Source organism: Sylvia atricapilla, chromosome 21, assembly GCF_009819655.1.
Source record: "Sylvia atricapilla isolate bSylAtr1 chromosome 21, bSylAtr1.pri, whole genome shotgun sequence".
Classification (NCBI taxonomy): Eukaryota; Metazoa; Chordata; class Aves; order Passeriformes; family Sylviidae; genus Sylvia; species Sylvia atricapilla.
The window spans coordinates 4,536,266-4,646,312 of record NC_089160.1 but is presented as its reverse complement, the minus strand read 5'-3'; the positions used below and the strand labels follow the sequence as shown (position 1 = coordinate 4,646,312).

General features: G+C 46.1%; 2 protein-coding genes across 2 annotated transcripts; both read right to left on the bottom strand.

Moving 5' to 3' along the window:
• Positions 1-1,312: 1,312 nt before the first annotated feature.
• Positions 1,313-20,609, bottom strand: RNF128 (ring finger protein 128). The gene is made up of 7 exons (XM_066334044.1): positions 20,174-20,609; positions 10,503-10,750; positions 8,470-8,541; positions 7,832-7,914; positions 5,163-5,259; positions 4,076-4,253; positions 1,313-2,739 (listed from the first exon to the last, which is right to left on the bottom strand). The coding sequence occupies exons 1-7, from the start codon at positions 20,607-20,609 to the stop codon at positions 2,603-2,605; spliced, it is 1,251 nt and encodes a 416-aa protein (XP_066190141.1). The 3' UTR covers positions 1,313-2,602.
• A 15,826-nt stretch (positions 20,610-36,435) lies between these two features.
• Positions 36,436-92,165, bottom strand: PAK3 (p21 (RAC1) activated kinase 3). Its single transcript, XM_066334043.1, has 15 exons — positions 92,126-92,165; positions 61,655-61,851; positions 58,239-58,339; positions 53,527-53,680; positions 52,456-52,493; positions 51,090-51,221; positions 50,345-50,507; positions 45,938-46,001; positions 42,233-42,281; positions 41,620-41,732; positions 40,584-40,701; positions 40,132-40,231; positions 39,512-39,708; positions 38,221-38,358; positions 36,436-36,706 (listed from the first exon to the last, which is right to left on the bottom strand). The coding sequence occupies exons 2-15, from the start codon at positions 61,827-61,829 to the stop codon at positions 36,617-36,619; spliced, it is 1,632 nt and encodes a 543-aa protein (XP_066190140.1). The 5' UTR covers positions 61,830-61,851; positions 92,126-92,165; the 3' UTR covers positions 36,436-36,616.
• Between the last annotated feature and the right edge of the window lie 17,882 nt (positions 92,166-110,047).

Below are 110,047 nucleotides of genomic sequence, written 5' to 3'. Positions count from 1 at the left end.
CAAATCCCTTGCATAGCTACAAGTTACAAACAAATCTGCAGAGGTAAGAACAGGAGAATTGCAAGTTAAGCTGCAAAACTGGGGAACCATGAAGTTCTGCCTAGCAGTAGCTCAAATACTGCTCAGGTATTACCTGCATGTGCTCCTTTAGCAGTGGGTCATATTTGATGTAAGAATCTCTCTGGAAATTCCCCTCTGAAATAAGTATCTCTCTGAAAATTAGCATAAATGCCTTGAGCAAGCAAGTCCCTGCCTGGAGAGATCACATACACTTCATCTGATCCCACAGCAGTACAGGTTCATCAGTGGGAGCTTCTGCATCCCCTCTGCCCTAATTCTCCACTAGTACATTCCTTGAGAAAGGGCTGTGCATTCACATCACCCTTAGAAATACAAGTACTGGGGAAAAGGCAGGTTTGTTGCTCTTAAAAGGCAGTAAATGTAAAGCTTGAATTCTACAAAGTACAACGCACAAAGTGCCTTTTAATGTGTTGAATTGATCTGAATCTCTTCCTTTTTTTTCCTTGAACATCAAATCTTGCTCCTATTGAACACAAAACTGGCAAATGATTCATAAGTTTCTATTAAATTGGAGCTTACATACCACAATAAATTTATACCAGCTTTGTCATATGGAAATGGAATGAAGTGATCAGGGGCTGCATATTTACTGCTTGGCTGTTCCTTTCACTGCTCTGCACTGCAGACGTAGAATAAAAAGGCAATCACAGCAAATGACAGCTTCAGAGTGGAGCCTGATTATAGTCAGCTGTATAACTGGAGCTCAGAACCAACTGCTATTTTCTAGACTAGACTTGGAACTGAGCTATAAAGAAAGTCAAGATTTAACTGCTCCCAAACCAGCCAAGAGAGCAACAAGCTTTTACTGTAAATCGTAAGAGTACAGAACAAAGGACAAGTAATAATTTTTAAAATGTTTTTTTTTTCTCAAAGCAAACAGAGACTTTGGAGTAAGGAAGGGATGCTAAGCAACCTGACAAAGGAAAAGTGAGATGCAGCCAGTCTGCTCTGTGCCTACAAGCACAATTCAGCAGCTCACTGAACACGTCCTAAGGTGCTTGGATTTTCTTTATCATGGAGTACAGCTACTAGGTTACAGTATCTCGACACAATTTCAAGCCATGTAACAGTAGCATCCTGCACATAATTAGCACTCCTAATTCAAATTAGTTTGAGCAAACACTGCTTCTTTTTGGCCTCCCAAAAGAAAGATGTGTTTCAAGGTTGTGAGACTGGGCAAATTCAGCATCTGCTTCCGTAAGAGCTGGTAATACTTTATGTCAGTCAGGATCATCAAAAATAGAGTTTTATTTACATTTTACATTTTCATATTCAAATTCAATACAAATTATGAAATATTTACAACCATTTCTTTTGTCCTACGAAGCTAAGAAAATGCATTGCTTTTCCTCCCCAGATTCTTAAGTTATTTATTGGAGGCTCTAAGCCAAAATCCTACTAAACAGTAGAAACCAGTCAAAGATAGAGAGGTAAAAAAATAAAGTGCATTTATAAGATGTCCTTAGTTACCTTCACTGGACAAGATCAAGTCACTTACTATTGAGGCACCCAGTGTTCCTACTTGAGCCCAATCTCAACTCCACACAGAGGACAGACAGCTTCTCCAACTCTGTGACACTCACAGGACATCGGCTCTCCCTGCAGCTTGTGCACTTGAGCAAGACAATGGACAGCAACAGTGCAGCATTTCTCAGAGGCTGGATCATTTCTGAACAAACCACAGCAGATCCTTTGGTAAGAATCTCTCTTTTCATCTTTGGCTGAGTCTTTCCTGAAGTCAAGCCAGACTCCCACATGGCCAGGACTCGGCCATAGTGCTGGTGCTAGAGATGGTTATAGCTCCCCAAATCGCTTGAGGATCTTCCAGATTCACATGAACAAGGTTTGAAAAGTTCCTGCAGTTGTTCCCTTTACAGTAAGTCAGATTTGGCCTGTCAGCTTGCAGCTCTCTTTTCGTCCCTTTAGGAATGTGTGGTTGGCAGGTTGGAGTTGAGAGGTAGAGAATCAGTCGGTTACTAGAGAACCAAAGACACTGTGGACAAAATCCAGTTTGACGAGCATTAGTTTGCACTTTCTCCTATCAAATTAGTGCACTGAAACATTAAATACCATGTTGCTTTAAACAAAACTGTCTCATAAATAAGTATTAGAACAGATCAAAATAAATTTGTTTACCATGAAAATCCACTTGAATGAAAATAATAAACAACAAAAAAACCCAACTCAAAACAATTCCCAGTGGAGACAACTATGGTGTAAAAATCTTCTCACTTAACTCAAACGCAGTAGAGAAGCTTTGCTGAAGATGGAATTTTTGTTTGAGTTAAAACCTGCTGGTTTTCTTTATATTTAAGACAGCTTTATCTGGAGAGCGTTAAGACTCCTGTGGGAAATGCAGTTTTAAGAAAGGCAAACCGTACAATTATGATTTGGACAAGTCTATTTATCTGAACATTGCCAACACAGTGTTTTCTGCAACAGTCTTGCAACTTTTGGTTTCTATGGAATGGCAGTAGGCAGCTCCTTGCAGAAGGCTTGCACCATGTGGCTGGGGATGTTCTTAGAAGGTGACTTCACAAACAATCCTGCCTTCACAGACGTGTGTTTCATCTCCCTCAAAACCTGGGTTGTCACCTTGTGAAAGGACAGTCTCAGTAGAGGGCGGAGATTCATCATTTACAGGATGTGTGCTGTCACCTGGACAGAAGAAAACCAAAGTCAAGACAAGTTAAAAAGTGCCACATCCAAACATTCCCACCTCAAAGCAAACCACACAAACCTGATTTGTGCAAGCTCAACTGCACTTCTCCTGCAGAGATGGAAATCCAAGGCCATGCTCCAACTACCTTTTTAGTTTGGGAGCCCATTTTTGCCATTGCCTGTCCTTTCTGGAGGTGCCTGCTCAGCTCAGTAGTGCTGAACAAGCTGAAGTTGTGTGCTCAAGCCACAGAAGGCTACAAAATCCAACCAGGAGGATATTAGCAGGTCATGCATCTTTAGGCTGCTGAAAGCAGGCATCAAGAGCAACTCCCAGAGACCAGGCTCAGGATAAACTGGGGGACTCCATGCTGCTTTGGAGAGGAAAGCCTTCTCCCTACAGGCTGACCTTGTCTGGCTCATGTCCCTGTGTGTCCTTCCCACTCCAAGTGAGAACACACCAGAATGACCCATGTAACTAACCCAGCAAACCTGGAGTTGCTCAGAGAGATGCAATTTCAATTTCTGATGTTTAGCTCATAGGAAGTGTCCTCTTCTCTACTGGGGTGCTTCAACAGGCCCCCCGCAAAGACCTGCACTTGCTGTAGCAATGTGTCCTGCAGGAGACAGGCAGCAAGTCCCAAATTTTCCCATGGAAAATAGAGTGTTCCCCTTCCTAAGGCCATGCACAATTCAGGGGATAGTTATTTTCATTTGTTTACCTGCAACCTTTTCATTTTCAAAGCCAACAGCAACACTGAGTACATATTGGTAAAGCTGAGCACTAAAGAGACATTTTCAATTTGTTTGCTCTTGGTCAAAAAGATAAAGTATTTAAAAAATCTGATATTATTTCCAAATTATCATGCTCTAAAGTGTTCAAGGATGACTCAGACCTGGCAAATCGGTAATTCAATTGAAGTATCTTCTCTATTTTGCACCATCTAAGCTAGAGCAAGATTGACTCCCTAGAAGTTTTCTGTAAGTAATTACTTAAAGCAGACAATGTGGTAACAAAGCAACACTCACTCATCTAAATGAAATGTCCAAAGAGACATCTTTGGAAAAATCTCTTTGCTCTTGAAGTAGTAAGCCTCTGACTTTGAACTATTCTTTCATACAGTTTGGCTTTTAATTCACATTAAGGTGGTGCTTCATTTGAAAAGAAAGACCAAGTGTCAGAGCTAAGAGCTAAAACAGAAGGGAGGAGTAAGATAACCCTGAAAAACAAAGTATTCAGGCCCCGTGAGATGCTATGAAGGCAACTCCCCCTAACTCCCAGCCTAAGCAGCCAAGCACAAATGATCTAGCAAGGCAGATCAAACAGCAGACATACTTTCTGATGGTGCCTGTGCCTCCTGAGCAGATTCATCTGGTCCCTGTACAGAATCATATCCAGATGATGCTGTTTCACTGAGATTGTCCTCTTCATTAACTATAGTGACAGTGGACAGAGGCCTTTGGCCACTGGATCCTGGGGCTTGCACAGGCTCAGACCGTGGTTCTACATCCATCTTTGTGAAAAAAAAAAAAAAAAAAAAAAAAAAAAAAAAAAAAAAAAAAAAAAAAAAAAAAGAGAGAGAGAGAGAATGGTTAAATTACAAAGGCAGGTAATTTAGCAATGGTTAATTTACACCCTTGGAAGGAGCATGCATCTTTCTGGGAGAACAGTGCCTGCAAGGACTGAGTCTGTAGCACTTTTAGGCAGAGGGAAAAACATGAAATGGAATAAAAGCTCTGCTGTTAACCTCCAGAGGTTATCAGAGGTGAAAACCAGTTACTGCCTAACTGAGTGGGAAGTTCAGACACAGTTTCTGCATTGTTTACCCAGAACGAAGAAGAGTCTTCCTTCCACTCAGTGCAGATCTGCCTCCCCCAGGTAAACTCTGGCTTACATTTTAGCTGGTCCAGGCAGCATCAGGCACTGGCAACAGCATCTTCCTCTGGCACTTGCAACAATGAGCAATTACAGAGCACATCAGAAACCCCTGATGTATCCTAGGAAATCATGCAGTTCCAGAAATGTCATATATGCTGACACATTCACTTTTCAAAGGCTTCAGGTACTGAGCACCTGAAGAGAAGCTGCTTTCAGAGCCAGTATGAGTTGTCAAAGTCTGCCTGAAGGTTTGAGAAACACCCTTAGCTGTGAGCACAAGAGTTGAGAGTTATTCTTCCATCAGACATGAGTCAGCTTTGGCTGACATTCTGCCCAAGCCTTGAGGTGATACCAACTCACACCAGGTCAGCTGCAGGCTTCCCTAAAAGGGAATTCCTACAGCATCTGACCACAGACATGGCAACACCTGTGCTTATCACCTGCTTATCACTCTGGAGGCAGCATGAAAAAGCTCCAGATGTGGTCAGGACACCAGTGTGCCACTGTGACTGGCAGCTGCCACCACGCCAGGCTGCTGGCTTACCTCAACACCCAGCACTTTGAGGATGTCACATTTGCACAGAGGACACGTCCCGTGCTCCAGAAGCCAGGGGTCAATACAGGTCTTGTGGAAGACATGGCTGGTGGAAGAAGGGAGCCAACAGGTTAGGGTTCATACCAGGAACACTGCTCATGTGCCAGCTCTGTAACACCAAGAATTAGTTCCTTCTAGAATAGATGACCCTGTTTTGCCACAAGTTTCAGCTGAAAGTTATGGATAGTTGACATTTTAATCTGTAGCTGGTTTGTGAATATTAATATCCTGATACAACTTGCTAGAATTCAGCGTTACCATTTCTGCTACACCTAAACAGTCTAAAGCTGTTTTTCCAAAACTGTGTGCAATACATTCCCAGCTGATAATTTAAATGATACAATTATGGACATTTCAGCCTTAGCTTTAAGGTTAACTTCTGTCATGCAGATGCAGATGACTAAATAGCATTTGTTTCTGTTGTAATTGCATAGGCAAAGCATCTCACAGAGTTATGTCCTCAAGTTACACTGTACTCCCACCCATTTACTCTGTCTGTGCAATCACTGTGTATTCCAAGTGGATAGTTGGCAGGCTGTACACTCAAAGTAAATATAGCTCAGCCATCACAGATGCAAATGTATGCTTCTATTAAGACACTCAGTTCCACAATGGGTTTAAATTAGGCCACAGATTTAGGAAGATGACTTGGAATCTTGTAATCTGTCTGTTCCCTCAGCCTGAATAGAAACAGCAAGGCAAACAAGCACTGCTCAGTATTAATCAACCCTATTATGAGCTAAGTGCAGAGATCACCACATCCAGTGCTCAGCAGCCCACACTCCAGTAGGATCCAAGGATTCTCCAACTCGGCTCATATTACTGGCACTTCCTTCCAGCTGCACCAAAGTCATGATTAGAATAAAACCTGAAACTTCCTTGATGCCTATTTTAAGTCCTTGAAACTAATACTGGACTTGTGAACCTGTGTAACTGTAAATGCCTTCAGTTTGACTCTCTGGACAAAAATGCCCTCAGCAAACACTCACACCCCAGGGACTCAGATACCACCAATGTGACTCACAGGAACATTCCTTTGATTAGTTCTTTCATAGACACAGTTAAATGCTTTCAGCTGGTAGGGTCTCAGTGTTGAGGTCAACCACCAAAATCAAGCATGTTCTTGCAGTAAATATCCGTTTATAACTCAGTAAATATCCATTTATAACTCAATATTAAATTGAGGGACAATTTAATATGGTTGATACTGGCAGATAGCACCACTTCTGAAGATTACCAAGTCCCTGTCATCAGTTTAAGCTAGCATGCCTCTGAGAGCTACATTTGGGCCACAGAGGAACAAAACATCACAAATGTACATAAAAGCAGTCTCATAGCAAATGCAGCAAACTGGTGTATAAAGAACACAATGTTCTTTACACTTTAAAATGAACGCAATGTTCTTTATAGATAGATGTTACTCCACTCTTACCCAAATAAGTCATGCTTTGTTGGCAGGTTCATACCAAGATTAGCAGGGTTCATAGGGAAATAATGAGAAGTCAGGTCTCCTATCAGACAGTGACTGGAGCCTGTCTACAAGTTTCTGTACTTGTGGCACTTAGTCCATTACTAAACAAAATTACCCACAACCATAAACATGACAAGACAACTAGAAAATCATTAACATACATGCCTGAAAGGTTATTCAATCTTTTTTTAAAAAGTATTAAGCATTAGATCAAGGGAGTTGGTTGATAACACCTTGGCAGACTAACTTTGTAATACCAAAATAGCTCAGAGGTCGTGCTGCTTGGGAGCAGAGAAAGCCTTTGCAAAACTCTAACCTGGTGCACAAGTAATTCCAGCTGAGGTTTGCTGGTGTTTGGCAGCACTGCTCAGCACACAACAGCACCAACCCATTTCTCTAGTCTTCAGAACTTTGTTTTCCCACGACAAAATGTTTCCAAGTGCTTTTTGTGACCCTCCCTATGGGTTATGACAGCTTTTCCTTTGCACAAGTTGGGCAGTTCAGGTGACAGCCCTCTGATTTGAGAAGCTTGGTCAGAGCAGTTCCAGTCAGCAGGCACAGGGGGAAATCCCACAGAACAAGTTTCCTTATGCCCTCAGGCAGCTTTATTGCTCACCTTCAGAGCAATCACATTAAAGCCTTAATGCTTCACTACTAGGCTTCCACAGCAGTGAGATACAACAGGAGAGAATTCTAGAAAAATAAACTGCTATAGCTCTATTTTGGTCTCTGTTTCACAGGATGCACAGAAAACTAGAAATGCTCTCTTCTAAACTACAAAAAGCCAGTGTGGTTGAACAAATTCAGCAGAAACCAAATCGTCTTAGTAAACAGCAATTTAAACAGCAACATTTTGCCAATTACCTGCAAGTTAGTGTATAATTCTTATACAGCAGCAAAGGAAGAAATCCTTAAAAGTCCTGGAATCCCATTGAGGGACACTGTGGTCTGCCCAGTTATGTGTATCAATCCACTCACAGGGGATGTTATGAACACAGGCCATTGATGCACACTACAAATGTGTGCTCTGTTCAAAATATTGTTTTGATAGATATTCGAGAATTCTCACTGCACAGCAACTTGATGAAAGTTTGTTAACAAACATGGCAGAATTCTGGATAAAGGGGCAGTTTGGAAGACAACTTACTTGCAGGTCAGAACACGCATCACGTCATTGGGCTTGTACTGCTCAAAGCACACAACACAGGAATCTCCATCTGGACCAGTTTCCTAAAACAGTGAAATGAATGTACAGCTTTAACACACTTTGAAAGCTTCCTCTGAGCCCCAGTCGGATTTACTGCAGACAAAGGGGTCTAGCTAGAGTCATCTATGATGCTCCCAAATATAATCCTATATAAACACACTTTGTGGATTACTCACAGTCAAGCTGATACTTCAAAAGAAGCATTGAAAGTTTAAACCCATGGTTTAAAATTCCAGCTGAAACTGTAATTGGATTACTGGAGGCACTAGTGTAGAGGTTTAGAAACTGCTACTTCCAATTTTAGTTACAAGAAGAGCCAGGGAAGCTGATTAGATTCTAGTTTATGTTTAGGCATCTATGCCAGCAAATCAGGTCCTCTCACATCAGCAAGACTAGGAGCACGCAACTAACAAAATAAACTGATTTATATGAATATAAATCTCGAGGCCTGGAAAAGGACCTGGTCTCTGCTACAGGCTCAGAGAGACTTCTGCATCCTGCTCAGTGCTAGGGAACTGCCTGGGTTCCAGGCAAAGGCTGTGCTGTAAGTGCAGGGGAGGTCCCAGGGTCACTCCTACCTTGTCCCCTTCCTTCAGGGTGCGCAGCTGCATCTGTTCAATGGCTTTCTTCGCCCTGGCCCTCAGGCGCCGCTGCAACACAAAGCAGTGCTGGTCACACACAGCCAGCCCCTGTCCCCTTTCCAAAACCTATCCAGGGGCCTGCTGCAAGCAGGCAACACTTTTAAAACCCAGATGTTACCAAAACAATACGAGTAAGCATGACCATTCTATTTGGAGACAACATGAAACAGAATTTTGAGACATACTGATGCGGTTGCTGACTGGATGACACACCAAGATGGCACTTACATCTGCTTTGGCTGAATCTAAAGTTTTCACAAAGCACAGGAATTATAAGGGTTTTCTAGCCTGAGAGGATGCAAGGTAATACCTTGATCACATTAGGCCCAGCCAAAACAAACAGAAGCCTTCAAGGTGACTTAGAACACTGAGTTCAACAACTAATTGTTTTATGTTATACTCACTTTAGGACACCCTTCTGCCAGAAACATTCCGGTGAAAGGTGAGAGAGACTCTTTATCAATCAACACCAATATCCCCTGAACTACTCCTCTGCTTTACAGCTTGCCTGGCAACTGTTGCTGTCCAGCTGTCCCTGCAGTGCCTGGAATTAGCCCAGGAGCCAACCTCTGTTTAAAGGTCACAGGTCGGTGCTGTTCCACTGACTCAAAGATTGAGGCTGTCCTCTCCCTACCCTGTGCACCTCAGGCAGCTCCAGACACAACACTACACTCACCTCAGGGACAGACTAGACCCAAGTCTTGCAGCTAACCCAAAAGCCTCTTTCCAATCCCACTGCTGCATGCAGGACTCTGCACTGTTGGCTTTCCAGCATTTCATCTCCTTAGGCGTTTTAGCTCAGGTACATGAAGCTTTTCCAAGTGCAGTTCTGGTGGCACCAGTGCAGAAGGACAAGTGGGAGGAGGTCTGCTGCTGACACCCAACAATCTTGCAAGGACTGGCCATTCAATCTGCACAAGATTCCTTGTGCTGAGGCAGCAAACAAGTTCATTTTTACACCCCCCTGGGACCCTGTCAAATAGTCCTGGCACAAAATGAGCTATTTCTGTATTAGCATTGGTTTTGTGCCCTAATATAAGAGTATCCATGTGCATGCTTTAAGAGTTTAATAGCTGAAAACTATCAAGGAAGAGACACGTACAATCCAAAGGTGAGGGATGCAAACATGCAGATTTGTTTAGAAACAAGAACTATTGAGGTTTTTTGGAAGTTTGTGAAGTTGTGCTGAAGACATCAGTGTATGTTCCTGTATGTCACTTATGGCTAACTCTGAAATGATGTTGTCCTTGTCAAGGTTTGAGACTGAAGCCACAGAGCAGCAGCCACATAGAGCTGTTTACTGAGGCCCCCAAAGTCTGAGCAGCACACGGGGCAACATCAACAGAGCAGGAATGCATCAATGTATGAACTCCTCATATATGGCCAGAACTGTCACCACTATTTGTTATTAACTGAAAAAAGAACTTTCTAGGAATGTACTCCCTCATACAGTATCTCATCTACACATCTAATGTCAGGCCAAGCATATTAGACAGGACCCAACTGCCTGCACTGTTAATAATTTACTTGAAACACTATTTTAAGTTTAGCATGGGCACCAGTTTAATTGCTTCTCATTAAATGCATCAATGGCAAAGTCACCTGTAACACTGATTTTGGCAAGAACAGCAGAACACTCTCCTCTAGGGGATGGAGAAAGGTTGCAGAAGAAGCTTTATGTTGAATAGTCTACCAGGATACTCGAGCTTGGAATGTCAAAGCATTTTGTGAAGTTTTTCAAGCGAATGTGAAACATGAATCACGTTAGAACTATGAAAGCCCCAACACAGAAAAAATAAAACCAGCTAAGAAAAAAATACCTAAGCTTAAACTTTAAGCAAAGATGTACCTCTTAGCATTTTAAAGATCAAACAAACAAATTCAGCCATTTTGGTATTGAACCAAAACTTACAAAAACCTCAAGATCCACACCACGGAGAGATGAGGGTATAATAATGGCACAAACTCACCTGCTCCCTGGACTGGGCCCTGGCCATAATGAGCCTCCGAGCAGAGTAAGAGACATAGCAGCCCACAGTTGCTGCAGCCACGATGAAGAAGGACACAGAGATGAAGAGGATGGTGAAGATGTTCATGGAGAGGCCGCGCTTTTTGCCCACTTCGATGACCATGGTGACTTTCATGCCGCTCTGGATCCGGTGCAGGATTTCCATGCCTTTCAGGTTGCCAATCATAATTGCAACGATCTTTTCAGCACCTGCAAAAGAAAGGGAAGCCATGCTCAGTTGCCAGGTGCTGTATCTGAGGCGTTGTCTTGGAGGTCCTGTTCAAGTGGTGAAGAAATGGCTGTGGGAAGTGTCTAAACAGCGTTTATAGATTCAATAGGAACTGATGGAACTAGTGTCACCACTATGTGTTTGTCCAGCTGGAAGGATGTCCCATTACCTGAGAGCAGCACAGGTAAATGAACCATGTTCAGATTCATTCCTTTCCACAGCATTCCTCACTTCTACATAGGACACAGACTCTCCTATTTTAGACGCAACACTTTGGCATTTACATTTTAATGTGCCTTTGAACTACAAGAAGTCAAAAATAAATCCTCTGCAGAGTTAGATCACTGGGCATCGTGATATCTCTATAGGGATTGCTTCCTGTAATGGATCCAACCCCCTCCCTGCTCCACTGCTGCTTCTTAACACCTCTCTTCTAAATTTGACAGTACTTTTGAGTACTGCCCCAGACACTGAGCAATCAAAGGCACAGATCACCCTCCACTTCTGTATTTTCAGCAGCAATAAAGAAATGATTGAGGGAAATTACACTGTGAATTCTAAGTGGGTTTGTGAGTTTCTACTGCAGATTCAGAGGGAAATAAATATGAAGGGAGGCGTGCTCCACTTTTAAACAGTTGGGGGCAAGATGCCAAATGCCATCCTGGTTTTAACAACAGGTTAAAACAGGTTTATTGGCTTAGTTGAACATCACAACAAGTCAAAGGAACAAAGGTGTTTATGGTAGGAAGAAATTTCAAGCAACTCCAATCACCAAGCACAGACCAGAGCAAGCTGGTTTCCTTCCAGTGACATGCAAGGGCTTGAGGACACTTGATACCATGTGTAGAAATGTTAGAAAGTCCCAATATAACAGAGAGGCTCTCAAGAGGGAAAAAAAAAAAAAAAACCAAAGAGAGAAAGGGTGATGAGTAAATTATCACTGCTCTCTCTCTAAACTAAATACAAGAAAAGCAGATTTGAGACCAGCTAATCAGGAGTCTCACTGCATTAAGGCATCAACTGCACAACATTCATAATAGACATTGCATGGGGGAAGAATAAAGCCTGTTACAAAGTGCTATTTTTAGCTAACCCCCCGGCCAAACACTCCTTAATGGGAAGACCAATTGTTTTTCCATCTGCTCTATTACTCAAGTTATTTCCCTTTGCTGAAAGTTATTCAATTTTCAGCTACCAAGAAAACCCTAGAATTGGTGTTAAACCACAAAGGCTGTCATTAGAGGAAGTGTTTATTGGTTTTCCAGCTTGTTCACACAATGCTTGTGATCCAACACAGCAAGCAACTTTCCTCAGTGGGACAAAACTCATCTTTTATTCAGAAAGCTCCTTGTAAAGACAATGATATCACACAGAGAAGAGAAAAAAAAAGTTTAGAAAGTCCCTCAGACTGCAATTACTCTTTAGGATGAACCAGGGGTTATACATCATATATAAAATGAGCTGAAGTCAGAAGTTAGAAGCTGAAATTTGCTTTCATAAGCATAGAAGAAAGTGTGGAAGAACAGGCTGCAACAATGAGGAAAAAAAAGCCTGCCAAAAATGAGCAAAAATGGTTGCTCTGCCCTATTCCCCTATATTTCTGCATGTCTCACAGTAAATCTATCTTGTGGTTATGCACAGCACAAGACTCAGCACAGCATTCATTCTTATTAATGAAATGTCACCATCAGCCTGCAAAACCATTGCAGCCACTAAACCATCCACTGTGAACAAGGTTTAATTACCCTAAAAGAAACACATTCCATTTAAGTCTCAGACTGCACAGTTCACAAGGATGTCACCAGACGACAGCTTTAATCCTCTCTGACCCTGCTCAGAGATTTCTGCTGCAGTTTCAGCTCTGCTGTAGATGAGCACAAAGCTGGTGGCTTTGACACTGGCACAAGGAGGGCACAAATGAGTGGTCATTTTTACCAGCACATGTTTGTGACAGCTTTTGTGCTTCTGTCACAAAAGCAAGAGGATCACCCAACACTTCTGAGCTGCTACTTGGGTCCCACTACGACAGGGGGAAATATGCAATGGTGGCCTTGAAGCCACCAGCCTAGACAGAGGCTCCTGGCAGGGCCTGGCCATAATGCAGGAAAGGAGATGTTTGAGGGGACACCTGCAGAGGGATCTCAAGCACAGCAGCTGCTCTCAGCTCAGCTTTTTTTCCCCACCACAGACTCCAACAAAGCAGAGGGAAGTCAGTTAGCTGTGCACAGCAAAAACCTCAGAAAAACCCAAGGTTTTCTGCCCAGGTGTCAGCTTCTGTGGTTCAACTGAAGCTTCTGAAACGGTTTTTAAGGGACACTAGAAGGTGAAATTAATCTACTGCCTGTTTAGCTGATAATGGGCTCATTGCTAAACAGAAGCAAGACCTGTTCAGTTAAACATTTCCCAGCCTCTTTCCCATTTTCTGTGAAAATGGAGAGGGAAAGTTACTCAACTCCTTAGGAAAACACAGCTTGCCTCTTTGGGCACCTCCCAAATTGTAAGGCAGCAGCTGGCCAAAATCTAAGGGGAATGATGAAGCACAGGAACCCCAATGGTTTGTTGGGGCAGGGAAGAGCTGGGGCACAGCACATGGGGCCACAAGGAGAGTGCATGATTGGGATCAAAGTCTCACCCTCTGGATCAGTTTGCCTTGGATGTAGAGTGGAATTGCATCTATTTATAGTGGTTATCATTATCTGTACAAAAACGTGCCCTGAAAAGACTTCACTTGTTCTGCCAGTACACTTCTGCCCCTAAACATGAAGTTACAGCTTTGACAATCTAGCAGAGAAATGAGATGTGCAGGGGGACACAGAGCAGGGAGCATTAACTTCTGCATAGTACACACCTGCCTTTTCACATTCATTTCAGGTGATTATTGTAATCCAGGGCTACATTCTTGTGTCCTACAGATAAATCTATCCTGAACCAAGCAAGCTGTAGGGCCTGGAGAACACTTGCCCCACAATATTTAGAATGCAACAGTAATCTGTGCCTTAAAAAATGCTGACTTCTTACAATAAAATCACAATCTATTAATGCATTAAAACACATCAAGGCAAGGTAGAGATCTCAAGGCCAAACAAATCCACTGACCAAGGCCAACTCAAGAACTCCAAGTCACCTCCTCTGCCCTCACCCAAAAATTACTCTTGATTTTGAATGTTTCATATACTTAAAAAAACCAAACCAACCAACCAAAAAAACAAAACACCAAAAAAAAAAAAAACCAAAACCCACCACAAAAAACCTGCAGACTTTGGAGTTTGAATTCTCAAAGAACAGACAGGTTCTCCTTAACCACAGAAGAAACGTTATCTGAAGGCTCTTTCAGGAGATGGAGTACAACTCCAGCCTTGGTGCCTGGATCAGTGTTTTTATCTCTAAGATATGGTGCTGGCAGCAGGGATCAGTAATAGCTGTGCCTTATGCCTTAGTCAAAGGAGCTAGAGTGATTCCCCTGGCACTCCTCCAACCCCACCAGCAGCAAAAAAGGCATTAGGAGATCAAGCTACCTCCTGTTCTTTAACACAAAAAACACTGTCAGTTCACACTCCAACCACTTCATACCAGTTTATCACACCTGGCTCCTCAGGTACATAAGAGGAATATCTGATAACCTATCTTTCATGTATAGAAAAGAAAATACAATGTCTTGAACATTGCTTATCTCGCTGTACTTCAGTAGTAAGAAACGGGATTTCTGGTGGTTATCAAACAGGCTGGTACAAGCTTGGTGATTTATCTGTTACAGTAGGAGGAAAAATAAACTAGCAGTGTACACAGACTGAGCTGGTATTACCTGTTACATAATTCACCTCAGATGACAGGCCAGCAGTGCACAGAAAAGCCATCAAATTTCAGCAGCACCCCCCACTCTGAGGGCTCTCAATGAAACCAGCCCTGCAGGCCAGCTCTGCTCTCACCCACGGTATACAGTGTGGTTAAAAAATCAAGTGCTGATTGCCCTCATCTACAGGCACAAGGCAGAATCTCACCAGGAATGTGCCCATCCCCACAATCAGCCTCCATCCCTGACACTGGCAGAGGAAACGCCTCCATTGCCCTGAGATAAGCTCTCCCCTGTGCAAGGGGGAGGGTGATTGAACTCAGAGTTCAGCAGCAATACCAGCCTGGATAAACTGAGTTGGTAGACTTGCTCCTTCTCCCCCTGTTTCCATGTTCTCCACCCCAAGCATCACCTGGCACCAAGATAAAAAAAAAAATAATTTACATTCAGGTTATTTTGCAGTTATTTAAAGCTACAGCCCCTTAGGATCTAAACTGTTAGACTGAACTGCCTTTTTCCTCCCACTATTACCTCAGCTTAATTAAATCTACTTTCAGCTTGCTTTACTCGACATATGGCACAACATCTGATCTCTTCCTCCTGAACACACAAGCCTTTCAGCACACAGGGGCAAGCATTCACACAAAATCATGGCATGGCTGGGGTGGGAAGGTGCCTCTGGAGATCATCCAGTTCAACCACCCTGCTAAAAAAGCAGGTTCACCCAGAGCAGGCTCTCTTCACATGCTGTTTGGTCAGTGCCACCAGCAAGACTAAAGTAACACCTTTCAATCCAGCAAACGGCACCTAAAGCTTCCTGGAGAAACAGCAAGCAAAATTCCTAAAGAAAATGCTTTGGTGAGTTTCCTCAGCAGTTTTGCTGTAGTGAACACATTGCTCACCCTCTCTGAATGAGAATGAGCTCAGCACATGCTGGTGGCAGCTGAGTGTTCACTGGGAACAAGGGAGTTGGAGAAAGGCAGTGGTGAAATGATGTAAGTGGGCAGAGTCTCAGCCAGAAAGCATCTGTCTGTGAGAAGCTGTCAGCTCACACTGGACACAGTGGGGAACTGTGCTGAGCTGGCTGCTGTGTGCTCAGCAGCACACTCAAGGCTGGAGGCAAACAAGCACTGTCATTGTTTTGGTGACATGACGTCCCTCACAATGAAGCCTCTGCTACCACGGCTGTCACTTGGGATTTTCATTCATCCTTTCACGTTTCAGCAGCCCAGTAAACCCAAAGTGCAAGGGCACTTCACAGACCTACTCCAGGCTATCCAAGGGATGATGCCTACCCTACAGTTTTCCACAGCACAGAGGTACCTGAATTACATCATGAGGAGCAAGGGCAGGGATCAGAAGCTGTCAGTAGCACCAGTTATTCTCATGCAGTTTCTCAGTGCCTCTCCTGCTTGCTCACAGCCTGCTGGAGAGCTGTCACAGGAGCTGTCACACCCCACCATGTCCTGAGGATGGGAGACCAGGGTCACCAGCCAGACCCACCTGCTGCAGGTGCTTGTGACAGTAATTTACTCTCAACCAGGCAGCCAGGAGAACCAAACTGAGTTTGAGCACATGAAGTTGCAGCACATACACATCAAAAAGCTGGGTTTGGATGCAAAGAGCTCCAAACTCCAGGCCCTACAGACTGCAAGTACCATCCAGGCATGGTAGGTGCATGCAAGGTCCTTCTCAAAAACGAACTGCAGGAGAGGTTGGAAAGGCTTAATGACCTGCAGAGGCTCATCTGGCGTGGCCAAGGAACATGAGAGAGGAAGTGTCATTAATTAGATCCTCCATCTTCATTCCTCTCCTCACATGTCCTCAGCACAAGTCTTCACTCACTGCCAAGAGAGGTGCACCATTTGTTGACACAAGCTTACAAAGTCTCAGCACAGCTTGCCTTGGGATTGCAATTCTGACTCAATCTTTAATGGTTTTACAGGTCACATCAGCCTTTTGATACCTTGGCAAAGTTTTAGCTTGTTTCTGAAGATCATACATCACAAAAAGCAGTGGAGCCCATCCAGACCCTGCTGCCATGCACTGTTTTCTGTAAGTAAATGTAGGTAAGGCTTCACCTCTGTGAAATTCCTGCAGAGTAAGTTAAGTAGAAGTGCTACATATTTAACCTTTCCTTCCCCTTTCATGCACTGATGTAAGTTTACACTTGAACCAGACCTTGTGGGCCCGGGACACACTGTTACTGCTTGAGCCACAATCCTTTAGAGCTGTTCCCTCAGAATAAGCCCTCTGCAGATCAGGTGATGTCCTTCTCCAGTCTAGAGTTACACCACAAGAAAGAAAATTATCACAGCTGCTTTCTGACCTGCAAAGAATCCTCCTTCACCAGCTGCAAGGAAATACTGAACACCAAAGAATGCTTCCCAGGGGCACCACCATGCCCTGGAGCCAAAGCCACCTAACAGCCTGGGTCTACCTTAAGGCAAGGTCCACCTTTAGCACAAACCAACTCTTGCCCTGCACTTTTTCCCCCACATGCTGCTGGTTTTCTCCAATCAAATGTCTTTTTCAGAAGGTCAATAGAGATTACGGAGAGGTGCAATTATGAGCACACAGAACTGTACTTTGAAACCCTGCTCAGCCTGACACAGAGTGGTACCATCTTAAATGAGCACAGTTAAAACTAAAGTTTGCTGATTGATATGGGTTTGTGCTTGTAAACCACAAAGCAAATTTTACTTTGGACTCCATTGAATTCTTGACATTCTACATGTTAAAGATGATTAGGCAGGATTTGATCATATCTGATTTGGTTACTCACTGCATTCTGTTGTTTTAATTGCCAGAGTGGTTTGCTTTTGTTGGGTTGTTTTTGTTGTTTCTTTTTTTTTTTTTTTTAAGTTAGCACACCAAAAGGTTATATGGAACACTGATGCAATAAAGAATTCATCAGACAGAACATGATGATTATAAGAAAAAAAGCCTCTGTAAGCAGGATGACTAGCACAGACATTGCTGCAAAAATAGGCCCATTTAAGTCTCTAAACAAGAAAAAGAAAACTTATTTAGAAGTTTGAACTCCTCAGAAAAAGGCATACTACACTTTTAGATAAGCTTTTGTTAATAACTTTGTGCTGTTTCTTCAAAGTTCTGTCAAAGAACTACCAAGGTTCTTTGAAGAAAAATGTATTGTGTCATACACTTTATCAGAGCCCACCCACAGAAATCTTCCCTCTGTGCAGCAGGTGATAGCTCCATCCCCACAGGTGGGAGGACTCAGCACTGCTGCCCCAATTCCCCCTGACCCCAGCAAAGCCACCTCCTGGCTACTTCCCACTGCCTCAGCCTGGAGGAAGTGTTTGCTCTTGTTTGGTTTCATTCGAAGGCATATGGCCCCAGCCAGAGCAGAAATGAAGCCAAACAGGAAACCCAGACTGCAAAGTCACAGCCAGCACAGCCACAGCCGTCAGAGGCACGGCAGGAGCTGTCTTTGCACAAAGGCCACTCTCTGATGAGCAGGACACTCAAAGCACCAGGGCCACCAGTGAGGCCAGCAGAGAGGAGCCATCCCAAAGCACAACCCAGCAAAGGGCAGCGTGACCCCCTCTGAGCCCCCAGGTTTGGGGGGCAGTGCTGCAGGCTGAGCTCATCAGCTCTGCACAGGCAATATCCTGCCCCTGGCACACCCAGGGAGGATGATGACTTGTGGCTCGTTTCATCGTGGCCATGCTACGTTCAAGGTTTGTCAAATTTGACCAGAGAGCCCTGGCCCCCAGCAGGGGCACAAGGCAGGGCTGGCCCCAGCACAGCCAGTGGTCACTCTGGGGACAGTGTCCCCAAAGCCCCGTGAGCAGAAGGAAGAGCCAGGAACAGGGACTAGCAGACAGACACAATGATAGGAAAAAGAACTCAAGTCCAGGGAAATAGAAAAAAGGAAGGTGGAACAGGAAAGAAAGTGAGGGACTAAGACAAGGACAAGTAATAAAAGCAACAGCAGCAACAAGCTTAGCCCAAGCTTAGCTTAGTAATTGTGCCACGACATGGCAAGGAGGAGTGGGGCAGGTTAAATAAGTGGTTTGACAGAAGCTGTCTTCTGCAAGGAGTCCCTGCCCTATTTGTCTGCAGTTCAGCTGGGAAGTTTCAACATGCCCTCGAGTGTCCATCCCATTGTGCAGGATAATCAGGACAGCTTAGAGCCACTGATGTAAATGCCTCAGCAGAAAGCATAAGGACAGCACAGGAAAGGAGGGAGCTCCTCTTGGAGCAAGCCCTGCAGAGAGCCCAGGGCAAGGTTAAGATGCTGGAAGTCTCCAGCAGCCAGGATAGAGGAGGGGCAGAAGCACACGGTCCTTCCCCTCAGGAACAGGTTCAGCAGTGACCTAGCCAGGCCAGCAGTGCCGAGGGAGCTCCTGCAAGAGCTGCAGGACAAGCACACAGGGAACAGGGCTCAGGGCAGGGACGCTCTGTCAGTTCAGCAGGAGGAACTCGCCCAGCAATAGCCAGATCTCAATAGCATTTGTCAGCTGATTATTTGATTACATAAGAAAGCCTTGCTTCAGAAAGGCCAGAGCCTATCCAGCCTGTATGTTTTGAATTCTTAAAGCAGAGTACCAACAGTCCTACATCTCCTTGAGACTGCAAGCTCACTAAGACAGCAAGCCTCCAGAGACAGCTACTGTTTTCTTGTCTCACCAGAACACTTGCCTCTACTGCTAACAGAAATCCTCTCCACTCCTTCGAAGAGGGTTGCTGCAGGGATATAATTATTTTTCAAACCACTCAGTATTAATTTTCATAGTTCAATTTCTCTCCAGAAGATGGGGCTTCCCAAAGCAGTGTCACTTCACAGAATGCCACCACACCCAGGAGGGTGCACATCTGTCCATCAGCTGGACAAAGCCAGCAAAGCCACTCACCCAGTCACACACAGGGCACCTGCTTAGACTGTCACCAGAAGGCATTTACACAGCTTTCAGGTCTGTTTCTCAGGTAAAATCAGCCTAAACCAGCCAAATCTCATTCTTCATTTGAAAGATGGGCAGGTCAGGAAAAGCCTTCCACTAAGTAGGAGACTTTCTACAGCAAGAGAAGACGAGCTGTGTCAGCCTGTGCAAACTGGAAAACAATCTTCTAAGACATTCAGCTATTTGCATTAAAAGCAGCATTTTGTTGCTGAAAAGTTGCCTACAGAAAAGTCATGAGCTTTGCTCATGTCTGAGCTGGTTAGTGTACAGGGCACGGGGAGAAACAGCGCCCGAGCATGGAACTCCAGCCTACTTTAGAGCCCAAATCAACTCCACGGTGCTAACAGGCATCAAAACCCTCAGCATCCATCCCCCGGAGAGCGCAGGCTGAGGCCAGGACCCCAACCCAAGCGGAGACGGTGACTCCCGCACACCCACCGACCGCCAGGGCCCGGCCGGAGCCCGCCCGTCCTCAGCCGCAGGTTTCGGACACGGTTAGTCACTAATCAGAGAAAAAACCCACCACCATCAGCGCCCGAAACAGCACCGGCCTGTCCGGGCAGGAGCTGCCGCGGTGCGGAGAGGCAGCGGCATTCCCGAGGGGCCGCGGCCGGGCCGCACACCGAGGGGCGGGCAGAGGGCAGGGGCCGCTCGGGACCGTGTGCCGGGTGTCCCGGCGGGCTCACCGTGGTGGGACATGGGCAGCACCTCGTTGCCGGTGCCGCGGGAGTTGTAGATGACGGCGGCGGCGGCGCCGCGCTCGGCGGCCAGGCGGATCTTGTCGGCGAAGGAGCAGCCGCCGCCGCGCTGGATGAGGGCGAGCCAGCCCGGGCGGCCCGCGGGGGCGCCGCTGAAGTTGGTGAGCGCGTCGCAGGCGCTGAAGGCGTCGGGGCCGTCGGGCGGCACCAGCAGCCCCTCGGCCGACCGCAGCGGCGAGTCCAGCCCGTACAGGCCGCTCTCGCCCGCCTCCCAGCCGCTCCGGTCGCGGTCCGCGCCGCTCTCCCACGACACGTTCAGCCAGGCCGTCCACGCCGCGATGGCCGCCGCCGCCCCGCGGGGACCGAGCGGCGGCACGGCGCAAAGCACGGCGGCCAGCGCCAGCAGCGCGGCCCCCGACGGCATCCCGCACGGCCCGGCCCGGCCCGGCCCGGCCGCCACACCGCCTAAAGGCGCCGCCGAGCCGGCCGGGGGAGGAGCGGGGCCGCCCCCGCCGCGGCCCGCCCCCGGCACCGCTCGGCACCGCGCCATCGCACCGAGCCGAACCGAACCGCGCCGCGCACTGCCGCACCGCCAGACCGCCACATCGCACCGAACCGAACCGCGCACTGCCACACCGCCACATCGCCACATCGCCACATCGCCACACCGCACCGAACCGAACCGCGCACTGCCACATCGCACCGAACGGAGCCGAACCGAACCGCGCCGCGCACCGCCACACCGCCACACTGCCACACCGAACCGAACCGCTCACTGCCACACCGCCACACTGCACCGAACCGAACCGCGCACTGCCACACTGCACAGAACCGAACCGAACCGCGCACTGCCACACCGCCACACTGTCACACCGAACCGAACCGCGCAGCACCGCACACAGCAGCGCACCACCGCAACGGGAACCCCTCCGGGAGTGGACCCCCGAGCAAGAGAACACGAGCTCTCTCATCAGCCTGTGCACACTGGAAAACAGGCTTCTAAGACATTCAGCTATTTGCATTAGAAGCGGCATTTTGCTGCTGGAAAGTTGCCTTACAGAAAAGTCATGAGCTTTGCTCGTGTCTGAGCTGGTTAGTGTGCAGGGCACGGGGAGAAACAGTGTCTGAACATGGAACCCCAGCCTACTTTAGAGCCCAAATCAACTCCACAGTGCTAACAGGCATCAAAACCCTCAGCATCCATCACCTCTGGTGACTACAGGCTGAGACCAGAAACCCAAACCCAAACACTCCACCAGCATCTACCCCGCCAGCACAGCAGCTACAGGTTTGGGCAGCTCAGTACCACAGGGAGATTGGGTTGGTTGTGCTACTGCAATTGCAGTGTGCAGAGCAAGTAATGAAGAGCAGATAAAACTCATTTTATCTCAATTTGCTCAATATCAATATTGCTTACTAAGTGAACACTTTTTTCGTAACCTAAACAAACCTTCATCTTCTCATTCCACATCTAAGTAGACAACTTATTTCAACAGTAATAGCTCCAGCTATAATGAGAAGTGAATCCATAAGGAATCAGAGAAATGGGGGTTTTGTTTGAAACCTGTTCCATGTAGGGGCAGGGAAAAACTCAACACACCTATAAAAATACAGCCAAGCTTTATGCAATCAACAGCAGTCAATCTGCTCAGACTCAAATGCCTACAAAACTTTAGGGATGTTTAGCTCTAGTATTTTCACTCAGACAAAACTGAACCAGAATCAAAGGTTGGAAACTTCTCAGAATACAAAATTTCCTACAGATCTGGGCATTCTGAGCATAGGGCTTAATCACAATCTCTTACATGTGTGCATTACAGTACATTAGATGATTAAAAAGCACAGGCTGGGTGAAGAATGGATTGAGAGCAGCCCTGAGAAGGATTGGTGATGGAAGGAAGGGTGTTGATTGAGGAGAAGCTCAAGCAGCCCTGCTGGGTCTGGCAGAGAAGCCAGCTGCCAGGGGACAATAGTCCCTGTGCATCCTGGCCTGGTCAGGTGCCTGGGAGTCCCCAGCAGAGCTGAAATGGTTTAAAACCCACATGCCAGTTGTACCTATTTGAAGCCACATATCTCACACCGAGAACTTCCTGGCCCTCAGCCAGGAAAATTCAGGAAAAAAAAAAAAAAAAAAAAAAAAAGACAAGATCTATCTTGCAATCTGCAAAGCACATACCTATTCTGCAGACACCTGTAGGTTCATTTGTGTCCTCTCATCTCGAAAAATACACTGGTGCCCTCAAAACAAACACTAAGGGTTGCTCTGCACCGCTGTCTAAATTAATTAATTTGCAAGTTGTACAGGTGAAAACCAGCACTCACTTCAGACACTCAGCCCTTTGCCTGCACTGTACCAGGCACAGAAGGTAACAGCAGGGTCTTGCTGACTAAGCACTGGAGTCAAGACTCAAATTGCAGAACACGTTAATTTTCTAATTGATCTCTTGTTCAGAACAACAATCACCCGCAGACACCCCTGATTTCTCAGAGCCTGGCTGTGCTGCCCTGAGGCAAACCTCGGAGAAAGAAATGATGGGTTGCCTGCCCCCTTTCACTCACCTGGATGTGCCATCAGGAGGGTGTTGTTGCCTTTGCCTTGTGAATTGTAGATCACCGCTGCCGTCGCACCTCTTCTGGTCGCCGCTTCGATTTTTTCAGCAAAAGTGCAATTGCCCCTTTCAATCAGGGCCATCCACGGTGCTTCCGTGACACCGAAGTCAGTATTTTTGTCACAGGCAAAAGGATCAGATACCGGGATGGCCACCACCCCCTGAGCGCCAAGGAGAGGAGAATTAAAGCCATACTCGCCACATTCACAGCGCTCAAACACAGTCCTGTTGCTGGTGCTGTTGAAATAGAACAAACCGATGGAGGCCGTCACGGAAATTGTCTCTGTAGCGTGGAACCAAATTAAAAAATCCACCAGGAGAAAGAGAAACCAGAACTTCTCGCTTTGCTTCATTGCTTCTTCCCAGCAGCAGGAAACGGAGAGGTCCGGAGCAATTTTGCGCTGCCGCTGAGCACAGCGAGAGCCCGGAGCGCTGCCGGCCGCCGGCGGGGTGTGACACCGGAGCTCCGGCAGTGTCGGGGCTCAGCGGCCGCGGGGCCGGAGTCCCGGGGACACGCCCGAGCGCGGGGCAAGTCCTGCGGGCCGAGCTTCCTGCTCCTGCCACGCAGCGCCCATCCTTCTCTTCCTCCTCCTCCTCCTCCTCCTCCTCCTCTCCCAGCGCGGTGCGAATTCCAGCCGGCCTGATGCTTCCCCGGAGAACGCTCAGGAGCCCCGCTCCTGTTTCCACCTGAGTGTCCCCGCAGAGGAGCGGCTCGTCTTTCACGCAGTTACATAAGCCCGCGGTTCTCACTTCAGGGCGAATCTGTGATGCAAATGGCTTTGTTAAGAAGGTCAAAAGCAAAGAGAATGTATTAGTAATTATTAGACAAAAAATGATTCTTCTTTAACCAAGTAGTTGCCTGCATTTCTCCTTTTCAAATTCTTCCAGTCGTCTGCTCAGAGAGGTCCAGCTTGTTCTGGCGCTCCAAATGAACTGGTTGTACTCTTGAGTGATGCACCAATGCACGAGATGTGGAATCACCTACACTGAACTCAGAAACAAACCGCTTCTGTCAGACCATTTTCACATTCCACATCACTGGCAAGATGCCCACTGAGAGGTGGGAATAATTATCACACAACTCTCCACTTCTGGCTGCAGGCTCTGGAGACTCCCTCTCTGAATTCAGCCAGTCTTGTATTCCCTAACAACTCCTGGTACCACCTCTTGTTTTCTTAGCATAGAACAGTAACAATGAAAACCTTACCCATGGCACAACTCTCTGGTCCACCAGGAATATAAAGGACAAGTTGTCAAGTCCTCAAAACCTTTGTCCTGGTTTGCTGCACGCACAGAAAGCCAAGAGAAGCTGCAATTTGGAGGCACATCCTGTGACAGGAGCTTGGTCTAGTTCTCCAGGAAAGGGTCCGAAAAGAGCAAACATCACTGTGAAGACTCTTGGAAAAGCCAAACAGCTTTCCAAATGTGAAATGAAAATGAAAAGAAACAATCCAAGATGTTAATATCTATTCTATTAATTCCCTTCCTTATATGCTCCCCTTTTTTGTGTTCCACTAGATCTACATCCCAGTAATTCCAAATTGATCTTGCCTCGAAGCCTTAGGACTTAGCAAGTTTTACACACTCTACAGTATCTTTAGCTGCACACAGTTTGCCTTCTCCCTGTTTTGCTTTGAAAGCAATGCTGGAGACAGCAGAGAGCTGCAAATGCAAGGTTTTAGAGCACAGAGCTTTAGTTGGCTGTGGGTTATAAAGACAGGGCATGTACTCCCCCAGTACAGTGACAATACACAGCAGCAACAAAGGTGATTCCTACGACATTGCACAGGGGTCAAGACTCTGTGTCTTGGCTTAACATGGCAAAGTTCACCTGTTTTGACAGACTCAGGATCCAAACTAGTTGGCTTTTCTACCTTGTGTCAATGAACGGCAGGAGAACCCTTTCACTCACCTGGGTGTGCCATCAGGAGGGTGTTATTGCCTTTACCTTGTGAATTGTAGATCACCGCTGCCGTCGCACCTCTTCTGGTCACCACCTGATTTTTTTCAGCAAAAGTGCAATTGCCCCTTTCAATCAGGGCCATCCACGGTGCTTCTGTGACACTGAAGTCAGTATTTTTGTCACAGGCAAGAGGATCAGCAGATACTGGAATGCCCACCACCCCCTGAGCACTAACTGTAATTGTGTAATTGTCCAGCTCCTGCACAGAACACTGCTGGCAGTGAAGTGCTCGTGTGTGCTGCTTCTGCCCAAAGACGCCTGGGCCATGCCCTTTATTCCTACACACCACCACAGTCAGCCTCTCCTGGAGTCTGAACCTACACAGAAAACTTCCTGGCTATGTCTCACACAGAGAACTGTGCCAGGACTACAGGCTTGCCCAGAGTTTGCCCCTGATGCTTAGAAATTTGAATTTGCACCACGTTCTCAGTCTTTTTTTCCTTTACATCCTGCCCAGCACCGTCAGACCGCAGGGTGCTCACTGCCAACACAGTCTTTATTCTGTGCAAGAACTCGACGATTCTCATCCAGGAGAAAGGAAAGCACCACACGTTCCAAAAGGCAAAGGAGGAAGCTGCAGAGCACTGTCTGTCCTTGTGTGCACAGTGAACAGGCTGCAAGAGCACCGTGCCTGCCACTTCCCTGCCTGCTCAATTCAAGTTAGCACTCACAAATGGGGAAGTTCAACGACGGCTGCCTTCTTCCTCTTCCAGCCCTCTGTGGAAAAAACTGCGCTTTGCTTTCGAGGCTGAGATGCAGAGAACACGATAGCAGGTGCAGCGGAGAATGAGCGGGAATCAGGTTTCAGGGAAGAGCGAAGCTCAGCGGATGCCTTCTGTCCTGGCACATCTCCAGTCTGAACTGCAGCTGGAAACGCCCCGCTGTACTGGTGGGCTCTGCCAGCTGGAGAGAATGAGAGGATGCTCTGTACAGAGTTGAGAAGGGAGGTGTGGATCACCGAGGTGCTTTGCCTGGTTCAGACTCTAAAGGGACTACAAAAGCCAGCACTGCCCTCTTGCTCTAGGACTGTTTCTTTGGGCGCAGCTGCTGGATGTTTTGAAGTGGGTTTGGGATCTGCAGGAGTGAGAGGGTCAGAAGGTCACAGCTTGGCTGAAAGTGCATTTCTGCAGGGAGTTCGATGTACTTCAGGGCTGTGTGCTACACGCTGAGACGCTGATGGCACAGAAAAGCTTCTAAAAGAAAGGGGCTGTGCCAGAATTGCCTTTTCTTTTGCAGCCTATAAACTGCAAAGCCAACAATGAAACGACTCATCTCTCTTCGCTGCTGGATGCAGGAAAACCTTGTGTCAGCCTCCAAGAGCCGGGATCCACAGCGCAGCTCTTGCACGAACAATTCTCATCCCGAGACGAACGGGGCCGGGCCAGAGAAGCGCTTGGCTTTTTCCTGGGCACTGTCAGCGCTCATCAAAGCAGCCACACGATAGCGCTGCCGACTTGCGGAAGAATGCCACAGCTGGAAACCACTGCCAGGGCAGAGCCAAGTTCGGAACGTCCCTGCTCTCCAATCAACCGTGGCACGACAAAAGGATCTCCCCAGTCTTCACCTTCCAAGTGCAAAGCCTTCTTTGCACCACACTCAAAGAGCGACACAACTCCTTGGCCTTCAGACAGCTTTGCACTCTGATAGAGCCCGGCCACTAACTTCAAAAAACATCTGGCAAAAACAGAGCTCATGGAGGAAACTGCCAGCTGAGAAAGCTCTTCCTGCCTACAACTTCGGCTGCACTCAGTGATTTACCAGCACACCCCTGCTGTCAGCACTCAGCTCTAGGTACCACACGCCTTCAGTCTTTCAGAGTCAGGACCCAGAGAACAGCACCGGGGACTGCTCACACACTGAGGGTCCCAGGACAAAAAGCTCAAGAGCCTGGTGTTTGCATTCCCTCTGACGCTGAACAGCTCTAAACCCAGAAACTGCCTACTGGGAAAAGCCTCTAAATTCACTAAGAGCATCCAATGTGTGGCTGGGGCAGCCAGCCCAACACAAATCCCCATGGTGGGACTCCTCAACCTGTGCTCAGCTCCTTCGCTCTGCAGGCAACGAAGGGCTTGGGCTGCTCCACTCCCCTTGTTTTCTTTGGGATCACTGTTATTTTGGGGGGCAGTGCAGGGGGGAGGGACAAAGCATGGGCTTCCCTTACCTGTGGGTGGGTCTCTCCCCAGCATGCAGAGGTTGAGCCTTCCTCAAGCCCCTGACAGAGATTAAGATTTTTAAACCTTTTTCTTGTTTCCCTTTTTTATCTGTAATCTATTTTCATTCATTTGTTGTTTGTTTTTCTAAATGAGATGTTCCAGGAGGTGTCCAGTGTGGATTGGGAAGTGCTTGGGACCAGCTGTGGTGTGGATGGGCTGTGCCCTTGGAGAAGGTTAAGGACATGGTTTGGGAGCAGCTTTTCTTCCAGCACAGGATGGTGTGAGGGGGGTCCCCATCTTGGCACGGTGGGATAAGACCTTTTGGGAGATGGCAGCGAGCACAGGAGCATCCTGCTCTGGGCAGCTGCTGAGGAGGTGGATCTGCCGTGGCTGGCTGCAGGCTGGGCACATGTCCTGCCCTCCTGGTCTTGCCTGATGTCCAGGACTCACTGCCCACCAACCATCCCCACCTGTCTACAGGGACAGAAGGGTCTGTGTGTGCCAGGGGCTCCTGGATGTCTCTGTGCCCGTGGACAGAAGGGTCTGTGTGTGCCAGGGGCTCTGGGATGTCTCTGTGTCCATGGACAGAAGGTTCTGTATGTGCCAGGGGCTCTGGGATGTCTCTGTGACCATGGACAGAAGGGTCTCTCTGTACGAGGGTTTCCATAATGTCTTTGTGCCCATGGGTATGTGACAAACACAGAAAGTGTCAGTCACGGTGCTTGCACACTCCTTCCTCTCTATACAAGACACATCCGTGCACGCCCCCAAGTACAGAGACATTACCAGGACAGGGATGGATAGAGATTTCCCACAGAGCTCTAACTCACCTTGTAAGCCGGCCAGGGGATTTTCTCCCCAGTTCCGTGTGAGGAGGTGTCCAGGAGCTGAGGGGAGCAGCATTCAGAAGCAGGTTCAGGATTTCTGGGCAGGAAGAGGAGCTGACAATCATCCATGTAACTCACTGTATTCATCAGGAAGGGCGGCTGGTTCCTCAGGAATATGGCACAGGGGAGACACGAGACTTGGAAGAATCCCAGCTCCCTGTGGATTTGTGCAAAAGGGGGAGCAGCAGGAACACTTTGTGTCTGCTTTGGGGGACACAAGGTCCAAGGAGCTGCAGTGGCAGAGGGTGACCTGGGCTGGTGGCAGGTCAACTCCTGTGTCATGACAACACAGAGTGGCACAGGACAGAGCTCCAAGCACCCCCAACCCCACTGATGAAAACTTTCTGATGCTGCACATCCTATAGGAAAAGCTGCTGTCACACAATCCACTGGAATTTATAACTTTTATTTGCAATACTTTAGGTCCAAGTTTCAAACTGCAATATTTTTACACTCAAGACACAGTCATGCACAATCCATATTTCAATTTCCTATTGCTTCAACCACAATTTAAAATAACTTAATATTGGAAACAAAACCCAAAATCTTTAAAAAAAGGATGCTGAGGTCAATAAGATGGATCCATGCCATCAGCACATTTACAAAGTAAATAACTTAGTTGTCTTTTTAAAAAGATCAGTTACCTCTTAATCCAAAGTTACAGAAGATTTTTCACTACACATTTGTTTTTTTCTCTTTCGTATTTTTTTTTCCGTTTTTTCTTTTTTCTTTTTTTTTTTAAACAGATAACACATCCTAAAAAAGGAATGTACAGCAAAATGAGATACATTTCTGATAAACAATGAAAATGTAGGCTCCTCCTCTGTTTACTTTTGTCTGGATACCCTGAAGGAAAAAAATCTAGCACACACCAGCATAGGTGTAAACTGGTTGCTTTGGACTAAACTGGAGTTCAGCACTGGTGACATCCCAATCCAGTCAAGAGTTGCAGATCCTTTTGCAGATTTTGAACCATGTGTTTGCAGGCACAGCACCTGCAGTGCTGACACAGCAGTGCACAAGAATAACTCTGTTGTTCCCTCACAGAATTTGGGCTCTGCCCAAGAAGGAGGTGCTGCAGTCCTTTGCTCCTGGTTTCTGTGTGGGGCAGCTCCCTTCCCTGCAGGGCTGAGGCTTCTCCCCTTGCTGTGCTCCAGATGGATTTAGCAGCGTGGATTAACGTGGGGATGCACAGAGGGAACAAAAGCAGTTGCCTTTGTACAGCTAAGCTCAAAGGTCAAACATCTCAAGAGACAAGGACGGAAGAGACTCACAGGCTGCCTGTCTGCTGTGCTGACCCACTTGTGATGGCACAGTGCTGTGTGGGGCAGAGGGAGAACAAGGGGCAGCTCCCTGCCAGCCCCCAGCCCAGGGACCCCTCCATCCCCGGGGCTTGGGGCACTGTCAGCACCCGCTGCTCCTGCCACCAGTTCAGCTGTCAGTGAAAGCAACAACCAACTTCTCCCTGACTCCAGAGGGAGCAGCAGCAGTGCTTGAATCTGATCCCTAAGCCTGGGGCAGGGCTGGACACACAGTGTGCAGCAGCAAGTGGACCTCTCAAAACTTCCTGCCACTGTTCCCTCCCATTTGCAGTGGTGTCACACCAGCCTGAGGCATCTGGGAGCCTTCAATGCATCGACTTCAGGTGGCAGCCCTGGGCTCCTGGGGGTTTTGCAAGGAATGGAGGTGGGGATTCCCTCCCCAGATAGAGCCTCCAGATGGAAAAGGCTGCTGTGACCACGCAGCTCCAAGGACAGAGAAAGGAGGGTCTCAACCACTTTATCTGTGCCAGTTCCACAGTCTTGGGTAGCAGCCACTGAGCACAGGGGGAGCAAAGGGCACAGAAAGAGGGACAAAACCAGTCAAGTGCAGAGACTGGGAAGAGCAAGACCTGGGAGAAGTATTATGCTGCTTCATTTCACTCTTTAGGAAAACTCTTTCCTGTTTCAAACCCCTGAGAGGCAGGAAGGGCAGAGAGGAGGTTACACATCAGCAATACTCGTGTTTTCACACCCTTCCCTCTCAGTGTTCTAGAAGAAATTAGATTAAATGCATTCTTCTGAGTTGTCTCGTTTAGCATGAGCAGCTCAGCACCAGGAGCTGAAGGAGCTGAAGCCTTAGGCCACAAGGGCTGACCAAGAGGAAACTTTTTGATCAAACTGAAGTTACTACCACAGACCTAGCCAAATCCAGCAGACAGAATCACAGAACTGTAGAACACTTTATGCTGGAAAAGACCTCTGGATACCAGGGTCAGAAGCTGTTGTAGTGGCTGGCATGCATAAAGCTGTAACACCAGGGAGTTGTGATTCAAAGGTGTGTGTGCACATGTGTCTGACAGCTCTTCTGACCTGCATTCCTGGCTGCCAAACCATGCTCCTTTTGGTCTGCACCTAAGTTGGGCAAGGCAGGTGGTGCTCTCAAGCCTCCAGCAGCTGCAAACACGGTGTCACCAAACAGAGCAGAAGGTACCTGACACACAGGAGCTCAAGCTGATTGTGTGCTCTGCTTGAAAACCGTGCAGGGCAAAGCCACTGTGATCACAGGCTATTAAATCAATTAGCAGTTTCCAATATTATCAGCTTTAGGTAATGATATTGCCCCCAGTTTCCTCAGTCAAGGTCAGATTCTCACAGAGCTCAAGTGCTTGCTGGGGGAATTGCTGAGCAGCAAGAGCAAGGTCTTGTTCAAAGTCTGCAGGTTTGTGCACATGTGGCAGCCCAAAGGGCACCATACAGAGCATGTGGGCATCCCTCCTCCTCTTTAATGTAAGACCTTTTTTCTTTTGAGATAATTCTTGTAACCAAAGGTACAGGCAACTGTTGGTAGGCTCAAGCCAGTGATGGTTTGCAGGCACGATGCACACCTAGGATTATGGCAATCAGCTCTAAACTGCATCCAAAGAGAGATGGGTGAGATTCTGCGAGTTTCAGTGAGCAAAATAAAATTACCCTGTCAGATCAAGGACAGACACAAGCAAAGAGAAGTTTCAAAGATCCCTGAAGTGCAAATCACACTCAAAAAAGAAGTTTGGATGGTTTCTCTCGAAAGACAAAGGTTAACCTTTGTCTGCTTCCTGAAAATTTGTGATAAAATTGGAGATATTTACCTGGTACGGGGAGAGGAAATAAAAAGGAGAAAAACACTTATATTTATAGGTCTTCATCAACCCATCATTAAGTTGCTGCACATCTGGGCATGAATGAAGGCTCCAAGAGGAAACAGGACCACTGACTTAGCAAGGCAATGCTGGCACCAGAGTGCATGTCCTGGGTGTCAAGCAAAGAAACACTGGCTCCTGCCTTTAATGGGAGATGTCACAGGGCTCTCTCTCGCTGTTTGCTCACTGGATTTGCTCAGGACTGGACTAAGAAATACAAATATTTACATGCTCAGTGTGAGGAATAGTCAGTAGCCACACCAAGGGTTATATACTAGAAATAACTGCTCTATGGATAGTAGAAAACAGTGACATTTCCTACAGCTAGAGGACAGGAGACAGGTACTTCCCTTCTCATGGTGACTGGAATGTGCTTATTTTTGGTGGCAGGACATAGGGAAGGACTGACTCAAAGATGTGCCAAAGTGCAGCCACTGGCCTGAAAGAAACTCAGCACAAACCCTTGAGTTCTTTTGTGTGTAGTGGAACAGTACACCAAACTGTTCAGTAGCCAAAGATGAAGAATAAATACACATATATTTACAAAAGCACTGGACACAAGCAGTGAGAATGTAACCCTGGCCCAAGTTTGGGATCCAACCCTGAGAGCACTGTAAGACCCACCCCCGTGCAGGTTCCCAGGAATGCACACAGGAGCTGTATGGAATTTTACATAGGTATGGTTATCTTTTTTTTTTTTTTTTTTCCTTTTTCTTAAATAAATAAACTTTTCTGTGCTTCTCAAACTTCCCTGACTTTACTGCTACCACGCTTCTGTCCCAAAACACATTTAAACCACAGTGAGCTATGGGCTCATTTTCACATGTTCTTCATTGCAGGGATGGGAATCACAGTCAAGTTCCTGGACAGGGTATTTCACTGTTTAATTTAAAAATGAAGACAATTAACCAATCTTTTAAAACCTTGGAATAAAAGTGTCTGAAACGTTTCATTTTCATTTTGCAACAGAAACAGACTATTTCTAATACTTCAAGAAGACACACAACTTACTGTGTGATCTGAGGATAGCAGTCAGAAAACCCAAGGTGGCTCCAGAGATTTTAGATTATTTGTATCTCTCTTTTCTGCAAGGCCAATGTCAATCCTAATATACTCTGTGAGCCTGTAAATAATGTACAAGACTGGATCCCCCAGGACTGGATTTTTGTGGGGTTTGTGTTGGGTTTTTAAAAAATACTTGTGTCTTTCCTACATTTAATACCCAGGCTGGGAGGATACAAACACAGCTGCCATCCTTCAGTATCAGTGAGTGTGAAGCAGCACCAGAGACTGTCCCAAGCACGGAGCCAGAGGGATACTGGAGGTAACATTCCCTGCATGTCACAGAGTCTCAGCTGAGCAAGTGCAGTCCATGCTGAAAACAGCCACTGGCAGAGATTATTTCTGCTGCATCTTGTCTGACTCCAGGAACTGGTTTTAAAAGAAAAATCTCTAGATTTGCTGACGCAAAGGAAAAGGAATATAATATTTCATAAAATAAAAAGTAAGGCCTCTTAGGACAGTGGCTGTCTTTAAAACGTCAGTGCCAACAATATTCTGTATGCTGAGGCATACACTGATTAGAAAAAAAAAAGCTACCATTTGATTTCCTTATTTCTCATATCTGCTGTCTTCTGGAAAGTTGGTTTGTTGGTGTTTTTGGTTTTGTTTTTTTTTTTTTTAACAGAGATGCCGAAATACTTATAGGTAAAGGAAATAAATAGGAAATCCCCCATTACCCAATCAAATAGAGCAGTTTGTCAACAGAAGTATTTAGACTGTATGTCCAGCAAACATTTGCCATTACGAAGTGCTTTCCTTTTAAAGGATGGCTATCTGTTCTTTTGTGGATAGGAAAAAAATAAAAGATATACTGGAAACAGAAACTGTCACTCATTTCTTCACTTCTTACAGGAATACAAACATGTTTCATCCTGATGAATGCTTTACACACTGAGGGCAGCCCATCTCCAGCCCAAATTACTCTTTCGCAAGGAAACTTCTCCTACAGACACAGATCTTGAGCTGACAGACAAAAATGGGACCTCACAAGAGAAACAAAGTCTTCTAAACAGAACAGAATTGTTCAGGTTGGAAAAGACTTCCGAGCTCATTGAATCCAACCATCAACCCAGCACTGCCAAATCCACCACTACACCTGTCCCCAAGTGCCCCATCTACAAATCTGTTAAATCCCTCCAGAGCTGGTGACTCAACCACTGCCCTGCACAGCTTTTCCAATGCTTGACCATCCTTTGGTGAAGAGATTTTTCCTATGTCCAATCTAAACCTCCCCTGGCACACCTTGCAGCCATTTCCTCTCATGCCATTGCTAGTTATCTGGGAGAAGAGACTGATCCCCCTTTGCTCCAACCTCTTTTCAGGTAGTTGTGTACTGAAACTCATGTTCAGCTGCTCTCAGCCAGCTCTTTTCCCACCAGGCATTCTCCAGCCACTCCTTCCCAAGCCTGGAGCTGCAGGGGGTTACTGTGGCTCAAGTGCAGGATATGACACTTTGTCTTGTTGAACCTCATCCAACCAGCCTTGGACCAGCAATTCAGCCTGTCCAGATCCCTCTGCAGAGCCTCCGTGTCCTCCAGCAGAGCCACACTCCAGCCTGGTGTTACCTCAGGGTGCTCTGGATCCCCCTGCCCAGGTCACTGACAGATACTGAACACAATGGCCCCAGGACCCACCACTGGTGGCAGCCCCAGCTGGATGAGATTCCTCACCACCCTCTGGGCACAGCCATCCAGGTTTGTTACCCAGACAACAGTGAACTCATCCAAGCCACGAGCAGCCAGTTTCTCCAGGAGAAAGCTGTGGGAAACAGTGACACAGGCTTTACTGAATTCCTGGTAGATACATCCATGGTCTTTCCCCTCATGCCCTGGGCAGGTCATGCTGTTGTAAAAGGAGATCAGGCCTGTCACAAACCCACCCCAGCTGGGCCTGATCCCGTGGTGGTTCTGTACGTGCCCTGTGATGGCACTCCAGACGATCTCAAGATGATCCATGACTTTTCCCAGCACTGAGGTAGGTCAGGGTGACCGACCTGTAGTTCCCAAGGTCCTCCTTCCAGGTCTTTGTGTAGATCAGTCACACTCACCACAGTCCAACCCCCTGGGATCTCCCCTTCACCAGGACTGCTGGTAAATGATGGGAAAGGGGTTCAGTGAGCTTTGGGTAGTCCTGCCCCTATTCACCTCCTGCTGCAGCTCTGGCCCAAAGCAGAGGAGCTCCTCGCCCTGGGCACATGTCCCACAGCTGTACTCTTGCTGCTGCCACCAGGACTGGCCTGGGAGCAGGACACAGCCTGCAGCTGGCAGCACAACCCCCCCAGAGCTCTGTCTGGGCAGCTGCACGGGTTGTGGTGGGTGCAGAGTTGAGAGAAGCCATAGCTTTCTATTGGGTGGACACCACTGCTCCCTGGGCAAGCTGGCAGGGCTTCAGCACCCTCCTGCACACCCCTGTGCACCATCTGCTGTGCCATGACCTGTTTGCCTGTCCTGGCTGCTCCCACTCCCCAGGGGCTTCTTTTATGGGGGGAAAGCCTGGCAGCCACTGCTGCAGGTCCTGTCAACCACTGTCACTCCAGCTGCGGGCTCCTGGCAGCTCCCTCAGCTCCTCCTGACACTCCCCAGTTCAGGAAAGCAGAGCTGCTCACCTCGGTAGGTTATTTGGTCATCTGAAAAATCACACCTCTTGTGCTCCCCAGGAAATGAAGGAAAGTTAATTTCTACTTAGCTGTGGTAACTCAGGGAGGGCTCTCTCTGTGATGGCCAGCGAGAAAAGGGGAGCAGCAGTAAGGACACTTGCCAGCACAGACTGCATCTAAACAGGATGCCAAAGCCACACATGCTCCTGGCCTGATTCAAGAAGAGCCCAAGCATCCTTCATTACTGCTGGCCAGACATGAAGGCAGTGAGTGCCTTAAAGGCTGCTGAACCCTTTGCAGGACCAGGCCAACACGAAGATCTATAGCAGAAAGCTGTTTTACCGTGAGGGTTTTTTTGCTCACTGGGTGCATGTTGCTTCAGTTGCTGTTTTGAAGGTCTTGCATGAGTTGTACTCCTAAAATACAGCAACAAATACGCCATGCAAATGCTTTTACTGAGTGAAGCCACACTGTGTCTTTCAGAAACGAATAAATAAAACACAAATTGCATACTGAAAGTATTCTGCTCCCTTCCAAATCCACTGACTTGTCAAGCACAATCCTCAGGCACATCCCCAATTCCCTCTCTTGCAGCAACTCAAGAGCTTCATTGCGCAGTGCCTGCCATAGGTAGGACAGCAGAAAGCAGGCTGGCCTGGTGCCTCCAAGTAATTCTGCAATCCAGTGTGCATTTCACACTTTTGCTCTTGCTCAGTGCACAACTCCAGGTTTTAAGGCGCTTTCTTGCAGAGCTGGCTGCTGCACTGGCTGATCTGAACTGTGCAGGTTGTTCCCTGCATCAAGCCTTGGTTCCCAGGGCAGAACTCCTGTGCCTGAAGGATGCTCACCTGTGCAGGAGCCTGCAGAGCAGCCTGGTCCTCTCCCCCTCTGCTGAGAATTCCACAGACACTATGAACCTTTCCCAGGAGCTACAAGGCAGCTGGGAGAGGAACAGGCACCTTCAAAAGCAGCACCACCACTCTGCTCTGTTTGCCCTTCTCTACTCCTGCAGAGACTCGGGATGGCCAATCCCACCAGGCCGGGCATTTCTCAGCAGGGCCACGACTTCCCTGGAGAACAGTCCTCACCCACTTTGGCTCTGAGATGGGAGGATTAGTCCTGTCCCAGGAGGAGGTACCCACAGCCACTTGCCACTACCAGCACGTCCTTCCAGCCCGGCTCTGCAGATGCTCAGGCTGCTCTGGGCTCTGCTGGGGCTCAGCCCCAGGCATGGCTGGGCCCTCTCTCCCCTCACATTGCTCTGGTAGCTTTGCATCAGACAAACCTGTTCTGAGCACACCGACTGATCTTTCTGCTGTTTCAGCTGAGTAAGACTCTCACCCGGGCAAAGAGATTGTAGTTAGGGGTATAAATCCAATTGGCAAGAACCAAACCACTCCACAGTCCCAGCTGAATGCCTGGATCTTCACAGGATGTTTTGTCTGTCCCACTCTTCATTCCTTTTTGGTTGGAAATGCAATTGCACTTTCTTCCTCGTGTAGAAGTACCACAACTGGGCAAAAACTGGCAAGTGGGCCGTATTCAAAAGGCAGTCTGGAGTTGATGAATGAAGAATTGCCCTTCTCCGATTCCAAACCATACCAAAAACCCCATAAACACGACTTTACATCGTTAAGAAAGAACTGACAATTTAAAAGTGAATGTACAGCTTATTCACAGGGTGAGAAGGAAGGGAATCTTCCAACTGCATTTGCTTTACCTTGGAAATGATTGAGGCAGCAAAGCATTTTCTGTCATTACCTCTCTGTCCTTAGCCCCGATTCATCTTAAAAATAAATTAAGGAGCCGGAAAGCAGGAAGAAGACAAATGATAATTTTTTTTTTTACTCCTTGAGGAACTGGGGTGGTCCTACCACCATGACTGTGACCGTTGGTTTGTTCATCCATCCATCTGTCCCGCAGCATGAGAGTTGAGGTTTTACAGAGTTTGTGTTCTCAGTCCTGCTCTGAGGTGGCAGGGCAGAAAGCCGACCTGCAGTGCTAGCGGCTGCTGTTCTTAATTGCTTCCTTTGCTGCAATGATCAGAGGAGTCAGGCTGGAGAGAGGCTTGGCTAATTTTAAAAATGGATGCTGCCCAAAGGAGAAAAAACAAACAAACAAAACAAAAAAAGGTACTGTTACTTTCCAAACTGAGCTCCTCACTGGCTCAAGCAGAATTCTGCTTGTTATCAGAAATACTCAGAAATCGGACTGAGGAGACCACCTGCACTTCCACCTTCATGTCCAGGACACTGTTATCACAGGCAAACATGGCCCACACATCTATCAATCCATTTTTCCAGGTGTCTTCAGCTTGCTGGGATTTTTGCCCTGCCAGTGCTCTGGGAATGCTGCCTGCTGCCCCAGAGCTTTATTCCTTTCAGGAAAGACTCAACAGACTCACTTGGGTTCCTCCTTTCTAAAGACACAAACTGTGTTAATTGTCAAAAAAGATGGGTGTGAGTCATTCCTTAGGAAACACCAATACCTCTAAGAAATGCTTAACCCAGTAGGATTTAGGCTCATGTGTTTCCTCAGGACCTGTATTGAGGTTTTCAGCAGCAAGTCAAGAGCAGGGAGACGAGTGGCAGTGCTGATGGACTCAGCTCTGGCTTGCAGGGAGAGCAGAGTCCACCCTTCCATCCTTTGTCCCTCCTGTGCTGGCTGCCACCTTCCTTCCCAGCAGGGACAGACAAGTGGCACGTTCTGCAGCTCCTTCTCTGCCACAAACCTGGCAGCAAACCTCGAGCAGCTTGACTGTGCCGGGACATAAACAGGGCTGGGACAAATCCTGTTCAGCTGTGCCTGTTTGGGTGGCAGAGATCTCTAAAAATGGGACTTAGTGGCAGAAAACTCTAAGAGAGGAGCAGGTGGGACAAGCTGGGGCCTCAATCTGAGGCTCACAGTGATCTCCCCACAGCCTCATCTCTGACAGCTTGGCTGGGACTGCTTTTACTGGGCTCCTCCCCCACCAAACACCATTTCAGGCCTCTATACCTGGTATCATTCTACTTCAGTTTTTTCATCAAGAGTTAAAACTGAATTTACTCCCAAAAGTACAAAACAAGGCCACAGAAATGACCAGGAGATGGAGCATCTCTGCTCTGAGGAAAGGCTGAGAGAGCTGGGTTTGTTTAGCCTAGAGAAGCGCAGGCCCTGGGGAGACCTCACTTTGCAACTCCTCAGCACTTCAAGGGGGCTTGTATGAAAGTTTGGGACATATTTCTGAGCAGGTCCTGTCCCAACAGATCAAGAGGGACTGGCTTTCAACCCAAAGAGGATCAATTTAGATTTGATGCAATCAGGAAATAGTTCACAAAGAGAGGTGAAACACTGGGACAGGGATGTTGTAGGTGGAAATCCATCCCTGGAAATACTCAAGGTCAGGTCAGACGGAGCTCTGAGTGACATGACCTAGTTTAAGAGATCCCAGCTCAGCCAGACTAAATGACCTTTAAAGGTCTTTTCCAACCCAAACCACTCTAGGATTCTGCCTAGCTTTTGTTTGAAAGCACCAAGACTAGAGATTAATATGTGTGTGGGGGCACCTGAGGCCTTTATCTGATGAGGAAACTGATCCCTTGGACATCTGCTTCACATCTTACCTGCAGCAGTTCCTTGGCAGAGCCTCTCCTGTCCACATCCATCTCCAGGCAGCAGTTCAGAAAGTCTCGGAACACGGCCGAGAGTCGCTCCGGGTTCTGCAGCTCGGGTGTCCCGTTTGTAGCTATCAGATACAGGGCCTGCAGACAAAGGAGACACAGAACTGCTTTATTCATACCCAGAAATACTCACACAGACACTATTTTTAAGCTCCGGTCTTCATTGGGCAGTTTCTTCCCTGGCATAGGGCTGGAGATGACTTTCATGAATCAACAACCCCAATAAAACCCCCCCAAAACCCCTGATACAGTCACAGCTATTCCAGCATCAAAATCATCTTGCCTTGACAGATGATTTCATTGGCTGACTTAGTAGGAACTACACCAGCACATTTTACTTCTCCAAGTATTGACACAGCTTTACAGGCCATTTTAAAGAGTCTAAAGGATCTAAATACATTATTTCAAAGGATTATTGCATAAAATGCATCTCTGCAGTGCTCACAGGTCCCTGAAGTATGGCTTCCATAAAGCAAAATTCATCAAGTTTTTTGCTCTGCTCTTGATATAAAACGGTTACCAGATTAAAAAAAAAAAAAAAAAAAAAAAAAAAAGAAATCCATCAGCTTATACTTTGGGTAAAAAACCAGAAATATTTGGAGTCTCATGTTCAACAGACATGTCAAGTTGGATGCATAAATATATTATAATGAGAAGGCAGAATTGGGCAGACAGGACCCACCTTCAACTATTTTTCAGCAGTCTCCAAATCAGCTTCACTTATATGGTAAAACTTTTAATAGTCTCATCAGAAAAAGGAGTATTTCCATCCCTATGGTAACTCTCCACTAGTTTTAATATTCCAATAAATGCATTAATGACATCCCCATCCCAGAAATTGCCAGGCAGGAAACAGGAGGTTTTGGCACTGGAATGCTGAAGGCTTGGTGACATGGACAAAGTGGCTTGGGCTATGAAAGAAATACATTCACTAAATATTACCAGCAATCCAACAACTACTGTGTGTTATCAGCTAAAAATTTTTTGCTGTAAAAAGCAGTCTTGCTCTATAAGCTCTTCCGTGGAGGCAGCTGAGACCTCTTACACAGATCTCAAGAATATCTGAGTGTGAATTTGGCCAGAAACAGGAAATCCAGCTGATGTGCTGTAGGAGCAGTTTTAGAAGTGGGCCTTTGTAGAACTAGTTCAAGCTGATGTGAATGGGATTTTATCTCACTGAAGGAAAAACACAGCACAGATTAGAAAGACAGCAACATCTGATATTTCACCCTACCCTGAGAGGATTTTCATTAAGGTAAGGAGGTTCTCCTTCCACCATTTCTATCGCCATGATCCCAAGTGACCAGATGTCCACTTTGGGGCCATATGCTTTTCTTGTCACAACTTCTGGTGCCATCCAGTAAGGAGTCCCCACCATTGTGCTCCGTTTACTCTGCTCAGGGGTGATCTGAGCACAGAAGCCAAAATCAGCTGAGGAGAAAAACAAATACTGTTAAAGCCAGCTTGAATTATGAAATCAAGCAAAAGAACCCCCACTTTAAGTCTGAGAATGCACTGTGCAATCTACCTGGAAGAGCAGCCATGCTGTGTTTTCTCAGGGCTGTAGCCAAGGTCATATGGAATTGGCCACTTAAAGAAGCCCTCAAGTTTCATTCACTGGCTTTTACTTGAACACTTGAAGCTCTAGACTGTAACTCCACTCTGGAAGGGTCATACACAAAGCAAAGCCACTCTTGACACCCCATTTCTCTCTAGACCTCTCTGCACATTGCAGCTGTGCCCTCAGAGCAGGGGTCCTGACACACCAGCACCACTTCTGGAGAACTGGCCAGCACTCAAAAGCTATCCCACACCCCACATCCAGGAATGCTGCACTTGACCAAAAATACCTACTCAATTTGACAGATCCATCCATTCCAAGAAGAATATTGTCACTTTTGATATCTCTGTGGATCACTTGATTGGAATGAAGGAAATCCAGGGCTTGCAGGCACTGATAAGAGAAAAAAGAAATGTAAGGGTAAAAATTCATGACACGATTTCATCACATGAGAAAGCAACTGCTCTATGGGATTTCCTTTCTAGGGGAATGGTGAGGAATGGCAGAAGCTGGTGCAGCCAAGAGAAGAGCTTGCTGCTCCAATACTGTTAGAGTCACGTCTTTCTAGGGGAAGGCACATACCAGCTTTTGAAAGGGAAACATCAATTATTGCTACAGACTGTCCCCTGCAAACACAGACACAGTGACTGCTGCTGCAGTGGAGCTGCTCTTTCTTCTCCACATAATGCAGCACCAGAAGCATCACCCTGTCCCTGCAGACAGCAGCAGAGGGGGGACCCCTCACCTCCCGACAGACAGCAGCGATCTGTCCTTCGTCCATACACGTCTCGGTGACGACATCAGTTAATGAGCCTCCAGCCAAGTATTCCATCACCACCCACAGCTCATCACCAACAAGGTAGCTGCAAGGAGAAAACAGTGCTGTGGAGATGGATGTGCACAGCTAAACTAATGAATAATCATAATCTACAACTGATTCTTGCATCCAGGTCACTTGCAAATGAAGATGGAATAAAATGAAGAGGATGTTCCTTCTAGGCTACACAGTTCTTGGAATCTGCACAGGCTACATGAGAAAGACACATCCATGAAAAAGGAGATACCTTGGGTGACAAGCAAGTGCAAAATGCACTTTAGTAAGATTAGCAAGCAAAGAGAAATCTGGAACCAGGACACATGGCACCAGCTGGTTCATCATCTTAACTCATGAATTCCACCATTAACCCCAGGAACAGGACAAAATAACTTTCAAAGTTCATAACTTTCAAAGTTATCCATGGGAGGAGGGTGTGGGTGGGAGATGAGGATCACTGAGGACAGAAGTTGGTCAAATGTTTGGAAAATCTTGCAAAACATATATTCAGAAACAGGAAAGACCATTAAAAATTGTCATATTAGGTGTTCCTGGAAACAAGAACTTAGTCTTCCTGCATCTTCAGCAACAGAAAATAGTGGAAAGAGCCTGAAGGAAAGAATTTCTAGGATGGTTTGTCAGCACTTTGCACAAGACATAGAAAATCTGATCAACTTTAAAAAAACCAAACCCCAGAACAATAAAACAACATGGAAATACTTGGAACATGGATCTGACAGACTGTTGTTTTAGTAAGATATGGCTGGTCCAGGTTTCTGAAAACAGAATTCAAACTATGTATGCCAGAAAAGACTAATGCAGAGCCAATGCAATTTCCTCCCATCCACTGGAGATGAGTGGAGAAATAATAAAGAGCTCCATATTCTGCAATGATCAAAGGGGTTTTTTAACCTTTGGCCTACAGTGTGTAAATGAACATTCACTTGATAATACCAAAACAACTTACCTGTCTAAATAATTAACAATATTTGGATTCTTATTTTCCCTCATGACCAGGATTTCATTGATAATTAGTTCCTTTTTGGGCTGCTGTTGGAGATTCATTTGCTTTATGGCCACCTAAAATGACATTAAAAACCATTAACCTGAGTAGTCTGCTGCACAAGATCAGAATGAACATGCAGTGGACAATTACATGGTTTTTGAATGTATCACCTGCTATTCTTGATTGCATAACAAAGCAAATACAGACATATATTATGGATGTTGTTCCACAACACAAACAACAATCCTAGCACTTAGCAACTTCTGAAATGGATTCTAGGAATTCACAGGCACCTTTTTAGGCATTTATGAAAACCTCAGATCCAGTGTTGCTCAGCACATGGCCACAGTAAGTGTTAGTTACTGAGGCACAGAACCACACTGCCCTTAAAGATATCTCACTGAAAAGCTGAAGACAGCAGCTGATGGATTTTGCCAGCTGACATTTGCCCATTCTTCAGAGAAACAGCCTTTGCAGGAAAGCTCTAGTGGCCACCCAAAGCTCCAGCCACAGCTCAGAGCACAGGGGAAAGCACTCAACTGCTGCAGAATGTGCTGGGCTTTTTCACACTTACCTCTTGTCCTGTGGCAATGTCAATCGCTGTGTAAACAGTTCCTGAAGCCCTAGGAACAAAACAGCAGGAGAAACTGAGAAACCCTTCAGTCCCTGGGAGTGAAATCCAGCCCAGACAGGAGAGCCCTGCTGCCTGCAGTGATTATAAGGGTTCACCCACTCCCAAGCCAAGAGCATGGCAGCACACTGCCCTCTGCCATGCTGGGGCTCCAAGAGAAAACTGAGGTCCAACATCAAGAAAAAGGGCTGCTGCAAATCTCCAGTGTACACTCTACATTATTTTAATTCAGAACCTAAGGGGAGGTAGGGGCATGTCTACAAAAAATGTCTACAAAAACTGGAAAAGAGTATGTTTAATTCTTTTCCATTTTGCTGGGTTGAATTTAGATTGTTTCCCCTTTTTCTTTGTGTGTCTGTGAGTGTGTTTTTTCCATGAAATGTAACACACAGTCCAGTTGGGCCTTCTCACACCTTTAAATTGAATCCATCTGCCAAACTCAGGCAATGTCACACAGTCTCTCTGAGAACCCTGAACATATGACAGCCATTTGATGAAAAGATCTAAATACAGCTTTCTCCAGCATGCAAGTAAACAATTTTCCAGTCATCCTGCAAGGTCACAGCTAGAGCAGGTTAAGGCATCTATTATTTCACACCCAAACTGAGAAGGACTCAGAACAGAGGATACTTAGAGAGTTTCTTTGTGTGTCAAGAACCGTAGGCAGCTGCTTCTGTTGAGTGCATCTGACATGTGAAGGACTCTTCATGGTGTCCATGTGTTGCTTTTGTGGCACACACAGGTAGTGTCGTAGAGCCACCAGAAATAAGTGGTGTGCTCACCTGCAGACTAGACAGGGTGAGGTCTGGTTTGCCATCTGCCTCTCCTTCAAAGATGAAGAATTCTTCCCCATAACGATGTGAAGAGCTGAAAAGGCCCCAGGCAGAGGCAATTCCTTTGGGTTTCAGAGCAGCTGGGGGGTTGAAAAGCCTTAGGAGCTAAACCACAGCTTTACACTGCCACCATTTACCATGTCTGCAGGGGCAGTGAGGCAGTGGAGAGCCAGGGAGGGAATTCTCACAAGCAGGAATGTGCATCCAGCAAGTGTCCCAGTGACTCAAAGTGCCAAAATCAATTTGCTCCTGTTCTCCTGGCTTCTTTGTTTACCTGCAGGCTGAAATATTTCAGCAGCAGTTGAGTTCAACAGAGACCTCGTGTCTGCACTGAGAGCAGTATTCTCATTGGGCATGCTATGCATTCTTTTAATATAAAGGTAAAGGCATTTTCCTATGAGAAATGGACAAGATTAATCCAATTTGTTTTCATAAGAAGTCAAGAACATTTATTCAGAATTGCTAACACTGTGATGATTCTCCAGAACAAAGTCCTATCAGGCTTTATTTCAAAACAGCTCCAGAAATTAGAATGCTTTTGGAATGCTCCAGGCCACCTGTGAGGAGTTTAGATAAAGGTAATTTAAGTAAAGCTGTGAATTAATTGCAAAGGCATTGTGATTCTGCATTACAAACTTTTATTTCTAAGTAACTCATGTCTGATCAGTAACTTCTAATCAGTTCTGCAGCACCTTGTCTTTAGTGCACTTAGGCAAGTGCCAGGAGTCCCCATTAGACCTGTGTCACTGTGATGCAGTGCAGCACTAACCAGGCTGCCTATGGCTCCATACTGATTTGTCTTGCTACAAGAGCTAACACTGCTTGAGCAAGCACAACCTCTCATCAAGTGCTAGTTAGAACTAAGTTTCTTCTGGTGTCAGCAACATTTTCAGTCCTCAGCTGGAGACAAAACAGGGACTCATCACTGACCTGTTCTGCAGCAGAGGCCTGCTGACTCCTGTTCACTGCAAGGTGCCTGTAAAACCACCTCAGTATTTATGCACTTCCCAGCTCTATGAAGCCATGGAGTGCAATGTGCTGGACAAATTGCTTTTCCTTACATAAGCAGCGGCTCCCTGCCTGCAGTTCTCTGAGCAGCCACACCTCTCCATCCTTGCAGTGCTCTCATTAGCAGCTACTAAAAACCTGCTCACTCCCATCACTACAACACTTGCCTTTGGCACAGCTGTAGCCAACTCATTGCAGGGGTGGCAGCTCAGGAATGGCACCTGCATTAACTGAGCACATCAGCAGTGCCACAGCCCAGTGCTGCTGCAGACACCCAAACCCAGCCAGGCAGCCCTCTGGGTCCTCCTGATCATCCTGTTTGATTACCTTTCTGCTGATCTTTCTCTTTAGGATCTTTTCCTATCCCAGTAAACTGGCCTGCAGTATTAGAGGCATGAGTTAGTTATGGCAGCACACTCACTCCTCTCCAAGGAGGCAATGCAATCTTCAGACTAAAAGCTGGAGGAAATCCATTTAGATAGCCTTTTAGGCCACATACCAGCCACTTGTCTTTCCACAAGCTGTCAAGGCACCTTTGTACAAGCTCAATGCTAGGAGTATCAAAATAAAAGACTGTGAGGGTGATGGCCACACTCTCACAGTGACAGCAATAATCTGTTTCACATGCATGTTTATTCTGCTCTCACTTGTTCAGCTGACACTTCTTTTCTAAGAGACAGGCACAGCTTGAAGTATCCACTGACATTTTTCCAAATGACAGTAAGAACCAAAGCTTTGGGGAGGAAGCAAGCTGGAATTTGAGAAAGGCTTTTCATAATGCAGGAGCATAAACACCTTCCCACAAGGGCCCTACCAAACCAGAGAGATCCCAGATAAAACCTGCCAGAGACAGAGCATGAGGATGTCAGCCTCTCTGCAGTACATTAACCACTCTAGGTCAGCAACAGGCTACTCTGAGCTCAGACCCCACAAACAGTTAAGGCAGAAAAAGGTCTCCTGATGCCAGTAAACAACTTCTGTCCTCCACTGACAGCAGTGTCCTGGTGTTACACAGATGGTGCCAGTCCTCCTGGAATGACAACACTGCCAAGGAAACACTAATGGTGCAGGCAGTCCATATTTAAAATGCAAGTCAGACCCCTGTTTTTGAGGTAAGTTCTTTTGTTCTTGCCTCCTCACATAGGAAATATTTCAAATTGATCCAATTTACAGTAAGCAAAGCTGGGTTTCAAAAGGGAATGGCTTGAGTAATTATTTTCAATAAATGCCTAGAACCTGCAGGATCCATAAGAGATCCACCATGAGGCAGATGATGTCTCTTCCTCTGAAGTGCATTGGCTCTGTGTCTATTACTGAATTTTTGGGTTTTACAACCCCTGCTAGAAAAAGATTATTCCATCTCTGGTTTGGATTTCTAAACTATGTGGTTATAGTTGACTACTGAGTATTGTTTTAAGCAAATATTTGAAATAAATGTCAGGTGACAGCTCTCAGGTGATAAGTAACTCTTTTAGGTAATAATGTTTTTTCCTCCTTTCTTAAGCTTGGTTTTATTATTTTGAGACATACAAAAATGATTTCTCTGAGAAAATAAGCAAACACACTTAAGAGACAGGAGATCTTTTAGGCTCTGCTCCTTGCTGCAGATAAGATACCATCATGAGCACCACGTTGTCTTTGATGCTTACTTTTGACCAGTTATAAATTCTGATCAGTACTGAGAGACAGGAGGATCTATCATGATCATATCTGAACCTGTTTGAAGCTTGCTGACCTTCATGCTTGATATTACACCAGCAAAACAGCTGGCCCATGGTTTTGCACAAGTAACTGGGATATGACTTACCCTTGGCCAATTTTTTCAAATCGAGTGTATTTCTTCTTAGGATCTCCCACGCTCACAATGCTCCCTGAAAGAAACAAAATGCAAGAGTCTCACTTCAAAATAGAGATTTCACCTCCCAGCAGATCCAAAATGCAGCCCCAGTGTCTGGTAGGTTTTGAGCCATTCGTGGTCAGTTGGGTAACAACAACAACAGCACAACAGAGGCAGCTCCACAGCACAGATGGCCTCCACAAACACTGATTTTCTCCAGTCCTTTAGGGTTACCCTGACAGGAAACTAAACACAAAGGAGAAACACTCAGAACAGATAGAGATCAGAAAACAAGAGGCACCAATGCAAGTGTTTGTCCTCTACAAGCATTAAGGAGAGCTGGAACTACAGTGCCATTATTTTCTTGGAAATCACTTTGTGATTCAACAAACCTGAAGATTAAATGTACCTTGTGTTCACTTTTTGATGAACAGGCACCATTTTTGGAACAGGAAGAGTCTTGCAAGTGTTTCCAGGAGAGGAGGAGATCATCTCAACCTTCCAGCAGTTTGCCAAAAGAATGCCTTTATGTTTGCAGTGAACAGCATCTCATGCTGCAATCATGAGTGATGGGGTTCCAGAAGCAGGGCCCCCATCCCTGTTTCCAGGCTAAGTTCTGAAGACTCTCTCCTGCCCTGTGCCATTTCAAGAAGCACACTGCTGGTTTTCAATGTGACACAGACCTGTCACCCACACTGGACTCACCCTCTCAGCACCACACACACACTGACATCTTCCCACCAGCAGGATGGCTCACAATCACTGTGATTGTGATTGCTCCTGGGGCTCTGGTGTCACACAGCTGCCCACAGGGATGCTGATCCTGAGCCCAGCTGATGTGATGCACAACACAGACCAAACAAGGGGCTGCTGACTCCTGGAAGGTCCATGCTGCAGCAGTGGGACGCTCAAGCTCCACAGTGTGAAGCAGGTGGTTTTATACCTTCTCATCTCCTATCCCTCCTTCTAGTCAGCTAGAAGGGAGTCCCAGAGTCCTCTAGTCCTGTTCTTCTCTACTAAAGAGTTATTTTGTAGTGAAGACCTGCTTTAGAGAAGCAGAATGAGCTTTGTTTCATGCCACATGTTTCAGTGAGACGAAACTATGAAAAGTTAAGCAGGTGTCACACCCTCAGCTTGGGCCCTGACACTCCTGTCCATCTGACTCTTGCAGGTTGGCACAGCAGGGCAGGGCCACTTCAGGGCACTTGAGACTGTGTGGGCATCCCAGGCACAAGCAGGCTCACCCTGCCCTCAGCCCTGGCTGGTGTTCCTGGAGCACTAGGTGAGGGGAGTGAGCATGTGGGGCAAAGGAAACCTCTTCTCCTGCAGCTCCCATTAACACTCCTGCCAAGGGCTGCAAAACTGCTTTAGCAGGGAGTGTAGCAGATGGTGCTGATGCCCTGTCTTCTCGCTGTGCTGGCAGGCAGGATTCCTGGCTAGGCATCCAGTCAGATGCCCATTTGGAGGCTAAAGACCTCTTTGCTCCATAAAAATGGCCTGGACAGGGTGAAGAGGTGTTTGTGACTACTAAGAGGGAATGGTGCATCATCTGGTTTTGTTTTGGAGGTACAGGTAAACAAATACATGTTGGTTGGTATTTGTAACACAGGGATACAGTCAGATCAGTCAAAGGAAATATGCTGCAGATCACTGATCAGTGTCCTTCTGAACTCATCTTCTTCAACTGTTCTTGTGATTTCTACATTCCAAGGTAAGTCCTTAAAAGACACTGAGCCACCACCTTCACTGTTTTCATTCTATCAAGGAAACTACCAGACCAGAAAAAACAGTCCTGTTTCTTTATTTAAGCCTTTGGATTGGACTCTATCAGATTTTGGCTCTTTCATCAGACACTAACACAATATCCTAATTACTGCTTTCTTTCCTTCCCATCACATTCCTGGCATCTCCAAATGGGCAAGAAGGTGTCAAGGTTTACTTTCAGCTTTCAGTGGCACAAACTCCACGGTGGGTGATGGGGCCACATGGGACTATCCCCCATGGGACTGTCTCACAACCCCATGAGCTCTGCAGCAGTAAATCAAACACTGCTCTAATTCTGTGCTGGGCTGGAAAGCAGGAACAGCCCTGTGCTGCCAGTGCCTGGCTAGCTGCTATTTTCAGCAAGTTAATGGAAAAGTGTATCTGTTAGAACAGAGAGGAGTTCATGGAAGTTCATTCACTTCAGAAAAGAATACAGACAAGGGCTGAGGAAGAAAGATTTTTAAAAATTATTTTCCAAATTTGCCACTAATTTTCAAGTTCAGATTTCCAGAGTTTTTCCTCAAGACTTCAGTAGCTGCTTTTCCAAGGCAGTTGCTTGTGGCTGGTTCCCTGTGCTTAAAGCCAATGTACATCAAACAGTAAAACATTAAAATCAACAAAGTGACAGGTACGCAGCTCCCACTCAGACAAGCACTCCTTGCTCTGGACAAAAGATAAACCTATCAGCTATTTTGATGTCTTTAAGCACTTTCCTTTATCAAGTCCTAAATTAAGTGGATAAGAAAGCTGAATTGGGCCAGTTCTGTTTTACAGTTATCAGTGGAACATAGTCATGATTTCATTACAGACAGAATTTTATTTGATCTTATCTCAATATTACAGGCTTTACTCACTAATAAAACTCTAAAAGCTCTAAAAGAACTCAAGTAATTTCAAGCAGAAGAGAATTATGAAAGCAATTTTAGATAAAAGAGGGCAGGGGACATCTTCCTAAAAGTAGCATAGAAACAGTTGTGGGGGAGTAGGGAAGGTGAAGCAGTCATGTGAGTTAAAACAGAACCAGCACCACACTGCTTAAATAAAATTAATTCAAGGCTCTAATAAAAAGCCTCATGCCTGTTTTCAGATAACTTCGTGAAAGCACAAAAATATTTTCATTGCCCACATTACAATTTGCCCAAGGCAGACATTCAGACCTTGTTCAATAGGCAGCAAATTGTTAAGAAAGAAAAAGCATGAAAGCATGTAGCATTTTAAAGATATAACCCCCAAAACTCCAGGGCTCAGTCCCAACCTGGCATACATAGCAACCTGAATAAATGATAGGCATACTTGAGCTCATGGATGCAGAGTACCTGTAGATCCCATGGGGGAAGCCTGCCTCAAACATTTAGCATCAGTTGGAGAAGCTGAATTCCTCTCTCTAGAAGCTGACATACCTGCAGGTAACCACCTGCTCTGGAATTTATTTCATTGTGCCCTCAGCTAAAACTATTGAATTTATCCCTTGGATACTCCCTAATGTCACTGAGATTCATGTCAGCCTGGTAAGGGTGCAGGAAATGGAAACTCTGTGCAAGCAGCTGAAATCTCACAGCTAAAGAAAGCTTCAGCCTGTGCAGCCACAGCAGCCACCAGTGGCAGGGGAGGTATGACAGGAAGGTTGAGCCCTGAGAAAAAGCCACAGCCAAACAAGCAGTTGCCTCCATCAAAGACACATTATTGGCTTTGTGATCTGACACAAAGAGGTGTCACAGTGTGGTTTTTTTTACTAACTACTTAATGGTAGATACAGAGTAACCTGGGCTCTGTTCTGAACTCAACCATTTCATCTGAGAACACTGCACTGGCAGCCATCACATGCAAGAAGTAAATTAAATTCACAAAGGGCTTGATGTGCTTCAAGAGAGTATGATCTGCACAGGGGCTGGGGCCTGTTAGGATTCTCACAGTATTAACTGGCTGGGAATTAGCCATGAAAAAATGCCATGTCATCTGAGGAATATATAGCAGGTGCTCCTTTCAAAGGACAGCTCACCGATAAAACTGTAAAATTCTTATTAAAATGAACTGTAGGAGTAGGAGGAACAATAACAGTTACAAAAAGGACAGCCAAAGAATACCTGGAAAATGTGTAACTGTCTCAAGGAGAGCTCATTGAGGCTGAAGGAACCAGCTTAGTCCTGCAGTTGTCTACTGGTTAAAAACCCACACCAATAAAAAACCTCCCACAAACAAAAAATACCCCAAAAACCCAACAAATTTTTGCTACGTATTTTGACTCCAGTGACTCGTGAGAAATTAGGAATCTAGAAAATTTAGGGACCCAAACATTCTGTTCCATTTGGCCATTAGTACACAGGAGTTCCCTACATCATTCACCAGGTCACAGCCTTTTGCTCAACCAGAAACAATCTCTGCTTTTGCCTTCAGCACAGAAGGAGGCTCAGGCAAACCCACCCCAGTCCCTGCTGCCCTCAGAGGCCTCAGGAACACCCCGAGTGTTCTCTCTCTGCCTGAAAGCACAACAGTTTCTGCAGGGAGCTGCAAATGATTCCGTGACACCAAACTGAGAGCAACATTTGGTACAGCTAACGCTGACACACGCAGGAGATGCACTGTTCTGGCAGACTGGAAACCCCCAATACATACTCAGTTTCTCTAGGATCTCCTCATCTGTCATCTTGGACTTTTTCCGCTGCCGGTCTGTGTTTCTGTACAGAGTGTTTGTGTTGGAGTTCTCAGGTTGGGGAGTGGTAGCTTCTTTAGCTGGTGCTGGTGCAGCGGCAGGTTCAATAACAGAGCGTGTGTAGATCTGTGACAAGAAATGATTTTGTGTCAGAAAGGTGGCTTGGCAGAGATCTCCTTGAGATCTTATTTCAAGTACAAACCCTTGGAAGATCGTGTCAGCCACATCCAGGACTCTAAAACTGGTTTTGCTGTCCACTTCTCCAACTGAACAAGCAAAAACCAACGGTTTCAAGTTCATGGCCAGTTTGATGTTCAATTTTCATGGATTTTCTGATATAGCCCATGGAGAGAGGCAGGCACTTCCAGAGGACAGTGTGTCCTATGTATCTTGCCAGGGTAAGAACTGCATCTTTGGACTGCTATTCCTGCTGGCAGGGAACCTGCACAGCTGGACAAAGTGGCCCATTCTCACCCTTGTAGCATTAAAGGACATGATGGTACCTCTTACCTGATACAAGAACAAAGTCATGGTCCCCACCAGAATCCCAGGAAACGTGAATGTGGAAGTTCAAACCCGATTTTCCCAGTGTCAGTGAAGCTCATGTGTCAATGCAGGACTTGCACCCAAGCACCTTCAGCCCCAAACAGGAGGTGCTGTCTGATCAGAGACTTGCAGCTCTGCACTGCACCAAACACTGGCACTTACTGATTTCGTGTGTTCGGGCCGTGGGGCGATAACAGGGGGAGGTTCATTGTCATCTTCCTCCTCTTCATCATCTTCATCCTCTTCTTCAGACACAGAGGGAGCCAGAGGAGGTTCTGATGCTGTTTTGGTGCTCTGTGGACAGACAGTACTGTGAGTGACAGTCACTATCCTGCCACTTTGAAGCTTTGATAGCCACCTACACACTTAGTCTTCCTAGACATCAGAGGCCAATCTAGACATACACACACTCCTATGGGCCTAAGTCTAAGTTAAACTCAGCACAACACTTAAAGGTTGAGGTGCATTGAACTCCTCCAGCCCCAGCTACTGCTCAGAGGCAGGGGGTTCTATGATGTCATCCCAAATTTGCTGGTGAAACAAAACAAAACAAAAAAAAAATCCACTTTGTGAAGTGTTTACCGACTGCTTGAAAGCTGGCTACAACAGGCCACTCAGAGAAATGAAGCAGATCAAAGGCACCATTCATCATATTCACATCTGACTGTCACTCTCTTTAAAATGCCATCCCTTTGGTGCAGTAGAAATACCAGGAAGGGCAGCCCACAGCAAACAGGGAGAGCTGAGTCGGTAATTTTGGAAAGCTGTCATGCTGACTGTCTCACTACTGCCTCTGTCTGCTCGACAAAAATACTACAGCATCTGCCAAGGTGTCCATACCCACTGGAAAGGCCACTGAGAAGGTTTACTCTGCTCTGGAGAGCACCACACTTCCTCTGAGAAGTGTGTTTTATTAAAGATAAGGGAAGTGGCATTGATGGAAAATCTGAAGTGTGAATATTCAAAGATGATTTTCATTTCATTATACACAGTTGGCTGTGTAATCCCAAACCTCACATGAAGCTGCTTAACACTTTAAAATAAAAGCCTAATCCCCATTCAGCCACTTGCTATTTAATTCACTAACAATAATCCTAATAAATTTGGTCAGTATTAATGTGTATGTCACTCCTACATCTCGGGATTGCTATTGCAATTCAGCATTAATTAGAGTGGATGGCTATTTAAAACTTGCCTTCAGTGGTTCTAGTGAATTACATATCAATTAGAACCTTATTTATATTCAGTTATATATCCAGCTGTACTAAGGAGAAATCATGAAACTTTAGAAATGGGATTCTAAATTTTTTAAACTAAATTAAAACGGGCTCATTAGGCAATGCTGCATATGGCTGTGAATGATACACACCATGGCTAAAACCAGCCAGCAGCCTTCTGTCTGCTAAACCAGACTTTTACCCTTTTCAAAACATCTCAAACAGAAAATCATAAACCAGCCCAGGAAAGATCATGGCTTGCTTCACAATTCTTAAATACTAGAAACATCCAAAGTTACTTCCCCACTCACCGATGGATGGGCTTCTATGTATCCATGGGCACTTTTATCTGCAATGAGCAAAGGAGAATGAACCAGAGGCTGTTAGAAAAAAAACCTGCCTGTTTGGAGGAAGCCCACAGAACAAGTCAACCCAAACAGAGATCATTTTTCTTTCACACCATCCCTTCAGGAGCAACAGCAAGAAAGAAAACAGGCCAAAATTCCAGACTGTGTCTATTTTCTGCCCTGTTTGCCAGTAAATAAAGTAAACAGAAATTTGGTCAAGAAAATGCAAATTGTTCTTTAACTGTCAATGGTTCTGTTCCACCCAAGAGCTAAAGCTGCTTTTTCTCCTTTTCTTCCTGTGCTTTGTTGTTTGTTTTTTTTTCCCAATAGATTGCATGCATTCATTCTCATTAGCCTCCTGACAACATTTCCACAGAAAAGCTTCCTTGAAACCCTCCTCAGCCACTGCAGCTCTATTCTGACAAAGCATGAGAACAGCTCCTGGGTTCAGGAGCACACGTGAACTGTTCCTCAGTTTGCATTTCATCAAAAAGAGAACTGCTGTTTTAGCTCACAAGTGTCAAATTAGTCAAAACCTTTAATTACGGAATTTGGGAGGAAAAAATGCTTTTTCTCAATCCTGGAGATAAGTGGACAGTTTTTAGAAAGACTTGTGAGAAACTTCTGCATTTTGGAAGGTGTCTCAGGTGAACTTTCAAAGCGAGGAAATGGCAGATTCCACACAGATGATCCTGTGGAGGACATGGAACCCCAGCAAGTCACATTCCAAATGCTGTCCACACCCTGCTGGCTACAGACACCCCCTTTTTTAGCTGAAGCTGTGGACAGGGACTCTGCCAAACTAATGCTATCTTCATTTGTTTCAAAATCTTGGTTAGTTCTAAAAAAAACTGCAACAAAGCAAAGTCACAATTTTAATTATATCTGGGGGAAAATAGAAGAGAAATGGAATTAATTTCAGGAGTATTCCACAATGTGGAATTGGTTAAGGTTGCTTCCTGACCACTTGAATGCTGAAGTTTGCTCTGAGTTGCTTTGGAGCCTGACCTCCCCTTTTGGGAGACATTAACTTACCTCCTGATGTAAAGCTCATGTATTTCTGGTTGTTAACTGTTTCTTTTGAATCATAAAATTTGAGGACATCTAGGACAGCCTGTGGGTTCTTCTTCTGCTCCAGTTTTGTTATGTTGGAGGTCTGTAGTAGCCTGGCCCACTGCTCTGGAATGCCCTGTAGATGTTGAGTGGAAACAAAGTGGGTTTAGAGTATTTAAAATGTGCAGCCTCACAGATTTTTACCAAGATCCCATGCTTGCTGTAAGATTACTTGCAGAAATTTTGATTGACACCTTACAATTACAACTAGATGCAATCATTTCTTCTCTATTGAAAAACTAGCTAAAACCAGGACCCAACTTTAAAAAGAAAATAAGGTAATGACTGTGAGAGGAAAAAAAGGACATGAAACTTCTCTGGAAATCAACTCTGCTCTTCAATGGAATAATGATTTAAGGCTTAAGCTTGTTTGCCTGGTGATTCAGGGCAGACAGAACAAGACTATTCTCTACAGGTAGACAACACAGTGTTTTTTAGGAGCTTTACAGTGGACTTTTCATGCTTAGGAATGCAAACACATTTTGCTGAAATGATCACTGCTATCTGATTCAATGGCAAACCCCACTCTGATACAATTAATTTTCAGCATACCAGAGAACACTGTGGGGTAAAGAATCTGCCTTTCAGCTCTCAAAATCCTGACACTGAGGTACACCACAGCTGCAAAGGATGTCTCCAGATTCTCTACTGCAAACATACAGAAACCAAGGACTCAGAAAACAGGCTGAGAGTGCCAAAGCCTCGGATGAATTCTTGGACATCTTACGGGTGAGGTGGAATTTGAAAATCGATCCAATCACTAAAAGCCCCAGCTCTACTCTGAAATGCTACTGATGAGAACTTGGTTCAGTTATCCAGGATAATTCCCTAGATCTGCCAGCCTGTCCTTTTCCCCCTTTACTGCACAGCTGACACTGACCAGGGAACTGTAGGGCTCACTGGAGGAAAAACCTGCCACCCCAATCTACTTCCATACAGCAGCTTCTCCGAAATTGTCCACAAAACAACGTGTGACATGGGCCTCCAAAGTTTAGGATAGATGGAAAAAAAAGTGGGAAAAGCCAAGCAACAAATCTACTGCACACACATCAACCTGCAGCTGCAGTGCTATGACATCTCAAAGAAGCGTTTGGGGCCTGTGACGCACCTCTGGGAGCTTCCCTGGGCACATCTGTGAGCCATAGAGATCTGGCTGCAATGGACGTAAATAAAGAAAGAAAAGAAAGTTAAAACAGAAGGTGGGAAAACTCAGAAGGTGGTAGGAGGAGGAAACCAATGGGCCAGAATAAGCAAGTCCCATGGAAAATGGGAGTTACGAGGTGGATACCAACTAGAGATCAAGTGGTAGACAGGCTACAGGAAGGCAGGTTTAGGAAAACAGAAAAATCACAATTGTTCCAAAGTTTGGAAGCATCATTCCCCCTCCTCTTGTTTTTCAACAGTTTTTCTCTTCTCATAAAAATACATTCCTGAGAATTAATGGCAATTGACTGGAAAAATTACACGTGATTTCCCTTGTCAAACTAAAACTAAAAACATAAAAGAGAAAGATCTGGGCTGTTGCTGTTTGACTAGTTTTGAAGCCAGATTACCATTTTTGAATGGCTCTATGAAAGTTTTTTCTAGGCTTAGGGGTTCTCCAGCCCCAAGATCAATATTTAACCAGTGGAGAGAGCAAATGGTGAAAGTCAGACTGTGAGATCTGGGAGGTTGTACACTGCCACAACACAAACAATCTGCGTGTGTCAGACTGAAAATCAGGACAATTGTAAAGAAATGCTTGGTTAGATCAGGAACATGCAACTTCTTTGGATCTACAGCCACAACTTTTCCCACTTACTAATGTCATAATCTAGAAGCTTTAAAAGTTTAGTGGGTAACCACATTTTCTTCCAGGTTGGGGATGAGGAAATGGTTTCAAACATGCATGCCTTACAAAAAGAACACTCCCCAAAGGGCTGCTAACCACGCCATCCTTCATTCAGAAAATGCAACTCTTTTCTCAAATAAAGGAACACAAAGCTCTAGCAAGATGCTTCCACCCAACAGCCTCCAACTAATTTTATTCTCTGCTTTAAAAGCCCTGTTTCTTAGCAAATGTGGTTGCTCCAAGCACAGTGAAATGGAGATGTAATATTTCTTCATGATGGACAACACAGGTTGGTGCTCAAGCCTGAAAGCCAGAACTCAGGAGCTCATGCAACCATGTATTAGGATGCATCTAACAGCAACCAGGGGATGCAGCTGGAGGTGATGGTTTGGTGTCAGAAAATGGCTAAATGCAGTGCATATCACCAGGAGAGCAGGCACTACTGGCATGACAGCTGCAGTAATTCAAAACAAAAAAACCCCCAGAACGTTTGCACATTGATTGGACACTCCCATGGCACTTCCAAACTTTTGAAAGAGGCAGACAGCATGATCACTAGACAGTGGGAATACCAGAACATGGTAGGGGCTGGTGGCAGTCCCTTTGCAGGGTGTACTTACCACATGTCTACCCAGCTGATACACAGCTTCTCTCCAGGCTGGGACAAATAAACATGCCTAATGTGGTGTGTGATGGAATGCCTGCACCTGGATCAGCTGGGACCAACATCTAGTTCTTAATGGTGCAAAAATTCCCTTCCTTTGATTGATGTTTGACTCTACTGAGGATTACAGCCCTGTGCTGGACATGGGAAATGACCTGTCCTTTGGTTAGTTTTGAATTGGTTACAGCTTCCTCAGACTGCAGCACTGTACCTCCACACTTAACGAACAAGTGTCATTGCAAAACAGCAGATATCTCATCTCTACTGTTTGGAAAAAGAAACTGTGCTACAGCAACAAAGCTGGACCTATTTAACCACGTAGAATTGATTTGCTCTGTGTTGGCATCATCTGACAGCTAAAAACCCCAAAAGACCTCTGATGCTAGAGACTGCTTTGAAACACTGGTAGATAATAGCAACATTCAAAATGATCAACCTTGATCCCTGAAACACAGATAGTGAGTGTTTGTGCTTAGAAGTGAAGTGTGTCAAGTCTGACATCCCTCCTTTCTGTTCCAGCTGGCAGGGACATGAACTAACCAGGACCCAGACCAGGGTCAGATTATGAGAGAACACGAGCGTGACTCATTGGGTTTGCCTGGAGTCAGAAGGAAAAAGCCTCAAACACAGGATAGAAATAAAGGTAGGAGGCTGAAAGGAAGAATAGATACAGAATAAGGACAGCTGAACATCCAGTGGGAAGAGAAAGGAATGTGGGAAGGTGAAGACAGACAAGAAGAAGTGATGCAAACACAAAAAGAAGAGAAACAAAAGCATAAAGTAACATAATATGATATGAAGGTAAGGAGAATGGCACTGAAGATTAACCTGAACAATAAAGGGGCTACAGGGAAAGAAAGAGAGGGAAAAAAAGGAAAAATCAAGATAGACAGCAGGGAAAACACAATTTTAAAAGCTTTATACGAAGCTTTATGCAAAGTTTCTGATCAAAAATGACCACACCTGGGCTTTTTAAATATGCATTTAGTCAAGCCCTAAGGTTTGGCACAGAATAAATTTTGAAGGAAGATTTTATGACATCTATTTAAAAAATCCTAATTAACTGGTCCACTTATTTTAAATGTAGCTGTATTTCCTAATTACTAAGGATAATTCAATTTCACTACTCCTTTGAAGACATGCTGTAATTAAATGTGTCTTTTTTCTTCTACTGTTAGTCCTATTGTTGCAACTGCTACTGTAGGACACCGAAAGTTTCCGGCTTTCTGAAACATCTTTGTGAAAACAAAAGTAGCAAACAAAATATAAAAATCATAAAGAAACCACGTTTAGGGCTCAAATTCTGAAAACCAGCCATGCTTTGTCCAGGCAAATGATTTGTCCCATCCTGTTTGGTGTATGCAGCCAGTCAGCACCAGCACAGTCCACAATGGTGATTACACAGCTCATGGGGCACTACTGGTGGCAGCAGAGTTGCTGATGTTCCCTCTCACCTCCACAGCTTAACAAAACCTGAGCTCACTGCCATCTCAGCTTTAAGGAATCATGGTTTCAGCACCCTACTAGTAAAGGGAAGGAAAAAAATGCTCTGAAGCCCCCTGCACACTTCAAAGAGCTTCCATCAGTTCGTTTTTCCCGACACTTGGCTGAGATTCAAAAAGCAAAAGCTGACAGCTATTTATGAACACATAAAGGCAAGAAATGCTAACTACCTAGTGTATAAATATATTTTGAAGGATATTAAATTAAAATTAACGGACTTCCACAGTGCTGTACGTTTCTGAGGGTCTCCAAGGGTTATCTGCAGAGCAGCTGGACTTTGCACTTGAGGTTGGTTGTCTACTGTGTGTGGGGGGAGTTTTTGATGCTTTCCCAAACACAGTGAATAACCAACCCTTGTAGCAGCTTGGGGGACAGGTAAAAGCACAAACCTACATTCCTCCTAGTTTTCATTTCCCACACACTCTGCTGACAATCCTTGGAGAGGAGAAAAAAAAAAAAAAAAAAAAAAAAGCAGCCTGAATCACAAGTTAAACACTCCAAATCCTAAGCCCAACAAATAAAAGTCTCTTTCTTCACAGCCTGGCTGCTGTGAGCTGATGTTTCTGGCAATAGGAGGTTATTTTACCATCAAGACACTAGAAGTTCTGGTAAACACAAAATACAGCAGTTACTTACTGTGAATTCTCCAGTGACGGCATCAAATCCCACATGAATGGTGTGTTCAAAGTCTGAAGGAAGAGAGATCTCAGGACGTTCCTTCTCTTTCTTCTTGTTGGCTAGAGGCAAAATGTTAACAAGCACTTATTTTCAGAGCAGCTTTTCATTTAAAACTTTTTAACCATCAGGTGTGTGCTCAAAACAGTGTTTTAAAAGTGGAAAACAAATCAATTAACATCCATCCAACTTGAGGAACAGACCCAGGCTAACACAGTGCCAGCCTGTCAGGGAAGGTCTACAAGGTGCTATTTTATTTTGTTTTTCTTTCAGTCAACGTGACTGCTGCCAAAGCAAGCTGCTCATGAAGTAGCCTTCATAGACTGTCCCTAACCAGTAGGATTTCTATTTTTAGTTCTTTTTTATTTTATTTTATTTTTTTTCATATCTAGAAACTAACTCCTATTTGACTTTGTGGGTTCCTGCAGAAGTAAATCACACAACACATGCCATGTGTCTGTGTGTCTGTTCTCCAGCATGGTTTGAATCCATTTCAAAATCAGCTAAATTTTGAATGGTTCTAATCCTTCCTCTGTGTTGCTACATTTATCTTCATTAAATAATGGTCATCTTTTGCCTGTGCTGCACATTGCTACGCATTTTTCACTGATGAAATATTTTCGTTTAGCATTCTGTAAGGATGGCAGCAATATATCAAACACAAATGCAAAGGTTTTCCCCTTCTTTTATCACTAAGATGATGTTGTTTAATTCTCAGGACAGACATTGCCAGTTAGAAGATGTCATCTGTGTGTAGATAACAAAACTGGCATTTCCTACCTCATCGTTTGCAAGCTAATGCAGTGAAAATTAGATTTAAGGACTATCAAATTCAGTTCAAAGCAGCAGTCAAATCTAGAAGTGAAATAAGGGATTATATGAAAACGTTCCATCAAAAGCAGCACTTGTCCATTGTAGGATTCCCTGCTAGAGGACAAGTGCTCCAGCTCATTCCCCAAGATCTGCCTCATTTGCTTCACGGACCTGTGATACAACACTAGCTCCAAATGCTGATACACTACAAATGAAATACAGAATTAAACATCTCTTTACTACACCCTCACGTCTCCCAAGTGTAAGAATTCCAATGTTTCTGTCTGGCTCTGCAAATCAAACAATTTCTATTTCATGCAAGCTGGCAAAATGCTGTGAAAAGGCACAACTTCTTTGAAGTACCTGACTGACTGGATGCAAGGGCTTTGGACTGAACATTCCTATTCCATTTTCTTGTAAATGCCCCTCACAATACACTCCTGCTGCACAGAGTTAGCCATGAGGTCCTCCACACCATCCATCCTCACTTCCCTCCTGGCTGCTGAGCAAATGCAAGACAAACAAAGCACCTGCAGGTTCAGGCAGAAATACCCTGCCATGGTATTTTCTTCACATTCTATTAATTTGCACCAGTGATGAACTACAGATTTAACATTGTGATACTGCAAAGCACTGTATTAGATGAGAGCAGACATATCCATCACCTTCTATTTTATAAGCAGGAGGCTCAAAAATGTGTCACAGAGTCTATGAAGCACACACAGACCAGCTGATACTGTGACCCACAAACCAACCCTGCAGTGAAACTACCTCAAGGGATTTGGCCAGTGAAGCTAAACTTCCTGCACTTATTAATTTCACCCCACAAAATTAAGCTATAAATCTTACCTGACTTTTCCTCATGGTCACATTTAAAATCATGACACTTGTGTGTTCTCTAAGATTGCTCTGACTGGTAGTTAATTACATTTTTAATGTCACTGGTCATTTCCAGGAGGGGTTGTTTCTGGGTCTCCCCTTTTCTGCATGGATTTTACACACCATCTCCTACTGAAGAAATGCTTCCTTGGAAAGGGATAATACCATCCTGCTAGCACTTAGGGGAAGAGTCCAAGTCTCTCCAGGAATTAAGCAAGCTGGGAGAAACTTTCATTTTGGCCTTTAAAAAGAATCAATTTAAAATTAATTTTGCTCCCAGGAGCAAAAGATTTGGGGAAACAATCTGCAGAGTGAACCAGCCAGGTCTGCCTAAGAAATGGGGCCATTTTCTTCACATCAGAGAAGTCATCAGGATTGCCCGTGGCTGAGGGGAGGAATGGGGCTGCCCCCGTGCCTTCAGCTGCTCCACACAACCTCAGGAAGCCCATGAATGGGACAGGCAAGCAGCACAGGTAAGCTGGAGCTCCAAGGGAATGAGCACAGTTCCACAGGTCTGAGCTCTCCCTGGAGGGACACTGAAGACAGAATCACTGTTTAAATGCAGCTGGATTTCATGCTGCTGACCACAGCCTCTGAGCCCAGCTCTTCAGCCAGTTTTCAGTCTATGTCACTGAAACTACACTTATCTACACTGCACCTCACTGGTCTGTCTGTGAGGATGCTGTGGGAAGCTCTGCTCAACACCCCACTAAAGCAGAAGGAACAGCCACTGCTCTCCCTTCACCACCAAACCTGTCACATCAAGGTAAAAGGCTGTCAGTATTGCTCAGCATGAATTCCCCTCCACAAATCCATGCTGGCTATTCCTGACCACATTCTTATCCTTCATTTGCATGGAAATGGTTTCCAGCAGGATTTTCTCTACCACCCTCCCAAGGACCAAGGTGAGACTGACTGGCTTACACTTCCCAGATCCTCCTTCTTAAAGACAGATTGACATTTGCTTTGTTTCCATCATCAGGAACATCCCCCAGTGACCCCGACCTTTCAAAGACAACCAAGAGTGGCCTTGCAGTGACATCAGCCTTGCAGGAGCAGCCCCATCAGTTCCCATAGCACCAGAAATAAAGAAGATCCCTTCATTTAAACCTGCAAATACGCTAACTCAAAACACACTCCTTTCCAGAAATGCATGTCAAAGAACGTAACTGAAATGCTGTTTAAAAGACTCTCTTGCTGCATCCACACCTAGCAGGTTATAAACCAAGCCACGCTGTGTCCACTTTCATTGCAGAAGGAACAAGCAAGAAGAGCCTTGTTGCTGTTCTTGGAATGTAAGTGCATTAAAAAACCCCAAAGCATCAGGCATGTTGCCCTCTCATTTCTGTGAATGTATTTTCACAAGGACACATTCTGATCTCTGTATTTACTGCTAATACAAAGCAAAATCCAAAGGAAAGGATTCCCCAGCTTAACTATAAAGTTATTTTTAAAAGGCAAGTTGCACAATGTGTGCATATTTTAGTGTCTTTTCATAGACAAGAAAGTAACTGACTGAACACCTCCTCCTCTTCTGAAATGTGTTTCTGGAGTAATTGGAACAGAAGGCTTTGGTACCATGGTTTCAAGACTGAAACAGCAAGAAAACAGTGGCAAAAAGCAAACCCAAAACCCAGCGCCCAGCCCAGAGAAGGAGCCACCCATCCACAGCACTGATACTTTACTTTTGTCCCCTCCTCCTGGAAAGATGGAGCGCAGCCTGGCTTTCTTGTTCTTCTCCTCAGGGGCCATAGGGAGCGGTTTGGAGCTGTGGTTTAGTGCTGAGGAATCACGATTGTTGCTGTTCATTCTCAACGGTGGAGCTGGAGGTTTCTCTTCAATATCCAGACTATCGGACATCTTCAGCAGCCCTCACAGTGTCCTGCACAGCACAACACAACATGAGCCTGTCAGTGGAGGGTGCCAAGGCTGCACACTTCCATTTAACACCAACTGATCATAATAGAACTTAGCATTAAGAGAATACTAAAGTAATAAAGAATACTAAAGTCATAAAATGTAAATTAGCATCACTCCGACATTAAAGATAAGTAGTAAAAGTAAAATTAAATTTAAATAAAAATAAAAGTTAATTACTTCAATTAAAATCTACTTCTATTTTGCTGTTGCATCACAAAGGAGATCATTTTGCACCCATCATGTGCTTTGTATCACCCAGGAACAGCTGTAATTGTGCCCAGAGCAGAGCTTGTGCCAGTCTAGTTTTCAAGTACAGAGTAGCCTACTTACCTAGAGAACTAAATGCTTTTGTAGATTGAGGTCAAACAGTTAATATTACTAATCTTTGTGATTTCCATCCTGAAATGCAGAAGGGTTTCTAGTAAGGAAGGTGGAGGGGGAGCCAGTAATGAGAACTACTGTAGGGTAACAGGGACAGTCACACATGCTGTGGTTTTTTATCCTGGTGCAGGGAAAGCCCAGGTTTGTGTGCAGAGCTCCTGGCTTACAAAGGCCAGCAGAAACATCTGGACATAACTCTCTGCTCCTCCAGCAATTCTAAAAGACCAAGAGCTTATGCAAGTGAGGCCTTTATTTTCTCTTTAAGCCACCTTTTTCCAGTTTTCAGTTTTTTAAGTCTTCCAGTGCCAAACACAGCCTTCACTCCCAGGATGAAGCTGACCCCAGGAGCACCAAGGCACGTTTTGAGCCTGTTATCAAAAGCAAGGCAGTTATTCTGACAAGTCCATTATAGGCCACACTTTCAGCTGTCCCTCAGAATGGGACAACTGTACCTGCCACTGCATCTATTTGTAAACAGTGCCAGGCTGCTGAACTAGCTCCTCCCATGGGATTTCAGCCCACAAAGAATACTATTAATGGTTTCTGGCCCAATTTGCCTATGATGTCATTATTTCCAAGATTTTGAAAGGAACACTATATTTTGTTCAGAGCTGCTTCAGGCTCAGTTTCAAGAACTGTACAAAGCTCTTTTATTCACTTCTCAACCAAAAAAAAAAAAAAAGAAAAAAAAAAGAGGGAAGATAGCCTAGAAGGTTTAACGGTTGATATTAATTTTCTAAAGCTGGTCTAAATCAAGACTAAAGCAAACCACAAAGCAATACACACCAAGAGATTTAAAATTTATGGCTTTCCTGATCACAAGAATCTATCTGTTCTTCCATGCATTCTAATTTAGAGATTTTTCATGTACCATTGCATCATGACAAAAGAACATTGACTATCCCATAAGACTTCATATTTTAAGTGTTTTGTACTGATTTACTCCAACCCAAACTTAGAGAAAACCTGTAATGAATGGAGGGGCAATAAGATGTATTCAGCTGGGAAAACTCTCAGGTTTACATTGCAGAGAAATGCCAACAGCAGACAGCTCAAATTATACTCCATTTTGGGGCCAGGTTTTCCTGTCATTCTAACAAGTCCTTAGTCCTGCTAGTCCAGTTCTGACTAACTCCATCAAAATCCACTTTCTGCCTATTGGAAATTATTATGGCATATCCGTATATTCAGTGCTGAAAATTTCTGGTGTTATTTCTCTTTTTTCTTTAAGGCTTTTTTTTTTTTTTTCATTGCTTGGGGTTTTGGGTTTTTTTTTTGTTTTGTTTTGTTTTTTTTTTGTAGGTTTGTGCTGGTTTGTAGGCTGAAACAGCCCAGTTACCAGAGCATTTGACCATACCCCACCAGGGCCATGAGAGGCACCCAGGCTGTCAGCAGGGACAGCTTCTGGAGAGGCCAGCTGGTGCTCACCAAGAGAATGGAGTGCACAATCAACAGGATTTTCCTCACCTCAGTCCCCAAGGACCCCATTAGTGCGACCAAAGCAGTGCTGGTAACCCTTCTGAAAGATATTTGTAAGATAACCACACTTGTACAACAAAGAGGACAGGTGACCCACAACTACCTACTTCCAGAGAAAACTCTGATCACTGCCCATGGGTTTTAAGGAAGCTTTTTAAGGTTTTAAGGAACCCACTGCCCATGGGTTTTAAGGAAGCTTTTAAAGAAGCTTTTTAAATTTTTGTACCAAAATACAACAGTGTATTTGAGTGCATTGGCTAGAGCTTCCCAGCCAAATGGCAAAAGCTAAGATTAAATTCTCAGCCAGGTCAGTTGCTTCTACATAACTATTACAGGGTTATAGAAGATGATCCAAGATCCATTTCCTTCCTCCTTACCTCTTCCAATCACCAGTTTTGTTAAGTGAGAAGACAAACACTGACTTTAAATACATGGCATTCAGCTTCTCTGTGACTCAATTCCCCCTCTGCAAAAGCCTTGTAATATTTCTGCATTTAGTCCTTGACAAGCTAGGGAGGAGAGGAAGGAAGATATTTGAAGCACTCAGATGTCTTCAAAACATAATATACACTCAAAAGATTTGTTCAATTCAGTTCAAGTTCAGAGCAGAACCTCATGCTGGGCCTTGATCTCAGTAAGCTCTTCACCCCTGTGTATCTGGGGAACACTGTGGGGAGACCTTGAAAAGCTTTCTTAGGTTAGCCCTGCTATTTCAAAATCTGCACCATTCAAATATGACTGGTTCCAATTAAAACTCACAAACAGTATCCTGTTTGCAGAGACACTGGTGTGCATTTTCAAAGCCTCAGAAATACTACTGCAGCTTGTGATGCAGCAAAACTGTCTCCAAGATCACTTGACTAGGAGGAATCATGCCAATTTTCAGGCAGTAGCTTTGCAAATGTAACTTGAAGATCCAAGGCTCACTCTTTGTTTCTAAATGTACTTCCTGCACAAAGATATTTATTACTTAGTTGTATGGGCCAAATTTTGCTCCCAGTGACAGTTCTCCATTTCCAAAATCAATGGGGATGTAACTGAGAAGGACTCTCTCTAGATATTGAGTGCTGGGACACTGCTCAGGTATTTACAGAGGACTTCCCAGCCCAGTCCAGACCAGTATCTGCTCTTCCACATCAGCATGTTTTCTTACAGTTTTCTTACAGCTCCTTTAAAGAGCAGACAGTGAGTTGGACAGAACACACACACTCACAACTTCACTGCTTTTGTGGAAGACGTTTACTGTCTCCTCTGCAAAACTTGGTTAAGTTAAAATACAATACCGAGGGCTTTTTGATAAAAAAATGGGCACATTCAGCATCAGCTGAAGCAGAGACAGCTCTGTCTGGGTGCTCAGGGTCTGTAAGAGCCCCAGGGCAGTGTGTGCTCAGCTGCTCCCACCCTTGGGTGCCAGGCAGGTGTGTGGGGCTGGCTCTGCAGCAGGGCACACACAGCCAGGGTGCCTTTTGGAGTGAAGACAGCTTTTCTAGGACCTCCCCCACATGCACGTGTTACAGAACCAGCAGTGCATCCCTTCTCCATACAGCCCTTCAGAAAAGGCTGCATTCACAGCAACTACAGAAGGAATCATAACCCCCACAAACAACAAGAACGCTTCCCTTTCATTGTGCCTTTCATACAGCTGTCTCAAAGCACAATACAAACATTTGCCAGTTAAACTTCCCCATTCCCCTCACAGCCAGGTAAACATGCTCCGAGCTGAACAAATTATTCAAACTGAGTGATTTCTTTGATGAATGTACTCTCTGTTCCTGCTTGCAAACACCCTGTAAGCAGCTTATGATTTCCTCCAATATATTCATTTATTCTGAAGTTATCCTCTGGACTTGCTACAAGCAACTTTTGGCCTCTGAACTAGCTGTTCATAAGAAGCTCTCTGTGTGAAGGGGATATTTTGAATTCAGGTTGTATCCCAGTAAAACTACCTTGGTCCCAAGTAGTTGAAATGGAAACATCCATTCTGAAATGGGATAAACAAACTTCTATTAGGAATTGCAGCATTAAGGGTTTTACATAGTGACTTACTAATATTGGTTTAAAATTCCCTCTTGAGAACTTGAAATGGAAACATCTATTCTGAGATGGGATAAACAAACTTCTGTTAGGAATTGCAGCATTAAGAGTTTTACATAGTGACTTACTAATATTGGTTTAAAATTCCCTCTTGACAGTGCACTTGCAGCAATAATGAATACAGAATGTCAATGAATATAGAAGTTATATTAATGCAGTAGCTGTGAATTTAATGGTTTTGACTAAATATTTCTACAAATTTAAATTATTATGTCCTTTGTCTGGAATCCCTGAATCACCCAGTTTAATTACTAAGAGTTGGGAATGAAGCAGTGGAGCTTGCCACAACTGATGGAAACAACCTGAAAATAGACTTTCCCCCTTGCTTAATTAGCATTTGACAGTATTTCTCAGCTCATGGCCTCCAAGGACCCATCTCCTCTTTTCAAACACATAACCCACCTAACTACATTTCTCTCCACAGCCCTTCAACTCTTTCTCTGCCCGCTGCCAAAGCAACCACAGGCACCACTTCACAAAACACATCTGGCTTTCATCTCTGAGCACCTCTCAGTGCACCCACTTCACCAGCCCCTTCCCACATGGTTAAAGTGCTGCTCTGCAGACTCCCAGCACCCTGGACCTGCTCCCACTGCAAAGGCTTCACAGCTCCTCACACAGCTTTGCTTTTCCAAGTGCAGTTAGTATAGGGACGTGCCCAGCTTTGCTCTTCTCACTTTCCCCTTCCATACAAAGGTGGCTGCTCAGCCTGTGGCCCCAAAAAAGCAAACGAGAATTACTTTTGCATAGTCAAGCCAGCAATGTTTAAAGTTAGATGTATCTTTAGGGCTGTGTTCGATGAGAGATAACATGAACAAGGGTGCTGAGGCTCCAGCACAGCTGCAGGACACTGTGAAAGAAAAACCAGAGAGAGTTCCTCTCCACCCCGCTGGAGAACACCCCCAGCACAACAGATTCTCTTTGTGGGTGTTTTTTGATCACATCAAAACAACAGCAATCCGTTCAAATTGTGCTCCTGCTGGAATCCTGGCCACTTACTAAACCACTTGAGCTTTGGGATGGTTACATGAGCTGGGAGGGGAAGAGGTGTGCGTACAGAGGGTGAGCAGCAGGGAAACAGCTTTCCCCAGTAAAGCTTGTCCAGACATTCAGCAGTTACACATCAGCACAGCAAGGAAAGAAGTACATTCCTACAGGTTAAATGAAGTGAGCACCTCACAACATTGTAAAATGGTGACTATTTTGATAGAAAAGTGACTTTACATGACAAAGGTCATGGAAGTACCCTGATGATGCAGAAAAGCCAGTTGGATCACAAGGATGCTTCTGCCACCCCGAGAGAGAGCAAGGGGACAGCTTCCACTCTCCTGACTGCCTTGGGAAGAGCCACCAGCACCTGCACCCACTCCTACCCAAACCCAGACAGCTACATGGGTTTTTTTGTCATGTGTTTTTGAATCATGGTTTGAAACAAAAAAGTTGTGCTCTAAGCTACTGAAACTGGAGATATGCCAAGACTGACAGAGCAATGGACACTCCAGAGGCAGCTACAGAAGAAAAAAGTGAAGGATACCACCATTTTCTTTTTTTTAATGTTATGGGAAACACTTCTCTGGGATAGATAAGAAACTATGAAAAAGTACCTAGAAAAGGCATTTATATGCAAGAGGAAAACAAAAAAAAAATCCACTCCCTGTTTTGCTTTTTATTTACACAGCTGAAGGGCTCCACAAAGCTGGAAAAGATGTCTCAAAATCAACTGTGCCTCTCAAATATCCCACATTCCACAGGATTGCATCCTTTGCCCTTGTCTACACATAAAAGAGGCTGTATGAAATGAATCGTGGATTTAAACCATAGCAAATAGACTGAAATAATCTTCCATATGGAGCTTATTATTCCTAGTTCAGAGCTTAGGCCTCAGGTTTACTTTTGCTCTTGAGGAGGACTCAAATGTAAACGAAGAAAAGCTACTTAACAGAGACACCTACCACTGCAACCACGTCAATAAAAATTTCCTTACCTTAATTCACATTAAAAACAACCAAGACAAACGGTTTGAGTTCTAATTTGAATGAGCAATTTGGAGCTAATCCTGAAGTACTATCCAAGCTCAGGTTTGAGATGCCAGCCCTTAGTGCAAGCCACAGACAATTCAAATGGATCAGTGTGATTCCAACCACCCGACAGGCAGCAATCCCTTGCCACAGGAAGGCTCTCTAACAAGTTGCTGGATCTTTAGCAGCTTCAAACTGAACTTGTGGCTCACTTAGTTGGTCAGTCAAAGTCCCAAAGTGGCCCAGGAAACCCAAATTTGGGCCTGCTCCTGGGAACAGTTAAGAGTGCAATAGCACCTTGAACTATCAATCTGCCAGGGTTAGAACAATAGTTGTATGAATAAGGTGAGAAGCAGACGCTCATTCCATTCCAAGATCCCAACTGTTGCAGCTCAGCACAGAAACTTCATCCCTTCTCCCATCTTCTCTGGTAAAGGCATGCTGAAGGTGAATCTACATGAGCCTAGTAAGGCAGCAGGCTACTCCACGTGCTCCACCTCTGTGTGAGAAATGGCCAGGAAAAATCACACTGTGGTACTGCATCAATGCAAACGTTTCCTTTTACACATCCTGTGTGTCTCCTGCTGCAGAAGATACAAAGCTCCTTCACACTGATGTATCTGGAACCACACAAGGTCCATGCCATCACTTCATGCTGTCAGGAACACTCTGCTTTCTTCTGTCAATACAGCTTCAGGATGCTCAGGTTGAACTGCTGGTTCTGCTGGCCTTTGACAGCTCGTGAGTCTCTCTACCATGTTCTCCTACCTCCTATCTGCTCCTCCCCACTCCTTGTGCCTCTGGTGTGTATTCACCCACCAACCTCAGAGAATCATCTCAAAACGGACCCAGAGCATCCCCAGGACACACATCTCATCCTTATTTCAGACAGCCTGTCCTGCTGCAGCAGAGGAAAGGCTGGCAGCACTACAAACCACCAGCACAGGAGCCGGAATTTGGCCACTCTCAAGCAGAGTTTTGATCCACAGCTACAGCCAGGCTAAAAATCAGCCATCAGGGCAAAGCAGTCAGAGGCTTTGTAAGCTTGCTCCCATCCCTATTCTCTCTCTTACCTTCTAAATGGTATCAAAGGAAGCCTCTTCTTGCTTGGGCTTCCATAATAAAAATGAGATATATAGAAAAACCCTTTAGTTCATATTTTTGGACTATTCCAAAATAATTCCTAGTGAACTCCAGCTGGTGCACTAAGGCTGCTTTTAATAAACCACTAAGCATCTTGACAACAATGTTTTCATTTTGTTTGAATTTCAAAAAAAATTAAAAAATCAAAGTTTGGAAGAATAAGGAAAGGTAAAAAAGAATAAAGGACCAGTTTTCCCTGGTTTCTCTGCAGGTGTTGTTGCTTTCTCTGCTTTTCCACAGTTTGTTCTCTGCTTGACACACTCCCAGAAGGTGTGCCATGATAAACACGACTCACTGCACCTCCAGGCTAGCACCACTGCAGCCCACATTGACGGTGCTCAGCAGAGACAGAGCCACAGCCCTTTCCTCTGCCACAGCCCCCACAGGCTGGGCAAGAGCTGCTTTTGCCTTCAGATGTGTGCAGCTCTCCAGGAAGGCAGCAGCAGAGGAGGCAGCCTGTCCTGACTATAACTACTGCTGACAAACCACTGGCCCATGGCTCAGCAGACACGTGCATGCCAAGCCAACAATCACCACAGAGCTCTGGAAGAGACTTGGAAGCAGCAATATAATGGAATAACTGAAACTTATAGACAGGTGCCATTTCTAGCACCTTCTAGTCACCTTTTAGCTCATTTGGCCTTTGCAATCCTCAGCAGTAGTAAACAACACTAAATCCCTGTACCAGAGGATGAATCTGGCATGTAAAAGATTGAACCCAAGGCCACCCCACAATTGCCAGGCAGAGTTGGGAGACAAACCACACAGCAAGAAGCAGAAATAAAGAACAGGGAATCCTCTGGATATAACTTTTGGGGCTGGATAAAGACCACTCACAAGGAAAGCACGGGATGGACTTGACACTTCCAAATCCCACAGGCAGAGACAGAGACCAACACCACACCAGAAGATTTGCTGTACCAATCCTCTCAAGGCATTATGGTATGTTTGGAAGGACACAGCTCCTGCCTCCAAGGAAGGAAAGGGAAAGCCCAGGCTGCCACATGCCTTTGGTGGGAGGTGAATATGGTCCATATCTTGCATCAACTCTTTAGGGCACTAGGGCAGGAAGGCATCATATCCCCATTTACCTCCTCAGGGACAACGTTTTGCCTTTTATTCTTTGCCAGGCCTTTTATTTACAGCTGGCTAACTTCATAGATCTAATATTCACCTGCTATGTTAGTGATCTTATTGTGCATAATGGCCTCTCTACCTTGGGGGTATTATGGATCTGGAGCAGGCACAGGGGGGAAATGGAGCAGTTGTTGCATGCACTTACTCATTTCCAGTCGCCAGCAAGACCTTGGCTTCAGAGCAGCAGGATGGGAAGATTAGGAGAACAAATGTACAAATGCTGCTCTTAAATAGGTCAGGGAAGAAGTGACACCTATGTGTAGAAAGCAAAACAAGATCCACACACAAAATCTGCTGTTTTCTCAGCTACCACAGTGGTATGATATTTTCAAACTGCTTAAACAGGGATTCAGCATTTAATGCTTCATTGCTCAAAAAATAATCTGCTCCAGAGTAGTGGAGCAGTGGAGATTCCTTCCTGCCTGACTTCATGTTACAACAGGAAAACAGTTCACTGTCCTCCTAGGACCTAAATGAAAATATAAAGGTGTTTGGGGATCTACTTATAATTTCTCTCGTTAGATACTTGTTATATTAGATTGATATATTTGATATATTACTTGTTATATTAGATACTTGTCCACAGCCTCCTGCAGAGAGTCTGCAACCACCAAGGTAAGGGCACTGGACTTGGAATGGGACAAAAAGCCCCCAAGGGTGGTGGCATCCAGGACACCTCAGCCTCAGCCCCTGAATGGGAGAATACTTGAGCCAGCAGGGACTATTCTAGTTTTGGAAATTGCATATGCTACAAATCCTACTTAGAGCAACAGGCAGGGATTCACACTTCTGGGAATTATCTCTGTTTCCTGTAAATTTTTGCTAGGACAAACCACTGAACTTCTCTGTAGAACCACAGATACCTTGTCTGCAGAACGTGGGAGCACTTTTCCTAGTCACTGGTGCAAAAGGACACAAAGTTTTTTAAATAAGCAGACAAGAGTCAAGGCATTTCCATTCCCAACACATCAGGGTAGTCTCATCACAAGATCTCTGTCCAAACTGTGTGGAGCCATCTGCAACAGCTCCTGTAAAAGGGAACTGTCTTCATTGCTCAGTGCTTCTAAGGCAGCCTTACATCCTACTGCAAATCCCTACAAAAGTACCCACTCCCAGAGCAGCAGCTGACACTAATGTAATGTTGTATCAGGTCAAAGGTGGCACCAAAAATAAGAAACCATCGAAATGCACTGGAACAAGTAAACAAATAAAAGAGCAAGGGAAGAAGAAAGAGGACAACAACAAGACCCAAAATAGATTCCCTGTGGCACACACACATCAGATTTATGGCATAAATGCTTTGCAAAGAAAGTTGTTCTTAAAGGAGTCCATCAACATTTACTCTGCTGCTGGCTGAAGTCTACTACTGTCTGACACCCCTACTTACTATTTACAACTTCAGGCTTTAGAGAAAACTGAAGTACATTAACTGAGGATTTTATGAGGCACGAAATGATAGCTGCATTGTTACATGTTCTAAAAGAAAAACAAGCTGAGAAATGAGGAGGACATCAGAGAAGGAGCACCCAAGAAGAGAAGTTGCCCAAGGAAATTCTTCAGCATCTCCTCTACCTGCCTTTATTCCTCAGTCAGTGCAAACCAGGGCCAAGGGTCTGGAGGTGCACTGCTGCCCCAGCACAGATGTCAGGAGGGACACACAGCCACTGAGTCTGTGTGAGGGCACTGACACAGCCAGGGAGCACCAACCCAGTGACACAGCACACCAAGGTACAGAGGGCTCATGACCCTCCAGCTGTGAGCACACACAGGAGGAGAGCTCCCAGTGGAACCACAGCTGGAACCTCCAACAGGCCTGTGTGACCCACTCCCAGTATGCACAACCCCCAGCTGATTTTTGGAACTGTAAAGAGCATTTCCATGAGCACAGTCTGCTGCTCCTCAGCAAAACCTGCCACCTCAAATGGGTACCTGGCTACCAGGTGCCCACATCCACAGGGAAAAGCACAGGTCTATTCCTTTCCAGAGCCCATTCCAGAAGCAGCAGTAGAAGCAATGGGAAGATCGGACACACTGCCAGCCTGCAGGCTCACAGCACTCTCAGCTCTGCCTCGTGACAGTGCCTGGAGCTGGTCTTCACCACGGAGAGGAGCAGGGATCTGCCTCTTCTTTTGTTTCCTTCCAGAACATATTGATAGGTAGAGCCCTGTGCTCAGGGTACAGCCTGGGATACCTGCCACAGACTTCACAAGTGACCTCAGACAAGTTACTCACTATCTCTGTGTGTTCTTTCTGGTTCTGTGAGGAACTTTCCCTTGTGCTGATGTAGATAAGAAGTTGCTTCTATTTTGCCACATCTATTAGACTTTAAAGAACCTAATAAAGAGCCAAGTTAGTTTCTAACCTAAGAGAAATCATGTTGTTAGTCAGCATTTACAGTTCACACAATAGAGTGTCAACACTGGATAGACAGTGAAGAAGAGAAAAAGAACAACAAAATACCTCCAATGAGCTGAGAAAACAGAAGTATGGGGCGGATACCAAACCTCTGAAAATGCTGGATTGCTAGGAATAAAAGGTCAACAGAAGGGAGACCAGAGCCTTTACACTGATCTGTCCTTGAGGAGGAAACGATGAGAAAACTGGAGGTAAAATAATTTTACTAAGTGGCAGAGTATGATGAGAAATGAGCAAGACACTGTTGCCAGGGTCAGTATCTAAAAAAAAACCCAACCCAGAACAGCTGATATATTGTCTGATCTCAGACAAAATGAACCTGTCTAAAGGCACTATTGTTTAGGCAAAAGCACGAAGCAAAGATTAAATGCTCTGGCTACAAAGCCGTGTGTCACCACGTCTGTGTGTGTGACTGAAGGGATCCAGGAGGTCCCCCAGTGAAGTGGGGGCCAGCCCCAGACATGCACTGCTCCAGGAGAGATGGGAGCCTGATCAGGCTGCAGGGAAATGCAGCCCAGTGACAGACCAGTGACAGACCCTGAGAGCCAGAGCATGAGCATTTGCACTGAGTAAGAATGTGATTAAAGGAACCCAGGGTCTGTGCAGAGGCTGCCTGAAAATCCAGGTCTGTGGTCCAGAGCACAGCACACAGAGAGAGGCAAAAAGAGCAAGGCTCAGCTCAGAGCAGAGGGGTAAACACCCACAGCAAACAGAATGCCTGCACAATGCAGTTTCTCCAGAACGTGAATGCAGTGCCTGAGGATGATCCTGTAGAAAGAAGGATCTTTGCAAGAAAACCTCAGCACACTCTCAAGAGTCAGGCTCTGCACGAGATGCTGCCAGCCATTCTACAACTACGTTTGCTGCTCTGCCATTAAATCAAAGATGAATCTGATTCCAGCTGGATTGTAGAACCAGCTGCAGTGATAAGAGGCAATCTTAGATGGGAGAAATGCCACTGAATGCTGAAGATGTAGGAAAAAAAAATGTTCTGGGATCAGTGGGCAAATACAAGCTGCTGATAAAAAAAACCCTCACAAAATCAGAGGTATTATCACTTTAGCTTGACAGGAGCTGACAGACAGAACCATCCACTGCTTGGCAGCAGGACTGTGCAAACATGAAATGATAAACACATTTGATAAAGTATATATTATCATTTTTGTAGAAACTCATGTCCCTGCAAGACCTTAGAAAAAGAGCTTTTGATTAAAAAACTGTAACAGAAACAGAAGACCACAGAAGACACTACACCAATTAAAAGCCACACTAAATTACAGGCCACAAAGACTATGATCTATCATCATTGAGTGAACTGATTTTCAGTGAGGTTAATTCTTGGCCCTGCATTTACCTCTGGGGCCTTACAAGAAACTCTTGGAGCCAAAGATGTGATGAGCATCTTTGAGCTGTAGCAGCTCTGTGGACTCTGAATGAAGTCTGGGAACATCTGAGCCCTCCAGCTCCCACTGCAGTGCTCAGGGCCAAGCACCTTCACCCTGGGGGCTTCTCTGCTGCAGCAGGTGGGGTCAGGGACACTGCAGGGACCCCCAGGGTGGGGTAAAGGACACTGCAGGGACCCCAGGGTGGGGTAAAGGACACTGCAGGGACCCCCAGGGTGGGGTAAAGGACACTGCAGGGACCCCAGGGTGGGGCCAGGGACACTGCAGGGACCCTGTCAGACATGGGTCCCCATCCCAGCCCAAGGGGATCATCATCCTTGTCTCTCCTAAGCAGGGCAAGGCTGGAGGCAGCCAGAGGCAGGAGCTGGGGACACAGCACAGCCCCATGGCCTCTTCCTGAGCTGGAGACCTACTTCAGCCCTCGTCCTTTCAGCCACTCCAACAGGCTGGTTATACAAGAAGTTGTTCTGCTACTGGCTTGATTTTGTCAGCTCCTCCCTAATTTACAGCCCTAGGCAGGTGCCTGCTTTTCCCTGCCCAGCCCTGAGGTAGCAAAGTCCTGCACAGCAGCTCACAGCAACACCAAGATGCCTCAGCAGCAAACCTAAGAGCAAGTATGGAAAGCCAGTGTCCCATTCCGTTTACCAGCTGATGCCTTAGAGCTCACAAAATGCATCTTACTCAGACAGAAAAGGAGCCATGAGCTGCATTCCCTGGAATGTGACATGTCCATGCACACCTTAGTAGTCACCAGCACTATCTGGGTCACAAACCTGGAGAAAGGACCATGAAAACAACCCCATGGAGGCACTTCCAAGGGATAATTGCCTCTGTTCTTCAGAGGGCAGCAGCCTTCAGCCTTTCCTGGAGGTCACTAATGGCAGCAAAGACATGCAGAGAGGACAACTTCACAGAATGATGCACGCACGTCCTGGTGGAAGACAGTGGATTTAACACACCAGATTATCACCTAATTGTAACAGGAGACTCCAGGTGATTTCAGACTGCCACAGACAGTAATGCAATACCAGACCACAGCCTTCACTTTGCAGGACTACACGTCATGATACACCAGCCAGCTCCATCCTCAGAACTTCTGTCAGCAACACGCACCATTAGAGTGCCCCTGTCCCCAGTGAAACAAGTTACAGCAAGGAAAAGTTACTCTCACTCCCCAGGCTTTGCCAGGACTGCTTAGGAGATTCGAGATCCACCCCAGCAGTGAGATACACAGGCCTAGGACAGGAGGAGGAACCTACAGTGGAAAACCAGCCAAGGATCCACTACTGTGAATGTTCTTCCCCCTTGTGAAAAATTTAAGTGGAAAATTTAAGAGCAGACTCTAGGAAAAGGCAGTGACCACCCACCTTGTTTGTTTAGTCTTTATACCTGAATGAAAGTATCCACTCAGTTTTAAGAGATGAAGAGTTTTTTGCAAAATTAATAATTTCTTGCGCTCAAACAGCTTTTATTTACTATCAGAAACAAAATAAAATAAAATAATAAAACCATAATGTACCAGAAGAAAGAAAATATTTACCTTGCATTGAGTAAACTTTTGCCAGGGTGCAGGCACAACTCTGAACAGGAGGAAATGTTAAGAAGAGACATGGTAGAAGCTGTTTGCAACTACACACCTCAAAGCCAAAAGGGATTTGAAACTGGATCTCCTCCTTTCAGGAGTAAAGAAAAATCGTCACAAAGAACCGCAAATTATTTATTAAAGAGAGTATGATACCACAGGGAAACAAAAGAAAACCTGAAATAATGTAGATGCAGACATTTCTAGAGATTCTAGAGATTCAAGAGAAACCAGGTAACAGTACAAGGAAGACAGCTCTCTCCTTTATTATCTTTAATTCAATTCCGCTTATCAGCATCATCATTACAGCTAAAAATACAAAGACTTTAGCACATTTCAAGTCTTATTCAATTCCTACCGAAGCATCTGAATAGACTCCAGTAATGTTGTATCAGATTTCTATGGGCCCTTCCAATCTGTGAGCTAAACACTCCTTTAAGAACTAAATGAATTCAGCTTCCTCGCCTTTGTGAGGAAAAGCCCTGGCTGCTTGCCCTTTCTGTGACTCAGACACACTTGGCCCAGCCAGGAGAAGGGCTGCATTCCCTCTGTTCCCACCCGAGTCAAGGGCATCTCTCAGGCTCTGCACGCTGAAAACCAGGCTGCCTGCCACAGGGGCCAAAGCCAAGCTGCCAGCTCATAAATGCACAAACCCTGGGAGGACAGCAAGTGTGAAGGCAGAGCCCGTGGCACAGAATGGGCAGCCCTGGATCATTTTCTGGCCATGGCAGGTACAAGAAGTCCTGCTGCAGCAGTGGGCACACTTCTCCATCTCACCCTGGGACCTGAGAGTCTAATTTGGGCTGATGCAGGATGCTGCACACACAACGAGCCTCTGCTGGAAAAATGTGGGCCATCACAACATGGTTTATTACTATTTCACTATCTTCAGATTCTCTTCAGCCTGCAACAGCTCCTAAATAAATTCAACACTTTACAGATCTTGTTCCTGTGTTACTTCCTGTGTTTTAAAATATTTTTCTTCCATTGCCTAGCAAATATTTTTACAGAATTCGAACATTCTGGGCATCTGAAGAGTGATTTATTTCAGATTTATGAAGCCCTTCACCAGCTACAATTAAATAAATCCCTGGAGACCATGAATGCCAGTAACAGCCATCCCTAATTCCAATAATCTCGAAGGTCTTCTGGATTAATCAGTGAATTCTTACTAGACAAATCACACACTTGTCTGTAGAGCAAGGGCCAGAATCCTTCCAGAGCTGAAAGTCTCAGCCTTTTAGCCTAAATGAACAAAGGTACTGCAGGCAGACCCTGCAGACTGTCCACACAGCCTGTGCCACACAGAGCCCACCCTCAGCATCACAAGCTGAATGCAGCTGACCTGAGCCAGCCAGAGCACGGTCTGCAAAGGCCTTACAAATTGGGAAATCAATGCACAGAGATCAAATTACTATTCCAAATTGCCCCAATAAACCTATAGATGCAAAAATGATATAACAAACAAGCCACCACCTGTCCCTGATACACACCTGGAGACCCAAACTCCTCCTCTGGCAGCCCAGCATTCACCACCAAGCAGTTTTAAGGTCCCCAGCTAAGAAATTCAACTGGAATGCCTTGCTTCTGCCCTCTGTACACACAGCACCTAAGACATCAAATCTATATTCTGAATTAAATTGTACAAAGCATCTCCTGTACTCCAGGGAACAGCAATCACTGTCAGTTGAAAACAATGACAGCAAAATCATCTTTTGCCCTAGTGTACTGCTGCACATGTTCACCTTCATGTTCTGACATTTAAATACTTGCCCACAGGTCTAGGAGCAAGTGCAGCTGGTCACATTCCTTATTGAATATTCTTCTGCTACATACATTGGTCACATCCCCTCTGCATGTCTGCAGCCCCTGACCCCCAGTCCCCCACTCTTCAGCTACATCTCTTAGTAGCTGATTTCTTTCAAAAAATTAATTCTACTAATGACATCCTCATAATTTCTTAATGGGAACTAAGGCCTTTCAAACAGCCTTCAGTACCCAAGTCAAGTCCAAAAATCAGAAGGACTTTCCCCATCCCTGTGCAGGAGCACAGGAGGAAATGCCAAGAATCAGATGTTCGCTTCTGCTCTGTAACTGACTTATCATGGGGACTCTGGCCAATTGCATAATTACAATGTGCCTCCATTCCCTCATTTCTCAGTGGCTACAATTATACTGTAACAAATCCCTGGTCACCTGGGACTGATCCTGTGCTTCAGATTCTGCCTCCCTGAAGGCATCTGACAGGCACTGGCCCCGCTCATGGGAAAGGCAAGGTCTCTGACAGGAACTAGTCATGAATTTTTCAGCAAGTTACATGTCAGCGGCTTGAAAGAGAATCTTTTCAGGGGAATATGCCAGTGTTTGGGAAGGCTTCATCAGAAGGATGTATCTCTGGAGAAAACAGAGAAGGAAGAGCATTTCTGTTCTCTTAGAGAGCAGCTAAAGAAAGCACAGAACTGGGGCTGGGAAACCTGGGCTCAGTGCAGGCACCAGCACTGTAAGTGCAAGGCAGGAGATTCAGATTCCCCGGAATGATTTTTCCACTTCTCCGTGAAATCTTAATAGCATTTCTTCTTTTCTCAAAAGCTTTAAAAGATCCTGGTTCCAGGGAGAGATCAAAGACAAAACCATTTCCTCTCTCCCAGCGGGGAGAGCTCAGGTTCCCCTTACCTGTGAGTGGTGCTGTGTATACACAGATGTGTATCACAAGATGAGCTCTCCAGAGTCCAAGGATGTCAGCCCTCCACTCAACCTCCCTCCAACAAAACACCAACCTGCCGGCCACCTCCCAGGGATTCTGTGCAGATTATTAATTCATTAATGAGTGGTGAGTGCTTAGAAAAGGTAGAAGGTGAGGGACTGCTGTTATTTCCCATTATTATCGTGACCAGCTGACATACACGCCACAGGCAACTTGGGTCCTTCGTAGGAACCTGTGATGCTGGACTCAAAACAAATCAGTTTCTCCAATATAACACGTGAATTATAGCAAGTGAACGATGATCTTGGCCTAGAACCTTTTAAAAGATGGGCTAGAACCTCTGCAGATGGGCTCAGGGCCACACACTGTTAACATGCAAAGGCAGCTGTGTGACATCGTTGTGTCCCGTGAGACTCTTTGAAGCAGCTCTTCTGCCAAAAGCTCCTGTTCACCCAGAAATGCTGGCAGATAGGAAGATGTGTCTGTACTAAACTATTCCTGTGTAGCATCTGCTGACTTGACTTAAAGTGTCACCAAAGGGATTTGGGATAACTTTCCTACTCCACAGCAGCAAATGCTGAGGCAGACACTCTTGCAACTTGGCTCTAAGGATGATAACTCCCACCAGAGGGGAGGAGAGGACCACCAGGATCTACCCAACTCATCAGCCTTTCCTTCAGCTCTTTCACCCAGCCGACAACATGGAACAAACTGGCCAGACTCTCCCTAGAAAATGACTTATTGTGATCTAAACTGCAATGCCAACACACTCAAACTCTATCTTAACTCTTCCTGCAGCCAGTACTTAGTTTGACAATCCAATTGCACAAAATGGATCAAGGCAAAGGCTGGAATTTGCACAAGCTTGTTTACACGGCTGCCTATAGCACTCAAAGCAGGAGATTTATAAGTGAAACATTTAGGCTGCTCCCATTTTTCTGACAAGCCCAGAACTTCCTTCCAGTATCTAAACGAGAGATCTACAAGAGTATCTAAATGAGTATCTACAAGAGAGTTGGAGAGAGATGTTTTAAAAGGACATGTAGTCATAGGATGAGAATGAACAGCTTCAAACTGATAGAAAGTGGTTTTAGATTAGATGTTAGGAAGACATTTTTTACTGTGAGGGCAGTGGCACAGGCTGCCCAGAGAAGCTGTGGCTGCCTCATCCCTGGACTGTTCAAGGTTGGGCTGGATGGTGCCCTGAGCAACCTGCTCTAGTGGAAGGTGTCCCATAGCAGGGACATTGGAACTGGATGGTCTTTAGGGTCCCTTCCAACCCAAGCCATTCCCTGATTCTGTGACCCTGCATGACTGAGACAGCTCCTGGTGCTTCCACAGCCCATCCAGGTCCTGACCTCCAAGATCACCACAGCAGTGGTTAAACAGTGGTTCTGGTATCTGCAATGAAAAAACTGGGAGCTGCTGAAGGATTTGGGACTGCATTCCTTTAACTCTGAAACAGGATTCACAACAGGTAACACAAATCTCTGATGACTTGTGAGCTCAAGAGGAAAGCTGCTCTGCCCCTTTGGCTCTGACTGCTTCCACTGACTCCTATGGCATAGAAGTCTGAGGGGAAAAAAAATGCATAAACCCTGTTCTAATCTATCTTCTGATCCCACAAAACATTTCCATGTGGCCAGTGTCTGACAGGCCACCAAGACAGAATCTGTGCCCATTTTCTGGGCTTTCACCACTCCCAGCTCAGCAAAGTGTCACACCAGTTGAAAGCTTTATCAGAAGGTGAATGTTCAGAGTTTCTGATGGAACTCAGCCATGATTATCTGGAGTAATCATTACACTCTTTCACCAATTATCATTAGCATTAGTATAACTTCGGCTGCTACAAACTGTAAGAGTGTCTTGATCTAATTTACATTCAGGGGCATTATATCAAACAGTGCAACATATGATCCCAGTATGACAAGCTGATACTGAAGACTGTGTAAATGGAGATGAATCACTTCCCAAGCCTTTGCAGGTTTGTTTGGCCTCAATAAAACAAGTTTCCATTCTTCCAAAGGCTGCATTCTATGCAACAGAAGCATGTAATCTTTCCTCTGTCTATAAGGAAGCACCTCCAGGGTTGGAACTCTTTTCTGAGTAACTGGCCTATGCCTGAGGTGATCTGAAAAATGTTCCCAGGAACTCTCGAGAAAGGAAATCTTGTGAGAGAGAAAAGACTTTGAAGGTAGCTACAGAAAGAAAGAATGTGTGCTGGAAAACAGCAGAAATCCTGACCACCACGTTCTGATTGCAAATGCCATCTAGGATGTCACATCAAGGTAAGAACTGATGTGTTATTTAACACAGCTATTTTATAAACCACAATTCTGTAAATTAAATGAAAAGCTGAGGTCAGACCACATAATTGCAGGTAGAATTTGGCCAATAATCATTATTTTTCATAAGAATTGTCCTCTAAGCTAGAAGATGTGTCATGATGCCCCAGGGTAGTTAACTCACACTAAGAAAGTGGTACTGACAGATTATTTTTTTTGCTGACAGTAATCTCTTTCAGGTCCCCTCCATGAGAGCTCTGACACAGGCTTGAAAATCCATTCAGATCCCAGAATTTCACTGCAAAACAATTCAACATCAGGCAAAATATCCATCCTCTATATCTAAGACTTAGCTGGGATGCTGCCTAAGAGTTTGTTTATTTCCCCCTGCTCTCTAACCTGGTTAGATGCCTAGAAATTAAAACTAAAGGGCAGAGAGATAATGTCTACCCCAACATGCCAGACAAAAACCACAGAAAAACTGGCTTCCTCTGAAGTATCAGGCCAGAGTTGCAATTGCATTTTCACTTGTTTTACCGGACCCATAGAACACCACTTGTGCTGAACGGGTGCAGGAGGAGAGATCTCAAGTGCTGCTCAAACTGAACAAGAGCAGGGCTCAGCCCTTGAGTTGAGGGGAACCAGCCTTCTGGAATGGCCCCAGCACAAGCCCAGGGTGGCAAAAATTCAGACCCTACCTTCTCTCTTCAGAGTGTGAGGCTCAGACATTAACACAGAAATGCAGCTTCACAGGCTGTGGGGTTCTGGGTACCAGAAATTCTGCTGAGGCAAAGCACAGGGAAGGGAGAGTCTCTAAGATGTGGTTCCAGCATCCACAGCTGGCCTAAATTTTACTCCATGCCAGGAGTAAATTTTACTCCATCCTTTCTCACAGATGGCTGCTGTTACAGAGCACTGACACTCACCATGGAACAACTGGGCATGCAATATTAAGAGCATCAATGAGAAAACTAGGAACCCACATCAAAGCACTGACAGTCGTTTTTATAATATTTGGCTTTAAAACTAAGTGCCAAAGGAAAGGTATTACACTCAGCTAAGCATGTTTAGAGGACTTTGCTTTTAAGATGTGATTCTGCAGCTTTTAAACACACACACATGAGGAGAATGACCCCTTAAGGACAGGGGAAAGCTGCTGTCACCTGTAACTCAGCAAATCACAAGTTCTATGAAGAAACAAAAATCAACGCTGCTCTGAAATTTAGCCTGGCAGGGAAAAGAAGTCAAAACTCCCATAACAAATGGCTGCTGAAAAGTCAGTCAATGGTAAGTGCTGCTTTGGCCATGGTTTTTCTGAAACATGGTCATTTCCTTGGAATTTGAGTCCAAACATTCTCATCTGCACTACACTGAGACCATGCACTGAATACAACAGACACAAACCAAGAATGCAAATAAATTAGTATACACTCATTTGCTAGAATTTTTCTAGTAACAGAAAATTATAAAAGAGCATAATCAATTAAACTAATTTAGAAATCTCCCCATTAAAACACTGACATTGAACCAAGTACACAGAGCCTACCTGCATCAACACTCAGCAGAGATGAAACATGGATGCAAATACTGTCAGCCATGTAACCTCCACAAGAAGACTCTTGGATTTGGGGATTTAATAAATGAAGGACAAGTACAAAGCATAGAAATACTATCTTGAGGACACGGTGGTTATTACTGGTGTCCCTTTTGACTGGAGCAGGGACTACTCAGCCATAGCTGAGTGTCCACAGATGGGCACAGCCTGATCTGAGCTCTCTGCCTGCACTCCAAGCAAGTTGATGCACGTGTCTGCTCTGAGAGCTGCAAAAGCACGTGAGTGCAGCACTGTGCCCACGCCAGCAGACCTGCAAGGGGTCCACCATAGTCCTGTCCTGCTGACAGCTATGGGTGTCTGTCACTTCCAGCCTGGAAGACATGTGCTCTGCCACTGCCATAAACGTGGCATGATGCTAACAGTGAAGTCTTCATGTGATTTTAGATATGTTTCCCTGATGGTTCTGCCACTTTAGCATCCACCCACAGAGAGGACCTGACATCTTTTTAAGTAGTTTGTTGAGACACTACAACCTGATGACTCAACTTGGTTATTTGTCTTAATCTGCAACAGACTCAGAGCTGTTCAGTAAAATATATGGGCTATTTGCCCTCAGAGCAGGTGAAAGATGGAGTCAACAACTAATACACCTGCTCTACTTTGCTCAGTTACCTGGTTTCATTTTGAATCAAACCCTGTCTATGTTCTGCTTCAGCCTGCCTCGCACATGTGCAGCCTCCCTGCCTTCACTGGCGCTCAGGCCAGACAGTCTGAAATTACATCACTGGCATCTTGCTGCAGCTTAGATGGCACCACCTCAGGTTACACAGGACTGGGAGAGACCCACTGGGTCACCCAGCACAGCCCCTGCTGTCCAGGCAACCACGTCACTTAATCCCTTTGTAAGTGAATCAAAAATAGTTACGAACCAGACCTCACTGGGCACACCCCAGGCCAGCCATGAATGACATCCTGTGGTATAAACTGACTCGGGAAAAATACACAGACACATCCAGGACAAATTAGAACCTGCAGCAAGCAGGGAGGCAGCTCAGTCTAATGGCCAGGGAATGAGACAGGCTGCTGGCTCCTGCTCTTCCCTGTTCCACCCACACTGCCACTGCTCCATCCCTCAGGTTCCTCTGGGCTGAGACCAAGATAACAACACTGTGCCTCCTTTCCCCACAGATTGCTTTGAGCACTATGACAAAGAGAGGGACACAAGAACTAAATATTTTTATCACCTAATCTCCCCAGCAGGTTTTTAAAGCCCATTTTAAAGCCCTCCTTTGCAATTCAGTCTGTGGATAATTTGCTACCTGCATCTCCATAAAGTTTAACCTGTCATAGCCTAGCAAAGGTGTAATTTCATCCCCGGGCTCTTCTGACTTGAGACTGTGGAGCTTCTCTTTGTGGATAAAGTATCAAAGCAACAGCTCTGAGACAAAAACCCTTTGCATCTCACAACCCACATATTATTCTCTCTAAACATAGTTTAACTGGTCAGAATCAAAACTTTTTCTCTCCCCTCATGTCTCCTCCCCACTGTGCACACAAACACAGATAAAAACAGCAGAGACACAGAGAGAGGATGGTTTATCCCATAGACAGGATTATTGCATCATGATGTAATGACCTTGTTCAGGAAAGAAAAAGGTTAGTTATATATCAGCCTGAGTCGTAAAAACACCAGTTCCTTTTCAAAATGGGGTAAAATAACGTCCATTTAAAGTTACGCTGAAGAAAACATAAAACCCTTGTCCAGTGAACTGGAGAGAGAAAGAGCACAGCCCAACTGGCCTCCATACACCCCCTCTCCAGACACAGGTAACACATTGAACCAAACAAATAGCAGTGTTCCTTTGCTAAGTATGCATGGAAAGGGCTATGCTGCTTTCCATGTGTTTGTATCTTCAAATATCCAAGAGTCCTTTCTGTACCCTACAAAGGTAAGTGGCAAAAAGAACCATCCCTGTGTTTCTCTTCAGGTGTAAAATGCTCCAGAGGCAACTGCTTCAGCTGCCCCTTGTGAAGACTTGACATTTGTACTTGTTTTCTTCCACCTCAGAAGAACTGGAGGGAGGAAGGCCACATGTTGCCTGCACATGAAGCAATCCCATGAAAAAATAATTCAAGGCCAGGCTTATTCTCTCTTTTTAGACAACATTTAGTGAAGCTTTGGCCACGACTAAAACTCCAAGGCAGAGATAATCACATTTGTGACTACGGGTTCCTCAAAGGAACTTATTAATAATGAGTTTTCAAATGCTATGAAATAATAGGTACATATTTACCACTGAAAGCAGTAAAAGAACATTGATGCTACTGCCCCAGTACAGAACACTTATTTCACTGCACTGCTGAAGTGAAGTGCATGTTATTACAGCTAATATTTACCAACAGATACTACAGTTGTGAAAGGAATACAGTCCTTCCATGTAAAAATAGGCTTCCAACAGGAAATACAAGGCGTTTGGCAAGCCTTAGCCTGCCAAGGGCAACTGCTCCATGTCCTGTTTCCAGGACAAGAAAGCCCTCCAGTTACTCCAGATTCTTCCAGTGGTGAATGCTGAGCTTGTCTGGTAAGTTTTCCAAGCCCAGTGGAAATCCTAGAGCAGACACAGAAAGCTCTGAGTCTAAATTGGCACCAGATGCTTTAGAAAACAAGTGATTTTCATTTTGTTACAGAAATATGAGAAGGCCAAAATGCTTTATTTGTCAGCACAGGAACAGCCACTCATCTAAGAGCATGAATATTCTGTAGAAGTTGTTATAAAATCAGACTCTTCCAAGGAAACCCTGCACTGAGTAACAGTGCCATGTGCCAACTTACAGTGCTCTCGACACGTGTATGAGACAGGAAATGTATTTTCTATAGCAGATGAACAGCAGTGACAGCCTTCAGACTGGAGTATGGAATATCATTTGCAGCAAATTCCAACCTCTCAAGAAGCAGCCTACAGTATCTCCCTATTAGCTCAAAGATTCCTTACAAAGGCCAACTCAACATCATACATCTACTGCAGTGTTTCTTCTCAATTAACTAAGGAAAAGTGTATTAGGCATACATCAAAACTGCATTGCAGCTAGAGCTGCCAATTACTTATGGCAAAAGGGAGGCTGATTCATCTGACTGTATGTGGGCCTTGGCTGGAGTTTTCCCAAAACGCAACAAGAAAAGAAGAAAACCTCAGTGAACCTCCCCCTCATTCCCACTCCTTCCTCCCCCACAAATCACAGTCAAGAGGCCTGTGCTCGCAAAAGCAGCATTTCCTGGAGGATTCTTTCTTCAAATCACTCCTTTTCTAAATTCAGACAAAACACACAACTCAAAAATCTATTTGCATATGATATATACGCATACAAGGACACCCCTCCCAAAGACTTCAAAGCAAAAAGCAATGCAAAGGGTCTAAAGCACCTTTAAATCCCCAGTGCCCAGGTGTCCCTAACACCTTCCACTGCAAACCTCAGAGTTCTGTGGCCACCCTGGAGAGTGCAATGGCTACCTGACAACACTGGGCTTGGCACCAGCCTGCAGGGGCTGGGGGGCCTTTTCTTTCTGCTCACAGAACAGAACATTGCTGCTAAGCACAAGCACATCCTGACTCCAGACCTTTTCTCAAGCTCCCTGTGTCAGATGTATTTAACGCCTAACATATCCCAAGTAGCAATTCTCCATCTAACATGTCCCTCCTTCACTTTGTGCGTTTCAAACGAGCCCTGTGGCCTCAGGGGTGCCAGGGGTCTTCTCTCCCTGGCACTGCTGGATGGAAATGGTTCTTGTTGGTTGCCATGGACCCATTTATGCACCTACTAGCCCAGGTTTTCAAGGTTCCTGGCCACATCAACACCACTATTCCCCACAGTGAGTTCAGGACACAAAACTTCAATCATGTTTACTTGGAACTGCTATCTTTCATTGCTCTGACAGCACCCTACTGATGACCTTGGGCATCTGACTTCATCCTTTTGTTTCCAGTGTGTTTGACATGAGTCAAGCTGGCACCCAGCCCCCCCTGGAGCAATCAGACCCTGCCTTAACACATTTATGCTTTTTTTTTTTTCCAGGCCTGACTTTTAGGCATTTATTGTAAATCTTGGAAATAGTTTTCACAGAAAATATGCTTCGAGATCCTCAGAGTGCAGAAAAATGCTAGACACATGCACGTACTGCTCACTGCCTTCTCTGAACCAACATTCAAAATTCCAGTGAGCACAGAAGGGAGCCTGAGCTGCCCTTTCCATGGCAAAATCAGGAGTCAGACAGGCCAGCTCCATGGATCACAAGGCAATGCCTCACCAGCACTGCAGGGCAGCCAGTGCAAGGTGTCTTCTGCCTAATGAGCCCACCAACAAAACCCATCAGTCTGATGGGAACTTGTGCTTTAGAGGCTGTTGGATTACACAAGAGCACAACATCTTCCTCCCCTTGCCTGAAATCCAGTCCTGTTATGGGTTGATTTTGGGATTATGTTTGCCAGACTATTGGTACAGGATGTGAGGCAGAAATGAAAAAGTCTGTCCCCACAGACTGCCACTCTAGAGAATTCCAAATATTACCCTGCCTCTTTCTCATGCATCCTACAAAGCACAAGGTACCTTCCTCAAAAAGCAACAAACGAGGGAGAAAATTCTGTCTGGTTTCATCCTTTTTATTCTAGAAATCTCACTTCTTCCCAGCTTGAATTCTCTGGAATGAGGAGAGGAGAGTCACAGCACAGCTGCTGTAGACCACATCTGTAGGAAATGCCAACCTGAGCTAGCTAGGCTTGCTAAAGAGATCAAACGTGGATGTAAGCAGCTCTTTTCTGGAGCAGGCATCGCTTCAGTTGTTGAAATATTCATGCGCCAATAGGAGCTGTGGTATCAGTGTCTGTCCCTGATACAAACAAACCTGAGCTCAAAGCATGACAATCTGTGTTGTGCAGAGCAGAATCACAATTAAAAGCATTTCCCAAGCACACATATGACAGCTTTTCTGGTGACACATCAAGAGCGTCCCAAATCCAAGTCCACAATCTTCTGCCTGTGAGGGCAGGAGACATTAAAAACAGCTTTAGCAAATGCCCAGGATTTTAATTGTGTGCCTTCAGTTTTTCCCTCTCAGGTTTACCGTGCACCAGCAGCCCTGTGGTTCATCTGAGGAGTGGCTGGATGCACCTGATAAATGTGAGCTGGCATCTGGGCACTGCAGGTTGAATCAAGACTCTCTGCAGGGAAGCGCCTAGAAAATTTCTGATCTGGAGGATTTTCTCCTTCACAATAGGGAACAGAGAAGTAGCAGACAGAAAATGGAAAACATTAGGCCTTTCACTCCCCTCAAGAGACACAGAGAAGTACTTTCCAGTGCCCTTTCTAAATAAAAGAAACTGATTTTTTTTATGCCAGCAAATGGACAGAGACTGGGGTGGAGAGAGAAGGGGGCACCCCTTCAACAGCACTGTCTGGAGAAATGAGTCTGCTCAGGTGACATGGCAAGAAAATGTTTTAGTACTGTCACATGTATCCAACTGTGCATACACCCTGCAGAGCAACACTGAGCCTGCTAAGGTGCCAGAGCGTTTTCAACACTTGAGGATTAGAAAGGAAATGAGAATGGTTTGGCTCTGGAGTCTGTGCTGTACTGCAATGTTGAAATGCAGTTTGTTTGAGGCTGATGGGGATCTGTGGCTGGACAAAAATGACATTGCAGTACCTTGAGTTGTGGCAAAGTGAAGCACGTTCATGAGCAGCAAGCTGGACCACAGCACAGAGCTCAGTGGTCCATGTGCCAGGTTTCACTTTCAGAAGTCAAAGGGTCACATCCAAATCTTTGTTTCCCCTCCCTGAGAAAGAACACTTTTGCCACCAGGACAATGAAGAAACATGAAATTACCCAAAAATTCCTTGAGCATGTTTTGGATCCAAATTGCCTTAATTTGCTTCTGATGGCAACATGACAGTACACACGAGCAGAGCAGAGCAAAGGATGTGTATCCAACCTTAACTTTGCCATTCTCCAACTTTATGAGCCTTACAGTGCTGTATCAGAGCACCACACCGAGCCCCAGACCCAGCACGTGGAGGCACTGAATACTATTCCACCCTTGGAACTGGCAGCAAAGACTCTAGGGCAGAGATGTGCTTTGCTCTGCATCACCCAAGACTCAGTCACATCTGTCAGGACACTACTAGATAAGCATCTGATAATAAAACTCACATTTGGAAATGAGCACAGTGAATATATAACAACACTATCTTACTCTTGAATACTTAATCCACACAGTCATAACCTTAAGTCTTCAAAGCAAAACAAAGCAACATTTGTAGCAGAGGTTTCCTAACTGAGCAGGACATGCCACTGTTTAAGAGTGACATGATTTCCAAGGTTGCCTCTGGAAGGAATGATACAAGACAGGACATCAGAGTAGCTGGAGGTGCACCTACCCCAGTGCTCCAAGAGCCAGACTTGCAGGTAGAGCTGGTGGATATGCTGACACCAAGATCCTCCCAACCCAGAAGCCAAGGACCTGGAGTGCTGGTAGGCCTGTCTGTCCCCTGCCCGGGGCTTCCTGGGCCCAAGAGCTCCAGAAGAGAGGGACACGAGCCTGCACCAGCACCACCACAGGTTTCCTGGATGCCTACAGTGGGACTGCCAGGGTGGATGCCCAGAGCAAGGTGCACCCAACCTGCCACATCCCACACCACCTGAGGCAGTGACTGTCACCCTGCAGCCCAATTCCCTGTCTCAGAAAACCTAGGAAGCCAAATCATAAACAGTGCACTGTCAGAGCTAAATTGGAGCAGTGCAATTGAAAACGAGAAGACCTTTGGCTATCTCCAACAAAGCACAGTGACACACTTGCTGTTCACTGCATTCAAGCCACAGCTGTTGATGTTCACCTAAAAACAATCTCCAGAACTCCAAGCACTATCCACTAGCAAATCACAGATACTTTACTCATATTTTGCCATTATAAAATTACTGCTAGGAGCAGGAGACAACAGCAGGTCTGAGATAAGACATTCACTTCAGTGCTGTGCTGACCCCAGCCCAGTGAAACCTACTAATTACCATTAACTAATACCATTCCTCAAGTAACAGGAAAATCAAAGCAAACATAAAGGAAGATACACAAGCTCAACTATTTGTGTCTGAAAGGTAAAAGGCAAAATAGAGCTACAGGGAGAAAATGCTAGCTAAACACAAAATAGCACTGGTGAATGAAAATATTTATTTCTGCAGGTGAAAGTTAATTCACGTTCCTCTCTCCCCTTTCTACTGCTGCCCTCCCTCATTAAGTTCCTGGAGAAAAGCTTCAGGCATCTTTGCCATGGGCTAAGGATGGTAATGAAAGAGGAAGACCACAGTGGCTCCTGCCTGCCCACTGTGTAGCACAGCAAGAACAGAAATCAGTACTCAAACCAGAGAGGCACAAAGTGAAAGCACTGATAATGTCCCAAAGTCACAGGCAGTCCAACCAGAGCAGCAGTGGAAGCCAAATCTGGCAACACCCCCCCTGTGACCAGCTCCCTGCAGACATGGCTAAAATGAAGGAGTTGCAGCCAGATCTGAAAGACCTTCAGATTCCCAGCTGGTTTTGATCCCAGAACACTGGCAGCTCCAGGGACGCCTGGATCCACAGTCACAAAGTATTAAAAGGAAAAGGGAAGAAAGCTTCAGGCAAAGGGAACAGAAACTGAAAATGGGACTATCCCCACAAACCAGCTCCCCTCGAGGAGCAAATGCTGCCAGGCCAGGAGATGGCCAACACAGGAGCTGGGTTTGTTATGGCCAACAATATGTTGCAGAGCTGAATGTGTCTCACCTATCCCTGTAACTGTATGTACAACACCTGCAAAGAAATACAGGGGGTTGGAGGAAGACAACCTCCTGTGCCCAGTTTTGTTTCTCCAGACTTTGTGAGTCAGCTCAAGACACACAGGACAATCTGGACTCTAACTTACACACATTTTCTGAGTTTTGGTCAGACTCTCATAGAGAAATTGCCCTGTTAACAGTCTACCTGGAAAGGTAAAGTTCTCTTTCCTGTAGTCATCAGTAAATGCTCAAAACTTCTGGGAAACCCTCCTACAGTCTCACTGGACACAAATCCCCCACCAGTCCCTACAAAAAGCCAGCACACTTGTGTTAGAGGTGAATGAGGCCCAAGCCCAGGACCTGTGACAACCAAAGCAGCTCACCCTGGGTATTGCCTCCTGCAGCACTGCTGCCACAGCTGCCTCCCAAACTGCTGCTGCTGCAAGCGGTGGCCCGTGAGGCCCGAAACTTGATCCTGTAAGAGGAGCTCAGGGCTCGTAGGAGCTACTGAGACTTACTTTTAGTTATCTAGAGTCATTCAGGGAAGAAATGCCATCCATGCACGTCTTGGTTCAGAGTACAACCTCCTCTGCAGCCCAGAGGCAGCTGCTTGCAGCCCCCCACCTCTCTGCCCAGTTCCACACTCCAGGACTGCAGCTCCATACAGCCACAAGCACCACCCTGACTCACCAGCCCATGCTCACCGCAGAAAACCCGGCTCAGGACAATCCTTCCCCTCCATGCACATAACCTGCCACAGCAACCTTCGCTCCCCGCCAGGCCACAACCTGCAGACCTCTAACCCACCACACCTGACCCCTAGGTTACTCCTGGTCCTGCTCACATCCTCGGCTCCTCTGCAGCCATGTGGCACACTCGCACTTCCCCAGCCGTGCCCGAGCCCGTCCTCCCCGCCCGGCAGCCCTCGGGAAGCTGCATTCCCAGGGCAGGAGCCCGGCCCCGGCTCTCCTCATCCTCCTCCTGGCCCTGAGGCGTTCCTCGGCAGCCCGAGAGCGGCTGGCCAAAGCCCCGACTCATCTCCGGCCTCGGGGCTCCCTGCGCACCAGCCCCGACCGTGCCCAGAGGGACAAGGGGGAGCGGCGTTCCCCCGCTCTGGGGCAGCGCTGTGGGGCACGGCGCCCTCACGGGGCTTTGCCCAACTCCGCCCGCAGCCAGGCCGTGCTCTCCGGGCCGTGCCCACCCCGCGGACAGCGGCTCCGGGGAAGGCGAACCCAGCCCCTCGCCGCCCCCGGGGCTGCAGGGCCCCGCTCCTCCAGCCGGGGCCCACCGCGCCTTCCAGAGCGAGCTCGTTTGGAAGCCATGGCTTCTCCTGCCTCGATCCCGCAGCCTTTCCACCTTAAATATCCCGCAGCGTTTAAGGCAAGGATCGTTCTCTGGCATCGGTGAAAACTGCATCTGAAAATGCCTCAAATGACCAGCAAAAGGGGCCACTCGTGCCGAGTGCATCTCCCCGGCGGAGAAGGGAAGCGTGGAGCGGGCAGACACCGCGCTGGAGCACTTCCTGGGCTGGCTGCTGTACAAGTCTGGGACAAAGGGACAGCCCAGCACAGGGACCAGCTCCACGGTGGCATCAGGCACCACCACGCATACAACAGGGAGAGACCACCCTTCCCTGAACGGATTTCGGGAAAAAAACTCGGCAGGTGCCAAGGTCAATCGGATGTGCGTTGCCAATAACGAGTATTGAAAAAAAAAAAAAAAGAAAGGAGAGAGAAAAAAAAAAAAAAAAAAAAAGGAAAAGGCGGAGTTATTTATAGCCCAGAATTTCTCACTCCTCTGCAGAAGCGCAGCCCAGAGGCGGCATTGTTGAGAGATGGGGAACACACGCACCGCGGCCGCGTTCATGGCCGGTGCCGGCGCCGACACAACTTCAGCTGCGGCTCCGCCGATCCTTCCCGCAGGACACCGGGCTCCGGCCGCCGCCGACCGCCCGGCGACACAGGTGTCACTGACGGCAGCGGCACCGCGGAGACGCAGACACAACCCCGGCACCGGCGGCACCCCGGCCCTGCCCGCGGCGCCATCCTCCCATCGCCGGGAGGAGACGGGGCGCCGCGGCCACGGGCACCGCGCTTCGCCGGCGGCCGCGGGGCCCGGGGCCGCGGTTATCCGGAACCGCCCCGGCCGCGGTTACCTGCAACTGCGGCGGGTCATTGCTGCGCGGCCCGGGTTACCTGGAGCCGCGGTCGCTCCCCGCCCGCCCGGCCGGGGTTACCTGCAGCCGCCGTCGCTCATCGCCGCCCCGCCCGTCCCCCGCCGCCGAGCGCCCCCCGGGCGCGGCCCGTCCCCCCGCGCCGCCAATCGCCGCGCGCGCGCCCGCCCGCCCCGCGCGTCGCGGGGCCGCCGCAGCGGCGCTGGCGCAGCCAATGGGCGCGGCGGGCGGCCGGTGACGACACACGGGCCGGGGCTGGGGCTGGGGGCAAATCTCGTGTTTCGAGGCGGCGCGCGGGGAGAGAGCGGCGCGGGGGGGCGCCGGGCCGGGGTCCGCTCCGAGGGGCGCCGGCACCCGGCGGGGAAAGGGGTCCCCAGAGCCGTCATCACGCTCCCCGGTCTTCGTCCGCCGGGAATAGGAAATGCACCGTGAAATTCGGGGCTCCCCCGGATGACGTGTGCGTGTGACAGCCCGTGGGTTTCTCCTGTCCGCATCCAAAGGTGGGAGAAGGCCAGCGGGAGAGAGGATGGAGCAACCAGCTCCGGCCACTCCTGCCACAAAGAGGGCATTTCCTTGCGAGCATCACCCAACGCACCAGAAGAAAAATCACAGTCTGCGTTTTCCCTTCTCCTTCATCTTTTTAGAATTATCCTTCCCTAGGCAAAGTGTGGTCCTTCTCCTGTTCCTTCTGAATCCACGAGTTCAGCTCCTCCAGGAAAGGTATCAAAAGTATAAACAGACCAAGCTTTGGTGAGGATGATCTCACATTTACAATATTCCCAGGAAAAAAAAGGAAAGAAAAGTGCAGATAAACACGACCAATTTTGCAGTCTCTGCAGCAGAAGCAGCAGGGACATGGGCACAGAGCAGTGCTGGGGTGGGAGCACCAGCCACGCTCTGAGCCTGGGGCTGTGCTGCTCCCAGGGCTGGCAGCAATCTCCACCAAGAGCCACCAATGGAAAGGGCTGTGCTGTTACATACCAAAGTGGGCAAACCTTTTACCATTTTTTTGATGGAGAGGCACAGAGTATGTGTAATAACACATGGAGCAGCCAAGGGGAAACAATAAAGACTTACCTTCTGCTGGCTGCTATTGCCAAAGGTAAGGCAGGCCACATCCAAGAGATAACAAACCATCCCAGCCCCGCCACACGGCATGTGATCCTCTCTGACCACGAGGGATCAGGCTGCTGCCTCACAGCTCATTCAAAGGACAGGTTCTCCAGAGGCAAGAGCTCACTGAGTCACCACGTCCACAGTGACGTGACAAGCAGCTCTGACTGAATCACTACCATCCCCTCCTGCTGTAAGCCCAAGTCTCACCAAGGTTTTCTTCCCTAGCATGAGTCAATCTGTCACTTAGCTGGCTGGTTCTGCAGTGATTGCAGTCAAGCCATAGAGGAAATTGTCAGTGTTCTTTCCACTCCCACGGAGAATTACTCCAGTGGATAGATGACTTTCAGGATCCTCTAAGGTCAGCAGGAATTGTGCAAATCTGCTGTCCCTCAGCAATGGAAGAGGCCTTCCATCTGCTGCTGCATTAATGTCCACCCCAGTGACAGCACTGGGTGCATCCAAGAGGGTTGGGACAAGCAGTGGGGTAACTCCTGCAGAGGACACATCCTTTCCTGTTGAGCCAAAGCAGGTTAGTTAGCAGAGAGAGCAGGTTTTGCCCTTCAGCTCTTCTCCCATCAAAGGCCATGCAAAGCTTTTGGAGGAATGTCCTTCTGACTGCAGTGAGGCAGGGTCCCTGCAGGCTCACCCAGCCCTGCAAACCACACTGGCTGCTGCAAATTGCAGGTTAAAACAGCCCAGAGCTGGACAGGACTGAGCAGATGAGCAGTAGCCAGCCACCTTCAGAGTAAAAATCATTCCTGATGGCTTCAGAAAGACTGCCGGGTCATTTACCAGCCCCACACCCTGGAGTACCAAAAGCTGGGGGAAGTGCAAGTCCCTCTCACAGGCTTCCAAAAGAGGGAGGCAGCTCAAGGAAAAGCTGCAGAGAGCATGAAATCAGGCAATTACAGATCTTAGGACTGAATCTGGGAGTGAATCACTTTCATTCCTTTTTAAAAGTCCAACAAAAATCTAGTTTTAGCATAAACTTTTAGCAGAACTGCTCTTATGAGCACCATAAGAAAACTGCAGGCTCTCTGAAGCACCGAGCCCAGTTTGGCTCCTTTCTGACTTCGCCAAAGGCTGGGCAACAGCAGATGAAGGAAGAGTTTCAGTTTCCTTTCGCTTGTGAAAGAGCAGAAACTTGACTCTGTGAGTGCACGCAGTGAAAAAGCAGATCAGATCCCTTATGCTCTGTCCAAAGCTACAACTCTCCGGGGAGCCAAAGAAACTTTGCAAGCATCGACTGTGCACAGTGCAGTTTTGCCTGAAAATTACAGAGGTTTTTAAATGTCTGTGCCTTTCAGGTTGGCCTCTGGAGACCACATAGCCCTTGAACCCGTGCATTTCAGCTTTCCAGGGTTCTCCAGCTATCTTTAAGCTGCTAAATGGAAGCCAACTGTCCCATACCTGATAGAAAGCTGATTTTGCACACCTGTCCCACGCCTTCCTGGCAAAGGAGACAAAGAGAGGAAGCAAAAGCAAAAGCCCCAAAGGGGAAATTGCCCAAACCTCAGAGCTCCCTTGCTCCTGGTCCTAGCTGTAATGAGGCTGACCCTGTTGGGGCTGCAGGGCTCTGCTGCACACTGAGGCACCAGCACTTGGCCCCACAGTCCCACTCTGCGCCAGGAGCCCCTCTGCCACCCTCTGAGACCAGGCAGCTCCAGGAGGGTCTGAAATGGCTCAGGAGCAGCACTTGATTAACTGTGCCAGGGGCTGATGTGGGGAGCACTGTGGGGAGGGGACACAGAGGGATGCTGAAAGCCAACAATTCAATCTGGAGGCCTGCTTGGCCCATGATGTCACGGCTTGCCAGCACCTCGGCCATTGGCTGTGGGTGAGCATCTGCTGGGAGCTGGGGAGGGTTATTTGCCTGAGGTTCAGACCTTTCCCAGCGCCTCTGAATCAAGCTGGTTGTCCTGACAACCTGCATAGTGGCAGCTCCTGATAACCACGTAATGAGGTTGTCACAAAAAGGAGCCCCTCCATCAGAGAGGTTTAGGGATCATTAATGTTTCCAAGGGAGTGTGAGAGAAGAAGAGGTGAGGGGACCATCTGGCGATGCTGGAGCACGTCAACAGCCTCCCTTGGAAAGGAGCTTCATTAGACAGGAACCACCTACCGACAGGCAGTGATGGGAACAGGCAGGCAGCCTGCCAGCAGCAAAGGGTCCCAACTGCTCAGCTGTGGAACACTCAGATCCAGGCAAACACAGAGCAAGGAGGACACACAGGTGCTGCCTGGGAATGATTCAAGTTGCTGAGCAGTGAAAGTGCCCAGGGCTCACGTGGGAACAGGGCAGTGACACGGCCTGGGACAGGTGACACGGTGAGGCTGGCACACAGAGCCCTTCCAACGGTGCTGCAGCTCTCACGTGCTGCCTCTCGGAGGGGAAGACTCTGTGCCTTAGTTCACCCCATTTGCAGGGAGCTTCTGTGAATGGTCAGAATACTTCCCACTCCTGTCCTGCAAATCTTGTTCAGGGCAGGGCACAGGCTCACAGCAATGCAGCTCATCCAAAGAGAATTCAGGCATGACTCTGCTGTCCTGAGCATCCCTCTCAGCTCAGATGCAAGATGTCCCCTGAAAACTGAACCTGTGGGATCATGCAAGGCACCAAACACCATCTTCCCCTGGGATCTTCTCTTTATCCTTCACCTTGTCCTTGTGAAACATGGATTTCATTCACCCTGTATTCAAGAGACCTGTGTGGTACCTCCTGTGGCTGCAATAACAGTGGACTGAGGTGCTGCAGTCCGAAACCTTTGTAGATGGCAATAACACACAGCTTGGAGAAGCTGCCAAACTGCTGATCCCCAGGACCAAGTTCCTGGAGAAGAAAACCCACCTTCATGTTAAATTACAGACTTTTAAAAAAAACTTCCCTGTAAAATGATGAAGTCTAAATTTTTCCTAAGAGGACACAGAAATTACCTCCACAGATAAGTCCTTATGAATCTTCCAGCAGTAACTGACAGAATGTGTCTTTTATGTAATTTTAATCTGTTTTTAAAATATCTGCTAAGTGTAAACACTTGCTAAAGTCAGTATAAGACTTTATTAATACACTTAACACTTTATTTAGGAATAGAGTTTTTATATTAAAAGCTGCTGTACTTTTAGTACATATTTTTACCTCAAACCGTGATTTCCCTATTCAAAATTAGTGCTTAAACTGTGGATTTAACTGAGATGCAGTAAGACTATTAACACATGTCAATTAAATACCAATCAACTACTAAAGACTGCATTTAATAGATACATTTCTTAATATACTACTGCTATACCTCATTAAAGTGGTGTTGAATCTTCACAACTGTTGTAAACAATCAAGTGGGATATCATCCACCTCCAGGAGCTAGTAAAACTGAATGTAGTGCTCTCCTACTCTGGGGAGGTGTGTGATATAAAATTCAAAGCCAAGCTAAAGATACAGTAGATTACACGTGACAGAAATACTCTGAGATTAACAGGAGGCATCAGGTTCACAACTCCTGCCTCTCTTAGAAAGGACAGGAATGTCTGCAAGGAGATCCCTGACCTGGAAGAGGAAAACAATATGACCTGCTACTGCTCATAGCTGTGCTCTGCACTCCTACCTGAGCTGTCTTTAGTGATTCTTCCCACAGCATCGCTCCTCCAGTTTTGGCAGAGGGGAAACTGAGGCAAAGAGCAGCTGGGGCTGGGCAGCAGCTGTACAGTAGCTCTGCCTCCCACGGATCCCCAGTGTCACTCCCAGTCCCCTTTTAGTTTTGTGAATTGCAATTTAAATCACCTGCCAACAGGAGTAGCAGGACTAACAGCTTGGATGTACGGAGCCCTACCTTAACACAGCTTGTAAACAGAACACAGCTTCCTGCTGAAACACCAGAGGGACCCAGAATTTTTCAGATTTCCTGTCAAGTCCAATCCTGTCTGGTTTGCACCTAAACATCAACCATGCTCTTTCATGGGGAACATCCCATTTTACTGAACACAAGCAAAGATGACCCACCTGCCTCTGCCTGCTGAGTTTTATCTGCTCATGATGTTGGATTCGCTCTGCTCCCAGGATTGAGAAAGCCAAGATCCACCCTACCTATCCAAACAGCACAGAATGGTTTCCAGTCCTTCCTGGCACCAGAGAATAAGATTCTTCACCCAGAAAATGAGATTGTTCAGAGTGTGGGCAGGCCATCACAGCCCAGCACAAACACCAGGTTTACCAAGACATGGCCATGCCCAATCCCCTGCATGAGAGAATCTCAGCAGAGGTGAGAGATCCTTTCCCCTGCAGGAACATCTACACGACTGTGGTGCAGTACACTTTAAAGGCACTATCTGACAGTAAAACCATCACAGAAGGATGGGCAAGTGCAGCAAATTTATCTTTTCCAAAAATAGTTGTCACTCAATGGTGATTCTTCACTGGAACAGCCACACATCACCATGCCTCTGTTTTCAGCTTGCAAGATGTCTCCAGGTGGATGAAACACATACAAACCATTCTCCAGGGTGTTTATCTTTGTTTTAATATGAAAAGCTTTTGCCAACATACTAGATTTTTACACAAGCCATTCTCCATTTTCTCTCCAGCTACTTGTGAGCAGGAATTATACCAATTTTTGTGCCTGCCAAGAGACGTCATAAGAGAGACTCAAGAGGTGAAATGTCACCATTTTACAGACTGCCACACTGTGGCAGTTCAGGCTTAACCATACCATGGCAGTGTCTGTATCTGAGGTTTTAATTTACATTCTCCTCGATGTAAATCAATAAGACTAATTAATGAAGCACTGAGGTAGAGCAAGTGTGAAGCTGCCCTGCCTGCACAGCCCTCAGCTCTTGATACCTGAGCTCAACTCTGTCAGGGAGAGAGCTGCTGAGCTCCCACCTTGATGTACAGACTTGCAAAGGGCACACCATTGGTGGTACCTGGCATTCTAGGGCTTTAGAAACGCTGAATATGAAGGCCAGTATTTAACCTGTGACTGTCCAGAGCATCTTAAAATTCCAGACCAAAACCACATGAAGCTAACATCCAAAGGGAAGGTATGAAAATGATCTGATTCAAGCAAATAAGGCTGGAAAATGAAATGGAATGAACAGATTTTACCATGGGACCACTACTGAATCTTTTTAAAATGCCTATTTCTGGGCCAGACATGTTTGCAAGAAAAAAATCTTGCTCTCTGGCTCTTTTCCACTGAATGCAGTTATGCTTCAGGAGCAGAAAGGGCTTAGGCAGGGATTCAGACCTCTTTTTTTGCACTCCATCACCAGAAGATTTCACATGGGGATGATCCTGGCCTGAAGATGCCAGAGTGCTGTTTGCTGTGGAAGGGAAGCAGTGTCGAGCAGCTGCCAGGAAAACTTTGCCATACCTTAGCTCCTGCTGCCTTCAGGGTGAAAGCAGAAAAGTCTGATGCCACTGAAGTCCATGATTTCCCTGTGAACCCTGAGACAGGCTCCATGGGAGCAGGAAGGGAGCCAAGCTGTGAAGGAAGCAGCAAGGCAGCACAAAACAGGGTGGAGATACAGACTTGCATCCAGAAACCAACAAGTTGAAGAGGAAAGACTCTACTTTATTTTCAAATTCATCATCACATAATAACCCAGTCAGAAAGGCTCCAAGCTTGGGCTGAGTTACCTCTGGCTGGCCTGTAGCACAGACAAACTCATGAAAGTTTGCATCCTTCACAGACCCTAGACCTTCAGCCATGGTATCACAGGGGAGGGTCTGAGTTAAATCTTTAAAGAAGATGAGACAGCTGAGGCTGCTTTCATCCCTAGTGGTTCCTTCTCCTTCCACACATGAAAGAAGTGGATCCTTATGTCCATGTGCCTCCTCCTGCTCATTCAGCTCTTTCCTGAAAATCCGCTTTTCCCACAGCAAATGTTGTGAATCTGGGAATTAACCTCATACTAGGACCAGTATGAGCTCTGATTTCACAGGTGTCAGGGGAGAATCTGAGCGAAGATGCTGTGGATGACAAACACACAGCTCTGCACAATGCCTTGGGAGGGCTGGAGAATGTGGGTTCCCCCTCTGCTGCAATGCAAAGGTACCATAGGCATCAGGACAACATCAGCCCACAGGGCCTGAAGAAGAAAAAGGTCTTTATGTGGTTCCCTTTCCACAAAGGAAGGCTTCATTGCCTGGAGAATATCCCATGACAGAGTTTACTACCAGGCTGGCCCAGGGCAGTGCTCTCCCAGCACTAGAAGACCAGAGACAAGGGTTGTCTGTGCACTTCCACTCCAGCCTGCAAGACTGAAGCCTTTCAATTAGATAAAGCATGATAGAGAATGCCTAGCTTGACTTAGAGAATACCCATCCCAAGCTTACTGGGGTTGTGACCTAGAAAATTCAAATGCAAGAAACTCTCCAGCTGCTGACCAGGCAAAGTGGTTGATATTGCATTAAAGAGTCAAGGCTCTCTGCTGTAGCACCAACTGCACTGGCTGAAGTGCCCCTCTCTTCTTTGGTGTGCCCTACAGCAGCAGGACTCAGACTGTCTTTGTGATAGGAACAATTTGCAACAGCTGAACAGAAAGATTCCTCTGAAACCTGATAGAGACACTTCAGACAGCATTTCAGAAAGCTGGCCCAGAAGAGGGACTATTGGCTTAGTGAGACTGACCACATCATGAGTGTAAACAGAGAATGTGCCAAAAAGCCAACTTAGGTGTACAGACCACCTCAGTGCACTTACATCTCGAGAGGAGAATATCCCCTTCTCCTCTTCACTGTGAACACTCCAGCACCTTCCTTCTCTTTCTCCCCTGCACACACTTGCAGCTCACCTTACACAGCCAGTAAAATGTGCAAGATTTGTCTCCAAACTCTTGGGTTTGTTTGGCCACAAAGGGAACTGCAGAAGCAGTAGTGAAGGCTAAGCATGTGTACAGGTACAAACACCAGGGAGAAGTTCATTCCATAGATTTATCTTCCATGTCACTGGGACAGCTACAGTCTGCTGTGACAAAGCATAGATGGAACCAAATATTAATTTGAAGACAGAAGGCCATTATCCCAGAAATAATCCTTTTATCATAACTTCAGGCTCCAAAATGTAGTGCAGCATGAGTTTTCTGACAAAAGAGTGGGTTTTTTTCCTTCTCATGATTCTTGAATTATGCATTTCAGTGTACAAAACAACACAGGTTTGACAAGTCTTACCTGAACAGCAGAAGAGTTTTGAACCCCAAGATTAAGAAAAGATATGTTCATGAGACCTTGGCCACATGAGTCTGTAATGTCATAAAAACTTCCTTCCAAAAAAACCCTTCACTGAATGAGAGGAAAATGACTGGGGTGCATTGACACCTTTCAACTATCTGAAATGACTTTGTGAAGTTTTATCGGGGCCCAACCCAGCCAAGAACAATCACCCTTAAAACAGAAATGAAAATTAAATATCTTTATTTTTCTCAAGAAGGAAAAAGCAGCACGTTCCACTGGGGCACCCACTCCAGCTCTGTGTCACTGTGACACCTCCAGTGACAGTCACATTCAGCCAGTCACATTCAGCCATGGGGCTCACCAGGATGGGGCATCACACTCAGTACTCACCTCCCAATACTGTCTGGAGCAGGCAGTGATTCCATACAAACAATCTGCTCAATGGCAGCTCCCAGCCCACACGGAGGCACTGTCAGAGAGGAGCAGAGCCAGAGGCCACCACTGGATTTGGTGGTGACCCACCTGCTCTCCTGATCCCACCTACCCACACTGCACTCCAGCCAACAGGGTGCAGCCAAATGTAAAGGTGATTCCATGACATGACTCCAGCTTACAGCAAGTAAATAAAACTGGGCTCCTGCCCTCCCTTTCCCATGCTCCCAGTGTGGCTGTACTGTGCAGCTGCCAGTCTGAATGCCAACCCACTCTGCCTCTGGCTTTCTGCAGGACCCAGACTCTCACGCTCCAGTGCATCCTTGCAGTTGAAACAAGATGTTTGCTCGTACATATTTTTAATCCTGTTGCTACCCTGGCTCCTTCTCGTTAGTGGCCTTGCACAGCCATTGGTCCCACACCAGGGGAACAGCCCAATTATCTGGCACAACTCAGGGGACAGCCACTGCTCCAGGAGAGGGGTGCCTGCCCCAGGGGGAACAGCTGCTCTCCCGTGGTGAGGGGAGGAAATCCCAGAAGTTCAGAAAGTCTCAACAAGGCAAAGGAGGAAACGCCAGATAAATTCCTCATCACCAGAGGAAGAGAAATACCATCCTTCTGGTGCATGCTGTCTTTGTTACACCTCAGAGGGCAGCACACAACCCTGCAGATGCAGGTAAGGAGAGATTTCTGAACAGAGCAGCTCCCTGGGGCAGGGCTCTGGGAGTAAAGCAGGGCTGGGCAACTCCAGGGCACACTCACACTCACTCCTTACAGGACAAAATGACACATGGTCACAGACTCAGAGCTGGCCAGTAGAGACACATACTGCTGAACAGGATGGGCTTACCCATCACCAATGTTTCAGCTTCTGTTGGCTTGGTCTGAAGCTCCCAAGGGACCACCTTAGCCAAGCCCAGTGACCACAGTGTCTCCTTGGAGCTGACACCTACAGGTCAAGCCTCAGTTCAGGTGACAGCCTCACCCCACTCTCCCTGTGCACAGGGCAGACACTTCATGGGTTGCAGTATGAGGCACAGAAGAAGGTAAGACAAGTATTATGTATTTCAGCTAAGCCAAAATCTCTGTGCTCTCTTCTGCACACAGACATCACCACAGAGACCCACCCCTGCTCCTTCAAGCTTGTCATCACATGAGACATGGGCTCCACCTCCCAGAGGAGATGTGAGCTGTCAGCTCAGGCTGAGGCACGAGAAACCCCAGCTCCTCCAAGGAGATCAGTGACTGCACAGCCTCAGCTACACTCACTGGTGTCTGCAGTGAGGGAAGAAGAAGCTGACTCGCCCTTTGGGTCCAGTCCCTTCACCACTTGCCTTCCCCAAGCTCTGCACCAGCAGACTGGGTTTTCACACTCAGTCCTGCACACAGTCTTGGGCAATCCCACGTGATTCTGTGTGGCAGTCGTGCTCTTTTTGAAACACTGCATAGCCCAGAACAGACTGACTGCACAGCAAGGTGAATCACAGCTGTGAACAAAATGTCTGGACCATTGCTATGGCAAAAAGACTGGCATTGCTTCAGACTCCTGCTGCCAATTCTGTCCTGGTTGTACAATGAATCTCTTATCACCTTCTGTCACCAGTGCTGGGCAGGAGGAGCTTTACAGCCTTTGCTTTTGCCTCGCTAATCTTTGCTGGACTGACAAATCCCATGGACCAGGAACAGACTGCTCTTCTGGCTCACAAACAGAGCCCACACTTTGCCTTCACTGACTGTTGAAAATGTGCCCTTAGATGTCCTGGTGTGCCCTTTTTGTCTTCTAATGAAAGCTGAATGTCACTGCTCACCCCACCAGGAACAAATGCCAGCAGCATGAAGCCCCAGCTCTGGCCACTTCTTGCACAGCCAGCAGCTGGAGCATGTGTCCCAGGAGAGGGGCAGGAACGTGTCACCCCATCTGATGCCAGCATGCCTGGTGCTGCATCCTGTTGTCAAAAAACCCCAGACTTTGGTGGTGACACCAGTCAGCACTGAACTAGCAGGGCTGCATCTCTACACCCCTTCAGTGTCCTGGTACCCACCAGATGAAAGATGAGCTGCTCTGAATGGAAACAGGGTCTCCCCAACCCAAGACTCTGCTCACTGCAGCACTGGCCACCTGCCCAACTGTGTCTGACTTCAGCAGGTGAATCTGCTCTGCTCTGCACATGCCAGAAGTGACTGGGGCCCTTCAAAACCCTGAGACAATGTTGTGTATTCATGAGTGCCATCTGCTGGCATCTTCTCCATTAACCTTTCCAAAGCCACTTCGTGGAATGTGGAGCTCTGCAGATCCAGAGCACACAGCTACCATTGGCTTCTGTCCCCTTCCTAGCAGGGGAAAAATTCTGTGCCTTCTCCAATATCCCAAACTTTCTGGTCTCATCAGCTGCTGGAAATAAATCAGGTAGATCCATTCTATAATCTGCTACACTAGTTGCTTAAGTAAAATGAACAGGTTTCCCTGGTAGGGTTAAGTATAAAAGTTAAGGAAACATTTGAGACCTCAAGAGATTCTTAGTGATGCTTCCACTATCTGGATAACCAGACAGCAACACAAACCATGTCCACCCAGCATATACATGTACTGGCTTCTTCCTCAAAAGCCTGCCTGCCCCATGTGGAACCTCAGTGTCTAAGGATTGCAGCTGCAAAGAGAATGCCAAGACTCAGAGAGCATCTTGCAGGATGTGCTGAGGGCCACAAAGAATGGCTCTGCCATGAGTGACTTCTAGTTTCTGCGTCCCCACTGGATGTCTGTCTAAATGACCTGCTCTAACCTAAGCAGAAATTATTGAGCTTGAAAAGTTTGTGATCCATTTTGCATGGCAGGTGAGACTATCTGGTCAGAACTGCCCCATTCTCTTGTGCCCAGGGTCATGATGGGAGAGCTGGCATCTGAGAACTGGCAGCCAAAGAACAGCAGGACACTCTAAGAGTTTCCTTTTACCTGGGATCACAGTACCATTAAATCAGTACTTTAGGAGGGAAAATATTAGTATTTCTTACTTGGGTTTTTCTCAAGCAGTAATAAAAAATTAAGGGGATCTATAGCATGACTGATATAGATATATGCATGCAGTAAACAAATAATGAAAATAAACCATTAGAATTTGCAATGTGGGGACCCCTGTACCATATGTGCTATTATTTATTAATTATACTCCCACAGCAGTATACATCTGCAGCACCTTGTAGTCTAAAGCCCCTTCCTTTCTAAGTGTTAATTAGGGCTCACAATCAATGCTGAGAAGTGAAGGAAGTGTGTTAGTCCCTCTCCTACGTTTGCAAACCCCCAGATGCAAAATCCAAAGAGACTTGCACAAAGTCACAAGTGAAGCAACAGCACTGCCAGAAACAGAGCTCAGAACTCCTGGCTCCCAGGTTCATCCCACAGAGAGAGAAACATTGGTAACAAATCCCCAAAGAGGTGGGAATGAGCAAGAAAATGACAGCGTGCAGTCTCCCTGTTTTCACATGAGTTAATTAGATTGTAGCCTAATTAAAATACAGCCTTTCCATCTTGCCTTTCTTCCCTGTGATGCTGGCAGCAGGTAGAGGTTGTCCATATATTTAAGCTGCCAGCTGTGAAACACCTTTCAGCCATGGAGAGAACGGAACAGCCCTGTGCTGGGGCTGGAAACCCAGAATGGCACCGACTGTGCTCATGGACAGCACCACTGGAGATAAATGCCTGCAAGGCAGAGGGAGAGAAATGAAAATACAAAAGGCTCCTCCTCCTCCTCCTCCTAGTGCTTCTTTCCACAGTAAACGTGGTTTTAGAAGCAGCAAACACTTTTAAATGAAGTTGTGTTTGGCACCTCTAGAAAGCAGCTCCTGCACCTTAGCAATTAAAAGCAACACCAGTCCAATATGCTTTTAGTGGCTGGAGTTAAAGACTTCTTCTGCCAAAAACTGCAAAAACAAGTGGCAATCACATATCTCTGGATCACAGGGAAGCTGCAGAAATGAGGGCAGTATTTGTGTGGTGGGATCTGTCCTCCCTTTCTGCCAGGAACACTGTAGGAATGGAATGGACACAATTTACAAAAGCCACGGAAATGAAACATTAACCCAAGATTTGACCTCCACACACAAATGGGACAACTCTACCACAGTTAAAAAAGAGGGTTTATAGAAAAGATTGTTTATAGAGGGCAATGGTCTGGTCAGTGAAAAAGCTGGATTTAATCTGCTTAATCTCCAGCCAGGTTTGATGAAGAACTCACTGGGAAAACCCAACTGCTGCCACCATTGTGCAGAGGCAGATGTGTCACAAGCACAGGCTGTCACTGCTGGGGAAAGAAGGGTACCAAGGGAAGAGGACAGCCCAGGTTCTTATGGAAACCTGCAGTTCATGTCAGGATCAACAGTTACAAAATAAAATACCAAAATCTCCCACTACAGAATCAGTCCATGAGTGACCAGAGGTGAAATGCTAAAACCAAAATGAGTGTGAGAAGGGCTGGGCCACAGAGCCAGAGCACTCAGGAGATGCCCAAGGCAGCTTCACCCAGGCTGCACATCCAACAGAGTTCCCTGCCAAGACACAACTTCCAGATGCAGACAGTGCTGGAAAGTGTAAGTAGTTGGCACATGGAAAGGCAAAAAACATCTGTAAGCTCCAAAGGTAGAAAACATAACTCTCGCCCCTAATAACTCACAGATGTATTTTTCCCTATCTTGTCTGCAAACATTTCAAACCAGTATTGCATTTCTCACTGAACTATGATGCCCACAGAAGGGAACTCGAGTGAGATGATACAGTGCATTGAAAATGAAGTTTCAAAAAGCATTTGAGATAATGGAAGAGAAAAGAAGGGATCAGAAGCAGTAATGAATGAACACAGAGACAGGATTTCACTGTACATCAGAACTCTCAGCTCCAAAATCACATGGAAGTCCCAGCTTTCCTAGCTGTAACAGGAAATAGCTCAGGAGATAGACTGAAGGCTCTGAGGCAATTCATTTTTCAATAAGACAATGCAGTCTGCAGCCAGAGCATCACATTGCAGTCATGCTGCCTGTTACTCAGTGTGAAAAAAAGATCAAAGAGCAAACAGGAACCAATCCAGCGAGGCACAGGGAGAAGCTGCAGCCACATCTCTGTTCTCTCCCAGCTCACCTCCCTGAATGCAGGGAGCCTCTGCAGTTTCCCAGACAAGCTGGCAATGCCAAGCAGCCCCTTTCCCCAGCACAACAGGGTCTAAAGAGGCAGAACTCCAGAATGGCCTGGTTGCAAAAAAATAAAGCCAAGGAAGTACGTGTCTTTATGAACTTTGATCAGCTGCCATTCCCTTTTCTCTTCTGTTTTGCTGTCACCTCTCATTAAAATTAAATAACATTTGATCTTGTTGCCATGTTAACACTGCAGACTCAGAAAGTCAGACTCAGTCCACCCTGCTGGATACTTGCTCTGGTACACTTGATGGAAAAGCACAGTGTAAGAGAGAGAGAACAGGGGACTCTTTCCTGGAAATGTAAATGCCTGATGCCTACTCAACTCATAAAAAAAGTATAAAGGGGTTGGAGACACACTGGATTTAGAATTAGAATTATTCTATGCAGGTGTATCAGTAGCTACTGTGTGAAAAAACCTGATTCACAGATCCACAAAGGATCTGGGACAGAGAACAGCAGCAGCACAATGTAATACCCAGCCCTCACCCACTGTCTTTACAATGAGCAGTCCATATTCCTGCAAAGTGCCTGCTTATGTTTCACATCTGTGTTATCTTCCATGCCCATTTCAGTCCTGACCTCAACAAAGTGCTGCTCATCTCTTCTTCCCAAACATCACCTACCCAGTTCTGCACAGCCATCAGCTGATCATATATTTCCTTGCCTTGAGAAGTCAGAAAAAGGACACTCCAAACCCCAAAGAAAAATCAAACAATGCTGGATGCTCTTCAGATCACCAAAACCACAGGGCAGCACTGTAGCATGGACACAAAGCTAGTAGGACAGCATTTTAGAGGAGGATTTCTGCTTTTCTTCTCTCTTCCTGATGCCTCCTTACAAATCAGGCTGTCACCCTGCCCAGCTCTCCTGTGCTAGGAGCCTCATTGCAGCTGCAGGGAAAGACAAGCCATTTTGCTTGCATGGCTGCCTCTGCATTTCAGGCTGATTTGTATGAGACACTGCCACCCAGCACGATTTGCATACACACCAAAAGTTCCAGACCTGCACAAAATGAAGCAGGAAAACCATTTGTCTCTCCTCACAGAAAAGGTTAATGGCATGGATTCTTTGCAAATGTTTACTATGAAGTGTTTCCTAAGCCTCTGAGCTATAGAATTTGTACATAAAAGGGGGTTCACCCTCTTCCCCCAGTCCCACAATCCTATTTGCTTCAGATTAACATGAATGACCTCAACTTCACTTGAGCTTATTCACTGCCCACAGAGCAGGGCCTGGTGGTACTGAATTATTTCCCTGCCATCATGAAATGCTATTCAGCTGCATAGGAGGGGACAAGGCTGCAGATGCAGGTGTTAGCTTTCTAGAACATTAACTGTTCAACACCCAGACAAGACTCCCATTTAAACCTAACTCAGATCAGAAGGGCTGCAGAAAACCATGACATAAGGATTGAGATACCTAGACTTAACACTAGACCCAAACACGTGATAAAGAAAACATTAATTAACATGGTAATTACATGTGATCACACATGGCAGGGGACAAAGCAGCCCTGCCATGCAATGCTTCATCTCAGCTCCTCCTGCTGCTCCCTCCCTCTCTGTCCTCAGCTGTGTCAGTCACCCAGTGTGCCCCACACTTGCTGTCTTAGGAGTGCATCAGAGGCTCTGGGGTGGGTGCTCTTTGAAATGCCTTAATTTAAATTGACATCTGAAGTGCCACCTCCAAATTAAGCCAGGCTGAAGAAAGCCCTTCAGGACCTTTATGTCCCTTCTCTCCCCCTCTCTCTCTCTCTTCCTTCCCCTCTCACATTACGCTAAAGAGAGTTTGCACATCATTCTGGCCACCAATAGAAAACAACTCCTACCTGAAAGGTGTCTTCAGGTGCATATTCTAAGGGCAGGGAGGATACTCTCATTTCCCCAGTCCTCCAAGAACAACAGCCCAGTCTGAAGTCCCTCCACAAGTCAGATCTCCTGTGTCAGACACAAACCCAAATTATTTTGGCATATAAGCACAGATCTGCAGTGAAAGAATGGCCATTGGGCAATTCAAATCTGTTTTGCTCCTTTGTTCCCCAGGCAGGCTGCCTGACTGACTGCACCCTTTTACTCAGGAAAACAAATATTAGGCCCAATCTCCAGCTGCCAGAAAGCCACAGAGTGCCATCAATTCCTCTTTTACCCTGACTGACATTTTGGCCTATGGCTTACAACTGCATTGAAGCTCTTAGTTCCTACCTGTACCTCCCATACTTTCAAATGGCACAATAACTCCCCTCACTCATTTTTGCAGACATTTTGCAGAAAATCAGGGACTGATTTTCAGTGCTCACCCTGTGCAGCACCTGGACTGCCTGGCAAAACTTACTCTGATATGGACTTTATTGCATTGGGTGTGGGAGCTTTTGCAGTGATTTGCAAATAATCAGAGAGTTCAGACACAGCCTGCACTGCTGTATTTAAATGTTCAATTTGTTACTACAAAACAGAATCCTGCCCAGAGAAGCAGAGACTGAAACTTAAAGTAGAGCAGACAAGTGTAAAGGACTGATGGCAATAACTGTCCTGCTCTCACAGAGCAAGGCAATCAAACTGTTCAAGTATTTTCAGCACCTGGACTGTCCCAGCAAAAATTCCATCCTCAAACTCACCAAATAATTACACCCCATTCCTTAGTCTGCACAGGCAAGGATTTGCTTTTGCATTCAGTTTTGGTTTAGAAAACAAAAACATCTATTTACTGAAAAATCACATGTGACTCATGTGATGAGCAAAGCCATTTAAAACAGTCAGAACCTGGGGGGACCAGGCAGGACACAGAGGGGGCTGTGGGGGCCCCTCTTCAGCACACACACACTGATCTTCAGGATGTGTGTGTTGTAAAAAAAACCTCAGAGCCTGATGAAGACTGGGAGGATAATCAGAATAAGGCACATTCCTCTCAGACAGACCAGAGTAGCCAGCTTTTTTTAGCTTAACCAAACAGAGGCTAAGAAGGGTCATCACTGCAATCCAGAAATAACTAAAAAGCAAACACCAAGGAAGACAAATAGCTAGTCAAGATCAGTGACTAGAAATAACCAGAGAAGAATAAAAAGGCCATGAGCAAATTTGCACTGGAAATTATAATGTTTCTGCGACCAGAAGGATGAGGCAGAAGCTCTTTTCAATGGAAATAATGGGGGAAAGAAATGTTGAACCATCTTTAGGCATTTATAAAGCAGACTCTAGGACATGATACCTGCTGTCAGTAGAACTGAATCTGACACCCTTGAGCTTCCTCACTCCAGTGTGTGCTCAGCTCAAATCCAAAGAAGGAAAAAAAAAATAAATTGAGGGAAATGTCAACATTCACAACTATTGTCAAAAATTCTCTCATTAAAACTAGGCCACAAAACCAGCAAGCTGTGCAAGGAGGAATGCCCAGAGGAGAAAAATGGCATCTTGCTGAATTCAAGCTCTCTGATAATTTGTGGCTCCCCATCACAGACACTTGCCCCACGTTTGCTCTCCAGCATGAATTGCCAGCTGGAATTTTCCTGTAGCACATCTACAGGGAGGCACCAGGAAACTCTAAATGCTGGGAATAACCACCCAAAGCATGCTCCTGCAGTGAAATAAACTGCTAGAGAGGACAAGGAGAAGGATTATATGTGGATTGTAAGGAAATGGTCATCCCTGCCTGTAGATCTCTGGAAGCCTGGCAGTGCCACTGAATGACTATTTATCATGATCACCAGTGAACTCCTCCTTGTCTCCTTGCAGGCATGGAGCTTGTGATGATCTCCTTACTTGCCTCATAAGGTAGAAATATAAAAGGAAAATGAAAGGAGAGAAGGAAAGCAAGAAAATGGATAAAACAGATGTGGGGAGAGACACAGCTGGAAGGACCCCACTGTTCAAAGCCCAGTGGTCAGCAGTGGAACAGATCCTCTAAAGGACCTGTAGCTCATTCCTACTCCTATCGCCCCAAGAAGGAATTAATCCATCTATTAGTTTCTGCATGGACAAGCAGAAAGGAGTCCTCTCTGTCCCTGTGCTCCACCACTTACAGCCCCTGCTGCTGGCAGCATGGAAGGACAGAGCTGAGGCAATGGAGAGCACAGAAACTAAACCTCTGCCAGGTTA

Excerpts from the sequence above, each read along its gene's own strand:
- RNF128 (XM_066334044.1), bottom strand. The coding sequence starts at position 20,609 with ATGCCGTCGGGGGCCGCGCTGCTGGCGCTGGCCGCCGTGCTTTGCGCC. Across the intron at positions 10,751-20,173 it reads GCTGCCCATGTCCCACCACG|GTGCTGAAAAGATCGTTGCA; the intron begins GTGAGCCCGCCG and ends TTTCTTTTGCAG. Across the intron at positions 4,254-5,162 it reads TCAAAGTGCTGGGTGTTGAG|ATGGATGTAGAACCACGGTC; the intron begins GTAAGCCAGCAG and ends TTTTTCACAAAG.
- PAK3 (XM_066334043.1), bottom strand. The coding sequence starts at position 61,829 with ATGTCCGATAGTCTGGATATTGAAGAGAAACCTCCAGCTCCACCGTTG. Across the intron at positions 41,733-42,232 it reads ACATTGCCACAGGACAAGAG|GTGGCCATAAAGCAAATGAA; the intron begins GTAAGTGTGAAA and ends ATGTCATTTTAG. Across the intron at positions 40,702-41,619 it reads ATTGTTAATTATTTAGACAG|CTACCTTGTTGGTGATGAGC; the intron begins GTAAGTTGTTTT and ends TTCTCCTTGCAG.